Below are 130,322 nucleotides of genomic sequence, written 5' to 3'. Positions count from 1 at the left end.
AGTTTTCCTTCCAATCTCTTTTAGAGAATAGTTGATTTTGGCGAATGGTTTATATCGGTTTAGGGTTTAGCCCGATTTGGTTTGGACCATGTGCATTTTAAGTTTCCAAGATATATTTGGAAGGACCTTAAGTGCTCAATAAGGTATCAACATGTACAAATATCAAGGTCCGATGGAAGTTTAATATGATCCCTCCGATATTTAAATTAATAATAAAATAAAATAAATATTATGAATAAATAATAATTGATCTCGATTATTATAATCTAGTAGGTCTTTTATGATTGGTTTAATTGGAAAGAATACTCAATGGTATGACCGAAATATTCTAAAGATGTTTTATATTGGGTCAATGCTTATATGGCTTGGTTGTTGACTAGAGTCTTGATCTTCTCATATCGATTGGGTTGCCACATGTCAAGTCCCGATTAGAGTGAATATTTTTTCATCATTTGTCTCCTCCTTTCCTGAAGGTGTATTTCAAGAGTTCTTTTACAAAGTATAGTCATATATCGATTTGGTATGTTGGTCGTTAGCTTCTTTGCTTAGAAGTCTTGATCGGCCCATCAAGCAGGTCAACGTCTCACTAGGTAGCTCATTAGGCGACTTCCGATGATCAGCCCGATAGAGTGAATTGAACAACCTTTATACTTAACCCGAGGAGGATACATCAGGTAATATTAGATGCTTAACCCAAGAAGGGTTTATCAAACAACTTTCAATACTTAACCTAAAATGATGTATCAAGTAACTTTTAATGCTTAATTTGAAAAGGATAATAGTTTATGCTTAGCCTAAGGAGGGTGTATCTGGTAACCTATGTTTTTAGCTCAAGAAAAACATATTTGTTACATCGATCAAGCTTTGATATTTAGCACAAGAAGGACGCATCAGGCATATTTTGATACTCAACTTGAGGAGGGTGCATCGGGTACACTTTTGATGCTCAACTCAAGGATGCATCAGGTGACATTAAGTGCTTAGAAATTTTCAATCTCATGTCAAGAAGATATCTTCCTCATTCTCATGAGAGTCCCAATCTCTCATCCAATTAGTGGCTAGGGGAGTTAAAGTTTTGTCCGATTGGGAGGGGTCCTAACTTCCTCCTCCTCAAAAGGCCGATAATGATAGATCCGACGATACTAAGAGATATTCATTGCATACAAGGCTTCTATGATCATGATTCTGCCTTGACCCTAGAGTATTTGAAATGCCTATATGTCCGATACTCCAGGTTGATGTCTCCTTCTACAACTAAGTATCAAATTGTGCTCGATGTGTCCATCTCAGTATCAAAATATGCCCAATGTACCCTTCTTGAGCTAAACATCAAAGTGTACTCAATACGATTTTCTCGAACTAAGCATCAAAATGTGCTTGATGCACCTTTCTTGTACTAAATATAAAAAAATTGCTCGATATGCTTTCCTCGAGCTTACTCGATGCACCCTCTTTGGCCTAAGCATCAAATATGGTTTAATACATCCTTCTTGAGCTAAGTCTTGGAGGTTGTCTGATGCGTCCTTCTCGAGTTGAACATCAAAAGTTGTCCGATGCACTCTCTTGGGACAAACATTGGAAGCTATATGATGAGTTGCCTAGTAAGACTTGTTGATCTATCTAATAGGGCAAATGCGATTCCCAAGCAAAAGAGTTGACAACCAACATATCGTGTCGATATGTGATTACAGAGAACTTCCAAAATACACCTCAAGAGAGGAAGAGGGTAGACAAATGATTAAAAAAATATTTATCTTAATCAAGACTCTGACACATGAAAATGTAGGCCACATGAGGAGACCATAGCCCTAATTAACAATCAAACCACATGGATATCAACCCGATATAAAATATCATTAGAATATTCCGTCCACACCAAGAAATATTCCTTCCAACTTGTCTAATCATAAAAGGCTCACTAGACTACAACCATCGTGATCGATCACTATTTATCGATAATAACTTAGCAACTTAAGCATAAACCGAACCACGTTGAAAACTCATAACTCAATTTTTTTTACAAGTCAACACCTTTTTTAACCGTTTTTATTGGAAAAGAGGTCATATCGTATATATATATATATATATATATATATATATATATATATGGATTGGACATTATCTTTTCTATTACAGAAGGAATAGGTAATAAGTTTTGAAGTATTACAATTAAGATCATTATAAACCAAACATAAGATAAAGGGCTCATTCCGGTCAAATTAGTTGTACATAATCCACGAAAGGCATCAATCATTTACTCGAATCGTGGAGCCCCTTGAAAATCCATCTCCTGAACTATATCCAGACAAAAGATGACTTGTGCAACTTTGTTTTCTTCATGTCAACAACAAGCATGTTTGTTGGATGGCATAAGTTGCGCAGATGCTAATTCTCACTCTACAATTTTTCTGTTCTCAGGAGAAATTCCATACTTATTTTCCTCAAGTTTTCTGCTTGGATTCAGTCGCGTAGCATCACCCGAAGATGCAATTGCAAGGAAAAATGAGGATATTGACCAGCTCATTGAGGCATATCAATCCTCCACTCCCAAGTGTATATCTATGCAAGGTGGTCATTCAACAACAGTAGTACTCATCCAACTTGGAGAAAGATTCCCTATATAATGATTTTTAATTTGTTTACAGACATTGAATCAGAAATCCATACCAACATCAACTATATCCATCTTCACCTTGTGTAACCCATGACTACTGTTGACTTGATACCAAGTTGGTATTTGTTACGATCCAATTATTAATAACAAGCATGAAGCCCCTGCTTAGTAAAGTTACCTCGGCATAGCCAACAGATAAATGACAGTATAAGATGCATCAAGTAAATAATAATTGAAACAGAATCCAGTAGCATCAAGTTTCCCTAAACAACACAAATGTCAATATTGTATGGCAGTTCAGAATTAAACAACACAGATGACATCTTCAGACTGTCAATTGACACAAAATCTCCAAGCACCAAGAACCCAAGAAAAATGCAGTAATGACTGGAGATCCAGATGCACCATTCTCATTCCACTACAAAACAATCAATTAACTGACTTGTCTACCAAAACTGTCGACTTTTGAAGAATTCCAGAAACCAATGCCCTCATGATGACAACAAATAAGATGGCCCATAAGTTTGATGAATCTTTTGCTCCTAAGGCCATCGCCTGTATAAATTCAGTTTTCAGGAACTGTGTTCTCAGCCTTGTCTTCCCTGTAATGAATAATTCCAGAAACAGTAAGATATCAACAAAGTAAACAGCCACTTGGAAAAGGCTATTTCACAAAGGAAAAAGCCGCTATCCCAAAGTGGATGTATAGAGTTATCTGAGTATGTGGATAAGCACATGCAAGTCGTGTGTATTTGGGATACAAGTAAAAGCATTTCCATAAACTTACAAAAGTTTGCAATCTTTGCTCATTCACTCCCACCAATCTATACACACCATTAAAACCATAGAAAAGTAGAACCACAAGAATAAGCACATGATGATGCAGCTACAAAATAAAATCCTCAGGATGAGCTTCAATAAAAAAAACCAAGTTCTTTGAATTTCTTAGTCCATTAGTCCTTGTCAAAAAATCTCTCCAAGACTAGACAACATGCGTCTAAGTGAAAGGAAAAAAGTTCAGCTCATTAACATGTGACTAATAGTTCCTGCAGTTCTTCAGAGAGCCTCAAAACAGGAACCATTGAACATAAAAGGAAGATGACAGAACCATAACAAACGAGTAATTTTCAATCAACCAAAGCTATATTAAAGAGTCAAGCAAAGCTCGTGTGGACATCAAGTAAGATTATCAAATTCCATGCTTATTCATCGAGTGCATGAGATTAGAGATATATTGGAACAACCATGCATGGCTTAAGTTCAGAATTCTCAAATCATCCAGAACAAACAAAGCTCCTGACTTGAATCCAACAAAGTCAATCAATTTGACCCTAATCCAGCCATTTCTAGATTATGTGCATACTTAAAATAGAATTTTAAAAGCATACTTGCACCACTCTTTTGATGGTAAGTTCTAGATAATATGCAAGCTAATGTAAAAATGCTTTACTTTTACAATCGAATCATAGTACTAAAAGACTAGTATGTTAACTAAACAATGAACTCAAGTACTTAAGTACACCTTTCTTTCATTTGAAGCTTGAATTACAGGCATCTTTTCAATCAAATCATAGGAATTTGTAGGATGATGAAATTAGCAAATCTCCTACAACTGAAAAGCTTGCAAACACAAGAACCATTATTTTCTTTATGCATTAATAAAGTTAATGAGTTTAGTTTATTTTTTAGATTAGCTTTGGAGAAGCTTGTCTCCATCGAAGATGAAAATCACCCATTAGTGGAACCAAATGTATCACTAATGCAGATCCAATCACCGACATTGTCAAGGCTGAGAAGACCTAATGAAGATGAGAGAAAAAAACATGACTGACTATCAAGATGATGCCAACTCTCTTGAGCTCGTGAAAGATCCTAGCCAAGACAGATTTCAACACGTCGGGGATTGTGTTGATACCCACAAGATCAGTTGGATATAGGTTGACTTACAAGTTCAGTTTAGTTTAACTTCATGCAACAAAGAAGGAACCACAAATTCCCCTGAACTACTTACTACGTGAACAACATACCATATTGATAGGGAATATTCCAGCATCAACCTCGAGTTGCCAGCTGGCAATCGACGTGGGACATGACCCGACATCTGATCGACACGGAAGGAAGTGGAACTGGCAGGTGACGTCCCTCCGACCGGCTCCGTGCCGCACGGGACTGTACAAGTCGATACCGCACCACAGGACTCCGGACGGACCGACCCACGCCGCATGGGACGTACGGGTCGATTGCCCACATGACTGCGTCGCGTGAGGTACCAATGGCCATTATCAACCGTCGTACTCCCGAGCCATCCCCATAGGTATAAATATTGATCCCCTATCTCGGGATAGGGGGATCGACCATTCACACCTTTCCACTTACTAACTTTTTCATCGAAGGAGAGTCGGGAATCCCCACGACGCCGACCTGTCGTGCAGGATCTCGGCATAGATCGAGCGCAACTCGACCTCACCTCGGAGCCATCCTCCCGATCCGACGTCACTCTCCCGCTCATTCGAATGACCTTGTACTTTCAGGACAAGAACAAGCTGTACCGACCCCCAAGACACAGACATAAAGGTGCATAACACATACAAATCATAATCACCCATTCATGTGAAACTATATGCATGTAAGTGTCAATTTACAGTGAACAACAAGCCCACAAGCATTCTTAGCAAATTCTCCACATTGTTACTGCTTACAGAGAAAAAGATAAATGTGTTGAAATTAAATGAAGTACCAAATTAGGTTTTAGTTAGCATGGATAAATGAGCCATTATGGTAATGGCATGCAAGTGTTGATCCATTAGCTTCCTACAACCAAGACATGATACACAAAGCAAGTGTATGATATGTGACAGTAGTAGATCCGTATGATGCTCGCATCTATACTTGTTTCAAAGGTAAATCAGATAGTAAGTAAACTACAGCAAAATGAGCTGCATGCAAGATTCTAATGATCAGAAATTTATATATCACACAAACAAAACAGTTTTAACTTCAAACCGAAAGGAGAAGAATTAAGGACCAGACCTCTGAGGAGAAGCCTCAGCTGCCTCCGGCTTCCTCCAAGCCCTATCTGTGCGGCTCTCAGGGGACCTACGAGTCCCATTCGCCACCCCAATTCCGTTCTTGCCAAAAGAAGACCTTTCAGGAGGGATATCACGGATCTTCATGGCCTCCAGCTTCTCGTCAATCTTCTTCCAATCCTGCCCCTTCTCCGCCAATACCTCTTCTCGCGGACGAGCTGCTCCAAACGGATTCGAACCCTTGCTCTTCTTCTCGGTAGATTCTTTTTCCTGATCTTGGGCTTGCCCTCCATCGTTTCCATTCGACAACGGCAGCGAGCGGGCCTGCAACACAAGCCTACGCCTTCCGCCGCCGCTGCTTCTTTCCTCGTCCCTCTTCCATGTGTCGGAATCCGGGAGATCCTTCTTCTTTCCCCATTGTTCGGAGTCGGCTCCACCGCCGTTGGATCCCTCCTTGTTAAACATCTCGAAACCACCCATCCTCGCCCTGGGCACATCGAATCCGCCGCCACCCATTCTCCGCCCGATCGGGGGCGCTGCAGTGCTCTTGCTCGAGATCCAGCTGTCCGATTCGTCGGCCCGGGACTGCGAGTCAAAGAACCCCCCTCCTCCTCCCCTCTCCCTCCTCTCCGGCACCAAGGGCTTCTTGCCCGCCCCCCAGTCGTCGTTCTCGTCAGCGCGAGACGGCTCCAGATCCCGGCTAGATCCATCGCCAGATCCGCCAAACCCACCCCTCCTCGGCTCGTCCGAAACCCTAGACGAGCCCCAGCGTGCGGGGTTGGGGTCCTCCCCGGACGCCCGGCCGCGGGCGCCGTAGCCATAGCCGAAGCCGCGGGAGGAGGAGCGCTCGAGCTCCTCAGCGGATCGCTCGCGGGGACCGGTGGGGAGGTTGAGGAGCTCGTCGGAGGTGAGACCCTTGGAGGAGAAGGAGGAGGAAGAGGATAGGCGGCCAGCGGCGCCGTGGGATACGGGCTTGCCCGTGGTGAACTCGGCGAGGGAGAGAGTCTGCGCCTTCTTCTTCTTCTTGGGGATCTTGGAGGCGGCGGCGGCGGTGAGGGAGGGGAAGTCTTGCTCCTGCTCCGTCGGCGCCTCCGAGGAGGAGTCTTCGTTCTTGGCCATGACCGCCTCGTGCTCCTCGGCGTCCAACGCCCACGCGCCCGGTTTCGCCCACGCCGTCACGGAAGCCGCCATCGTTCTCGCTCTCGATCTTTTCTGCGAGCAATGGATCGGTGGTGGCAATGGCCAAGCGTTACTTGTTCCTATTTCTTTCCTTCTTTATTTTCTATTTATTTATTAATTTATTAAAAGGTGGCTAAGATAGGAAATCTGGAAAGGAGCGGTCCGGAAGAAACCGTGCGAGTCGGCGTTAGGGCCGTGATGCGTGGAGCCCACCCATGCTGTCGTCTGTGGGAGGTTCGCAGAGCCGTCCGGTGTGATGGAAGTCGATAATTCCGAGTGTCGGCGTTGACTAACAAACCATGAAAGACGGTCAACGGAATTCACATGAACCCATCATTATTCAAGTTTGTGGGCTAATGATGTCGTCCGGTCACGTTGGGTCGGGGTCTTCTCATTAGCGATTCCAAACGTAGATTATTTACGCCCTGATTCCTATATTTATTCTCAACCAAGAAGGAATGATCCAAGAATTAAGAACATGATGATAATAAGAGAATGAGCCAACAATCATAATGCTCATAGAATTGCATACTTTGGTATTATTATACATTGATGAGAGTAAGTTTTGAGTGGACCAATCCTACATACCATGTGGGCAGCTGAGAAGTCGCATCAGGCCCGTTAAGCCTGCTAACATGATTAAAAGTTTCTGGTGTTCTTCTTGTTAATTTGAAACAGTCATATCTTTGTGATAAGTGATAAGGTATATTTTGAACTCCAATCATGTCATCACTCGCGCCCCTACCATATTGGTACGAGGGGGGACCCTCGCATGCCAGGTCAGGAGGTACCACCTCGCCCCTTAGGGATCAGTCACCGCGCCAAACCAACGTACGATCGATCCTTGCATAGTAGTATAGAAGCTCCTGATCAGCATCTGGACAGGGGGAGAAAAAGAAAAAGAGGAATCAACCACTAACTTATTTAACGAGGGGCCACTGTCGGAAACCCCCTAACGAGGGCCTTCTGTGTAGGAGCTCAGCCACCCCGAGAAGCGCGATCGCCCTGATTGAGAGATGCTCTCTCGGAAGATAGAGCCAGCACTCCAATCGAGAGACACCTTCCCAGAAGACGGAGTCGGCGCCCCGACCGAGAGACACCATCCCTCAGACGACGCCACTGCATCCCGACTTCCTGACATAGTCGGCTTCGGCGCTTCTGCCAATCGATCGCGAACTCCCGACATCGACCAGTGGACTAAGCCGTGCAAACTCGTTAGCTACGGTGCATCAGTTCACCAACATTTTTGGTGCTAAAAGGAGTGCTGATGTCACAGGAGCACGCCACAGGAGCTCATCTCGAGGGAGAACTACATGATGATCACCCCCCTCTCAGACTCGGTGATTAGCCCCTCCCCGTCCTTAGGGATAGGGGCATCCCGGCCTCGATGTCGGATCGCTACTGGCATATGTTCAATGATCCAGGGCTCTCTCTCCCTAAATATATTGTAGGACACTCGGTGGTTTCACTCGAGGTGTTTCTCGGCCTGGCTAAGCAAGTATAAACCTTGGCGGGAATGATGCAGATGATTGTCCCACTCATTCCGCAGATCATGCAATTAGCAACACCCCTAACCAACCCGATACAGCAAATGCCAAGCAGGGAACAAGTCGGGATGGGAGAAGCCCAAGAGCAGATAGCAAACCTGAGAAGCCTCCCTGAGCATAGCGTGCCCGTACCCTGCCGAGTTGCTCTACCCCACCCCGAGCCCGATACCTTATCATCGGACTCGGCGAATGACTCATTCAGGGTCCAGCTGTCCATAGTCAACCGACGCCTAGATGAGTTCCAGCGCGAATTCCAGAAGTCGCGCGGCGAGACAGGCGAAGGTAGCTCGGGTGAATCCCCATTTGCTTAGGAAATACAGGACAAGCCTGTGCCGCTCAACTTCAGGCTACCGACATTGAAAATGTACGACGATGACTCCAACCCCGCGGAACATGTCATCATGTTTTGGGTGCATATGGCCTTTTATAGCACCTCCGAAGCCATGTTTGTCGGGCATTCCCGACTACCTTCATAGGACCGACACGAGCATGGTTCAACCGACTGCGCCCGTCCTCGGTCTTATCCTTTGCCCAGCTCGTGAGGGAGTTTGAGCAAAACTTTCTAGCCAGCGTGCGACCCAGGCCTTCCATGGCCACCCTTCTCGCATTATCCCAACGTGAAGATGAATCGCTCTCCTAATTTGTGGCGCACTTTGCCGCTGAAATCCGGGGATTCTCGGATGCTCATCCATCTTTGATCATGCAGGCATTTCTGATAGGCTTGAGACATTTGAGGTTCTTTTGGTCGTTGATTGAGAAGTCATCCGTGGCCATCCCCGAGATGCTCCAACGCGCCAACCAGTACATCACCACTGCAGCCCTAATGGCGGGGAGGCGCGAGGATTGCAAGAGGCGCCAACCAGTTTTTACAAAGGAAACAATGAACAATCTTCATCCTTCCCTCGGTATCCCATTCTTGGAGGTGGGATGATCCGCCGAGATGCGAAGAGCACCAAAGAGTACAGATATACTTCCTCATTCCTTCCCACTGTATGGTATATGCAGAGATAGTCTCATGTGAATGTTTGGAGAGTTAATACAGTGATTGATATATGCTGTGCATCAAACACCAAATCGTCCTAATACTTTCTATAAGGAAAGTCTTATATATTCATAATTAGGTGGACCTTTCCTGTTTCAGTCTCAAGCACTATTCACCAGTTTCTAGTAGCGGCCTTCTAAGACCTTATTTAACCACGGCAAACATGATTGATTACAATCATGTTATCAAATCAAGGTTAATGCCTTACTGAAGACAGTTCAGCAGAGCTGTTGTGGCCTGTTCTTTGATGAAATCTGCTGTGGATTATACATTGTAATCAACAGTGAACTTTTACTGCTTCCAGTTTGCAGCTGAGTCATGCTTCTCTTCCTTCTCTTTTGGTTCAAGCAAGACTTTACGTCATGTTAGAACACTCAACAGAACAACTATTCTCCGCCGCTAAGGAATGATTCATCCCTCTGGAAGGAGAATCTGCATTCCTGAAAGGTCCTCATCACCTCTTTAACTAAGCCATATTGCACAACAACCAACCTGTCTCGGAGGCAAATGGGATCCATGCCATGAAGCACAAAGCTCTTAATTGCTCATATCAGATTCAGGAAAAGTGCGTTCTTTATCTGCATTTTTCTTCTAGTTCGGTGGCATCAAAATTATTTGATGCCCAGAAATGACTGGCATTCGACATGGAGTTCACACATTCTCTTCTCATATTTTTAAGTCAACCAAGAACCCATTTGTGGAGTAATATCACAACAAGCAAACATACTAGGATTTAAGTGAATAGTCTATCTCTAAACGATCAATTGTGATGGGGAAATAATGGTGACATGACGTGTCACGACGTCGGCCTCACCTGGGCGCCACTCTGCCCAAGGAGGAGGGCAATAATGCCGACTCGACATGCGCTGACGTCATCCGCCCTCAGACAACGACTTTATCGTTGTCTGACCCCGCGCGCTTGACCGAGGCAGAGGAGGACGACGACCGATCCTCGCCCATACCCTGCGGCAGTTCGGTTCTCCACGCAACGTCAATAGCAATGTCAGATGTCATCTGAGGTACGATCCTGCCTCCCACAGGCAGGCACATCAGGTAATACCAAACTGCCATATAAATACCCCCGAGTTCTAAACGAGTGGGAGGACACTTCTTCACTAAGAAAAACTCCTTCCACGTCATCTAACTTGATCGTCGGAGGGGTCGGGCCGAGCTTTCGACCCGACCTGTGTGCAGGAACAAAGGCGAGGTTGCACCTTCCCAGCGCCGCGACGAGGCTTCACTCCCGACTACAACGTCCCGATCGGACCACCGTAACCGGCCACCCCAGCCGTCCCGAGGAACGTCGTGCAAGATCCTCGCGCATTCGGACCCGAACCAAGCCGCATCGGCCCCGAGGCCACGGCATAAAGTTGTTTCCCGTAACAAATTGTATCATGCTATTTAATTGATTCAATCTTCACCGGTCATTCTATATGCATTCACAAACGCATTCCAGCCAAATGCCACCCCAACCTGTCCACTGGAGCATCTCCCTCGTTGAAGAAGCATCCCCCCTTTTTACCATATCAAATGCAGATTCTGCGTGCATCTCCGACGCTCAAGCTCAAAACCATGGGCGCCAAATCAATGCATCTGCCTTCGTATATTGGAGTGCCCGCTCGTTCGGGGTAGAACAACGTCTCCACGGATGCTGTTGACCGTAAACACCGGTCTCTTTCTCTTCCTAGAAGCAAACAAAAGCTGAGAAGAAAATGTACAGTGTTGGCGTAAATAAACAACTTTATGCCGTGGCCTTGGGGCCGACGCGGCTTGGTTGGGGTCCGAATGACGAGGATCTGGTACGGCATCCCTCGAGATTGCCCCGGTGGCCGATTAAGATGGTCCGGTCAGGTCGTAGCGTCGAGAGGAAAGCTTTTCCGCAGCGCCGAGAAGAAGCGACCCCGTCCTTACACCTGCACACAGGTCGGGTCGGAAGCTCGGCCCGACCCCTCCAACGATAAAATTAGTGGAAGTGGAGAAGGTTTCAAGTGAAGAAGTGCTCTCTTTTCTCCCCCCTTTTCGTTTAGAACTCGGGAGTATTTATAGGTAAGTTTAGTGTTACCTGATGTGCCTGCCCGCAGGAGCAGGATCGTACCTCTGATGGTGTCTGACATTACCGTTGGCGCTGCGTGGAGAACCGAACTACCGCAGGGCATGTGCGAGCCTCGGTCATCATTCATCTCTGCCTTGGCCAATCATGTTGGGTCAGACAACGATGAAGTCGTTGTCTGGGAGCGGGTGACGTCAGCGCACATCGCATCGACATTATTACCCTCTTTGGAACAGAATGTCGTCCAAGCGTGACTGACGTCGTGGCACATCATGTCGCCATTATTACCCTCGACAGTGTTTCACATTAACAATGATTAATGAATAAACACCGTTAGTGATTTCCGTCAATCGATCAAAGAATGTCGGTAATACCAATGCAGATCAGTTGTTATGTTATGTAGAAAGCGCGTGTGCAGAACAAGGGAAGAACAGTAACAGAAAGCCCCACACCCTTTTTCCCCTACAGTTGGCATTGGTTGCCCCTTCACAACCACCGCCTTCACCGACCGTTCTCCAGTCGGCAGGAGTCCAATATGTGGAGTGTTCCCTTTTTCCGTTTGTATCCTCTCTCTCTCTCTCTCTCTCTCTCTCTCTCTCTTCATTCTTTACCGTCGTCCTTCTATGTACACAGCTACACACCATTTCACTACATGGGACCCTGATATCCTCTTGTATGAGGTATATATGCTTCCATTTTCTCACTTGCAACACCAACTCCTATCACTTATGTACAGACTCGAACCCGATTCAAACTCTGGACCCATGTAGCAGCATCAAAGTGAGTGCAATTACACAACCAACGCATGTGATGCCTTCCCGATTGCGCTCACCGTGTTTCTAAGAACAGGACCTGACGAGGCCCAGGTAGTAGAGATTCCTCATCACCAGGTTACCGAGGCCGAGCAGCCCAACCACCCCGCCGCCGCCGTGTTCCGCTGCCTCTTCCCGCGGAGCTGTTGCCTTCTGCCGCCGCTGCTTCTTTCCTCGTCCCTCTTCCATGTGTCGGAATCCGGGAGATCCTTCTTCTTTCCCCATTGTTAGGAGTCGGCTCCACCGCCGTTGGATCCCTCCTTGTTAAACATCTCGAAACCACCCATCCTCGCCCTGGGCACATCGAATCCGCCGCCACCCATTCTCCGCCCGATCGGGGGCGCTGCAGTGCTCTTGCTCGAGATCCAGCTGTCCGACTCGTCGGCCCGGGACTGCGAGTCAAAGAACCCCCCTCCTCCTCCCCTCTCCCTCCTCTCCGGCACCAAGGGCTTCTTGCCCGCCCCCCAGTCGTCGTTCTCGTCAGCGCGAGACGGCTCCAGATCCCGGCTAGATCCATCGCCAGATCCGCCAAACCCACCCCTCCTCGGCTCGTCCGAAACCCTAGACGAGCCCCAGCGTGCGGGGTTGGGGTCCTCCCCGGACGCCCGGCCGCGGGCGCCGTAGGCATAGCCGAAGCCGCGGGACGAGGAGCGCTCGAGCTCCTCAGCGGATCGCTCGCGGGGACCGGTGGGGAGGTTGAGGAGCTCGTCGGAGGTGAGACCCTTGGAGGAGAAGGAGGAGGAAGAGGATAGGCGGCCAGCGGCGCCGTGGGAGACGGGCTTGCCCGTGGTGAACTCGGCGAGGGAGAGAGTCTGCGCCTTCTTCTTCTTCTTGGGGATCCTGGAGGCGGCGGCGGCGGTGAGGGAGGGGAAGTCTTGCTCCTGCTCCGTCGGCGCCTCCGAGGAGGAGTCTTCGTTCATGGCCATGACCGCCTCGTGCTCCTCGGCGTCCAACGCCCACGCGCCCGGTTTCGCCCACGCCGTCACGGAAGCCGCCATCGTTCTCGCTCTCGATCTTTTCTGCGAGCAATGGATCGGTGGTGGCAATGGCCAAGCGTTACTTGTTCCTATTTCTTTCCTTCTTTATTTTCTATTTATTTATTAATTTATTAAAAGGTGGCTAAGATAGGAAATCTGGAAAGGAGCGGTCCGGAAGAAACCGTGCGCAGGGTTGGGAAGAGTCGGCGTTAGGGCCGTGATGCGTGGAGCCCACCCATGCTGTCGTCTGTGGGAGGTTCGCAGAGCCGTCCGGTGTGTTGGAAGTCGATAATTCCGAGTGTCGGCGTTGACGAACAAACCATGAAAGACGGTCAACCGAATTCACATGAACCCATCATTATTCAAGTTTGTGGGCTAATGATGTCGTCCGGTCACGTTGGGTCGGGGTCTTCTCATTAGCGATTCAAAACGTAGATTATTTACGCCCTGATTCCTATATTTATTCTCAACCAAGAAGGAATGATCCAAGAATTAAGAACATGATGATAATAAGAGAACGAGCCAACAGTCATAATGCTCATAGAATTGCATACTTTGGTATTATTATACATTGATGAGAGTAAGTTTTGAGTGGACCAATCCTACGTACCATGTGGGCAGCTGAGAAGTCGCATCAGGCCCGTTAAGCCTGCTAACATGATTAAAAGCTTCTGGTGTTCTTCTGATTAATTTGAAATCTGATAAGTGATAAGACATATTTTGGACTCCAGTCATGTCATCACTCGCACCCCTATCATATCGGTACGAGGGGGGACCCTCGCATGTCGGGTCAGGAGGTACCACCTCGCCCCTTAGCGATCAGTCATCGTGCCAAACCAGCGTACGATCGGTCCTTGCATAGTAGTATAAAAGCCCCTGAGCGACATCTCGCCAGGGGGGAGAAAAAGAAAAAGAGAAATCAACCACTAACTTATTTTACGAGGGGCCACTGTCAGAAACCCCCTAACGAGGGCCTTCTGTGCAGGAGCTCAACCACCCCAAGAAGCGCGGTCGCCCCGACCGAGAGACGCTCTCCCGGAAGATAGAGCCAGCACTCCAATCGAGAGACACCTTCCCAGAAGACGGAGTTGGCACCCCGACCGAGAGACACCATCCATCAGACGGCGCCATTGCATCCCGACTTCCTAATATAGTCGGCTTCGACGCTTCTGCCAATCGATCGCGAACTCTCGACATCGACCCGTATACCAAGCCGTGCAGAGTCGTTGGCCACGGCGCATTAGTTCACCAACATTTTTGATGCTAGAAGGAGTGCCGATGTCACAGGAGCATGCCACAGGAGCTCGTCCCGAGGGAGAACTACCTGAGGATCACCCCCCTCTCAGACTCGGTGATAAGCCCCTCCCCGTCGTTAGGGATGGGGGCATCTCGGCCCCGATGTCGGATCACTACTAGCATATGTTCAATGATCCAGGGCTCTCTCTCCCTGGATATATTATAGGACACTCGGTGGTTTCACTCGAGGCGTTCCTCGACCTGGCTAAGCAAGTACAAACCTTGGCGGGAATGATGTAGACGATCGTCCCACTCATTCCGCAGATCATGCAATTAGCAGCTCCCCTAACCAACTCGATACAGCAAAGGCCTAGCAGGGAACAAGTCGGGATGGGAGAAGCCCAAGAGCAGATAACAAACCTGTGAAGCCTCCCCGAGCATAGCGTGCCCGTACCCTGCCGAGTTGCTCTGCCCCACCCCGAGCCCGATACCTTATCATCGGACTCAACGAATGACTCATTCAGGGTCCAGCTGTCCATAGTCAACCGACGCCTAGATGAGTTCCAGCGCGAATTCCAGAATTCGCGCGGCGAGATGGGCGAAGGCAGCTCGGGTGAATCCCCATTTGCTTAGGAAATACAGGACAAGCTTGTGCCGCTCAACTTCAGGCTACCGACATTGAAAATGTACGACGGTGGCTCCGACCCCGCAAAACATGTCGCCATGTTTTGGGCGCATATGGCCTTTTACAGCACCTCCGACGCCTTGCTGTGTCGGGCATTCTCGACTACCTTCATAGGACCAACACGAGCATGGTTCAACCGACTGCGCCCGTCCTCGGTCTTATCCTTTGCCCAGCTCGTGAGAGAGTTTGAGCAAAACTTTCTAGCCAGGGTGCGACCCAGGCCTTCCATGGCCACCCTTCTCGCGTTATCCCAACGTGAAGATGAACCGCTCTCCTAATTTGTGGCGCACTTTGCCGCTGAAATCCGGGGATTCCCGGATGCTCATCCATCTTTGATCATGCAGACATTTCTGATAGGCTTAAGACCTTTGAGGTTCTTTTGGTCGTTGATTGAGAAGTCACCCGTGACCATCCCCGAGATGCTCCAACGCGCCAACCAGTACATCGCCGCTGCAGCCCTAATGGCGGGGAGGCCCGAGGATTGCAAGAGGCGCCAACCAGTTTTTACAAAGGAAACAATGAACAATCTTCATCCTTCCCTCGGTATCCCATTCTTGGAGGTGGGATGATCTGCCAAGATGCGAAGAGCACCAAAGAGTACAGATATACTTCCTCATTCCTTCCCACTGTATGGTATGTGCAGAGATAGTCTCATGTGAATGTTTGGAGAGTTAATACAGTGATTGATATATGCTGTGCATCAAACACCAAATCGTCCTAATACTTTCTATAAGGAAAGTCTTATATATTCATAATTAGGTGGACCTTTCCTTTTTCAGTCTCAAGCACTATTCACCAGTTTCTAGTAGCGGCCTTCTAAGACCTTATTTAACCACGGCAAACATGATTGATTACAATCATGTTATCAAATCAAGGTTAATGCCTTGCTGAAGACAGTTCAGCAGAGCTGTTGTGGCCTGTTCTTTGATGAAATCTGCTGTGGTGTAGATTATACATTGTAATCAACAGTGAACTTTTACTGCTTCCAGTTTGCAGCTGAGTCATGCTTCTCTTTCTTCTCTTTTGGTTCAAGTAAATCTGACTTTACGTCATGTTAGAACACTCAACAGAACAACAATTCTCCTCCACTAAGGAATGATTCATCCCTCTAGAAGGAGAATCTGCATTCCTGAAAGGTCCTCGTCACCTCTTCAACTAAGCCATATTGCACAACAACCAACCTGTCTCGGAGGCAAATGGGATCCATGCCATGAAGCACAAAGCTCTTATTGCTCATATCAGAATCAGGAAAAGTGCTTTCTTTATCTGCATTTTTCTTCTAGTTCGGTGGCATCAAAATTATTTGATGCCCAGAAATGACTGGCATTGGATATGGAGTTCACACATTCTCTTCTCAGAGTCTTTAAGTCAACCAAGAACCCATTTGTGGAGTAATATCACAACAAGCAAACATACTAGGATTTAAGTGAATAGTCTATCTCTAAACGATCAATTGTATCATGCTATTTAATTGATTCAATCTTCACCGGTCATTCTATATGCATTCACAAACGCATTCCAGCCGAATGCCACCCCAACCTGTCCACTGGAGCATCTCCCTCGTTGAAGAAGCATCCCCCCTTTTTACCATATCAAATGCAGATTCTGCGTGCATCTCCGACGCTCAAGCTCAAAACCATGGGCGCCAAATCAATGCATCTGCCTTCGTATATTGGAGTGCCCGCTCGTTCGGGGTAGAACAACGTCTCCACGGATGCTGTTGACCGTAACCACCGGTCTCTTTCTCTTCCTAGAAGCAAACAAAAGCTGAGAAGAAAATGTACAGTGTTTCACATTAACAATGATTAATGAATAAACACCGTTAGTGATTTCCGTCAGTCGATCAAGGAATGTCGGTAATACCAATGCAGATCAGTTGTTATGCTATGTAGAAAGCGCGTGTGCAGAACAAGGGAAGAACAGTAACAGAAAGCCCCACACCCTTTTTCCCCTACAGCTGGCATTGGTTGCCCCTTCACAACCACCGCCTTCACCGACCGTTCTCCAGTCGGCAGGAGTCCAATATGTGGAGTGTTCCCTTTTTCCGTTTGTAACCTCTCTCTCTCTCTCTCTCTCTTCATTCTTTACCGTCGTCCTTCTATGTACACAGCTACACACCATTTCCCTACATGGGACCCTGATATCCTCTTGTATGAGGTATATATGCTTCCATTTTCTCACTTGCACACCAACTCCTATCACTTATGTACAGACTCGAACCCGATTCAAACTCTGGACGCATGTAGCAGCAGCAAAGAGAGTGCAATTACACAACCAACGCATGTGATGCCTTCCCGATTGCGCTCACCATGTTTCTAAGAACAGGACCTGACGAGGCCCAGGTAGTAGAGATTCCTCATCACCAGGTTACCGAGGCCGAGCAGCCCCACCACCCCGCCGCCGCCGTGTTCCGCTGCCTCTTCCCGCGGAGCTGTTGCCTTCTGGTGAGATGGCGGCGCCCGCTCCTCTTTCAGTTTCAGGTGGTCTTTGCCGATCCTCTCGATGACGGCATTGATCACCCGGCGGTCGGGCAGCTGGCCGTCGGTGCCGGTGACGCGGAACTCGTTCCTGGCCTCCCCGGCCTCGGTCGTGATCTCCGCCCTCGTCACCGAGAGGCTGTTCTCGCGGAATGTACGCGTCACGTCCGCCAGCAGGCCCCTCCGGTCCGGCATGCTCAGCTCCAGCATCAGTCCCTGTTCGAAGAACGACATCAATCATAACAGAGTTCAGGCATCGGAACAGAGGTCACATTAGCGCTTGCTTTCTGAAAATTGAATCAGAGGAAGGTCACCTCAGATGCTCTGCGCTCGATACCCGCTTGCAAGCACTGAATCACTCGCTGCCGCTCGGCTTCGGAGCTGATCGGACTTCCATCCATATGCCTTATGTAGAACTCCTGCAATCAACGACAATATCGGCTCAAGGTGAAAGATGAAGAACCATGTTTGATAGGGGAACTTGTGACTGACGGAAGCTAAGTGTTTATTCTCCGTTAATCCTAACCTGATAGGCTCGATCGGCGTCGGTGCCTATGGTGCCATGGAAGACGACGTACTCCATGTCAGTGAGCGTGCACACGACGTCGAACAGAAGCTTCGGGCGGTCGCGGCAGTTCACGCTAACGACGGAGTAACCGCGCCCGGTCCAGTTCTGAACCGCGACCAATGCGTTTGATGACGACGATGCCCCGTTGGAGGAGACGCGCTCGTAGTCGCGGTCCGCGAACATGAGCTGGTGGAGGCGGCGGTCGGAATGGGTCATGCTGGGGGAGACCACGGTGGTCTTGGCACCGCGGACATCGTGGTCGCCGCGGAGGACGTTGCGGAGGCGGACCTCGATGCGGTGGACACGGTGGGCGTCGGCGATGGGGGAGCCCGAGTCGTGGTCCTTGACGAAGATGAGGGAAGCGATGCGGCCGTTGTGGGTCCATACCTTGGCCTCCACCACGTTGCACTCCAGGTCGCGGAGCACGGCGAAGACCTCGGAGAGGAGTCCAGGGCGGTCGGTGCCCGTGAGCTCCAGAGCCGTGAGGCCAGCCAAGCCACCAACATCACCATCGTAGCTATTGTCATCGGGTGATGAGGAGGCGGCTTCGCCGCCCAGGGAGCGCTCGATGCGGGAGAGGAGGGCGGGGTCGGCGAGCTTGTGGCCGCATCCATCGGCGACGTGGAACACGTCCATGAACCAGCGGCCGTCGGAGGAGATGTAGCCCTTCTTGATGGTGAGGTCGAGGTCAGTGAGCAACTGCACGGCCTCCAGCAGCATGCCGCGCTTGCGGGCGCTGTTTACCCGCACCACCGTCGCCGTCGCGCACACCACATTGTCGATCACCACCCTGCCAACAGAAACAACAGCAGCAAGCCGAGATCGAGGTGAAGGAGCGAAGACGGCCAAAAGCTAGAGCGATAGTGTGTTTCGAACCGAAGCAACCAAGAACAGATCTGAATCAGAGCCATCACAAAACAACCAAGGACAAAAAGTGGGTCACCTGGGATCGTTCATCATTGTGTTGACGAGCTTCTGGTACTCGTCAGGCCATTCCATCTCTGCTGAAACCAGCGCTTTCTTCTCCCGCTTCCTTCTTCTTCTTCTTCTTCTCCTCCTTCTTGTACTGACCTCTAATTCGGTCTTGCCCCTTCTCTCTCTCTCTCTCTCTCTCTCTCTCTACTATGTCTACAGAAACCTCGTAACGAGTCAAAAGAAATTGAGATCCCCTTCTCTCTCTACTGTTCTCTGTAGCAACTCCTACTTCTCCGTAGCTCCTTCGGCTGGGGGCAATAAAGAGTTGGAAGAGAACGTCCAAGCTGGAACCAAAGAAGGGAGCAGCAATAAACGTACCGTCAGGACATCGTTACGGACTCGCACATCGTGTTGCTAATTGCAAACCCAAAATCCTAACAAAATGGAGATCACAACCGCCGTCCCGACCCGAGTCAACCGCCACCTCCATTCCGTTGCTTCCTCTTTCAGCTTACCATTAATCACAATATTATATGTTATATCATTATTAATGGCCACTTGTCCATGGTAACTGCTAAAGGTCGGCCCTTTAATTACGGATGAAATGGCCCCACGGAATTCGCAGTCGTGGGTCGAGTCATGTCACTGTAGAATGGTGGGTAACGCCGTGTTAAGTAGCCTGATACCACTGACAAATCCACGATAGCGGTTCTCGTAACCAGGAGAAAACGTGGGACGGTCAGAGCCAACGGTCACCGTCGCTGGGTTGTGTGGGACACGGAAGGGGCGCGCCGACCCACGCGCGTGTCGCCTTCTCATTGGCTGATATACGGAAAGGCTCGGGACACGAGCTGGGTCATGTGGCGCAATTAATGCGCCAGGACACGTGTCGCACCGGGGATCCCTCACCTGACCCTTAGACAGTGGCCACGTGCGTACTGTTAGGGTCTTAAACGGCAAAACATGCGTGGCCTGGGAAACCGTGACCTCTCAGCTACTCTTCTCATCCCTTGAAGGTGGTTTTGCTGTCTTCCATTAGCACGAGTCGCAGACGAAACCATCCTCTCGTCCTATACCAGGGAAGGTACCCAATGGGTACGTGTTGAATCGGTGAGAAAAAGTATACGTTATGTTGCTGCTTGTTCGGCTTTGGCCCACCGGAAACTGCTAACGGCGGGCCGCACGAAATGAGGGCGAGCTGATACGGTCACGTGATGTCACATGAAGCGCCATAATCGCACCACGTGGTCGACAGACCGCTGTGATCGATCGTCCGACGCCGTGAGATTTGACGGCGGCAGAGTGATAAAAGTCCCGTGACCTTTTGATTAATCTTTATTGCTCGAATTTCCTTTCCTCTAATTTAATCTATATTTTATAATTAAGAAGGCGGGATGGTGGTTAGGTTTCCCGCCTATGTTTTCGCTACGTTTGGCGTGCGCGGTGACGGTGGCTACGGTGAGAGGAGGCGACGGCGCGGATGGAATCGGATGGAGCCGAAAGAACAAAAAAATAGAGAAAAAATAATTATTATAATTTATTTTTTTAAAATTATTTTTAATTAGTGCTTAAGGCTTTATCTTGAAACTTTATTTGCTTGACGTGGAAGAAATCTTAGATAGTGACTAAGGCCTAAAAAATTGATGTGCACAGTAAGGACATTTGCAAGTCAGAAGAGTTTTAGCTGGTTGGTGGGGTAGAGAACGCACTAAAATATACTTTCATTTGCCTTTATTTTAACAAAATCCTATCGTTAAAAGTCAACTTCCCGCTTTATTGTAAGAAGCACAATCCTTACGACTATACTAAATAATCATTTGACTATAGCACGAAAATGAACCTTCAACGTGGAATTAGAACATCGGTCCACCCGGTTGGCGGTTGGAAGATGGCACTTGTCCGATCATTCATTGACATTTCCCTCCGCTTGAAGCCATGTTTCACGCATGCGTTCAGGGAGAGGAGATTGCAGGAAGATGACCTCTCTCTGCGCATTCATCGACTTTTCCGTCCAAACGAAACCAGCGCTCGTGCGTGTGTTGAATGGAGAACGCTGCAGGATAGGTTTCAGGTCTCATCCACATCACCCAAGTTAGAAACGGAGACCGAAGCAACTTGATGCCGTCGTTCGAAACCACTCGAATCGGAAAGGTTTTGATGCTGCAAGAAAGGTGCTGATTTCTGATGCTGTTCTCTTGTAAATCTCGATTACCAACGCAGATGATGGTTGGACTCAAAAACCTAAACCGGATCATTAACCGATCTGATTTATGTTCAGAAACTGAAAATGAACCAATTAACCTAATTGATTTTTAGATAATCCGTATTAACGGACCAAGTTGAATAATATTAATCTGATCTTTTCACATATTCTTCTTTTGATATTCTTAAATTTAGTAAAATAATTTTTAGTAAATTTATATATTTAAAAATTAATTTGTATTAAACATGTAGTCTAATTAGTTGCCTGTTCATCGGGCTAGTAACAATACTTTCGAATTCGGATCAGATAACTATGATTAGAAGTAGTAGATTATGCAAGCTCGCTTAAGACCCATAAGATTATACGCAAAAAAATTTGATCTAAACCTCATTTGAATACTAAATTTATTTTATTTATCTGCATTCATGTCAAACCCCGACCCTCTTGTTGTCAGATATTAGATGTAGGAAAGAAGCATCAATCTACCCTCTTTATTGTTTAATAATAGTGATATGACAATGGGTATAAATTACAAAATTTTCATGAATTTCGATTAAAGAAAAAAAAAATACTTGTTAAGTCTGGTTTGGTGCCATTATCTTTAAAACCTAAGCGCACAATAATATTGCTTTCAGCTTCTGTACACTTAAAAAGACAGTGGCAATACTAAATAACGACTTCATCATTCTCGCCAAAAGCGCAATCATTCATACTACCTATAACCTTTTAACTTTTCATCCTTGTGACATATGGCTTCGAAAGTTTTTGTATACATCACATATTCGAATATCTAAGTATTGAAAAGGATACGTAGTTTTATATTATTTTAAAAAATAAAAAAAATTAGTGATTTATAAGTTCATCGGATCACCCTTACCCTTAGAATTATCTTTTGATATCTATAAGTTTTGAAAAGATAAAATTATATGGGTATACTCAAAGTGGAAACCTTACATTATAAGGTAAAACCACTTTTGGAACAAAGTATTGATGAAAGTAAAAAATATTTAAAAAAATTAAAAATCAATATAAGATTTAACGTGATTTCATAACTTTTATTATATCTATAAAATAAAATAAAATTTTTATTGAGATTAAATCGTTCATCTTTAAACATAATCTTTTTATATATCTTCTTGTCATTCTTTTTAGAAATTTCAGATATTCTAAAAAAATAAAGAAACATTCAAAGTATTTCTCAATTTTTATTTTTTTATTATCAAAACTCAAAGGTATATAAAATATTTGTAGAAGAATTAAATCTTAAATTTTAAAATTTTCTTCTTTCATGAAATCCTTTTAGTATTAAGATTTATTGTCCTAAGATATTTTTAAAAAATTCTAAAATACTTATCAGTCATTACATTACCTCTCTAGCCCTTTAATTTTATACCTGATAAATTAATATTTAATCAGTATATTCATACAAAAATTATTGGTTTTGAATGTGCCTGCATGATTTTTCACTCTCATCGACACTTTGTTCCACAGCTCTCCTTCCGTGAGGAAAAAGATTGGTTTTAGTCCCCTTCTCCTTGTCTCTGTTTGTTAGTTGTCATCAAAATTGCCCTGCTTCAATGGCGACATTACCCTAACTCAGAATCTATCGATTCTACAAGAAATCTGCAGCGGAAGTCACACGAAGTTGACTTCTCAGCTTTATCATGATCCCGATGCGTTGACGCCACCAATGGCCAAAGAGAACCATTCCCAAGACGACGCCACTTCAATAGAGAACCTCTCACTCTCTCTCAGGAACAGAGAGGTGAAGTTGAGCCGAGGAGAGAGAATTAACAACGAAAAGAAGAAACGGATGAGGGTTGACCGTGACACGCTTCGGAAAGGCAACGACGAAGAAAGCAGGTACTGATGCACTACTTCCCCGCATCACACGGCATCGCCAGGCCACGAACCGGACGGCGCGGCGTTGCGCCGCTCCCGACTGTAGCACTTGCTATTATTTTATGAGCTTTTGTACTGTTACGGTGAGGAAGTCGGAATCGGGGCAGCGAACCGAAACGGTACGAACCCGTTTCTCATCCTAATTTAATATTTCCGTCACTAGGAGAACGAACGCCGAAGATGGGGTCCAGCGGCACTTAATGTGACAGTCGGGGCCCACTTGACCAATACCTATCGGCGTATGACTCGGGGTTACGTATGTGGGAGTCGCTTGTTTTACTTCTCTTTATGAAATAAAATCACCCTCGTGACATATTGGAATCACGGTAATGCCCCTCTCTCCGATTCTGCGGAGTCTTTATGCTTGTGGAGATAAGATTACGTACATCGATCGATCATTCATGTCTGAATTGGTCACAGCCCGGTGCCTTCGTTGTCTTCTTTTAGGGTTCTCAGTTGATTAAGCAAAGCAAAGTGCGAAGCCAAGCCATGGAGAAGCATAACATAATATATGCGTTGAACACGAGTGTCATTTGGGTCAATGAAAACAAGTAGTGCAAGTTGAAGCTTGCGTCCTTTGCCCTCTACGCATCCGCCACATCCACCTGCACACATATAGAGATATGGACGCGGACACGTTTATTCCACTTTCCACACTTGTTGTAGAACATGATTTATATATAGCCACCCCCCACTTAAAGTTGATATGTATAGAGAAAGAGGAGAAACAAAAACATTAAGTGTAGCGCAAAGGAGGGAGAAGACGTAGAGAGAGTTGGGAGGAGAGGCTGCTGCGCTGCTCCACAGTGACAAGCAAGAGAAGAGATCGAGTAAGAAGAAGAGAAGATTTATAGTGTTGGGGTTTTTGTTGCGTTCTTGCTTCACGCAAGCTGCTTAACGTTGAGAGAGAGAGAGAGAGGTTTGGGATAGGTTTCGCTGCTTGGCGTGGCTTTAAAGATAATAACAATACAGGAGGAACCAAAAAGCAAACAAGCATCAAACAGTAACTCCAACAAGACCCTTTGCCAATAAGACAAACTCCTCGTTCTCCGTCACACCATTTTAACACCCTCTCTTCTCTCTCTATAAATCTTATTTCCTCGCTTTCTTTCCTTCTAGCCATTCTGGATCGTCTCTCTAAGAAAGCAATCGATCCTTCTCGTGTCAGGATCAACCTAAATATACAACAGGAAGCAGCGAAAAGGAGAAGGGGATCAGGTGATATGAGCGGCAGTATCGGTCCTAATGGGGGAGGAGGAGGAGGAGGTGGTGGCGGTAGTGGAGGTGGAGGAGGCGGGGGACCCTGCGGAGCGTGTAAATTTCTGAGGAGGAAGTGCGTGACAGGGTGCATATTTGCGCCCTACTTCAATTCCGAGCAAGGGGCAGCGCACTTCGCGGCGGTGCACAAGGTGTTCGGGGCTAGCAACGCGTCGAAGCTTCTCCTCCACATCCCCGCCCATAAGCGCCTCGACGCCGTCGTTACCATCTGCTACGAGGCTCAGGCACGCCTCCGCGACCCCGTCTACGGCTGCGTCGCTCACATCTTCGCCCTCCAGCAACAGGTGCATGTTGCGCGTTCTCCGTATCTGATTCCCTCAGCGACACTGTTGCATGTTCATGATCAATTACTACAAGTAGTTTGATTTGATCAAACGAACTGATGTGGAGTGATTGAATTGTGGTGCTCCGAATAGGTAGTCAACCTACATGCAGAGCTGTCCTGCTTACAAGCGCATCTGGCCACTTTGGAGCTGCCAACCCCTCCTCCGTCACTCGCTTCGCCGATCCCCTTCTCGATGTCAGACCTCTCGTCATCCTCCACCCTCCCTTCTACCGCCGATCTCTCCACGCTGTTCGACCCTCCGCTGCTGCCGTCATGGCCTCTTCAGCAGCAGCAGCGGCCGACGTTGTTCATGCAGCAGCGTAGCACCAGCACAAGAAGCCCGTCTGAGAGCTCTGGATGTGGCGGTGGCGATCTCCAGGAATTGGCGAGGGAGCTCCTCGGTCGGCACTGTTTAGGTGATGTGACTGCTGAACCCGGGGTTCAAGAATCCAAATCAATTTGATTATCTGAACCTTGTGAGAAGGTTGGTGTAGGCCTCCGCTTCTATTTCATTGTCGAACATCTTTCTTCCAATATCAATTACTCAACAAAGATCAAAGTCGCTGTCATTTTTGTCTCCAGAGCAGATTCATGGATGGGTCAATTGATGTAATGAATCAGTTCCAATTGGACTCATCCGTTTGGGAGAACATCGAAAGGTGATGATGCATGGTAGGAGAGAAACCATACACGATCGCTATTATTACTCATATTGCATTTCTGCTTAAGTTGTCCTCGTTGTGGTTGATGACTTCAAGCAGGCAACAAGTAAGCTACCTTATATATGCAGCAAACATGCTTAAGACGACTTGCTTCAAGAAAGGGTGTTGTCTTCATAGGAAATGGATTCCCCGAATGTGCCAAGAACATTACCGGCTAAACCTGCACTGTCGCGTTCCACTGTTCTCATGTGTAGCAACCTGTCTCAGGCATGGCTCGTTAAACATACCAATAGATTCTGGTTGATCATTGTTGACAATGATGAGCAGTGACTTCCTTAATTATGAATATGTATCTAAATAATGTTATTATTTCTACTGACTATTTTGTTTTTAATTTCTATTTTCCTTCCTACTATACTAAGTTTTTCTTTTCACTAGATATTATTTTATCACATGTTTTGATCTAACACGAGAAATAAATATTCCAAAATTATGCTCAATATTAAAAAAAATCAGAATTTCTGTTGACATGAAAGTTGGAGGCTGCAAGTTAACCATTTTATCCATAATAATAATAATAATAATAATAATAATAATATCGATTGGAGTTTCAACATCATTGTTCTACAAACTTACACGTATTAAGAACTATTGTTATTCTTTATATCATGGCTTGGGAAGGGGTATGGTTTGGTTTCGAGCCCGATTGTATAAGGTCGTCTACGTAGTTACTCAGAAGAAATGCTTTATGAAGAAGGGACGAAGAATCGTGATCGCCATCTCCTAGGGTGTTTTTCGACGAATCCGCGAGGAGCTTCTGGTCCCGAGTTCCTGCATGATAGGTCAACACCAAAGATGAGAGTTTCGACTTTATCTCTTTGATGCTTAAGTCAGTTTTTTGTGAATAGTGAATCCTATACCCCAGGCATCTCCTTGGGGTGGTTTTTATACCTTTCATAGGGAGTCGATTCCCCATGTTCTTATTGGCGTTCATCGATATTTTCGACAAGCGGTTTATTTATTCCAGGATCATTCTTTCGACCCCATGCTTTACAGGATTGCATCCTCGCTGGTAAGCATCGTTTGGTTCCAAATGACGTGGATTTGCAATGCATCGCTTTGGAGCCAGGCTATGTTGCATCATGATATAATTGTTTCTGGATCGATCTGTGTCGTTTTGTATTTCTTTGAGATGTTTACATTATTTTAACTAAAGTGACACCATATATAATATGAGGTAGTTACCAACTGGGTAGTACCAAAATATCTTTTATCGAAGTAAAATTTCATCATATCTTAGTGTTAATGGGCTTTCAAGTATATAAATATATAAAGTAAAAAATATATATTAACTTTGGAAGAATATATGTTTATATTATTTTTATTATTATATCAGAAAAAAAATCAAAAGATAAAACCATGGCCGGCCCCACTGTGCAGCCTTTAAATCTGAGAGCCCGCCGAAAGCAAAGGAAAAGACTCTCACGGCTAACGTAGATAAGTGGAGTTCCGTTATTGCATTTCTTTTATTCCTAACGACGCCAGCCGAGATTCAACGCGCGAGCAACGCACAAGATAACCGAGGTTTCGTCAACGTCGGACCCAAACTCACATTTCATTGTAGTTAATTTCCGGGCCAAAGAGATTCTTTTGGGCCATTAAAAGGGCGGGAGGGAAGGTAGACGGCGTCGACACCAAGAAGTCGGTAGGAGATGAAGAAGGCCGGGGCCTTGGCCGCCTCCGTCGCGGCAGCATCTTCCATCGCTCTCTCAGCCGCCAGCCTCCCCTCCCCCTCCTCGTCCTCCGAGGAGGTATTCCTGTTCTCGCCTCAGTCACATGATTCTTGGTAGGGAAACAAAACAAAAGAATTCCATGCGGGTCGACTGACTTGACAGGGATCGGGAAGGGGAGGGGAAGACAAATTCGCGCCGAGGTTCGACGGACTCAGATTCATCGAGACGCTGGTGACGGCGCATCGCTGACCAAATGAAAAGCTCGCCTTTGCCTTTGTGCTGCTTCCTTCCCTTCCAACGTTAACAAAGCATGGGCTTGGAATGACACGCACGCTGCGGTGGCAATCTGAAAGAGCGATCCATTCATCATTCTGTCAATTGATGGCCATGAACACCATTTTCTAGGCTTTCTTACGGGTGTGCCGAAAATATTATCCTCATTCGTTGGCATAAGGGGAATAAGCGTTGTGGGTGGGCATCTACAATAACTCGAGCTTGAAAAGTTTCCATTTAGATACACCTTTTTCCTTTCATGTGTCACGCCATACACAAACCATGCAAGATGTGTAACACAAGCCAAAGCTGAGGTGAGAAGGCTTGGAAAAAAACGTTTTTGTAAGAAAAGGCATGATTTAGGCACAGCAACTACTTGATGTGACACAAGAATTCTGCGTAAGAGAACCATAGCTGCGACCCAGGAAGATTAGAAGAACGCCAAGACAAGCGAGGACCTTTAGAGTCGGGACGAGATCCAACCGTTCCATTTCAAGACGACAACAACGGAGGGCAGCCGATGCAAAGCATGGGAAACTCATTCTTGGTGTTGACGCCGTCCAGCCCGCTAAGGGGCTAATTAGTTGGATCTATTAACATCACGATTTTATATTTAAAAAAAATTATATTAAGATTTTTATAATTTTATTTATCCTAATATTATCGATGAAAAATTCGACACGTAAAATCAGTCAATATAAAAATAATATGTAAAAGGATAATTTTAACACACATTTAGTTTTTTTTTTGTTTAAATTAAAATATCTTAATCAATTGTAAAATTGATCAAAAATTTATAATTATAAAAGCAGAATCGGAATACTAGTGGATTTGGCCTTCTCTCTATCTAACTCGATGACTTATAATGTACGTTATTAATCTATAGCATCACGTCTTTCCTCTCATAGGACATACTAATACGTGCAGTACTTAAGAGCATGGTGACAATCAAGATCAGAACAAGAAGCAACGACAACAACCTGATCCAGACGTTCCTACTCTCCCATCTCCCGTCACGCTTTAGTGCAATGATGTGTCTTGCAACCAGTGCGTGATCGTGGACGTCAGCATCCTCGTCGTTCATGATGACCCTCTTCGAATTAGTGAATTTTAATGGTTACCATCTCATTTGGTCGAAGGTGATGGGGCTATTGGTGTTTGTGCTCGAGGGAATAGCACCGACGACAATCATGACCATGGCCAGTTGCACCAAGAAGGGTGGATAGAAGAAGGGATTAGAGGTGACGAGCAAGGGGTGGAGAAAACTCTTACAAAACTCTTAGAAACTTCGTGATGATCATTGGTTTTTTAGAATCGTTACTTCTCTCTCTCTCTCCTCACTAGTTCTTGTTTTGCTGTGACAGTGAGAGGGGTGCTTCACAAATAGAGGTGAGTTGGGATGCGGAGAGGTCAAGTGAACGCTCACTTGAGCTCATTTTTAAACTCTAATTTTATGTTTTTGTTTAATTTTATAGTTGATTGACATAATTTTATGCGGAGAGGTAAAACAAAATGACATGAAAGGGACATTAAAATTATTATTTTTCCATCACTTTTATACTAATCCAGTATGTGGTGTCACGTGTGTGTTGTGTTTTTCATGTAACCGACAACGTTAAGTTAAATAAGATTATTTATTTCACTTTTATAGTTATAGGGATCATAATATAATTTTTTTAAATACAAAAATCATAATGCTAATAAGGTCCATAATCTATTACTATTAGCATTATAATTTAAGGGATTAACCTAATAAATTAAATGTATGACCTAGCTGACTAGTCATTGCAAGTATGACATTTTTTATCCTTGAAATTACATGTAGCATAATATCTAGTAAGAATAGTATTATATTTTGAGGGTGATCATAATATCAATTATTATAAATGAGAATGATTTTGATTTTTGGAACTATATGCTAAACTCGATCTAATATAATCTCATTGATATTGACATCATACCCATACATCTCCCTAGTGATCGGAGACGTCAATGGTTTATGACCTCTCAAATGCTATTGATGATGTTTGTACATGATGCTAATATGATTGGATGAGTATCATGATGTTATTTGGTATCATTCAGTGATATGCATTATCATTCTTTCCTACTCCTTTTTTTCTTTGACCCTCTATTCATGCAGAATAATACATGATTAACTTTTATAAATGATATTTATGTATACAGCATATTGTTAGTAGCTTACCATTGGCTTCTTCCCTTTTTCTACTGGGCATTTGAGCTCATTCTATTGTTGTTCAAATTGCAGAACAGATTGATAGAAGGATTCTTTTCGGCCATGGGCTACTAACATGGTGATTGAAGAGTTAACATGAATGAAAAGAGCCATATGAATGAAGGACTGGATGGCTTGGTGATCAGCTATATGTTTTTGTTAAGATATTCTTTTGAGCAGTATGCATTATAAATGATTTGTAACTCTGTAAGATGCATTAAATCGTAGCGGGGCGTCACAGCGCAAGACCAACTGCATTCGTTCTTTGTTATCTTTCCATCCGACGCAATACTAATTAAGCTCGTGAGCAGGACGCATGGAGAGTTATCTCGCCGGAAAAGACTGGCAGAGTTGGTGGAGATCAATTGGTGGCCGTGGAGAGAGGGTCAAACATCTCGTGAACTCTCAAGGTCCCCAGTGGAAAACAGGGGGCAAAGACCAAGCTTGAGAATCGAACTCACGGTAGAGAGATAAATTAAGGTCGAGAACGAAACGAGGAAGCATCTAAATGCTCCCAACCACTCACCGTCAGGAGCAGACGATGATGGCATGAGACTGAACGCGGCTTAAATGAGAGACCTTCTTCGTCTCTCTGTTTTCTTTGTGGTAGAACTTGCACCTGCACTCTACTCGCAGCCTTCTTCAAACACTCAGAAGAGAGCTGCTATTTTCTGCGTCATAGATAGCACTTATTTCCGAGTCTCTCACAGAAGGAGCAACGTCTGAACGGAACCCTTTTTAGGCTGCAGTAAATAGTGGATGGGGGCAGGTAGGAGGTGGATACGAACCCCATTTACTGCCTATTCCAACTTCTTATGGATCCCTTGCGACCCACAGCATTCCCACCTCCCACCCTCCTTTTCCTCTACTTCCAAACCAAAGCATCTCTTCCCCTTCTAATAGTTTGCACCTCCGCTCCTCAGTTCCAATTACTACACCCTCATGGGTCGCATGAAGGTCGTACTGTTGGTTTTGGGAACCATTCTTTCGATCTCTTGGGAAGAAGAAGAAGGATTCATGACGTTGGCGAGCGCAAACACGATGGTGACCGGGACCGTCTTCTGCGATCAATGCCAGGACGGGGAGCGCGGCTTCTTGGACTACGGTCTCTCAGGTTCCACCACCTTAGGAACCCATTCCTGGATCGTACTACCTTGCTTTCAGGTCTCGGTACAATGCCAGAGTTGTGTACATGATTTGAGCATGTCATGTTAGGAGCGAAGGTGGCGGTGGCCTGCAGAGGCACCGACGGGACGGAGGTGGCGTACGGGGAAGACGAGACGAATTGGTTCGGGAGCTACTCGGTATACTTCGACGGCAGCCCCGACCTGAGCGGCTGCTACGCGAGGGTGGTGGGCGGGCCGTCCGGGTGCGGTGCGGCGGCGGGACCGGCGCAGGGGCTGACGCTGCTGTTCCGGATGTTCGGGATGGCCATGTACGTCGTGGAGCCGCTGTTGTCGGAACCGCAGGTGCCCGCTGGGTTCTGCCCCAACGCGCCGTCGTTGCCGAGTCCCACGCCGACGCCGGCCCTGCCAGTGCCGCCTCCTACGCCGCCGCTGCCGTTGTTCGAGGTCTCTGCTTGCCCCTACGGGTACGCTCCGCAGCTTTCCCCGTCTTTCTTATGCCATTTGCGCTTCCACATTCCTTCTGACGTTATCTTTAACACTGCGATCGCGTAGTAAATGGCTGATGCCACAGTACCAGTGCTACTGGAGAGTAGTGAACCCCGACACCAGAGTGGCAATTGCTTTCGGGCCCGTGGCAGCAGGAAGATACGGGGTGGAGCTGACCATGTGGGAAGCACTCCACGGGCGGGGCGACCTCTACAGAACGCTCCTCCGTGAAGCGACCGCTTCCCTCCTCAACTCCTACAACACCCTCAACTTCCTTTACCCCACGCTCAGTGTCTTCGACCTCATGAACCGGGCGCTGGTCGGCTCTCCACAGGATGCTCTCACGGTGGCGCTGCGGTTTCGAATGGCCAACTCCGGGGCATTTGGTGTTGAAACAGTTGGCTGCAACTTCACCCCATGTAGATCTTGAAAGCGATGCCGCCGGCCGGTGCCGGTTGGCCTCGATTTAAAATGAATGTGCTAGCGCTATTGACATTGCGCACTTATGAACAGCCAAGCCAAAGACTGGTTTAATGTCATTGCCTTCTGTTTTGATTCCACTATAGTAATATAAGTTGCATTGGAATCGTTTTCTTGCACTTGGCTGAGACTTGGATGATGATGAATTAATTAATACTTTATCACTCTCGTTAGATATAAGCGTGCAACTTTGCCTAAATAAAATGAATTGTGGACATTCGGGCCGAGCCTTGACCAGGTGACAGAAGCCCACTTGGCCTGCGTCTTCGTCTTCGTCTTCGAGCTTGGAGATTATTCTGATCAGTCAACATTCATCATCGAGTTCTCACCTTCCCGTGTGTGACGCCAGGAAGACGGCCATCCACGAGTGATTCCACCGCTTGGCTTTACTAAAAGGCTTCGATTCGTTTGCGTTCGGTAGAGTCCAAGCAGCACCTGCCACGAAAACAGGGCATCCGAGATGAAGCCACTTGCTATTTCCATGGGGTATGCAAGCAGCCGGTGAACAACATCAAGCACGCCCGTACAAAACTTTTGGGTCAACGGATCATAGATTTCATCGCACGAGCGCCTATTTGTATCGGATTTCCAACCGCGATGCCCTCCGTTCACGCATAATCCATCGTGGGATATATGCAGATGGGAGTGATGCCCCCCCTCTCGTTCTCCATCTGCCGCTTCACGGCTCTGCTGCTGCTTCTCCTCTCGACCTTCCCCTGCCGTGGGTTCGAGTTCCAGGAGGCGACCATCGACGGCATCCAGCTGGCCTTCAGGGAGGGGAGCCTCACCTCCCGCCGGCTGGTGGAGTTCTACCTGACGCAGATCCGCGCCCTGAACCCGCTCCTCCACGCCGTCATCGAGGTGAACCCGGACGCGCTGCGGCAGGCCAATCTGGCCGACCGGGAGCGCCGGAGCGGGCGCCGTCCTTGCGGGGGCCTGCACGGCATCCCCGTCCTCCTCAAGGACAACATAGCCACGCGGGACCGGCTCAACACCACCGCCGGCTCGTTCGCGCTGCTGGGCTCGAAGGTGCCACGCGACGCGGGGGTGGTGCGGCGGCTGCGACGGGCGGGAGCGGTAATCCTGGGGAAGGCCAACATGGCGGAGTGGGCCAACTTCCGCTCTCTGGACGCGCCGAGCTCGTGGAGCGCGCGCGGCGGGCAGGGCCGGGTAAGTTGCTCGATTCGCTCACCTATCCCTCACGAGCTTCACTTGCTTGGTGCTCGTTCACGTATGCGCCGGTAGGAATGCAGAACCCGTACGTGCTGTCGGCGGATCCGTGCGGCTCAAGCACCGGATCGGCGATAGCGGCGGCGGCCAACATGGCAACGGTGACGCTAGGGACGGAGACGGATGGGTCCATCATTTGTCCCTCGGACTTCAACTCGGTGGCGGGGATCAAACCCACCGTCGGCCTCACCAGCCGGGCCGGCGTCGTTCCCATCTCCCCGAGACAGGACACGGTCGGGTAAGACAACAGAGCCCTTCTTACTTATCAGCAGGGGTTGCAATTCTCGTCTTCCCCGTCCCCATTAAGAATCCACTACAAGAAACCTCACTATTATGTCTTGTGGGCAGCCCCATTGGTCGAACGGTGTCAGATGCCGTGCAAGTGTTGGAGGCTATTGTGGGTTTCGATCAGCGAGATGCAGTGGCAACTAAAGCAGCATCGAAGTACATACCTCGAGGTGGATACAAGCAGTTCTTGCAGGTGGATGGACTGAGAGGCAAAAGGATAGGGATCCTGAGGGCATTCTTCACCTTCCCAAATGGATCTGTCCAACAAAAGGTCTTCGAAGAGCACTTCAACACCATGAGGTGAGGATGCCATTTATCCTTTCTTCCGTGTGTATGATCGAAGTTGGTTTGATTTAGCTTCTATCTAACAGTATCTTTCATTCATCACATCCAGGCAAAAAGGAGCCATCTTGATCGACAACCTTGAGATAGCAAACTTGAGCATCATTCTTGACGCCGGCCAGAGCGGTGAAGAGGTTGCATTGCTGGCCGAGTTTAAGATGGCACTGAATTCATACTTGTCAGAGTTGTCCTCTTCGCCTGTAAGATCTCTTGCAGATGTGATAGCTTTCAACGACAAACACAGGATTGAGGTTAGCATGACTCGCAAACCTATCTTCACCTATTTCCTGTTCAAACACATTTACAAGTGGATCATCTCTTTGATACAGGAAAGAGTAGAGGAATTTGGGCAGCTCGTGTTTCTAGCAGCTCAGAACACTACCGGAATAGGTCCTGCTGAAAAGAGTGCCATTGCCAGAATGACTCAGCTTTCCATCCAAGGATTGGAGAGGTTGATGATGGAGAACAGATTAGACGCAGTGGTCACAGGGAATATTGGTTTCACTTCTGTTCTGGCTATTGGGGGGTACCCAGGCATCAGTGTTCCTGCGGGGTATGGCACAGCTGGAGATCCCTTTGGGATATGCTTTGGAGGAGTGAAGGGCTCAGAACCCAAGTTGATCGAGATGGCGTATGCGTTTGAGCAAGCAACAATGGTTAGGAAACCTCCATCATTCAGGAAATGAAGCCAGTTGATGTAGGTCTCTTAGCTTCCAGGTAACCTTTTGTGACGTTGAAGAGAAGTGGCTGTGGAACATTCTCTGGAATAAAGTTGGTCTTCTAGATGAGGCACTTGAATGCACCGATGTTTGATCGATGTTAAGTATTATTATGCTTATAATATTCATAATTTCTCTTAAACATGAGATATCTTAATTGATGTCATTTTATCATCATATTTAAGTTAAATCAAAAACTGAGATTTATCGATAACTCGATGTTAAAGACTACTAACGATTCCGGTGATCCATTTATAAAAATCTTTTGGGTACTTGAGTTTTACCAGTTGACAATGAAACTAAACTTAGGATGATGATATTAACCTAACCCCGATGTTATGATTTCACAAATGATACGAGTTTAATTTTATAAATCTTATCGTGTCAATCTAATTGGACTAAAATTTTTATTATGTTCAACCGATTCATCAAATCAAATCGATTCATTTAAAATATAATATTTAAAATTATAAAGTAAATAAAATATTGAATTCGATTTAAACACCTTTAGCCTTTTAATCGAGGAAAACAATCTTATGCAAACTAATTAATGTATCCTAAGAACATAAATGAGCAAGATGATGACCTTCTCTGAATGAGGTTGTCATTGTTTGCTATTATTAATTTGGATTGAGATTCTACCTTTTTAAATCATGAAATTTATTGGTTGGTTTCTATTCTGATCATATGTGTCACCAATCCACTATTAAGGATAGAGCAAAAAGAAATAATAAAAAAATCAATATAAATATTTTTTATGAATATGATTGTCCACTGTATATTGTAAATTAAAGCATCATTTATAACATAAATCGCAACTTGACTTGTGTTATTCTCAATCCAAAAATAGATTTTTCTTATATAGTCTTTTACCTAAATCTTAAAAGAATATATCTAAATTTTCTTTCATCCTTTCTGTATGTAGAAACCAACAACATTTAAAGGACTTTCGGATATTGTTTCCTGTCAAAGAGAACAATTAAATCCCCATATTGATGATATCCCCATATTGATGATTCTTTTCTTCACCTATAACCTTTCTTTCATATTTAGATTTCTTGTTCTTCAAGTAGTCTTGTAGTTCAAGCAATTTGAATTATTATAAATACTTCGAAAACATCTTACGACACTTGACATATTTTACAACGCTAACACAAACGAGAGGTGCAAAGATGGAAGAAGGGAAGAGGTGGTGGGGAACGGTGACGTGGATTGAGGATGACGGCTCCGGCTTCATCACGCCGGTCGACCCCGGCAGCGGAAGGGGCTACCTCTTCGACCAGTCCTCCTTCGGGGGCGAGGACGTCCACGCGCTCCACATTGGCGAGTTCGTCGAGTTCTCCGTCGAGGAGGGCAACGATGGTAACCCCAAGGCCGTCAACATCACGTCGGTCGACCCCGGTAGCGGAGGGGACAACCTCTTCGACCAGTCCTCCTTCGGGGGCGAGGACGTCCCCGCGCTCCACATTGACGAGGTCATCGAGTTCTCCGTCGAGGAGGGCAGGGCAACGATGGCATCCCCAACGCCGTCAACGTCACCGGCCCCAGCGGCAACACTCTCTGGGGCCGCGGACGCCGGAGAGGCGGGGAAGTGTGTCGTTTCTGCGGTGAGGGGTGGCACATGATGATCGACTGTGAACGAATTCGGGTTCGAGATGCGTGCTCTTACTGTGGCCAGCCGGGGCACAAGGTGGAGGACTGCCCACGTAGCGGCCGCGGCCTATGAGGTGGAGGAACATTTTGTCAGGGTACGCCCCTCGACATATATACCCAGTGTGATGGGGATAAAAAGAGGAATAACCTTTGTATATGAACAAATACTAGAAGACCAAAATACGCAGCGGAACAAAACACCAAGATATACGTGGAAAACCCCTTCAATGTGAAGGGTAAAAACCACGGGGCAAACTAGAGATAATCCACTATGAGAATAATGAATATACAAATCACAATCTCTTGCCCAAAACCCTAGCAACAACCACAAGAGAATAACTGGGATACAAGGATCACGTCACTGCCCACAATATCTAAAACCTCCCCAAGTAATCACAGCAAGAGTCTACTGTAGATTTGATCTAACCTGAGATGAGAACACTGCTAGATGATTGTGAACAGTCTCTCTGCGTTGTCCTTGTCTTCTTCCCTTTCTTTCTCTTCCTTTTCTGCCTTGACCTCCTTCTTCTCTTTGGAATCCCGTGGCATCAAAGATCTGCCTCGTTGCTGCCTTTTTATAGCCTTGCCTCTAAAACGCAGCCACCACACCCCCCTAATCTTAATTAGGGTTAGGTTAAGAGAGGGTGTGGGCTGTGGGCTGATAAAGCCCACATGGGCTGAATATGGGCCATCAGCCCAACAACCTCCCCCTTCAGCCCATAAGGGAGGTTGTCCCATGACTCCTCAATGTGAAGCCATGTCGACCAACTGTCGGCATATCTCCTGTCTTTCTTTTGGTAAGGTCTTCGTCAACATGTCTGCTCCGTTGTCATCTGTATGAATTTTCTGAAGCTGCAACTGCTTCTCTTCAAATACATTTCGAATCCAGTGGTATCTGACATCTATATGCTTTGACTTGGAATGAAACATTGGGTTCTTACACAAATGGATGGCACTCTGGCTGTCACAATGCACCACATAATTTTCCTGTTTCAGCCCCAATTCTTGTAAGAATTCTTTCATCCATAACATTTCTTTGCATACCTCTGTAGCAGCAATATATTCTGCTTCTGTGGTGGAGAGAGCAATACACCTTTGTAACCTGGATTGCCATGACACAGCTCCCCCTGCAAAAGTAAGTACATAACCTGAAGTAGACTTCCTCGTATCTATATCTCTGGCCATATCTGCATCTGTGTAACCTGTCAACACAGGTGGTCTACCTCCAAAGCTTAAACAAACCTTAGAGCTCCCTCTGAGATATCTAAAAATCCACTTCACCGCTGCCCAGTGCTCTTTGCCTGGATTTGCAAGAAATCTGCTAGTAACACCCACTACATATGCGATGTCTGGCCTCGTACATACCATTGCATACATTAAACTTCCAACTGCTGAAGCATAAGGAACCTTTTGCATTTTCTCCTTCTCCTCATCACTTGACGGACTCTGTTCTGAGCACAACTTGAAGTGACCTGCAAGAGGAGAACCAACTGGCTTAGCATTGCTCATACTGAATCTTTCCAATACCTTCTCGATGTATTTCTCCTGTGACAACCAAATCTTCTTGTTTTTCCTGTCACGAGAAATCTGCATGCCTAGTATTTGCTTTGCTGGCCCCATGTCCTTCATTGCAAAAGACTCACTCATTTCCTTCTTCAACCTGTCAATTTTAGACATATCTTTCCCAAGAATAAGTATGTCATCAACATAAAGTAAGAGAATAATAAAATCCTCACCAAACCATTTGATGTACACACAATGATCTGAAGCCGTTCTTTTGTATCCATTTTCTGTCATAAATGAATCAAACTTTCTGTACCACTGTCTTGGAGCTTGCTTTAGCCCATACAAGCTCTTCTTCAACTTGCAGGCAAAATTATCTTTACCTTTGACTTTGAAGCCTTCTGGTTGCTCCATATAAATTTCCTCCTCCAAATCACCATGAAGGAAAGCTGTCTTCACATCTAACTGCTCAACCTCCAAGTCCTGGCTAGCAGCAATACCAAGAGCAACACGAATAGAAGACATTTTAACAACAGGAGAAAATATCTCTTCAAAGTCAATACCTTTCTTTTGACCAAAGCCTTTCACAACCAATCTAGCTTTGTACTTTGGTTGAGAACAATATTCTTGAGTCTTCAACCTAAAAACCCACTTGTTCTTCAAGGCCTTCATTCCATTTGGTAGCAGCACCAAATCATAAGTGTGGTTCTTCTGAAGAGCATCCATCTCTTCCTGCATAGCAGCTAACCACTTCTCTTTCTGCTCACTCTCAACTGCTTCCTGGTAACTCTCTGGTTCACCTGCATCAGTAAGCATCACATACTCATCTGTAGAGTATCTTCTGGAAGGTTGACGTTGTCTAGAAGATCTTCTCAACTGAGGTTCTGCGGGAACTTGCTCTCCTACTTCTTCTTGCTCAACATGTCCTACAGGTAGATCAATATCAGGTTCTACACCATCTTCCTGCATATCTCCCCCATCACCCTGATATACTGGAGGAGTAACTGGGTCACAATCTGCTAATCCTTCTACAAAAGTCTTGGCTGGTGCCTTCTTCTTCAAATCCTCAAAGGTTTGATCCTCAAAAAAGATCACATCTCTGCTCCTGAACACCTTCTGCTTTTCTGGATCCCAAAGCCTGTAACCAAACTGATCATGTGAGTAACCAAGAAAAATACATTCTTTAGACTTACCATCCAGCTTGGACCTCTCATTATCTGGAACATGTGCAAATGCACGACAACCAAACACTTTCAAATGCCTGTAGGAAACATCTTTCCCTGACCATACATGCTCTGCAACATCACCATCTAGGGCTGTACATGGTGATAAGTTGATCACATCAACTGCAGTCCTCAATGCCTCATCCCAAAACCTTTTGGGTAGCTTGGCCTGTGAAAGCATACATCTGATCTTTTCCATGATGGTGCGGTTCATCCTCTCTGCAATTGCATTATGCTGAGGTGTACCAGGAACTGTCATCTCATGTTGGATTCCATGTGACCTGCAATAGTCATTAAACAATCCTGTATACTCACCACCATTATCTGATCTTATGCATTTCAATTTCCTTTCTGTCTCCCTTTCAACCCTGGCATGAAACTCTTTAAAGACATTAATAACCTGATCTTTGGTCTTCAAAGCATAGGCCCAAACTTTCCTAGAAAAATCATCTATAAAAGTGACAAAATAAAGTGCACCACTTATACCAAGAACATCAACAGATCCACCAGGAGTTTTTGTCCTCAAAGGACCACATACATCTGTATAAACACGGTCTAAGGCATGCATTTTTCTAGACAAAGCAGCACTAGCAAATGAAACTCTATGTTGTTTACCAGCTAAACAATCAATACAAGGGTTCAGATGTATACCTCTGAGATCTGGTAATACCTCTCTCTTGGAAAGAGTTTGCAGCCCCTTCTCGCTCATGTGTCCCAATCGCCTATGCCACAACTCCATACTGAAGTCTTTCTCTGTAGCATTTAACTGCTCACCATAAGCTTTAGCCTGCAACCTGTACAAAGTATGACATTTCTTTCCATTAGCTATAACAAGAGAACCCTTACTGAGTTTCCATTGCCCTCTGTGAAATCTGCTTTCATAGTCTTCATCATCTAGTCTTCCAACTGAAATTAAATTCAGCCTCAAGTCAACCACATGTCTCACATCCTTAAGTACCAACTTGCAGCCAAGGTTGGTCTTTAAATGGATATCACCCATGCCAATGATGTCTGCTGTGCCATAGTTGCCCATCTTGACAACACCAAAGTTTTCAGACCTGTATGTAGCAAAAAACTCCCTCCGAGGTGTAGCATGATAAGAAGCACCTGTGTCAATCACCCACTCAAGATCCTGACACACACAAGAAAAAATATCATCAGAAGGAGACAAAATCAAATAATCACCACCCTTCACTGTAGCTGTAGTATTATCCTTTGATTCTGTAGACTCCACTTCTTTTCCCTTTTTCTTGTTCTTCTTAGGTTGCTTACATTGGTTCTTGTAATGTCTTTTCTCACCACAGTTATAGCAAACAATATCTTTTCTTGATCTTGACTTGCTCCTACCCATACGTGAACTACTTCTGAACTTTGACCTTCCTCTGTTCTTTGAGATAAGTGACTGTGAATCATTCTGAGATGTTGCTGAACTCTTTCTTCTCAACTCCTCATTCAACAAACTGCTTGTTACTTGACTCATAGTGACAATACCATCTGGCGCAGAATTACTGAGGGAAACCACTAGTGTCTCCCAACTTTCTGGTAATGAACTGAGAAGTAACAATGCCTTCAACTCATCATCAAGAGACATTTTCATAGAGGATAACTGATTAGTAATGCTCTGCATTTCATTCAAATGCTCAGCAATAGAAGCACCTTCTCTATATTTTAGGTTCACAAGTTTTCTGATCAAAAAAGCTTTGTTGCCAGCTGTTTTTCTCTCATAGAGACTTTCCAATTTTTTCCAAAGAGAATATGCAGAAATTTCAGTAGAAACATGGTGAAAGACACTATCATCAAGCCACTGTCTAATAAACCCAATTATTTTTCGATCTAACCTCTTCCACTCATCATCTGTCATAGTTGTAGGTTTTGCACTATCCCCCTGCAAAGGTCCATACAAATCTTTGCAATACAAGAGATCTTCCATTCTTGGTTTCCATATCATCCAATTATTTCCATTTAAACTAATCATGCGAGAAATATTACTGGCCTCAATGTTCAAATACAAAAATTAAATCACTAAAACCCCGCTCTGATACCAGTTGATGGGGATAAAAAGAGGAATAACCTTTGTATAGGAACAAATACTAGAAGACCAAAATACGCAGCGGAATAAAATGGAAACACAATCAAACAGAACACCAAGATATACGTGGAAAACCCCTTCAATGTGAAGGGTAAAAACCACGGGGCAAACTAGAGATAATCCACTATGAGAATAATGAATATACAAATCTCAATCTCTTGCCCAAAACCCTAGCAACAACCACAAGAGAATAACTGGGATACAAGGATCACGTCACTGCCCACAATATCTAAAACCTCCCCAAGTAATCACAGCAAGAGTCTACTGTAGATTTGATCTAACCTGAGATGAGAAAACTGCTAGATGATTGTGAACAGTCTCTCTACGTTGTCCTTGTCTTATTCCCTTTCTTTATCTTCCTTTTCTGCCTTGACCTCCTTCTTCTCTTTGGAATCCCATGGCATCAAAGATCTGCCTCGTTGCTGCCTTTTTATAGCCTTGCCTCTAAAACGCAGCCATCACACCCCCCTAATCTTAATTAGGGTTAGGTTAAGAGAGGGTGTGGGCTGTGGGCTGATAAAGCCCACATGGGCTGAATATGGGCTATCAGCCCAACACAGTGTTCACTGTTCTTGTGATAATAGCATGGTGTTTCAACTGTGTGTCGTCGATCGATACTCGTCTTTGTTACATACTCCAAGCTTTCTAGATCCAACCTTCTCACTAGACTCGGTGTCTTCCATATGTGATGTTGCTTTCTATTTTTACTGGATGAATTAAACCAGAAAACATCTTATCAGTCTCCAATTCGACGATCCATTGGATTGTAAACTGATAGTTACTGTACATATTCAATTGACAGACCGTAATGTCAATAGGCCATACAAGTGAACTGTGATATCATGTACTGCAGAAACATGTAAAGTTCGACATACTTCTGAACAAACAAAACATGTTGTAGAATTTGCGAAATAAGGGAATTTGTCTTTGTTCTTGTTCTGCATAAGCACAATTGCACAACCATCACTGTGGTAGAAGTGAGAAGTAGCAATCAAACTCTGCCAGGACAAAGCTGACAAGATAAGCTGATGCTGCATGAAAACGAGAGCAGTAGTGCGCTGGGATTGATCCAAATAAAGGCTACCAAATAACACTTTATGCTTGTTGGAGCCATTAACACTAGCTTTTTGTTAGTGGTCTTCCCTTTGCTTCCAACTAAAGGTGAGGAATATTATGTTATACCGAATGGCCAGTGGAGAACCACTTGGCGACCAACACACACAATCCGAATCGTCTCATATTTGCAATAATAGAGATCAGAAGTATTCGCCCCAAATGTAATAAAACAGAGTAAAAATTGCATATGCACTCCTCAAAGGCAGTGATTTTTGTATGTATTATTCTAAATTTAAATTAACTATATTTTCGAGAGAGAGAGAGAGAGAGAGAGAGAGAGAGAGAGAGAGAGATATATATATATATATATATATATATATATATATATATATATATATATATATATATATATATATATATATATATATATATATATATATATAATTCCGTATGTGTATAAAACACACGTGTCATCTGATGGTTTGAGATCTGGGCGACCTGTACGCCTGAGTCTTGGATTGAACCGGTCGACAAGAAACCCCAACGGTCCATAAAGCCACAGCATTATATAATTCTTGAGTGTCAGTCTTCCTTGGACCAGAGTCAACGGCTGTTCTTCTCACGCCTCATGGAAACAGAAACAAAAACAAGAAAATATCCTCGTATGTCTGTCTCATACCTCAGAAACAAAAAACAAAAACAAAAAAATATCCCCCTGATCTTAAGGCAGATTGGGAACCGACACCGATAAATAACCAAAGCATTAAAGAAAAGTACTTTCTTCGTAATCTTGGCAGATGCCAGTAGCTGTGTCCCTCTCCCTTCATTTCCACCGCCCCCCTTTCCCAACTTGTTATTGCAGTGTATACGTTACACTCACTCACTCACTCTTCAGTCCACACACACTTCCACTGATGGCGTTCCCCTGCCCTCATCGCCTCCTCATCCTAATCGTTACCCTGATAGCCGCGGCGGAGGCGGATTTATCCGCTACCGGCGGTGCGAAGAAGAAGACTTTTGTTTTCCGTGTCGACCACCGGGCAAAGCCGTCGGTGTTTCCCACTCATGCCCAGTGGTACGCCTCCGCCGCCTTCTCCGGCGGCGGCGGCGGCGCTACCCCCCTTCCCCTCCTCCACGTCTACGACACCGTCTTTCACGGCTTCTCTGCCTCCCTCGCCCCGGCCCACGCCGCCGTCCTCTCCGCCCACCCTAGTGTCCTAGCCGTCTTCGAGGACCGCCTCCGTCGCCTCGACACCACACGCTCCCCCCAGTTCCTCGGCCTACGCAATCAGGACGGCCTCTGGTCCGACTCCGACTACGGCTCCGACGTCGTCGTTGGCGTGCTGGATACCGGCGTCTGGCCCGAGCACCGCAGCTTCTCCGACCGCAACCTTGGCCCTGTCCCCTCCCGATGGCGTGGCGCCTGTGAGACCGGCCCCGGCTTTCCCGTGTCCCTCTGCAACCGTAAGCTTGTCGGAGCCCGGTTCTTCTCCAAGGGCCATGACGCCTCCTTTGTCGGCGGCGGTGGCGGCATCAACCAGACGGTGGAGTCGCGCTCCCCGCGCGACGCCGACGGTCACGGCACGCACACTGCCTCTACCGCCGCTGGCCGCCATGCGTTCCGGGCCAGCATGGCCGGCTATGCCGCGGGAATCGCCAAGGGCGTTGCCCCCAAGGCCAGGGTGGCCACATACAAAGTCTGCTGGAAGGGTTCTGGTTGCCTCGACTCCGACATCCTCGCCGGGTTCGACCGCGCCGTCGCAGATGGTGTGGACGTCATCTCGGTCTCCATTGGTGGTGGCGACGGCATTGCCTCGCCCTACTACCTCGATCCCATCGCCATCGGCTCATTCGGCGCCGTCTCCCGGGGCGTCTTCGTCGCGTCCTCTGCTGGCAACGACGGGCCCACCTCCATGTCTGTCACCAACGTCGCCCCCTGGCTCACCACCGTCGGCGCAGGCACCATCGACCGCACCTTCCCTGCCGACGTCATCCTTGGCGACGGGCGGCGCCTGTCCGGCGTCTCCCTCTACTCGGGGAAGCCTCTCACCGGCTCCAAGTACCCGCTGGTCTACCCGGGCAAGTCCGGCGGCCTCTCCGCCTCCCTCTGCATGGACAACTCCCTGGACCCCAAAATGGTCGGGGGCAAAATCGTGATCTGCGACCGCGGCAGCAGCCCTCGCGTGGCCAAGGGCCACGTCGTGAAGGACGCCGGCGGGGTTGGAATGATCCTGGCCAATGGCTTATCCAACGGGGAGGGCCTCGTTGGCGACGCCCACGTCCTCCCGGCATGTGCCGTTGGCTACTCCGAGGGCGACGTCATCAAGGCATATGTCGCTTCCGCCGCTGTCCCCACTGCCACCATCCAGTTCAGGGGCACCGTTCTTGGCGTCAAGCCGGCGCCGGTCGTGGCTTCCTTCTCCGGCCGTGGCCCCAACGGGCTCACTCCATCTATCCTCAAGCCGGACCTGATCGCGCCCGGGGTCAACATCCTCGCGGCCTGGACCGGCGCAGCGGGGCCGACCGGGCTCGACTCCGACAGCCGGAGGACGGAGTTCAACATCCTGTCTGGTACGTCGATGGCGTGCCCGCACGTGAGCGGCGCGGCGGCGCTGCTGAAGTCGGCTCACCCGGACTGGAGCCCGGCGGCGATCAGATCGGCTATGATGACCACGGGGCGCCTCGACGACAATCGCCGGAAGCCAATGACGGACGAGTCGACCGGGAAGCCAGCGACCCCGTTCGACATCGGAGCGGGGCACCTCAACCTGGACCGGGCGATGGACCCCGGCCTGGTGTACGACATAGCGACCCAGGACTACGTGGCCTTCCTCTGCGCCATCGGGTACGACCCCAGGACACTCCAGGTGATCACCAACGCGCCTACGGCATGCCCGGCGAAGAGGCCGGCGGCGGAGGACCTGAACTACCCGTCAATCTCAGTGACCTTCCCGGCAGCGGCGGGGGCGGCGGCGAATCAGAGCAGGACTGTGAGGAGGACGGCGACGAACGTGGGTTCGATGGCGGAGGCGGTGTACAAGGCGAGGGTGGAAATGGCGGAAGGACAAGGGCTGGCGGTCGCCGTGACGCCGAGAAAGCTGGCGTTCACGGCCGGGGCGAGGCGGCAGAGATTCAAGGTGTCGGTCACGGCGACGGCGGAGGGAGACGGCGGGCCGAGATTCGCGTACCTCGTCTGGTCGGACGGGTCTCACGAAGTGCGGAGCCCAATCGTGGTGTCGTGGATACAACCGCTGTAGCGGACGATAACGACGGCTAGAAGGACGACAAGTGCGGGTGGTCGATTCGAGCCGGCATTAACCGAGGGTAGCTCAGTATGGCGCTGTGTGAAAGCAAAGTGGATTGTTCTTGGATACGCTTTCGATGGGCCTTTCTCGTATGATGGTGGGGAAGAGGGCCGTTTGTGTATCATATCTAGCCAGCACAAGTTTGGATTCTGTGTTTTACTGGTACAAGGTGGTGTCGACGAGTTACGTCTTTTACCGACGGACGGTGGTTTGGATACGATGTCTCGTAAACTGCGTGTTGTCAAGGGCATGTTTGGATTATGACTCATGTTCGAGCTGTTTATATTCCAAGTAGGTCGAGATTGGGTGTTCAATTAATATTTGGTGTGTGGATATATATATCACCGATGGATGTCCGAGATGACAGGTTATATCAGCCGTTCATAGGTATCCAGTAATCCAAGAAAGACATGATGGAATGCCTACCATTAATGCAGCGGTAAGATGTGCGTGAGGAGGAGGGGAAGATAAAGTACAAGATCATAAGAGAATCCTAACCCGTTTTCATGTCCCCGAGTGTTCTATCACTTGTCTTTGTCACTTTCTCATGTCAACAACAAACGTGAGGAGGGAGAATATCTGGATCAGTTAAATTAGAACATGTGATTTTGTTCATTCCCTAAGGAAGATTTTTAGATTAACATAAAGGACATGGATGAACCCATGTCGTTGATATCAGAATCTCTATATTAGCTTTCATGTGCTATAGTGGTATAGTATCTCAATAAGATCAAACTCGTATCAATGCTATTATGATTTAATCTCTAGCAATATGATAATCGCCTCCAGCCGAGTAAGATGATAGTAAAAGAGATAAACTGTTTTCCTCAAACTCACTCTAAAATCAAGGATTTGTCAAATTAAGATAGCGAGATCTCTATCAGAGTAGAAGTAGAAAACATATTTGTCACCATACATAATACTCTGATCTTTTTTTATGACACTATCATTATCCTCTTAAAGCTACTAAAACTTGTCTTCAGGTACTAATAGGGTATATTTTGGCATGGTCCACGTGGACCCAAGCAAGCAGACACGACGATACAGACATGGAACCTCAAGTATAATGTGGTGCATAGCACACACGTGGTGAGCAGTCGCTCACAGCTCCCTTCGTACAAACGACATCATCACAATACAACCACCCAGGAAAGCTCGGGACGATGTCGCGCGACGTCGATCCCTACGGGTCGGTCGACGCTCGTCCAGGAGTTTAAGTCGGTCGCCTGAGGAACCGGTCGTAGTAAATTGACCCCGTATGCCCAACTCATCCTCGTAGGTATAAAAGCTAACCCTCCCTAATCAGGAAGGGGAGACACTTCGAACACTCAACTCTCTCTCATTCCACCAAAAGTTAACTTAAACTTTGGAGGGGTCGAGTTAGGAAATCCCCCTCCCGACCCCAACATGTGTGCAGGAGCTCAGTGATGGAGAAGCAGGCCACTCGTCAAGAGAGAAGACCACGCTTGGGGGATGAGGCTCGAACCCGACCCGACGCTCACCCTCACCACTCAAGCATCCACGTGGGTGACCTTGCGCATCTCGGACCGAACCGAGCCGTGCTGACACCAGTAGGTCACTCGTTAAGAGAGAAGATTGCGCTCGGGGGACGAGACTCAAACTCGACCCGACCTGATGCTCACCCTCATCACTCGAGCATCCACGTGGGTGACCTTACGAATCCGGGATCAGACTGAGCCGTGCTAACACATCGGACACGACGTAAAGGTTCACTAACACATGCTAAAATGACGAATGAGATAATTCCATGATAAAAAGGAGATAATTGAGTTTTTTCCTACATTTCTCTCCTTCACCCTTGAGGCGCTCACGAAGCTCTAAGTTCTAACTTTTTTGGATGGTTGGAAGAGCCTTTGACTCCCCCTTTTATTTTGCTGATTTGACTTGATGTCATTGGGTATCCACAATTGATCCTTAATCTTCGAGATCCTTAGGAGCATTGTTTATATTTTCAATAAATTTTATAATAAATAAATGATGATGATACGATATATATTGGATAAAATTTCGAACCTTTAACTTTTGGTAAGAATGTCTAGTATATCAATATCAGAGCAGCTCTTAATGCATAAAAACATATGGAACGATGTTTCAAATCTTAAACTTTTAATAAGAAATAATTATTTTGGAACATTTAATTTTTTTGTGAATATTTCTTCTCTTTTAATAATACAATCGAATATTTTAATCATCAGAGTTTTTCACTACAAAGAAATTATTTAAATTGGTCATAGTTGATGACAGTCCAATAAATTAATTATTTTCATTTGAATTACAAATCTCTTATATGATTTTTAAGGATATTTAGATACATGATTTTTAAATATTTGAAGAGTAGCGTCTCGTAAGATTTGAAACCCGGGACTTACTAATTTCAAACGTGTGATTTCTTACTTATTTTTTTCGAATATCTAACTCTTATATATATATATATATATATATATATATATATATATATATATATATATATATATATATATATATATATATATATATATATATATATAGAAAAAAATAATAACTTTAAAAAAAATTCATAGGGTGCATCTTCTTTCCTAAAAGATAATTTCATCTCTATTTCTGTCCCACCGATTTATCACAAACTTAGTTGGTTTTGCCTAAGTTGTGCGGCACCCTTACGTATCCGTCCACAAAGGTCAGTCTCTCCGAAACCTCTCATGATTCCTTAGGATCTACAAAAGAGAAAACACTTTATGGTCAATACAAATTACAAACAGACTTTACAAGCTTTGAACGACTACATAACAAAAGATCAAAATTATCCATTATAAATCAAATATGTCTCACAAGTGTCCATATGAGACAACCTTTATTTACAAACCTAAAATGATCATCAAATCCAACTAAAATGAAGCTGTTAAGTCTTCGACCGTCTCTCTATATACTATATAAAGTATGAACAAATCAAAAATACGAAAATATATAAGCATTACATTAATTTTGTCCGTGACAGATCTATCCTTAGTCACCTTTGTATGTGCCCCCCTCACCGGTTGGTTGTTGCCCTAGTTCACAATTTAATCGCTTTTGCCTCTACATCCACCCTTGGTCAGCAATAAGTGTGCCCTTGGCTATGTCCACCTCTATTCTATTGTCCCCACACTATGCTTGCATCATTAGAGGAGTTCAAATCAAATCATAAAACTGAATCAAACTTGAATCGAACCAGTTTCTACTAAACTGGTTCATCGATAATTCAACTTTGGAGACTATAAATAGTTCAAGTCTGGGAGGGTACTCTTCTTTAGTTGGGTTAACCACTTAAGACCGAACTGAATTGATTGTAATTTTAAAAAACACTAACTCAATTCAAAGACCCTCGAAAACTTTAAAATTCATTTTCAAACTCAACAAGTTCACCGCTCTTCTTTTGTCTTGGTTGTTCTTTCTCGTCATTCCTTTCTTGGTCTTGCTCTCTCGTCCCAAGTATGAATCATATATTTTATCATATTTTTAATAATAATTTATATATATATTAAAAAATCATTAAATCGATTAATCAAAATAGATTAATCGATTTTGAATTGGTACTGTTAGTTAGGTCTGAAATAATTCTGATTTGAAGCACCTTGATTTAATTGAGCCAAAATATTTTTTTAATTTGGTTCAATTCGAATCTCCTTGAACACCCATATGCATTATCGCCCTTGTCTCCCTTCCATATTCCTCTATTGTCATTGTCATTCTCATCAATGCATCTTGCTTGTAACCTCTGCCAAAATCAACGATGAGGGTAATAGAGACTACGAGCGAAGAGGTGGGTGTGCACCCTCGCTTGTACCACCCTTTGCTAAGGTGATGACGAGGATAATAGGATGGCAGAGCGACGTGGGTTGGATAGTGGGATAAAGACAACAACATATACCATAGAGCTAGGGGATAAAAATGTTAAATATTTTAAAATTATGAGTTTTTTTTGGCATTTTAACATGGAATCAAAACAAAATAGACTTGAGAAAATGGACACAAAACAAAATAGACTTGACAAAATGGGCATTGGTCGGTGGACGCACGTGGTCCAAACAACCAACATGTCTTCCTTCGGTCAACAAACCATCACCGTCGATCTATGAACGAACGGCAGATCTTGCTTTGCTCGTAAATATCAAGGCGTATCTAACAGTTAGAGCGCAAGAAAGATGTGAGGCGTCACCCACTTTCCGTGCCCCGGTTGGAGGAGCCCAAGCAAAATTAGAAAGAACGGTGAGGATGTAACGATGTCCTGATCCAACGACCCACATCAAAAGGTCGGTTGCCGCCCCATAGAAAGCTTGTGTCCGGGTCTCAGGTAGGACAGCCATGTCGGTCCTGCTGTCGGTAATTTTTGGCCACCAAAGCAAGCAAAGCTTTATTCATCCTTGATATTGTATAAAAACAGGAGCAGTGCCTCGAACGATATAGCCCAAGGGAGAGGACGAGAGGAGGAGAGAGGGGAGGGGGAGGGGCGGGGAAGAGGCTGTCCGCCTTGTATCATCTTGTAGTTGGGCGTTTGATGCATGATAGCTTTGTTTGCTTGAAGGTCATTGTTGCTGTTCCGTCTAACATCTGACCTTTGTCCTTGTTTGTAATCTATAGGAGTAGAAGAAGCAGCCGTTTCAGTCTGTGCTACTTTGGTATATATGTCTTCATATATTTTGGTGTGACAGATGTTTACGTTGCGCAAATATATAGACCTTGTGCAAAGAAGTTTCAGGGGTTATCGATCTTAGTTTTTGATGAGATCGTCGATGATTCCTCGCTGCTGATCAGAAATATATATAGTTTTCTTTCTTCCCATTAACAAGTTATTTCTTTTCCTCTATTTAGTGAGTCAATGGAGGGTATTCTGTTAGATAAATACTCATATGGTAACTCTTTTAATCCTTATTCTCCTATGTCTTCCTTGAATCACCCGATCACGGATGGTGAGACGAGTGCTTATGGATCATATGTATCCCATCCGCGGCCGCTGCAGCTTTATTCCTCCCTTCCTTCTTTCTCTTCTTCTCCTTTTCCACTGCTTAGACCGCCTCTCCTTCCTCTACCTCCTCCCTCTGTGTCTGCAACACTTCCATCACCCGGCAAGAAGATAAATGCTACGAACACAACACACAACATCAGCAGTGTTAGGTCAAGAGATCGAAGGAAGAAACAAAGGCCCGCGGCAAACTCGAAGAAGGAGCCACCGTTGTCGATGTCGATCGCAACTAAGCTGTGTCAGCCAAACAATAACGAAGCAAGGAGACAAATAACGAAGACAAGCGCTTCGCAGGTGGTGAAAGTGAAACCCGGGCGGCGCGCAGAAGAACAGGTCTACTCGCTCTCGCCACCTCCAAGTAGCCTACCACTACCAAGTTTTGCCCTCATGAGGCCGAGGACTGCAGCAAGTGGCGATGGTGGTCGTGGTGGTAAAGGTTCAATGCACGGCGGCGCCACCCATGGGCTCCGTCGCCTCCTCCGGCTTTAGAGACGTCAAGCCACGTCCTTCCTCTTCTCTTTCATGGTCGGTTTGGCGCTTTGTGAGGAGGACCATGCAGCCGATGGTTTTCGTTTCTTTTCTTTGGAGATAAAAGGTGGAAAGTAGAAGGGTGACGTAGAGAAAATTTAGCTTCAATTGTTATGTGCTCCTTTACTTACTTTTCCAATTCCTTTCTTTCCTACAATAAGTCTGAAATTATGTATACATATTTATCTTTGCATCTTTGTTTCTATTGGACTGCGAGTCTGTAGAAAAAAGTTTACTGTCTATAGAGTTCGTATCTTTGTTCCTATAGAAGTTTCGGCCGTCGTATACATATTCTTCTTCTCAAGCACGGAGGCACACATGATTGCCAATAGAGCACAGCCGCGGTCATGAACCGGTGGTGGCCGCCGCGCCGCTTCCGACCAAATGGACTGGCCGCCACGCAGCGTCCGTCCTCAAGGTGGGGAGGCTTTGTCCACAGTAGACACCCTCCACCACTAATACGGAAGGCAGCCCACTCCATCCCCACGCACAACCGAGCACCAGCTTGCTGCGCCTTTTGCCGTTTACCGTATCAATCACCGGCTAACCACAACATTTCATCCCATCTACGTAAAAATGTGACTCGAAATAATGCACACCACTGTGAACTATATAGTAAGACACTACTGCCACTTGTGTATACATTTAGATGGAGACTGCGTAACATGATAGCCGAAAAGAAGCTCATTTTTGGGATTCTCATCGGATGACGGAGATCGAGATGTCTAAAGGGGTCTATGCTATATCTGCACAGGCAATGGCATAACGCAACCCCTACTGCTCTGTTTCAGCAGAAAAGAAAGGGAAGAACATGGCATAGGGATTGTCTCTCAAAATGATGAAGTGCAGCTCCTTTTAAGTGTGTTTCTTTTGGGTAGATTCATTGCCAAACGAAGCTGCCCACAATAGAAGAATTAATCAAACAAAAATATAATTGAAAGGTAATTCCAGATCCCAAAAAATGGAAAAGCTTGGAACTTGTAGCAAGAGGCAGATGTTCTTGATCACGAAAGACATAAATGTTTCCTTGAACTAGCTAAGTTACCTCCTCATATTGCTTCTTCAGTTTGGCGTTCTCCTCCTTCAGATGTGAGACCTCCAACTCCAGCTCATTAGTATAGGCCTGCAGCCAGGTTGACAAAGTCTCATACAAAAAGATCAAACACTTCAGTTGAAATGGAGAGAAAGAAAGATGCCATGCCTGTTTCCTTGCGCGTGATCGGGCTGCAGACTCCCGGTTCTTGATCAATCTCTGAAAGCGACGGTTGACACCAACGGTGGGGTTTTCTCGTAACCGCTGCTTCTTGGAGCAGAATGAGAAAAGCCCAGTGGGCGACGGCGGACCTGCCATCACAGAGGAGAATGCAGAGGAGATAATGGAGACGTTGTGGCTGCTAGAGGTTGAATCGGAGTGGGTCTTGGGGTCAGGTCCCAGGTACTGTAACTCCATCCCGTAGTTCAAACTGAAGGCCGTCTGAGGGAGGGCAGGAGGGGTTGGAGGTAGCGGCAGCGGTAGCTCCTCGACTGCAGGCGGCGAGATGGTGAGGGGCCTGCTCGATGGTCCGGCAAGAAAGTCCTGCAACATCGTGTCCCTGAAGGAAGGTGAGGAGTTTGCGTGGTGGTGATGGCGACCGTAACCATGGTGTTCCAAGGGTGTGATGGCCCTCTCCCTGTTGAGGGCTGTGACAGTGATGTCTTTCCACACCTCCTCCATGGTCCTCCTTGGCGTTTCTGAGATGAGCAGATAAGAGTTGGAAGAAGACGACCTTGAGGAAGATGACACCATCCTGTGGTGGGTGCTGCTGTTGGTCTCGTGGATGTTGTCTTGCACCAAGGACGACCACATGCGTGACTGAATGAAGTCTGCGGAGGCCGTAAGCAGGGGAGAAGAGGCTCACTCAAACCTCTTCCTGTGATGTGAAGGATCGCCAGGCTTGACACGAGGAGCTCTAGGATCAATTAGGTAGTCGTCAATTCTTCTTCTCCTGCAAATTGCTGTCACTCGTTTCCTTGCAGAAAAATAAAGGTGATTCACCGTACAATTGTGCACATCGTCCCTTACGTATGATTCACAATATCCAAGACCACATGGAAGAGATCTCTTTGACCAATGTCTAAGGCACTGACACTGCTGCATTCGATTGCGATCCCCAATATAACTGATATTTTTGCTTTCGAAAGAGCAGCGTCTTTTGCATTGGTCTGATGTGTGATATGATATGTTATGTATGAATGACGGCGTTAGGTAGGCAAAGAATAACACAACCCTCTTCGGATGTGACTGGTCTCTGTGGTGATTATACCGTGCTAGATTCGAAGGGAATAACACAAGCAAACAAATAGGGCGCAAAGAGACTTCATGTACACTGTTTCCAGCTCGCGTGGGTGCATGCCAATGCCGTCACTGTAGGAAACAGCAGAGATCGCCCAAAGAATCCAAAGAATCTATCATCCCACGCAGCTCTCTCTCAAACCTGAGCAGTGGGCCTCAATGTCGTCCTTAAGGCCATTGGTAAGTGAAGGGAGACCTATGCCAGGACTAAGCACGGTGCGAGAAGAAACAATGGTGGGACATGATGGAGTTAAACACGAGCTCATTAATGGAGGTGCGGGCTGCACTGCTGCTGTGTTCTATACATGCTACACGGGACAGCGACTCTGTTATATGAGGTATAACATGAAGGGATGAGAGTCTGAGGAAACTTGAGCTAGTAAACCCAAGTGTTTCTGGTCCATTTCCTTTTCCAATTCTAGAAGAAGAACCTTCTCTCTCTCGTATTGCAATTGGCGAAAACAATATAGGGAAAAAACCTGATGCAGCTGCTTGAAAAGGAGGAGAGAGAGGTTGATGAAGGGCAGCTGCTTTATACACTGTCATGCCAAGTTTTCAAGACAAGAACTGTAATAGAAAAAGGAATTGCCGTCTAATCCGATCTTTAATGCAGATTGACAGATAAAAGAATTCAACACCATCACTCGTAGAAGAAATGGACAATAATAGGAGTCCTAGCCTCTCCCTATGACCTTTTTCACGTGGTATCTACAGAAAGAATTGGGCTGCCATGGCCTAGATGCTTTACCTCCTTCAACCTTTTGAGCGAGTCACAGTAAAAAGAAGAAAACCTATCAGCTATTTCCATCGTCTACCTAGAGGTCAACATGGACAACTTGTGCTACTGAGCACAGAGACAGATGCTTCGACAGCCTCTGCTCTGCCAATTGAAGGCCATTAAGCGGCTGATTGGCTGTTTGCAAGTAAAATAACTTCAATTACTGGTTACAGACAACGTCGCATGTGCCTTACTTACGTTGTGCTACAGACAAGGAGGTTAAGCAGATTGGAAGTCAACCAAGAACCAATCCAAGATATGGAACGATCAGGTCTTGCCCAAATGGTTGGTTGGTCGTCCGCATCAGGTTGCAGAGTTTTACGTCGAAACCTCCTCGAGGAATATGACACACAATTCTCTCAATGTAGGATCGCATATTCCGTTATATGAAACGAGAGATAGAATGCATGATTTCCTCCTACTGCTGAAAGGAAAAGCATGAGAGTACTGGCGCTGCCATGAAAGGTTGTCTTCTTTAGTTTCATTTATTCCCATCTAACAGTGTTCAGTCCAATGAGAAGATTTGGGTTTGGGAGGACTAATTTGAGAGTGGAAATCAAAGACAGACAGCCGACCACACCAGTGGCACCTTCTGGCTTCCAATGATTGACCACTAACCCATGCCTAGACTGAGCATATTCTCCACACATGCAGAGAAACAGCTGCCAGAGGAGGCACACTGTCATTGTCTCATATCGTTGATTTATCAATAGTTGATTTGGTACAGAATTTGGAAGATGTCTAAAGTAGTTGCTTGCATGATCATTCAAACTGCAGCAGAAAAAAAATATATGTTCATACTTCTCGGACCTCCCAACCCAAAAGTATGTGCTGCAGTTGATGTCAATCCTTAAGAATGATTCGAAAGTTTACTTTAGTCGATATACTTAAACCATCAAACCTCATCTCCATGTCTTCATTGTAGTCCAAGTGATGGGGCTGTGAAGAGTTGATGTGTCAAGACCTGATGGCAAACTTTTAATTGTTTGTCAACAGTAAGTGCAGTATTATGTGTTATGATGGCGATTGAAGTTGTATTATCGATGCCTATCGCCACCAAACAGTCATTTGGAGTACAAAACTAAACAAAACGATATCCCCGTGGATTCAAACGGTCGTGATGATTGATGCTGTGAGCTAATCATGATGGTTTTATTGTATGTCCGGCTATTTTGGTGGTGATCGATTGATCGAGCATACGTGGCATTCTGGCGTTGGCAATTAAAAGAGTTCCGTGATTGAGGGCAAACAGTCGGTGACGTTGGCAGAGGGCAACGGGCGGCGCGTAGTTCGATTCGTCGTCTGCTTGGGGAAATGGTGCGCGGCTTTGTGACTGGCCTCGCGTGTTAATCACCCAATGGACATGAGTCATAAAGTTTACGTTGGGCCCCACTTTACTGGCTCAGGTTTGTCTGGCCTTTAGAATGTTTGCTGTCCGGGGAGGCGCAGCTGACTCACAGACGACTGCCGTCCTTTTCTTCACGGTAAAAGAAGAAGCAGACGATCCGGAAACGACCGGACGCCTTCGGCGAACAGAAGCGCGACGCGCGTAGGACGTGGCGATGTCCCCATTGGACCAGTGTGGTGTTGGCTGTTCTCGGCAGGAATCGAGTTCACGTCAATCCCTAATCAAAGGGCCAATCCGGGCCCCACGCGCGCCTTACCACCAGGCACCATTTGCACCACACACTTACCGACTCCTGTCGGTGTTGAACCGAGCGGCCCTTTGTTTGGCGCAGTCCCGTTGAAGTCGATCCTTGCTTTATTTGGGATCGCTTCGACTCGGGGCTCGATGTGTCCGTTAATTAAAAAAAAGACTTCTTTTTCTTTTTTTTCTTCTGTCTGTTGACGATAATTAAATCCAAAAGCTGCACACTGTTGGGTTGTAAAGGTCGGAAGAGCCAATCGATGACAGGCTAACCCCTCTCTCTCTCTCTCTCTCTCTCTCTCAGCGAATCCAGTTTCATATACTGCTTCGCTCAGAAACGAGCTGAGACACGAGAGCTCACATGGTCTCTCTGTCACGGGGACCCACCCTCACCGCCAACCCCTTTAATGACGACAACCACCATGACACACAATCCAACAGCTATATCGGGTTGGAAACCGGAGCTAAAACTGCCGTTCACGTGAAGCTTCTCTTGCTACATACTCAATGCTGTGATACCTGCTTCCCTGAGTATTCGCGGGATTGCAATACATACGTCGCTTTCTTTTATTATTATTATTATTATTATTTAGGTGAGCCACAGGGTAGAGCCTGTTCTTTTCCTTTAAACCCCCCTCACCCTCGCCTTCCATCTGAGACCACGGAGCCAACTAGTAGCAGTGCTCCGAAGCAAAGAGCGAGAGTTGTGAGCAAGAGAAAGGCGGGTCGTCATGTCGAAGGAGGTCAGTGAGGCCGAGCAGGCGCCGGCAAAGGACTACAGGGACCCGCCGCCGGCGCCGCTTTTGGATTTCGGCGAGCTCCGTCTCTGGTCCTTTTACCGCGCCCTCATAGCTGAGTTCGTGGCCACGCTGCTCTTCCTCTACGTCACCATCGCCACCGTCATCGGCCACAAGGAGCAGAACGCCGCCGACCAGTGCAGCGGGGTTGGCATTCTTGGCATCGCGTGGGCCTTTGGTGGCATGATCTTCATCCTCGTCTACTGCACGGCCGGCATCTCTGGTTCCTCCTTCATCCACCTCTCCAGCTTTGACCTGAAAGCTCAACTTTTACAGTTCCGTCCTAATTCCTGCTTTTCCTGGTGTTTTTAGGGGGACACATCAACCCGGCGGTAACCTTCGGGCTGTTCCTGGCGAGGAAGGTGTCGCTGATACGGGCGCTGCTGTACATAGTGGCGCAGTGCTTGGGAGCCATCGTTGGTGTAGGGATCGTGAAGGGGATCATGAAGCACCAGTACAACTCCCTCGGTGGTGGAGCCAACGAGGTCGCATCCGGCTACTCCAAGGGCACCGCCCTTGGAGCCGAGATCATCGGCACCTTCGTCCTCGTCTACACCGTCTTTTCCGCCACCGACCCCAAGCGCAGCGCCCGCGACTCCCACGTTCCCGTACGTAATTGAAAGCTGCAGAGTCGTATCTCCACTTAGTTTCTAGTCTTCGTGCTGTTCTTGAAAGGAGTTTTCGACTTGTATTGCTTGCAGGTGTTGGCACCACTCCCCATCGGCTTTGCTGTGTTCATGGTGCACCTCGCCACCATCCCCATCACCGGTACCGGCATCAACCCCGCTCGGAGCTTAGGTGCTGCAGTGATCTACAACCAGGACAAGCCGTGGGATGATCATGTGAGCTTATTTACTACCCCTATCCTTCCATGGTTATGGTATATTTGGACGTGGAATGACTTTTATTGGGTGGTGCGTGCAGTGGATCTTCTGGGTGGGTCCGTTCGTAGGAGCGTTGGCCGCGGCGGCGTACCACCAGTACATCCTGAGGGCAGCGGCTATCAAGGCCCTGGGATCCTTCCGGAGCAACCCCACCAACTGAGGAGGGCAGGGAGGAGCAGCAGCAGCAGAGAAGGCTGGCTCTTTCTCCTCTGTTTCCATGCATCTGTGTGTATGATGATTTGTATGTGAGGTCTTGGAGAGAGTGAGGACTGGTTCTGATTTCTTTCTTCTATTTTGCGTTGTTTCTACTCACTTCTCTTCCTTCTCATGTGTTGTAATGTATGGAGGATGTGTGATTGTCTGATTGATTCTAGCCACTGTTGCTCCTTTACTCAGTGATCGTATACATCTTTAATTTGCCCTCGAGTGGTTTTATCATTCGAGTAATTAATCACCCTAACATTCTCCACCCAACCTAACATTCTCCTTTTCTTTTGAGTTGTCCTCCACTTAGCCTCCACCACACCTTTTCCTTTTTTTTTTTATCTCCCCTTCTAACTTTACCCATTGCTAGCTTTTTGTTCTAAAGAATCCCTCTTCACCTTCTTTGTGCGATGGAAGATAAAAATAAAGTAGTAGCAGAGGTCTTTTGCATTGAGAAAACCGAAAGGCTCATGCCCCCTCAGGCCCCCCCCCCCCCCCCCCCCCCACCCACACACAAAAACCATAAAGAACAACTGCGAAAGCTGTATGTTTGTGTGGAGGTTTTGTGTTGGCCCTGCAGCAGCAGCTCTGTGAAGCCCGAGGTAGCTGCACTTGGCCTGCAGCTTTGACGAAGAAAAAGGAACAGGTGGAAGAGAGGAGAAACATTGGGCACGGTGAATCGAATAAGGCCAGCTTATTGTCTTGCTCTGCCTTGCTGTAAAAGATGTCGAGATGTTACCATATGTTCCGATAACGTCAAGACTAGTGGAGCCTGTCCTTGCATGTTGGCTGTCATTGCGGTGCTTTGCCCAAGGTTCACATGGCCGTTTGTCAGCCTTTGCTACCTGCCCACACCAGTCCAGAGTCCTCTGATGTGCTCTTCTTTCTCACGATGACGACCATTATGCTCTTTTAGATCTTCCAAACTTAAAAAGTTGATCATCGAATATTATGCTGAGAGTGTTATAATCAGATCATGCAAACTTCTTCTAAGAAAACAAATCAAGTAGATAATGATGTGACAGCACTCGTCCTCGCGATTTCAAAGGAATAAAAAAGAAGACCCGGCCTCCGCTGGCTTCCAACATGCCCTCATTATGACTGATGGATCTTTCTCGAGCATGTGACGTGATGGGACACATCAATGCTTCCACGCGTTGCAGCTCTTTGCAATGGCGTGGTGTGACACATACCGATGCTCACAGCATCGCATGCTGTCTGCGAATGATGATGCCGCTCACCTTAAACGCGAGAAACAGGACCACAATTCCAGCCTTCTTTGCACCTCCCTCAGCTTTCTCGCTCTTTTAACGTTTCCCTGCTCTTCGAATACAGTTTTCCATCAAGAAAACCAATCATAAGGCTCAGTTGTAGCATCCTCTAAAGTTTCAACTGCAGATGATTACAGATGTTTGTTGATCAACTTAAAACAATTTAATAATGTGGGAAATATTGTCGGACTTGAGTTTAGACAAGGAGGAAGGTGGCGAACCACACATCACTGTCTTCCTCCTACCAAATCCTTCCTGCTCCTATGTCTCCAAGTCATCGAGGGGAGATTATGTTAGGGGATTCGAAATCAACTCGAGTCCAACGTTCTAGTTTGACAAAAGATTCCATACAAAATAATCAAACATATTTGATAAATATTCTTTTGATAGTATTATGTTTATCGCATGTAGGTTCATGTCCATGAGACGATGAGACATTGGTTGATATGTCTAGAACATCCCTCTCATATGTTACACCCATTTGTATTCATTTTTTCGTGATCGACTGCACAATAATCTGAAATTAAATCTTTATCGGGTTTTGTATGCTTTATAGATAATTATTTTCTATGCTTTGCTTTTCTCTAGAGTCATGTGTAGCCTAGTCTCATCATTTCTATGAACTCTTCATGATTGGTTCTATATCCTGTCCAAAGCAACAGATATTATACTTATTTAGTACACAAGAATACATGTACTACTAATGAGCAAGAAGGGAACTATACCTTATTGAAAAAGTGAATTTAGTACATCAATCCATATTTTAAATATAAATATATTAATAATTATAAAATATATTATTTTCTATATTACTCATACATTATTGTTTCAAAAGATGTTATATTTTTTTTAATAATCAAATAAAAATATTAAAATATTGGCACTTGCAATGACATCTTATTTGAAATATGAGAATTTCAAATCATCATGACATTTGGACAATTTTTTTCTAATTAATTTGGTAGATGGCATCAATATTTTATTTTAATATTTTTAGTACATTTTCAAGATTTTCATTACATATTTCACTTGAAAGTGAGCTAGAACTATTCTCAGAATACTAGAAACTTTGGATCTCATATCATAGTTACAATGATTTTGGATTAAGTTACCCTATTATAGGTAATGAAATCAAAATAATATAAGCTTCTTTTTTTTTCTCATGAACTTATCAGTCCCAAGACTATTTCGACCAGTCAGGTTTATCTTTTATCATTCATGATATTTAAGGTATCGAAAAACAAAATCAAAACATAATTTTTAGAGAGAAAATTCGTTTTTAATTTTAATTTTATATTTTTATTGTAATGATAAAATTATTCTTTTGAGATTTGAGAAATCATCGTTTGAATCATTAAAATAATCTCTTAAAGGAAGACTGTATTGATCATTCTCAAACTCCGCATAGACTTCGTATTGATTGTAATTTAGGAAGTACATTATTTTTTTACATATAAAACATTATTTATTTATTTATTGCAAAACTTCCTTTTTAGAATCCCCTAAATTAAGGTGTGTCAATTAGCCATTAATCCACGCACGCAACTGCAGAATCAAATGTTGGCGACGCTAAGCGGCTATCGAGCAGTCTCCCGACCACAACGAACCCTTCCTTTCCCTTCCCCGTCTCGCTCTCCGATCGCTTTGTCGACGGGAACACAAGAAATGGGAAGCGTGACGGTGTACGGCCCTCCCATCTCCCCCGCCGTCTCCAGAGTCCTAGCCTGCCTCCTCGAGAAGGACGTCGTCTTCAACCTCGTCAACATCGACATGTCCAAAGCCCAGCACAAGTCCCCCGACTTCCTCAAGATACAGGTCGCCTCGCCCCCATGCCCTTCTCCTCTTCTTCGCCACCGTCTCACTCCTCCTCTTAAATTTGGTGTATCTGATCCTTGGCAGCCGTTCGGCCAAGTCCCCGCCTTCCAGGATGAGCACACCACCCTGTTCGGTCAGTATCGATTTCTTCCTCTTTCGATTTCATTACCATATGCTCTGGTTTAGAACCTTTCCCAATGCATTTTGATGCGAGCGTGAAGAGTCGAGGGCGATCTGCCGCTACATCTGCGACAAGTACGCTGACCGGGGCAACCGGAGCCTCCTCGGGCGCAGAGGCGGCGGGCTGGTGGAGCGGGCGCACGTGGAGCAGTGGCTGGAGGCCGAGGGCCAGAGCTTCAACCCGCCCAGCTCCACGTTGGTGTTCCAGCTGGCCTTCGCCCCCCAGATGGGGCTGCCGCAGGACGCGGCCGCAATCCTGCTGAACGAGGGCAAGCTGGCCAAGGTGCTCGACGTCTACGATCGCCGGCTCGAGGAGAGCAGGTTCCTCGCCGGGGACGAATTGTCGCTTGCCGACCTCTCCCACCTTCCTAATGGCCATTACATTAGGGCCGGCGGGAAGGTTGAGCTCTTCACGTCGAGGAAGAATGTGGCCAGGTGGTGGGAGGAGATCTCCATGCGGCCGTCATGGCAGAAGGTCGTCGAAATGCAGCGCGCCCCACCTTCATTTTGATCACTGTTTTCAGATTTGAGCTCGATCACGTATGAAACTAATAAGAACTTCGATCATGGTTCAATATAACTTCGATCGAGGAAGGATACTCTTGTTCTTAGTGCTATGAGCATTGTTCTATTCTATACTACTACTCAGACTGGGATTTCCTTTAGAGTTCCTAATTGTGTTTGTTGCATTTCCTTCTTAATAAAGCATATGTTGGAAAATTTTGCATGAATTCTCTGCATCCTTCTTAACATTGAACGATAGCATGCAGCATTTCAGATAGAATATGACAACATTGAAGGTTTTGGAACACAGCCTCCACAGATATTGCCAGACTGCTAACTTGCATGCAAAACATGACACATAAACCACCTTTCATTTTACCCGGAGACGTCTCAAGAACATCTTCTGCGTCTATAATCCACATTGATAGTGAAGAAAGCCTCAGTTTTAGTTCCACGGTAAGAGTTGCATGGAAAGCGTTGTAACAGTGGAACGAAGGACAAGTCCAACGATTACGCTGTTCCTGTCTCTCCTTTTTCTTTAGCAGAAACCCCGTCAGTGTCAGGAGCAGAGTGATGAGAGACACGAACCTTCGACTGCTGCACACTCTGCATCTCTTCATGACGAAAGCTCAAACCAGAGCAAGAAAAGCATGCATCGGTTTGCCGTCTGATTCCTTCCCAATGGACCCGATGCTTCTTCGTGAATCGTTTCCTGTAGCCCAAGAATGCGTCCAACCTTTCTCCTTTTTCCTTTCTCTTTTTCTTTAAATCTTTTGCTTTTAATTTCCTTCTTGCGAAGCAAGGTTGCAATCTCTTCCCTGTCCTTCTTTTTTGTTTGTATCTCCTTCATGCGCTAAGAACCGACATCACCAGCGAGTGCAAGAGAATCCCAACCTGCTTAACATGGCCACTGTGAAGGTCTTTGGCTCTCCTACTACAGCAGAGCTGCAGAGGTGGCGGGAGCGTTGCTCTGCCTCTTCAAAGGAGATCGAGTTCCAGCACATTCGCGTCGACAACCGCAGGGGCCAGAGACGACTTCCCGAACGCCGCCCCCTCTTCACGTGGAAGCAGAAGCTGTAGAGGTTGTGGGAGGCGATCTCGAGCCGGCCGTCGTGGAAGAGGGTGGTGCAGATGCAGCAGGAGCCTCCCCAGATCATCTAAGCGCATGTGGTTTCTGCCTCTCCGTGATGAGTCTGCAGGCTTAAGAACCAATTGTGCGTCTACCATGTCACTCTGTCTGCATGTTGGCGTTTGCCTTGCTGCTTGGTTTAAGCGGAACAAGAACATGTTGCAGATGCACTCGTCTTGATTGGCTTGCGTTGTGCACACCTTAGAACAAGTTATAAGTTCAAAATCCACATCGGTTCTTCTTCATTGGTTCGGTAGGCGATATCCTTAATCTTAATCGATCTCACGAGCTCAGACGACATCCAAATTCCACCTGCATGCTGTACCAGTGATGGTGCGTAAAGGAATTTTGGGGGGTCTTTGCCCTGCTATGGAGTAGACAGCTATATATCCGTCAAATATATAGCATTTATGTTTGCTTCCATTTAAATCTGAAGGAACTTTATCGATTAATTCAGAGAGTTTTAGACTAGTATACCAAAAAAAATCATGACAATTGAAATCAATTTCATAAACCAATCTTTCTTCTTCTTAGATCAAATTCTCTTTCCCTGAATATGTTGGTCACTATTTTAGGTTTTTCTCATCTAACTTATATAAGATTAGGGTTAGAATTTTCTATTTAACCCTTATGGGTCCGACCACTTAAGTCATGGGTAGGATCACCCAATAGATTTTTCCATCACACCCATGTGGGGAGAGCTTCTATCCTTACTATCTTTCTAAAAGCAAAAAAAATTTAAAAAGACAATGATTTAGTCATCATATTTGATCTATTCTTATCGGTATTGATTTTCTCAATATGCAATAACTTCATCTCGATTATATCTTGAATTTAATGATCCCTGATATCAATATAATTGGATTTGGAATGAAAAATTAGAATTTATTGAAACGAAGAGTGTTTTGACTATCGTAATGTAAAATAAATTTTTCTGACTTAAGTCTCAACTCTTGTAAGTACTTCTTCGTTCACGAAAGTTCTTTATAAGCTTTTGTTGTAGCTATATATTTAACTTCAGTATAAGATAAAGCAATACATTTTTATAGTTTTCACTGTTATGATAATGTTTATCTTGAAAATTATATCAAGGAACTACATATATATTTTCTAAAATCAATATTGCCGACCATATTTGCATTTATGTAGCTAATCAACATGGGTTTTTGGATCCCAAAGCATAAACATAATATAGAAATTCCTCTAAGATACCTAAAAGTCTACTTAATTGTTTCTAGTTTTCATTTACAAGATTGGAAAGAAATTAACTAATCACATCAACTACGTAATCAATATCTTGTGCTACCATGACATGCTTTAAACCATCAATTATTGAGACATACATAAGGTACTCTGTTTATATATCCTTTTATCTTTCTCACTTCTAAGATATTATTTCAAACTCAACTTGAAATGTTTTGCTCATGCTAAATTTGTTAAGAATATTTTTGATTTATCTCTCTTGAGATAATCGAGGTTTACCATTCTTCTAATCCCTATACCAAGAATATGCTTAGTCGAACCTAAGTTTTTTATAGCAAAAGCTTTGCTTAACTATTATTTTTAGATTTATAAGTTTCTTAGTATTATGACTAATAATTAATATATCATCTACATACAGTAATAAAAATATCATTAGAAAATATCTCATATAGTTATAATAATCAAAAGTAGTCATATCATACTTATGATCTATCATAAAAGAATCAAACATTTTATATGGTTGTCTTGATGCAGATCATAAAACTATCTTCACCTTGTATTTCAGATTTGTCTTATCTTTAACTTTTAACCTTTCAAATTATTCTATATATATTTCTTCCTTGAGTCACCACAATGAAAAGTAGTTATGATATCAAGTTATTCGATCTATAAATTTGAACGTAGCAAAATAAAAAACAACTCAAGATATTTTGACCATGAGTGAGAATTTTTTTAAAAAATTAATATCTTTCTTTTGATCAAATCTTTTCATAACCCATCTTACTTTTTTATCTAGACTGTGAACTATTTTTTATTTTTTAATCTAAATATTTATTTATTTTTTTAAATATTTTTATTAGATAATTTTACTAAGTCAAATATATAATTCTTATGAAAGGATTTTATCTCTTCTTACATGATACTCAATTATATAATTTTTTAAATAATATAATATCTTTATAACTTTCTAGTTCTCTCTCCTTAATAAATAACATATGTTCATGAGAAGAATACATTTTAGAAGGTAGATGCTCTTTAATGGATCTTCTCAGTTTGTGGTTATGGAAAACTTTACTTAACATGTTCATCAATATTATTATTTGATGGTATATCATTATAATCTTCCTATTGCTTTTCATTATCATCACTAACTATTGTTGGAGCCATTAGACTCATATCTATAGGATGTTTATTAAATGTCTGTGACTTTTGAATTTTCTTAGGATCTTTAATAATATGATATTTGCTTCTGATGATTTTATTATTACTTTCATGATCCCATAACTTGTAAAAGAAAAATTTCATGTGAATAACTTAAGAAGACATATTGTTTAGATTTATCTCGTATATTTTGAAATATGAATACGTGTCTTACGGTCAAATACTCTTAAATGATTATAAGAAATATTAAACTTTGATCTCTTGACCATTTAACACCAGATAAATAAAATTTTATTTAACATCAAATAAATAACATTTTTAATTAACACCAAATGAATTTATTTTCCTTCACCCACAACCATTTAACACCAAATAAATAGTCTTTTTTTTTTCTTGGCCACCCTTTTAGATTTTTCTCATCTCACTCGTATAACATTAGGGTTAGAATTTTTTGATTAAATTTTTTTTTAATCTCACCACTTATATCATGAGCGAGACCACTCAATATTTGTTTCTTTCAAAGTATATGAAGGGTTATAAGGGAAACTGCATATTAAATTCTCTATGATACATGAGCCAAATTTGGATGGTTGGCTTAAAAGAAGTAGGTGAATTTATCCCCCCCTTACCCTACTTTTATGATTGATTGAGAAAGCTTGAAATGTTGTTACATCAGTAATTAAACCTGAACGGAGAACCAAAAAAAAAAAGTTATATTCTTTTGATAGAGAATATTTTAACACTAGTCACAATTTCTCAATTGACAGTCATCTAGAAGGTAGATCGACATCTATCTAAGTAAAAAAGGACTGAGATGACGGGTAATACTTTCTCGATCGTCCCTTGCTAGCTTCAAAACTATACGAATCGACGTCGTGCAATAGGAACCTTGACTCACATCGTAAAGAGTGTATAGGTCAATCACCCACACGATTGCGTCGCAAAAAGGTACGATCAGCCCACACCAGTTGTAACCCTCTCCTGTCGACTCCACAAGTATAAAGGTCAATCCTCAATCCTAAGAAAAGAGGATCCATCATTCATCTATTAACTTAAGCATCGAATGGGTCAAGTTGAGAATCCCCTCGACATCAACATATTGTGTAGGATTTTGATGAAGATCAAATCTACTTTGGCTCCACCTCGGGACAGAGGGTTTTACGATAATCTCAGAATCATCTTCTCCAACCTTTGTCTCGCTCTCACCATTCTATCTTACTCCTGAGATGTTACCTGGATGAACTTATACTTTCGAGACAGGATCAAATTGTACCGACTTCTAATCCACGATATCAACTTACAAACACCTTCTAAATAGTACAAGCCTAAAGAGGACCGGTTCAAACTTAATATTCTCACTTTCTTTGATTGACATGTTATACCCGACTCACTTGTACTCGGAAGACTCTGTAGTCGAACGAGTTACATAACTACTGTTGCTAGGAGCATGAACGAGGATTTTGTAATAATATATCATTTATTAATTGGAAAAAAATACAGAGGGGCAAAATCGTTATTTTAAAAACTTGCTTAGGATATATACGTAAGTACACCAAAATAACAAATCCGTAAACATACATCGTTATTCCAAGAACTCGTTCGCCACCACCGCCCTAATTCCTAAATCATCACTCTCACTCCCTTTCCCCCAATTTCGCCCCCCTGGATCGCCTCGTTCACCCGCCGGAAGGGGTGCGGGTGGCGGCATCTCGAAGGCCGGCGGGCGCTGGTCCGACGGTATTTATCTCTCGAAGGCCACCAGGCGACGGTCGGACGGTATTTATCTCTTTCTCCTTCTCCTCCTCTTTCACTCTCCGTCTCACTTCCCTTGTTCTGTGTCGGTGCTCGTAAATTGCGTGGAAACCCCGACTTTTGATTATCTGGCGGTGGTTTCGAGCTGGATTTTGTATTTCCGTTGTTTCTGTTCCTTGTGAGCGTTGTCATTTGCGGTAATTATTTTATTGTGGTGCAAGGCCTTGTTGCTGTTATTCCTGTGGTTTAGATGCTCTTAGTTGTTGACGGGGTTATGAGCGAGAATTTTTGCTCTTTGTTACGCCATCACATATCGTGCAGCTGGTCCTTAATATCTCATGAAATCTTTTTTTTCTGTTTCTTCACTTTTAATCTAGATAAAACTTTTGCTCCTCACTAGAAATATGTTCTAATAATTTTTAGTTAAATCATGTACAATATATGCACCTCAGTACGCCATGTGTCATCACGAATTGTCCTGACCGCGGTTATTCTTTTGCAAATAATGCCTACAAGTTTTTAAGTTCGGTGCGCCTATTGTTTGACCCATTTGAAGGGAATGAGAGTGAGATATTTCGTTAGAAATTGCTGGCTCTACATCTTCTTTTTGGCTTTCTTTCTTGAGTCTTTTCTTTTGTACCCACCATCTGTTAATACCACTCTTTAGTTTGGTGTTCTTTATTTCCAAAGCACATCAGCAAGTGTATATATGTATATGCTTGAATTTTATTGGCTCCTTTATGCAATAAGTTAGTTTAGTTTACCTAGCAATCTCTGTTTCTACTTCTGTTGGGATTCCTATTTTGTCTATTGGTTTGTATGGGACCCTGATAGGAGGGTCATATCATATCAGTAGTTGACTCAAAGGAATTATGTTGGTAGCTCCATTGTTGAGTGAGACCTTTCTATTAATTAATAAGCTATGGGTTGTGAGACGTGCAACTGCATAGCTTTTTGATGAGAATCAACTGAAACTTGGAACCTAACCTAGGTGTGCTAGATGTGAAGTTGGGTTTGTACAAATTTTGTAACATTTTCAACAGAGAGAGTGAAAGAGGAACTTGTAGGTTGAAAACATTAGATGGAAAAGAAATATGGTGACAAGAAGGTAGTGGCTCCTAAAATCAGAAGAAAATTTCTTATTTTGCACACCTAGTTCTGAAGTACAGTGAAAAAGGTAATTCACTCTGAAGTGAGACAATGCATACGGGGGAGAGTTGCTAAATGTAACTATAAGAAGTTAAAGCGGGAGTAGAGCTTATAATGTAATGTATAGGTAGAAGTAGTTGTCCATGAGTTTGAGGAAGGGAAGAGAGAGCTCGGATGCAATTCGAATGGAAGGATGAAATGCGATAGGGATCCGTCTACCTCTCAACCCTTTTTTCGTCATGTTATACCATGATTAAACGAGTTTCTTTGGTCTTAATTTATACCCTCTAACAGGATATGAAAATCTTCCCAAGCTTGGATGGTTTCACATGGACAAATTATGTGACAAGATATACACTATGCTGTGGTAAGATTAAAACTTTTTACCTATATATGGCATTGATGCATATATAAATCATGCTATTCAAAGCGGGTGTAAATGCAGCACCTTGAGCGCTTAATTCTCTTAAAGAAAGAAATGATGAGGAATTTGATTGGGAGATACTGAAGTGAGCTGAAGAAACTTTGACATGGGAAGGGAATAATGGAGGTTTAAGAAGTTGGTAAACACACATAAAAGGATGACTCAATGCATGAGGCTCCCTCCAATATGGAGATGGGGATGAGTAAACACTCATATACCTCTAAATGAATATTGACATACTGCTTTGAAGTATGGTGGAAAGTCCTTATGTATCAGATATGTGTTTTAATGAGTGAACACGGCTTTGATCATGGTGCACATCATGTATAGTGGCTGTAATGCTTGATACCACTATCAATCTTATTTACATCTGTTAGTCTGTCAGATGTATGAATAGTTTTTGATGCCCATAGTCACAGAGCAAGATACCTTATACTATCAATTTAGATGAAGTGAAATGTAACCTAAGGCAGAATAGTGTGTGATGGAGAGCCATGGCTTAGAATTATCTCGTGAAGAACTTCTGGATGTTCATTTTAACTGCAATAATTTAGATATTCTGAGAAGTGATAAGGGATATTTAATATCGTATGGGTGGGAGTAAAGAAGTTGGAAAAGGATATATATAAGACTACATATCAGGAAAAGAAGGAAGAAAGCAGACTCTTTTCTTATGAGACTAATAAGGAAAACAATTCTTCTGTTTTGGTATTCAAGATCAGCTGAAACCATTGCACCATAATATTTCTTTTTTGTAAATGGACAATTATTAATTTGGACAGGCATAGTAATTCTTTTTGGTAAATGGATAAGTACTAAGTCTGACTACCTTCCAGTTTGGTAGGCTTGGTCTAATTTTACATTTTTGCCTGGGGAATACTCTTTCTTATGTCTTTGTGGCAGTTTATAGATTCTATTGATTAGAGAAACTTGACTGAAGTTTGCTTGCAAGATGGTCTTATTTTATCTTTTTTCATTTTTTTCTTTGTTATCTTTCGTCTCTGTCTGGGCATCTTCTTGTGTTTACTTCTTTCAGGCACTTAATGAAACACAGATACTAAGCTTTGCTTATTACGTATAGAAGAGAGAGGGCAAATAATTGCCCAAATTATTAGGTTACATGATTCAGGCTAACCATATGTATATTTTCAGCCTCTACAGCTTCATAGCTTGATCATAAGATGATATAAAGCTGACCAAATCTTTTGTTGTTTTTGTGCTTGCCTTTCATGGTCATGTTCCAAAATTGTCATCATTGTCCTAGTTTACCTAAATTTCTATTGACATTGTTTCAAATGAATCTCAACATTTGTTTCCAAAACATATTAAGTTTGGCCAATCTCAAATTGCTTGATGCATTCTTGCCTCAATAGGTAACGGAGAGGTTGAAATTTTGGTCAGAATTGATAATTTAGTTAGGTCAACATCACTATGTGACAAATAACTCAAGTTGGATTTGACTAAAAGGTCAGAGATGTCAATTTGTATTTGGAGCTGCAGACATGGTGAGCACTCTTTGTGGATCTTATGTGCTGTACATGAGGAAATTTTTTTTTAATACTTTCTATTAATATATCTTTTCCTGTATTATTTATACTTTGTCTAAAATATGTAACATATTTTTTTCAAGTGAATTATAGTTATGTGATGCAAATAAAGAATTGTTATGTAATATCAGTGCTAATTGTTGAAATTACTTATTTCCTGATGGAAGATATGTTGGTATTGACAAAGTCAAAAAGCATGATTTTTTTTGTCATAAATAATGCTGTATAAATTTTGTTACAGCTACTAGATGTTTTTTTTTTCAGCTGTATCTATTCTTCTAATAAGTACTATTGATTGTTGTTCATTGTCACATAATCTGCTTCCATGGCTCTGGTTACAATTTCTTTCTTCCACTTGTCCATTTCAGAATGGAATTTATGCTTCAAAATTTCTCTAAGTTATTTTAAAAAATACAGTAAATTCCAGGATAGCCTGTATCTATAAAGAAGCAGGTGAATGTTGTCTGCTGTGTATCATCACTCTGCATATCCTGTGAGATTGTGGAAGTCTGTGAAAACCTACAGTTTTGTGCGCCTATTCTAGAATGCCAGGCTTACCTTTGGCAGTTCGTGAGACCATGTAAGTCTAACTTATATAGGGATTATCAGTTTTCAATTTGTCTTATTTTCTCTCCAAAGATGTTAACTGATCCAATCATGAATCATCTTGCCATGTTGATAACTTTTGCTATAGGAATCAAGGTTGCAGTTGCAGCCAATCACGGACTGATCAGATGTGCCGTCAGCAGTCTCGAGTTCGATTGACACCTGAGGAGCAACTTGCAGCTGAAGAAAGTCTTTCTGTATACTGTAAACCTGTTGAGCTTTATAATATACTTCAGCGTAGGGCAATACGAAATGTAAGTTCTCATGCTAGGATATTGGTCCCTTCTTATCAAAGTGTGATTTTTGGTTTGGCTCTTTATGTTGAGATGTGCAGTTCAAAGCATTATTTTGATCCTGCCCTTGGAAGAGTCGGATTCTAGGGTGCTAACAACTCATTTCATGATATTGCAGCCTTCATTTCTTCAGAGATGTTTGCAGTACAAGATACAGGCAAAGCGCAAAAGGAGGTCCTTATTCTGTGATATAGTAATTTCCCTTTTAGGTGTAAAAATATTTTTTCATAGTACTTGGTTTGATGTTAAATAGTTGTTATGTGTTCTGTACCTTCCACAAAGTAGTAGTATTATATAGGTTGCGTAAAACTTCTTCTTGCCCCTTTTTTTAGATTGTTTCCCTGAAAAAAAAAAGAAAACCCATTTACTCTTTAATCTTCATCAATTTCTTGATGATAACAGTTGAGAATTCCAACCTTGGTATGTAGCTTTGGCTGCATTTACAAACCCCACCATTGTAGATTATAGGTTGGGTAGAATGGACATGAAAGTTTCTGTTTCTTGTTTGCTTATTGCTGTCGTTTAAACCATGGGCTTTCCTAATTAATCACATTTTGAGCTTCTTTGGCTACTGATGTCCCATAAATTTCAGGATTTCGAAATATCACTTTTGAGTATCTAGGTTGTACTAGAATGTCAGTTACTGTAGGTTTATTTGAAGTATAATTCATTTTTATTTAACACCTACTACATCACAAATTTTCCTGCTTGTAGAATTCAAATAACCATTTCACTGGTTGGAAGTCTGAACACTGAAATAGAACATCATATGTTTCCTTTCTACGTGCTGTTAGCTATACCTGTTGCTGACACTGCAATTGCAGAGGTATAGTAATATCCTATTCTGCTGAAAGTCTATGTTTCTTTGTGTAAAATGCTGAAGTATTCCTGATGTTGTGATGAACAGCATTCTGCAGTGTACCGACTCAGTCGCCCTTGTGTCCTAGCTAATTTCATCGAGTTTGGAAAGAAGGATCAAACTGAAGCCTCTTTTGTTATTCCTGAGATTAAGAAATTGACAACTGATGCACGATTTAGAAATCTCAGCATTATCATTATCAGCAAAGGTGTGGTGTGTTTATTTTATGTATATAAATTTAACATTTTAGTTGGTGTGTTATCTGTTTCATGAACAAGTAACATGTAAATATTTGAACCGAATCTAGAAGTCTTATATGGTCCATTTTTTCTTCCAGGGAAATCAAAATGTGGTTCTGGTGATAATCATCTATTGAACGAATATGAACAATGGTCTTCTTTTCTTAGTAAGGAATAATTAGTTGCAGGATTGTAGCAGAAATATGCTTTGTCATAAATTATGTGTGTATGGGCATTGTTCTCATGTAGATGCAGTTTTACTCGTGAAATGAGTATAGCTTTTTGAGCTGCGCGAAAGAATGTTACATTTTTATCCAGGATCCATAATTTGAATGCCACCTAAAAATTTACTGGTATAACTGTTTTACTTTAGATGCTCGATGTTACTATGATGATATAATGGAAAATGGTAGAGATTTTTTAAGTTGATTCCTTATGTACTTGGCAATAAACAAGAATTTGCTGGAAAACCATTAGTTTAGAAATAGAGAAGATAGGAAAATTCAAGGTTGATTAGATACCAGTAAGAATGAAGAAAATGGGTAGTGACCAGATGTTACTTTAATTTATTATTTCATTTGAATTTTTTTTCTCTGAAAGTTCTGTATGCTGAATCTTGTTGGCCTCATTTGACATTTTCTTCCAAAATCCAAAATATACAAGGATTCGATGAGTTGAACTTTTCCATGTTCTCTTTCCTAATTGCTTTGTGAAACTTCAGGAAATTAATAATTCTATATTATGATTTGTCTTTTCAGCTTGCATCTTCATTTTCCATTTCTGTTCCTCTCCCTAACCCACTGAAATAAACAATTTTATGTGGAGTCATCATCTGATATATTAGGTTATTTTTCAGCTTATCAATTGATTTGGTTTCTGAGGTTCAACATGATTGATGAGAAGGATGATTTATGGAAAGAAAATAATACTATTCTAATAGAAAAACTGCATATTAGCTTGAAATCATACCATCTGAGCGACACTTAGGTTAAGCACATCTGATTGTTTTGGTACTACAGTGTAAATCTTGAATGATTTATTGAAGTATAACTTTGTCAAGTAATGGATTCATTCTCTCTAAGTAATATCTTTTGATTTCCTCAAATTGAGGAATAACATTACTTTAATTCTTCTGAGAACTTGTAGGTACCATTTTGTTCTTCAGAAATACATTCCAGGATCTGAAGAAATTTAGAAATGATGAAGCAAAATGACTTAGCACACTTGATAAATTTGGTCTTCTGGGTTATTTTTTGCTTACAAACACAAATTGGCTTTGACTGCTGGTTTGGTGAAACTGGAAGTTTTGGAATCAAATCCGATTACCATCAGGGTCACACTCATATTGAAACATTAGTTCCAATTGCTTGATGGCAATCTATAATATTATCTTATCTATCTAATAATGCTTCAATTAGAGATGCATAATAAATGATACAGGTTACTCTAAATTTAGTCCAATAAGCCTTTTCCTTGTGATGTAAAAGTAAAACTTGCAAACTTATGTTCCAATTTCAAGAACTTCTCTGTGTTAAGGCTTATCATGTATTAGTTTGACTTTACCTTGTCCTATTAATTCATGATAATAGCACAAAAACTTTGATAAGCACTTGTGTTTCATATGCTGCTGCTTTTATGTGATTGATCACCTAGGTCAAGATTCTCTATTTGTCTTTGGATTTTGAGTCTATCAAGGTTCAACTTTTTAAGACTTAACTTAAGAAAATCCATTTGAGCTCAATTTACTAGTTTTCACTGTTTGGTCTAGTGGTGGGCTGGTTATTGTTCATGCATATACAATGGTTAATACATGAGAAGTGTACTTGTTGTGAATAGGCATTAAATGCTAATTTGTGACCAATGAATTTTTGAGGTATCATATGCTACTCTGTGGTCACCATGCTGACCTAATCGTTGATATGGTCATACCTCGATCACTTGTATTTGGTGTTCAACATGTGTTTTATTTGCAGATAAATCATTTGGCTGTTCTTTTCTATAGTCTCCATTCTTAGAGAATCTACCCTAGAGGATGGAAAATGTGATGTTGTAATCAAAATATGTTCTTGCTTACAATAAAATGTATCCTTAAGAAATATTTTTGTAATACAAGATGACTATTAAGAAAGGAAAAGCATGGTTCATTTGGACTCTTCTTTTTCAAGATTGAAATTGGTTTGCCTAGTTTGTTCTATATATAATCTGTTAAAAAGTAAAGGGGAATGAACTAGGAACCATTTTGAACAGAAATAACACATTGTTCTATGGTCCTCAAGGCTAAGCAGATCAAGTTGTGAAGACAGATTTCTTCTATTAGTAAAGATTTTAATGTTCTTGGAACTGACATAAACAATATGAATATATTAATCAAGAGACACGGTGTAATAGTATGCACTTCTGTGCTATGCATATAACTTTCAAGCAAGTTAGGCTACGTTAGGAACACATTTGTATTTTTAATGTCCATTTGAAGAAGTGGGTTTCAGTGAATATGCAGTTGTGGAGTGATTTGAGTGTTTGATAAATAAAATATGAAATTATATTTTAAATGTATATTGACGTAAGTATTATTTAGTAAAATTGTATTTCAAAAGTCATTGAATATTTCATAATAAATTTACCATTTTAATGTTTTAATATTTATTCAGAAGTGAATATATGTTTTTTATTTAAATTAATAAGTAAAAATTAAATAAATAAATGAATGTATGCAATCTTATAAAAATTTCATATGGCCCAAATATATAATAAATAAAAATACAATCATATATATAAATATAAAATAATCTTTAAAAATAAATGAATAAAATTTGACCTTTATAAAAAAAATATAAATCGTATTTGTTTCTCACAAAATCATTTTGATAATCTTGTAATTTTAGATAAAATCATAGGGTATTTTTAAAATTTGAAAAAATATATTAGTATTGCTTTCTTGAGGTAGTATTAACATTTGAGCATTTCCAATGCAACATCTAGGGCAAATTTGATTTAAAAAAATTATCAAACATCAATTCACATTTGAAATGTGCATTGGGCTCACACTGCATGTGTTTCCCAAATGCACTCTTAATGACTTTAAGATGCATCATGGTTGATATTAATATGTTGAATCATGGTTTTAGTTTTCTTGGGCATGCCATTTCACTTAACATTTAATATTATGATTGTGGATCTTGTTGTAAGTATTCATTGTTTTGGATTGCAATAACCTTAGGCTGCAAGTGAATGCAATGTTGTTTTTGTGCTTGTATGCTCTTTCTTTGGTTATATCGCTTCTCAAAAAGATAATCTATTGGATGAGAATATAATATAAAATGCAAAGATACAAAATCACATTATTGTTTCTAATAATATAATTAGCATAGTTTTTTTATTTGTTACATAAAACAACAATATTGATTCCTTTCCTGCCCTACTTCCAGAACTTGAAGGAAATTGCCTTTGGGGAAAAATACCAGTTGATTCACTTTGTTTATCATTGGAGCAGTGTGTGACATTGAGCTTAGGCCATCGAACTGATATACGTTCAGCTGTTAATATGCAACCAAGCATTTTGGAGGTATCTGAAAAATTGCAGTATGAATATATTATTTTAAATCATCACATATTAGTATAACCTCAAGAATCCTATTTCTTGTTACTGTTGATTTTGGTCATGAACCTATTCTCTTAGCTTTGCTAGCCAACATGCCAGCAGGTTTACTTCTATGGGACTATCTCCATTGGACACATTTATATTGGAGCCGAAAACATATTTTGTACGACAACATGGTGTTTATCATGTTGTGTTCATTGACAAAGCTTAAATATGATCTTTGACAAGCTAATCTGCATGTATATTAAACCTTTTCAAACGACTTTGGCCTTACCAATCAATAAGTTAAGATTTATTGCCAGTTTGACAGAGTAGCTAATCTGCAATCAGGACCTCTGTTTGAATGTATTTATTTTTAATATCTCAGCACATAGGATGCTTTCTGTCAAAGCATGTTTGGTGTACATACTGACACTAATACACTTTTGCAGCCTAAATATTTGGGCAGGAATGACTGCATTTTTATTCAAACTCAAAGTATAGATTCGGCAGTAAGTTTATACTCTTATGTTTGTTGTTTAGTTTCAATGGTATAGGTTCTGTAATGATAGTTGATATTCTTCATTTTAGAGTACTTTCCAACTTCAAGTCAGCATATATGCTCAAGAGGTTGGAGCAAGTGAGACATCTCCCTATGACTTTTACTCATATGATGATATTCCAACATCATCTTTACCTCACATTATCAGGTAATTAAAAATTCATTTATTGTCCCATAATTTGTTTCTTTCTTTTGTTCTTATTTTAATTGGTTTCTAGTATCTCACATGCCAGAATGATTTACCATGCTTTATTCATTGTACTATTACATTGTTGTAGTTGTTTTTTGTCTGCTAATGACCAGCTGGCTTGCGCCTGTATTGAGTCCACGCATGAGTATGTGATCACAGCAGGTTCTTTATTGTGTCAATTTTTGGTATTTTATAGTTTGCTCATGTTACAAGCTTTCATATATTTTAGGTGTCTTTGAAGGAGACCTGTGTCATTATTATGTACGATGTATTTACTAAATGGCTTTGTCATGCATTATACTTTGTCGCAGAGTGTAGCTTGCATAATTTGAACAAACTTGCATTTGTAGGCTGGGTAACAGGTGTGGCTGGTTGCTGGGGTTGTTAATCATTGCAATTGCAGTATAAAAAAGAATAGAGTTCAGATTCTCAACAAAAAAAAGAAGGTTTAGTGCTTTAGTTGCCATCTAGACAAAGTACAGGGGCCAATTGTGTCATTACAATTTCTCCAGATTGATGGTCTTTCAGGCGATCACTGTTACTCTCTTTTTTGTTTTTTTCAGTGTCAAAGGGGTAGGTTACCAAAATGCAGGATTTGAATCAACTTATAGTTTTACAGAAATAAAGTGGTTCTCTGTGGCGTACATATTAATTCTCCAGAGGTATAGTTAATCATGCGAAGGATGAGAAGGGGATCAAGCTTTCTTAGCATAGACAATTGGAGTTTCCATTTATATTATTTTTAAGCATTTTAAAGTAGTAGTATGTTAATATGGGTTACCTACCTTTTTTTTTCTCTGTTAAATGTGTACTGTTTATGTGTCATATTAAAGGACACTAATGCAATTTTCAGTGAAGTTTCTGGTTAATCAGTGCTACTGAAGTTCAATTTTCTGCTTTATTTTTAATCCTAAGAGTTTAACTAGAAAGTCCTGACATTTGGTCTAAAAATGTGATCTTAAGAAATAGGCTTCAGGTGAGAGAATATTGATTTTGTTAAGTCAGTCATTATATGTTGTGTCTGTGATTTTCTTTTGCTGTTCTCTTTTTTTACTTGCCTTCTTTCCTAATTGATCTATTTTTACCATGTAGATTGAGAACGGGGAATGTACTGTTTAACTATAGATACTACAACAATATGCTGCAAAAGACTGAAGGTGATCTCTTTCTTTTTGTTCACTCTCTTGTGTTACTCAGCAAACCTGTGTATATAGTTGCTTTTTGGTTGCATTTTACTCTTAAGCATGAATTTATGGCCACTGTATTTATTTGTCTGTTGGCAAACTTTATCATCTTTTAGTAAAGTGTATGAACTAGTGTAGTCTTCAGATATACATTGTACTTTTGTGCAGTTTACTATTATTTACAAACATTAATATTAGAATATTATTTTGAGAGACCACATTAGTAGAAGACAAGCCTTGGTAGAAGGTTGCTCCTTTGAAAACCAGGTGACTCGGGTTTTGAGTAATGGGATCAACTTTCCTATAAGAGTAAGACTATGTAAATTGATCCTCCCCATATCCCACATTGCGAAGCGTATTTCTATTTTTGATTTATATGAATTTTCTCTTACTGACATTTGGTTATTTCAAATTAATTTTTCTTGTATATTGCATTCATTTTCAAATTTTGATTCATTTGTTTCCTTAAATAACAGTTACGGAGGACTTCTCTTGTCCTTTTTGTTTAGTGAAGTCTGCGAGCTTTAAGGTAAGATATATATATATATATATATATATATATATATATATATATATATATATATATATATATATATATATATATATATATATATATGTTGGTTGTAAATTCTGTATTGGATCTTTTCTAGGTTTAATTTCTAACATCTTGGTATTGTTTTTGTAGGGTCTTAGATGTCACTTGAATTCTTCCCATGACCTTTTCAATTTTGAGTTTTGGGTTGGTAAACTTCTGGAGTCTTTGTATTTTATTTTCTTGCAGGCATTCAATATATGTGTGGCTAACTTTTTCCCAGGTAACTGAAGAATATCAGGCTGTGAATGTTTCTGTGAGGACTGATATCTGGAGATCTGAGGTTATTTACAATCATCAATACCTTCTTTTGAAAAATTGTGGCTTTAGTTTTCTGTTTATTTAGCATAACCTATATTGATTAGTGTGCTGAGTGAGAGTGCTAAGAAACAAGCTTATGTGGTTTTAATATCTGAGAGAATTTTATTTGTCGTGACATCTTGAATACTTTCCTTTTCTTACATTTTTATATAATAATTTAAAATATGAAAAAAAAAAAATCAAAGCTGAAGAGCATTGTAAGATCAATAACACAGATATTCTTCCTCATCTTTTCCCCCTTCTTTTTCTTTGTTCTTTCCTTTTCATCTTCTTATTTTTATATATCATTAATCCGATGATTCATGTTGGAAACAGTTGACAATCATAATAGGTCAGTGAGGGTTGTCTGTTTTTGAGTACACATATTCACGCATTGGGGGTAGTTCTGTCTCATCTCAATCCAGATTTGCCATCATAGATCAGAATTCCCTGATTTTGAAATTGTGACTGTACATAGGTGGTCAGCTTATACTTCAAATTGGGAGACCACTATTCTAAGTCTTTGCCATTATGATTGGATTTGCTGCCAATACATGATCCCATTCAACGTAACCAAAATGGTGACTTATGTATTACTTCGATTTCTTGTGTGCGATGTAATATGAGAAACTAAAATTTGGATGAACAGAATCTAACAGAAAATTGTTGACATCAGAATGTGCAGAACACTTGCTTTATTGCACAAAAGATAATAGTCAAATAAAAATTTGGATTAAACAAATCAATTGATAAAAAAAAAATTGAGCATATCGTTTGGGCAATTTCATGGACAACTCTGACGGTCACTGTAAGGAATTGGATAAATTGTAAACATAAGAGGTGAAAGGCACATGATACGGTGTAAGATTGTGTAATACAAAGTACAGCTGGAACCAAAAGAATTCACAATTTTGCTATCTTTTGAAATCACCCTTTAGAAAAATAAGAAAGAAACAATCAAGCAGATGAGCAGGAAATGAAGATGTGATAATTAAGTACTTTGATATGACATGAAAGAACATACGTACACATGAGACAGACATTTGGCCTTCTGAACCAGAGAAGATGTGCGAAAGTCTGCAAGGTGAATCACCAGTTTGACTTTCTTCCCTTGTAGTCATCCAACTTGGTTTATGTCATGCATTGTAGTGACCCATCCTGGCTTTTGAGTTTCTGGTTTTTGTCCCAGCTTGAAAAACCATCTGTTGAAATTATTTCTTATTTCTTATGATATTTTCAGGTTGTATCTGATGGAGTTGATCCAAGGCTGCAAACATTTTCCTATTGGTAATCTTTTTTGTTATTTTTCTCCTTGCATGTATTTCCACAAGTTACTTTAAACTAATGAAGTCCTTTGAACTTGAAAATGAATCGTAGTAACAGCTCGAACATCAAGAGACGTAGAAGATCTAAAAATAGTGTCCAGACAGCAAATCATGTACATCCACATGTTGGCTCACCTGAAGCAGCCCAAGAAGGTTCTCATGGAGATTATGATAACAAAGATAATGGCACATGTTCCTCTCAAAGACCTCATGTGTATATAGCAGATGCTTCACTTACGAATGGATGTCATGGTACGTGCTGATTTTGGTATTGTGATCGCATGTTTGAGTGGCTAGTAAATAGAATTGAATAACAATTATGAAACAGATGGTGGTTCTTACAAAGATGAAGGAAAAAAACTTAAATCACTATTCCGTGAAACTCACTTGCTCCCAGTGAGACATAAATATGAAAGCTTTAGTTCACAGAATCATGCTCAAGAGTACACAAGACCTATGTTATCTGGCCCTGATACGACAGGTGTTTGTGGTGCTACAACTCAAGCTTCTACAAGCAATGATTTTGCTCAACAAGCATCTGCAACCAATCTAGTATCACAGAATATGCTGCAGTTTGCAAAGATGCGGAGGATATCTGATGAGCGGGCTGACCCCAGAAAGTTGGTCTCTATCTCCTCCTAATTATTTATAGACTACGAATAGTATATTTTTGTTTACAATATGCAACACTATGTGGTGTGCCCTGTTTATGTTAGTTGTTTCAATATGATTGAAATTTTCTTTACCAACCCTCTTCAATTTACAGTCGCGCACTGCTACAAAAACGTCAGTTCTTTCACTCTCATAGAGCTCAGGTGATACACAATCTTTACTTTGGCCTATCTTTATGAACTCCCTATTAGTAGCTTGCAATGTTGTGTGCTTATGAACTTTAAGCTGTACCTCTTTCCCTTTTTTTGGACGCTAGACTATTACGTGAAGTCTCTTTTTCTATGTTTATTTTGTTTAGATTATATTATAACATACAACTGGGAGGTTGTTTTTGCTAGCTGGAATAATTTCTTTAACAAGGCTAAGATTAAGCATATAGAAGGTTATTTATATGTTTTGTAGTTTGGTTGAACAAGAACAAAATGGTTCTTTGAATTTAATATTTGAGGTGTGTCATTTTGGGAGCTAGTTAGGTACATTAATCATACCCATGAATTTAGCCTGGTGAAGCTTCGCAAACTGTGTGCACTAAAGCGAGAAATTATGGCTCACATGTATATTGTACCATGGTTGTTTGCTACCATGGCACATAATATTTCCTCTTTTTGGTTGGCAGTGATATCTTCCTTTTTTCCATTTACAATTTGAAAGAACATGGTTTACTTATTGATTTTTGCCTGAACATGAATTGTACATACAGTGATCAGTTCTAATATTTCACATTTACGACTTAAGCATGGCTACTGCAACATGAATTGTAGCAACTAGCAAGATACAAACAATAAAGTTGAAAAGTCTCAATTATTTGAGGTCGGCTACATTGATCTCTTGTTGTCATTGTGCTCTATAAAAGGTCAAATCATTAGTTAAGTTCAAAGTACTTTTTTTTAAAATAGTTTTAATGGTATTTTAGGGCTTCCTCTTCTTGTATTGCCAACAGTAATTAGTAACAATAATTTAAATATGTTTCGTTAACATATACCTGTATCATCTTAAATGATTCTTCCTATCTTTAGGTCTCATGATGATATTTCTTTTTTATGTTTCCGTGGGAGGAGGAAGAGAGGAGGGATAGGGGTGAGAGGAAAGGTACGAGTAGGATAGGTAAGTTAGGTGGAAAAGGAGAATAAGGAACTCTCCTTTCAAGGTCAACTTCAATAAAGTCAGTTTATTACAGTAGAAAAGAAAAGGAATATTGCATATTGTTTCTACCCGGATGAAGAACAGTTTTAATCTTAATGATGATCATAATCCATGAGGCTTGTGGCATTTGGAGGCAAAGTATCTAGTGGTTTCCTGTATGCTACACTGGATATATTGTTAGACTTTAGAGCCAATTCTTAAATTTGACTTTCTTTCATGTCAAGAAATCTTGACAATAAAGAATCCAACATATTCGAGGAGCTAAAGTTCATATTTTATTAGGAGCATGGTTCTGTGTTTTGTTTGGACCGGTACATATCAAGCAATATGTACCAGTTCAATCATATCAGGTCTCTGCAGTATGGACGGGAACATGTGCCTCCTAACACCTTGTATACATGTTGGTGTACTGTGTATCAGCATACTGGGCCCATACTGGTCTGGTTGGGGACTGGCACTGGTGAAACATCAAACCATGGTTACGAGAATATTTGCAACAGTGTCCTGGTATTGTTTTTACCTAATAATAATAGTCTATGCTTGGACTTACTTTTGACCTTCACTGACTTTTATGTTGCATTTCTATGGGCTTTTTTGGTTTTTTCACCTCACTTGATGTTGCTTTTAATTAACTAGTCTACTTTGATTTCTGTAATAGTATATTTTTTGTTAATGCTATTTTGTGAAAGATGTACTCTATTACTATTTCTTGACATTCTCTTTTTTCTTGAAATTTTATTTTCTGCATATTTTTCATGGCCATACATTATTCAATTCATTCAAGTTTGATAAGTTGTGTTGTAACTTTTACATCGAAGCCAATGGCATTGGAGCAAGTATTTTCAGATCGAGACAGTGAAGATGAAGTTGACGATGACATTGCTGATTTTGAAGATAGGAGGGTAAGATATTGTCATAACTTGCCTATTGATCCTTTTTCTGTCAACAAAGGAAGAAAGAGAAGCAAAGTATTTGAGTGCCTTATTGTCTGAGTTGGTCTCCTTCAGGGCATTTGGTTGTTGTCTAATGATATATATTTTTTGATTTTACTCCTATTTATAAGTACCATCTTGATCTCTTAATTATGCATGATGCGCCTTATCGACTAGGATGTCGCCTTGGAGATGTGTAATTATGTTAAATAGAACGTTTAATGTTCATGGTATTGACAAAATTTTACTGTTTCCATAATGATATACAACATGATGCAGATGCTTGATGATTTTGTGGATGTGACAAAGGATGAGAAACAAATTATGCATCTGTGGAATTCTTTTGTCAGGAAACAAAGGTAATCTTTATATGCTTTGGCCAATTAATATCCCTTGCAATAGTGTCTCCCATAATTTCAACTTACTCATAGTTGAGATTTCTTTAACTAATCTTTGTAGTTTAATTAAACCAACATATACATGGAAATATTACTTTAAATCTATTAAACTGGATGTATATAATTGGAGTATTTGACTTGATGAATTTTGCAAATATCCTTGTCTTTTACAGGAATAAATACAAGTGTCTGGGATGTTAATACAATATAGACGCTAGAAATATTATGTGTGTAAAGAGCTCCCATTGTTTTTGCAGAGTTCACTTTTGTTCTGGCAAGCAACTTAGTTAACATGCATAGTCATAAAACTCAAGTTTGAAGTCTGAAATTTGTCTAACTTGAAAAAATAATAGTGATCAGCATGTCAAGTTGTAGTTTTCTCGTTTTACATTCCTTTAGTAACTAAGCTTAGAGCTTTCTTGGTTCCAAGTAAATGATGTTCACAAATAATCTTATCTAATTTTAAGAATGTTTCTTAAAATTAGATAAGATTGAAAAAGAAGAATTTTTTAGCTTAATAAAGGATTTATAGACTACTCAGTTAGGAATGCATTTTTTGAGCTTTTCTGATATGGTTCCACTCATTAATAGTTTAAGAGGGTAAGGTGTTGCAGAGTTTCCTTTGACTCACTCCTACATCGGTATTCATATTCTGTGTGACTTGATTAAGTCGCTGAAGCTAATACATCTTTTGGGTTTTTTTTAATATAATCATACCAGTAAAGACAGGCTGAAAGCAGCCTGTTCCCAAGGCAATTATGGAACACGAACCCTGAAGTTTTGTTGATTTATGGTTGATACTGTGCCATTGTGGTTAACCGCATGAAGCATGCATACAAACACATGACATAGACATGACATGATATGAATACTCCAATATGCCAAACCTCTCGAAAGGACTTGGGATGACATAGACACACAACTAGAACATGTATATTATCATATATGTTATTGAAATTATATACCTTGTAAAATATAGGGAATCTATAATCATCATAGATGAAACTTGCAAGGATGAAATTTTTTTATATAAGTAGCAAATGTTCACAAAATTACTTCAAACACATAGAGCACCGATAAGTCGAGTGGCCAATTATGTACATATTGCCAATATTTGACTCGTGTTGACCATATTTAGATAATACGAGTGTCTACATTATACATGTAGTGCATATAAAATATACTAATGGTACAAGTGTCATAATATGTTTTAACTACTTGACACATGACACATGTTGTTGGCAAGTGTCCCACAAGTCTCACAATATTTTGGAATACCTGATACGGGAAGGAGAAGCATTTGAAGTATCCTTGACACCTTAGTTCATGTCTGCCGAATAGTAAAGGCTGAGTGGCTATCTAAGAACCAACCAGACATGTAAGTCTCCTTTTTCTGTCACTAGAGTTGGAGATGGTCCTTGGTTTCCAGATTGCACAACATAGTTGGCAGTTGCAACAGTGGAGTTGCCCTGTTTCAGTGAGGCATAACTCAGCCTCTTCCATTTCTTGTTGAGGATGGGGAGTCAACTTGTATCCTGCTATGTGAATGTGATATGCAAGGGAGATATAGCAGACCGTGGTATCCCAAGATTGAATGGCAGCGCTGTGGAAGAGTTATGGCTGTCGGGAATGGGCGGAGGATGAAGTTCATCCACTATTGAAAGGTTGGACCATTTGGCTGTTGAATAGCCTCAATCAACCTGTTAGCATCCACCATACGTGTTGATGATTGGTGGTGGTGTTGAACTTGTTCTACAATTTCTTTTGTAGGATTGGACCTTTCTGCCAAACTTTTACAAATTCTGAGTGTGCCATTTTGTCACTGGTAGATGACATCTAAAATGAATAGAAAAATATTCAAATTTAGGTTTTAAGAACAGATATTTGATCTTTGAAACTGTGTAAACTTGTATGGTAACATACTTATTGGCTCTGGTGTTCTCGCAGGGTTCTAGCTGATGGTCATATTCCATGGGCGTGTGAGGCGTTTTCGCAGCTTCATGGGCAAGATCTTGCACGATCTCCGGCTTTAATGTGGTACAACATCCAATGCATATTTGTTATGCTAGCGAACCTTTTTGTCTGTTCCATTTCTTTCATTCCACAATTACATCTCACTTGATCGCAAATCCCTCTTCCATGCTACAAATCACTCGTTGTCTTGTACTTTAACCAGCTAATTTAGAAAAGTCCTCTATTTAAATGGCTTTGTATCCTGCTGGGTCTTGTTATTTGAGTGATGCATATTATGTTGCACGTGGATTTCAAATTTTTGGTGATTAAGAAATCTTAAATACTCGAATGACATTTGTTGCATGCAGGTGTTGGAGGCTACTTATGGTGAAACTTTGGAATCACAGTCTCTTGGATGCACGTACCATGAACATCTGTAGCTTAATACTTGAAAGATACCAAAATGAGAACTCGGGCCCAAAGCAAAGCTGATTATTAGGAAACCTTCATTTGTGTTAGGGTGGTCGGCAAGCAACCAACCAGAACTACTTGGTGCTAATTAACACCCCTACCATTTTTTTGGAACGTTTCCTATGCATTTTTTAAATATTTATGTAATTTCTTGGGGGTATTATTGTTTTCATTCATAGAGTGTTTGGGGGAGGAAAAATTGCCTTCACATGGCTGCAAGCGATTGTCACCTTACATGAATGTTCATATATTCTTTTTAACTCAGAAGGCAAAGTTCAGTTCTTAGTGCTTTTAAGATGTCCGACCTTCACATGTCTCGTCAGCTGTGCTGTTGTTTCAGCCATTGCTGCCAACTCTTTTTTCTTTTCAATTTGACCAGGAATGCAGGCTAGAATTGCATGAATCTGATGCCGAGACAAGTGGAAACAAGCAACGATCAAAGATCCGACAATCAAATGAACCTACAAAATTGACACAATTTTTGGAAGGAGAAATGCATGCAGAGAGATGAAAAGTTTCCCGACTCCCTATGTTGTGAAGTGCCCACCACGGCAAGAAGCGATGAACTGCAGACTTTTGAGCTCCGAGATGGACCTCAAACACACTATGGGAGAAGATTGAATCCAGTTATGTATGTTTTCCGTCATAAAGATCTTATTCATCCGACACTTCTCAGCCTCGAGTACAAGTGCGTTTCACAATAGAAGAAGAACCGCCATAAAGATCTTATTCATCAAACACCTTCCCTCCTCATTACAAGTGCGTCACACAAAAGAAGAAGGCGAGTTTATTCTCAGACCAAGTTGTTCAAAGATGCTGCAGAAAACACTCCACTCCAGTGGTTCTAACTCTTCACCAGGTGATGAATGTTGACGGGGTTGGCGAACAATGGCGGCCCGTAAAGTGACAGCTGGGCGATCGTTTTGGACAAAGCCTGGGAAGGATGACTCAAGTCCCAGAAGGCGTATTGGTCACGGTTGCTGCAGTATGTGGAGTTCCGCAGGCAATCAGACTCCGCGTTCAATCTCCCACCTCCACAGCACGCAGCTTTGAGCTCCGTAAACCCTGCAGATGGCAGCAGCATCACCAGGTCAATTGCTTGCAGAGAAAGATGACTGGTTTAAGTGTCGATTTTGTCTATCGTGCTCACCAAATTCTTGGGGATGATAGAAGATTTTAGTGACCATTTCATATGAATCTGCAAACGAGTGCTCGAATCCCTTCAATGACATGCTGATCTCCTCCAGGATGGCCTTTGTGGCAGTCTTGCAGTGTAGAGAAAAATCATTTAGATCGTCATAGCACCCATATGAAGGAACCGCTACTCTGAAGATTGGAACACACCCAAACAATCCAGTTCCCAGGACTGCAAACTTTCGTGCTCCAAGATCATATAGCCTCTACCATAATTTTAACTTCAGTCAGCCTTTTATTATCTTAATGTTGCAAAAGGAAGGTGATGACTTGCAATTTAGTGTTTTCCTCAGAAAAAAATTAGTCGTCTTGAGACCTCTTTACTTTCTTGTAACATATAGGATAAATAACAGAGAGAGAGAGAGAGAGAGAGAGGATACCTCTAATTGATGCTTGAACTTGCTGATTACAGGAACGACGGCTTCATCCTTCTGAGTGCTGTTCCCAGGATTGAGAAGAGAATACAGCGTGAAGACGTCATTGCTCCCAACGCTCAAGTAAAAGAGAGACTTATCGAGGAAGACAGCAGCAGACTTCTTCCCTAATCTTTCCGTTAGGTTCGCCGCAACCTGCTCGAAGTCTTCAATCTGTGTCGCCATGGCGATCACATCTGCGTCCTTCCACCATCAGGTCATCAAATATAGTCACTGACTGTAGTCCACGACACCGTATCAATCTCATCACCGAAGACTTAACTGAGGAATAGAGAATCCCTGCCCCGCCAGATGCGAAGTTTACTCCTCTAAGCCTACTGCTTTGGCTTTAAGCAGCGCGAAGCAAACAAGTTAGAATAAGAGGAGTAAAACACTGCAGCGTCGACATTAGAACTGAATGCATACCGATATAATCGGAGTAAATGAAGCCATTGCTGAACCTCCCGGTGGGAGTTCTTCCAGGGAAATCGATTCCCCAGGGAGGGAAGTTGACCTTCGGTGCATCGCTGGGCAAGAAGTTGTTGTTCCCGACGTCGACGGTGGAGTCTCCGAACACAAAGACCGCAGGTGAAACTGCCGCTGTCGTTAGCGTGGAGAGAGCAGCCATGAACAAGTTGAGGAGGAGGAAGGTGGTCGTCTTCTTCGCCATCGGCAACGAGCTTAAGGTTGTGATTCCCCACATGGCTCGTACTTGCTATATACACATATACACACAATTTGGACAAGAAATTGCTTCTTGTCCAGATGACATGTTGGTCAAAATTGATACGTGCTTTGACTGTGACGTTGAATTAATTGTAGTGCAGGAATTGTCGTGGTTGTTGTTTCTTCCTGTTCCACATAATAATGTGTGTGGAATTGGCCGAATTGCTTCTGAGACCAAAATGATCTTATTATGATGGTATATGTAGCTTCTTAAATTGACCATTAAATAAGTGATATTCGATGAGCTAAATGTAGCATGTATAATTTGATGATTTTATGTAAAATCTTCATCTTTCGTTATCTCACTCATACCAATATTTCCAAAACTAATATGAAATTAAGATCGTAAGATTTTACCTGCATAATCCCTCTTTTTAAATCATATTTATCTCATTAGAAAGCATCTAATTTTGGATGTGAATACACATTAGCACAAGAGACACCGACAAAGTGTCGGAGCCATCCAACTTTATCAAATCAATGATTGTGGCAACTAATTATATCTTGTGGAAGAATCAAAAGAATTATCCTGTGAGCAGATCAAGACAGACGACATGCAATGTTTAGGTAGATAGATAACACGTCAAAAATCACAAACTTGGTCAAAAGATCGTAATGTTGATTGTTTGATTGAGACATTGCCCAAAAAATATATAAAAACTGAAGACTAACATTACCTGTCAAGAAAAAAAAAGACTCACATGTTAAGTAAAACTTATCATAGATGATTACTTTCTTTAAAAATATGTAATTTTTTTATGCATTCAAAACATGTTTTTAAAATATATATAAATTTCAAATACTTTCCTTATGCTTACACAAAAACTTCAACGTTACATACACTTCAAAATCATGAGTTATTAATATAAAATACTCACATCATGCTTATACAGCTTACAGAAATATTTGTTTCATATACATTTCAAATCATGTCACCCTAATAATACTTTTTAAAATTAAATATATATTTATATTATAAATATAAATATAAATAATGTCACATAAAGCATAAATCATTGTAGTGCAAAGATAACCATTTTCTTTCCATAGATCATAGTACTTAATTGATACACAAAATACTTTTACATGTTATGTACGCAACTCACATTAATGGGGACCTTAATTTTGTCTTTCATATCATAGACTACCTTTTAGAACATCTTCCATATCATACTCAAAACCACTTAAAATTATTCACATTGATGTTGAGGTACTATCCTAACAACTTCCTTTGATAATTTTAGATTTTATATCATTTTAATATATTACTAAATATATATGATTATATTCTCTTAAAAATAAATTTAAAGTCATCACACTCTTTACTCATTTTAGAAAGGTAGTTGAAACCGATCTCACCCTCTTACACTAAGTCTCTATGTTACTAACCCTTTGGTTAGTAATATTTTAAACCACAGTCTACCTCATTAATCGTAAGCTCACCCCAATTCTATAATTTCAATTATCATTTAAAAAACTATTTCATAAAACTTCAAACCTTTAAAAACTTAAAAGTATTTAGTTATTTATGTTATCTGTGGCTATACCCCCAATATTTCAATAAGTTAAAATTAAGATCCAAAGCTTTGTATTTTCATTATGTATCCCCTTAAACATAATGTTTTTTTGTATTATGATCCCGAAATTTGAAGGGTCTTTGTATCATATCATATTATTTTTACGAATATATTTTCCTTCCGAAATCTTACTCCTTTAACATTTGAACAATTACAACAATCATCCGGGTTTATATAAGTACACCTCTCACCACATCAATTAGTAGTTTTTTTCATGACATATACTCTCTTATTACTCTAGTTTCACAACTCCTTACCTCCTCTACAACTTCTTTTATCTATCTTTCCACTAATTGACTTTGTAATACATAATAAAACAATGCTCACAGCACCATAAATGTTGTTTTTGTCTTCTCATCAGTCACGTAATATCGAAGTGCATCAACCTGATCTAGTACGTGTTACTAACTCTTCACCGATTCTTGTACTTTCAACACAACCAATAATAGCACTCAACCTAGACATCACATGATAATACACTTCAAAAATGATATCTTCAAATTACATCAAATTTTTAAAACTTCATGCGACCACAACTCTTCACCTAAGCCTACTGAACCCATAATTATCACCCAAGTCCAAATATCTCTACACTAGCGTAAAGTTATAAATGAGGAATATGATGTCCTTTTCCTAATACCACATAAACCTTTGTACCATCAGGTATAAGTGAATCTTATGAATTAAGTAAAATCCAAATAGATCTATTGTTAGATACAAAGTATATCTAATGGTCAAAGGGTTTCATAATAACCAAGTATTGATTCATAAAGGCTTTTAGTCCAGTTATTCAATTGATGATAATTTGACTTATCCTAAGTTTGATTTTTATTTAAGACTAGCATGTATACCAACTAGATGTTAAAGATGCTTATATAAGGGACCTTAATTGAAAATATTTTTATATGATAACCCTTTTTCTTCATCCATCCTCAATATCCAATTCATGTTTATAAACTATAAAAAGTTATTTATTGACTTTGCCAAGCTCCAAAAGCTTGATATATCGAACTTGACTTATTTTTTTTTTATTAGTATACTTCATCAACTCTAAGTCTGACATCTCTTTATTTCTATGATAATAAAAAAAATATACTATATATCTACTGGTTTATGTAGATGATATTATTATCATATGTAGAGATTAAGTAATTTGACACCATTTTTGGAAGTAGAAATGCATGCAGATAGATGTAAAATCCATATGTTTGTTAAGTGCGCACCACGGCAAGAAGTGATGAACTGCAGACTTTTTGAGCTCCAAGATGGACCTCAAACAGACTATGGTAGAGGAATGAATCCAGTGATGTATGTTTTCCGCCATAACGATCTTATTCATCGAACACCTTCCAACCAAGGACGAAGAACCGCCATAAAGATATTATTCATCAAACACCTTCCAGCATCAAGTACAAGTGCGCATCACAAAAGAAGAAGAAGGCGAGTTTATTCTCAGACCGAGTTGTGCAATGATGATGCAGAAAACACTCCACTCCAGTGGTTCTAACTCTTCACCAACTGATGAATGTTGACGGGGTTGGCGAACAATGGCGGTCCATAGAGTGCCAGCTGAGCCATCGTTTTGTGCAAAGCTTGGGTGGGGTGACTCCGGTCCCAGAAGGCGTATTGGCTACGGTTGCTGCAGTATGTGGAGTTCGGCAGGCAGGCAGACTCGGCGTTCAACCTCCCACCTCCACAGCACGCAGCTTTGATCTCTGTAAACCCTGGAGATAGCAGCATCATCAGGTTAACTGCTCGCAGGAAAAGATAAATGGTGAAAGTGACAATTTTCTGCGAGATGCATACTCACCATATTTTTGGGGATCAGAGAAGATTTGGGTGAACATTTCATATAAGTCTCCGAACGAGTACTGGAATCCCTTCAATGACATGCTGAGGTCCTTCAGGAGAGCCTTTGTGGCAGTCTTGAAGCGTAGACAAAGATCATTTAAATCTTCGTTGCAGCCATACGAAGAAATTGCGACTCTGACCATCGGAACACACCCAATCGGTGGAACACCCAGGACTGCAAATTTTCGTGCTCCGAGATCATATAGCCTCTGCCATAATTATAACTTCAGTCAGCGTTTATGATAATTATGACTTGCGATTTAGTGTTCTCACGTGAGCTCTTTACTTGCTTGTAACATATAGGATATATAATAGAGAGAGCGAGAGGGTGAGAGGAGACCTCTATTTGATGCTTGAACTTGTCGAGTAGAAGAACGACGACTTCATCCTTCTGAGTGCTGTTTCCTGGACTGAGAAGAGAATACAGCGGGTAGATGTCATTGCTCCCAACGATCAAGTGAACGAGAGACTTCTCCAGGAAGACAGCAGCAGACTTCTCCCCTAGTCTTTCCGTGAGGTTCGCCGCAACCTGCTCGAAGTCTTCAATCTGTGTCGCCATGGGGATCACATCTCCGCCCTGCCACCATCAGGTCATCAAAGACAGTCACTGACAGTAGTCCACAACACCGTATCAATCTCATCACCGAAGACTTAACTGTGGTATCGAGAATCCCTGCCCCACCAGATGCGAAGTTTACTCCTCTCAGCATCTGATTCCCATTGGAAAGAGAAAGGAAAGGTGGCGGGCTCATCGCTAAGCCTACTGCTTTGGCTTTAAGCAGCGCGAAGCAAACAAGTTAGAATAAGAGGAGGAAAACACTGCAGCGTCGACATTAGAACTGAAGTAATGCATACCGACGTAATCGGCGTAGTTGAAGCCATTGGTGAACCTCCCGGTGGGAGTTCGTCCAGGGTAATCGATTCCCCAGGGAGGGAAGTTGACCTTCGGTGCATCGCTGGGCAAGAAGTTGTTGTTCCCGACGTCGACGGTGGAGTCTCCGAACACAAAGACCGCAGGTGAAACTGCCGCTGTCGTTAGCGTGGAGAGAGCAGCCATGAACAAGTTGAGGAGGAGGAAGGTGGTCGTCTTCTTCGCCATCGGCAACGAGCTTAAGGTTGTGATTGCCACATGGTTGGTACCTGCTATATACAAAATTTGGAGAAGAAATTGCTTCTATTCCAAGTTACATGTTGGTCAAAATTGTGATACGTGCTTTGACTGTGACGTTGATTTAATTGTAGTGCAGGAATAGTCGTGGTTGTTGATTCTTCCTGTTCCACATAATAATGCATGTGCAATTGACCGACTTGGTTTTAGGCCAAAATGATCTTATTATGATGGTATTTCTAGTTTCGTACATGACCATTAAATGAGTGATATATGAAGTACTTTCCTCTCTTCGAATAATTATGTTGTTGTTATAATGGTCTTTCTAGTTTCATCTTATTATTTTGATGATATTTCTTATTTCGTAAATGATTATTTTTAATTTATGTAATTTAGTGTTTCCCATTTGAGGTCTATTGGGTACCTCTTTAGTTGTGATAAGTACACATTGCTTCATCAAATATGTATACGATCTTCTAGAAGTATCTGACTATTAGAAATCGAATATTGATTTGCCAGATACAAATTAAGCTCAAAAAGCTTAGACTCATATCTTCTGAGTTAAATATAATCTATGTAATTCAATTCTTTTAATCACTAATTATGTAAATTATTCATCTTTTATTATCTCATTCATACGAATATTTTCAAAAATAATATGATATTAAGATCATAAGATTTTACATGCAGAAGCCCTCTCTTTTATCATATTGAGCTCATTACAATGCATCAAATTTTTGGATGAATTCAACTAAGAGTTGGTGTCATCCAACTTTATCAAATCAATGACTCTGGCAACCAGATACATCTTGTGGAAAAAGCTAAAGAAGAACGATGTGAGCTGATCAAGACAGACTACATGCAATATTTAGGTAAATGGGTAACACGTCAAAAATCACAAACTTGGTCAAAAGTCCGTAATGTCGATTGTTTGATCAAGACAATGCAAAACATAATGAAGAGTAACATTATTTGTCAAGAAAGAAATGCCTATGAAGTTAGTAGACACGCAGTAAATTAGTGGGGGCTGAGGTTTCGATCGTTGAATTTTAAAGTAATTTTGACGCATTCAGCATGGTGATAAGTTCGAGTTGATTATATGAACTACTACTAATGAAAGGGTCCGGAATTCTTCCCAGTCATAGCTCGGCATATGGTGAGACTCGAATGATCTGATAGCTATCAAAATCCAACCGTAACTGTTCATCAAGAAGTTTACTGCTCATGCTGTGGAATTTTTTTTCATTTATCTGAGATTTTATTTTTCATTTGAATCATTAACAAGTTTGCTGAAATACCCTAGTGGCATATAAGTTATTATTTTATAAAAAATATCAAATCTCATATTTATAAAAAAATAATTTATTCATTTTAATATTTTATAATTTATAATAATAAATATTTTTAACTAAAATAATCATATCATTTTGGTAGAGCCATAAACAAAAAAAATCTCTACTATAAATTAGAATATTATTTTAAAAATAAATATAAGATAAAAATATATCAATAATTAGGTAGGAACCTTTAAAAAAAAAAGAAAAATAATTTTAATATTTATCAAACATATACAAATGTCAATAATTTAATATGAAATAATAACATATTAATTTATTATAAAACTCATATATAAAATAATAATTCTTATATAGTAAATAAAATCATGCAGCAATCATATGCCACACATCTCGATGACATATATGAGAGTTAAATAACAAATGCATATATTACACTCGATGGAGAGAACCCATATTATACTCGCAATATCGGATGAAGTGATATCCTTCATTTGCTTAGGTGGAGACATGTTCCTCCCAATAACAAATAGATTAATTATCTAATTATCATGTCTAACGATCTACTAATTTTCGAAGGGAATTACTCTATCTATCGTATAAGGGACTATTTTTGATGTATGATTTGCTAAAATATGTTATAAGGGCTTATAGTTTCTTTCACAAGTTATACTTTTGATGTGAACCACTAGTATAGTCACATATACTACATGGTAACAATCACATTAATATCATAAAATTAATCTAAAAGAAATAATAGAAAATCAATAATCATTTTCAAATGACACATTCATATAAAATTTTTGAAGTCTATGAAATCATAAAACCATGAGACATTAATCTCTCAATACTCCTGAATCAATTAAAATCCTAATTGGAATAGTCTAATTAACTTAAATAAAATTTAATTCAATTAGAACTTAATAAAACTAACCTCAAATTCTTATAGAATCTAGAATTATTCTAGACTAGTTTAATTTAAATTTGATTGATTTTAATTAGGTCAAGTAGGTTTAAACTAGTCAAGTTAGTATGAAATCACTCTAAACCACTTTGAATCGATTAAACATGTCTGATTGAGTCAATTAACAAGCTCAAACCAATAACGGGAGAAGAAATTTGACTATATCACATGGTGCTAGTCCAGACCAAATTGACTTACTTAAGTCTTAGATGAATCATGTGCGCCACACATGTTTGCCTTGGGTAATAAGTTAGGTTGAGATATAATAGATTAGATAGAGGGGTGAAAATATGTCTAACGGAAGTCGCATAGATGAGTGGCATAACTTTGCTAGTTAAGCCAAGTTTTATTATTGAATTGGGCCACGCTTAGCTCGTGGGTTGGGTTGTGCCTAGCCACATGAGTTGGACTATGCTTGACCATATAACTTGGGTCATGCTTGGTCACATGAGCTGGATCGTACTTGGTTACATGAATTGAGTCATGCTTAGCCACATGTGTTATATCATATATGGGTTGGGTCGTACTTACCCACATGGGTTGAGTCATTTCTAATCACGTATGTCAAATCATATGGTTTGGGTTATGCTTAGTCATATGAGCTGAGTTGTACCTAGCCACATGAGTTGGATCATACTTGAACACATATGTTAGGTCATGTCTAATCATATGTGTTGGACCTAGCCACATGGACTAGTTAATCAATCAACTTAACTCAGATCTCCTAATTTGACCCCTCTTATTAAATTAAATTTTTAATAATTTTAATTATTAAATAGTAATTCAAATCTATGAATTAAATAATTTAGATTCATGGTCTTAAATTTAAAACTAATTAAATCATAAAAACGCTCACATAATTTTTAAAACATAGATATATCTAATTAAATAAATTAGAATTATTAGATTAATCCAAAAATAAGAATTTTAATAAGTAAATCAATCTTAAAATTTATTTAAGCTTATTGACTATTATAAATCAAATAATCATTATAACTTCATAAATCAATTATCATTATTTATTAATTTTAAAATTTTAAAATTAAAATATTATTAAGCATCATAAAATTATAATAATCCTAACATTAAGAATTTCAAAACATGAATCAAAGTTAATTGGAAAAGAATAAAAGATATTACCTCTTCTCGGTTATCTTTCCTCAATCCTTACACTAAGGAATGAAGGATGAGGTTTTCCGAAAGATAAATAATAATTTAATTTTTATTTTTAATTTATTTTTATTTTACTTTCACACGAAGATATAATTATAATATTTATTTTTATTATTCACACATAAAAATAAAATTTGAACTATTTACTTTTTAAAATTCACATCACTCATTAGAAAATAAATCGATTAATAATTTAATTAATTAATAAAATTCTTAATATATCCCCATAATTAAGAAAATTAATTTTAATTATTTTCTTAATCATACTACACAAACAAGAAAAGTTAATAATTTAAATAAAAATATTATATTATTTATAATAATTAATTTGTATTAAGGGAGAACAATTATCAGTGATTGACATAAACTTTCAAATAATGTAGAAAATGCACTTTAAATCTATTGTTCTACGAGGAGGAAGTCGTAGAAGAGGGGTCTAAATCAGAGGTACATGATGAAGAAGAGGGAAATGTATAGGTTTTGTTCTTTTCCTGTAGTGTTTGGTTTAATTTCTGCGTAAGAAAGAAACCGGTGAAACTTAAATTGTTGCATCATTATTTTTCGTTTCTAAAACGTGTTGCAGGAAGAAGAGGATGAAGAGTAGCTCGGAGGAAGTGATCCATCGAGGAAGCAATGGTGGGAAGGGCTCTTTTTCTCCCTTTTTTTAAAATTATTTTCTTAATGTTCTAGGAATTAGATGTAGTATAGCTTTTCCATTGTAAGGAAGAAAAGAAATGGCTCATGTTCCTTTGGACGCTTCCATTTTGCTCATCCTTTTTGTTAAATTACTATCGACAAAGTATGCAGGGGTTTAACTCATCTTATTTGGCTTTTCTGACCCAATGATTGTGTAGCATGCAAATGCTACAACGATTAAGTTGTTGATTAGTTGTGTCGACTAAAACTATGTTTTCTTTGAAATTAGAGATAATTACATATTATCTTCTATAGTTATTTAGGATTAATATTTAGTCTTCGATTCTTATATTATGAAAGTGAAATATTTAATTTTAATTATTCTTATATTATTAATTTTGTTGAGAATGAAAAACATAAAAAAATAATTTCATAGTAGGTCATCGATTTGATGGTTGGATCTTTTTTGAAACACCACTATTGCAATAAGCAAAGCCCTAACTTAGTGTCTCTTGTTGATTCTGCCGCTAGTTCTATTAGTAAAATTCATATTGCAAGACGGAGCATTGCCACCTTCTTTACCTCCACCTCCTCCGCCCCTCCACCTCTTCTGCTCGTAACGTTGGGGTCTAGGTTGGTAGTAAGTAGTAAGCATCAAGTGGGTGTCAAAGGTGATAGAATTTTACCATTCCCTTATACGATGGGACTCCAAGAGGGAGTCCGGTGGTGGAGTGCAGGAGTCACTTTTTGATCGTTGCAGCCATCTCCAATGCGCATGACATGATCAACGAGATTGAGAATCACTTCGTGCATCTTGTCATCATAAGTTTCGTTCTCCTTTCCCCTCGCATGGTCGGCATCAACGAGATTGAGAATCGCTTTGTGCACCTTCTCGCTGTAAGTCCTATTCTCCTTTTCCCTTGCATGTCGTCAGCCTTGCATGTCACTAACGTTATTAGTGATCTATCATCCATAGAGGAGAAAAGTAGAAGTTTCTATAAAACTATTTTTTTACTCTTTTCATTTATGACAAAATTGATAATGTGAGGAGAATTGAAGTTAAATGTTTCTTAGGGATTCTAATGCTACTCTTTAAAATATGAGGATTAAGATACTAATCCTAAGTAACTATATGGGTAATTATAAATTATCCTATGAAATTAAAATCAATACTTTTACTGTACAAAATTTGATTTATTATATTAATTCATTCCTTTTTTTTATAGTTTTAATGGTATTTAAGGGCTTCCTCTTCTGGTATTGCCAACAGTAATTAGTAAAAATAATTTAAATATGTCTCGTTAACATATATCTGTATCACTTCCTATCTTTAGGTCTCATGATGATATTTCCTTTTATGTTTTCGTGAGAGAAGGGATAGGGGTGAGAGGAAAGGTCCAAGTAGGATAGGTAAGTTAGGTGGAAAAGGAGATTAAAGGAACTCTACTTTCAAAGTCAACATCAATAAAGTCAGTTTATTACAGTAGAAAAAAAAAGAAGGAATATTGCATATTGTTTCTACCCGGATGAAGAACAGTTTCAATCTTAATGATGATCATAATCCATGAGGCTTGTCGCATTTCGAGGCAAAGTATCTAGCGGTTTCCTGTATGCTACACTGGATATATTGCCTTTAGAGCCAATTCTTAAATTGGACTTTCTTTCATGTCAAGAAATCTTGACAATAAAGAATCCAACATATTTGAGGAGCTAAAGTTCATATTTTATTAGGAGCATGGTTCTGTGTTTTGTTTCCGGTACATATCAAGCAATATGTACCGGTTCGATCATATCAGGTCTGCGGTATGGACGGCAATATGTGCCTCCTAACATCTTGTATACATGTTGGTGTACTGTGTATCAGCATACTGGGCCCATACTGGTCCAGTTGGGGATTGGCACGGCTGAAACATCAAACCTGGTTACGAGAATATTTGCAACAGTGTCCTGGTGTTGTTTTTACCTAATAATAACAGTCTATGCTTGGACTTACTTTTGACCTTCACTGACTTTTATGTTGCTTTTCTATGGGCTATTTTGGTTTTTTCACCTCACTTGATGTTGCTTTTAATTAACTAGTCTACTTTGATTTCTGTAATAGTCTATTTTTTGTTAATTCTATTTTGTGAAAGATGTACTCTATTACTGTTTCTTGGCATTCACTTTTTTCTTGAAATTTTATTTTCTCATATTTTTCATGGCCATACATTATTCAATTCATTCAAGTTTGATAAGTTGAGTTATAACTTTTACATCGAAGCCAATGGCATTGGAGCAAGTATTTTTAGATCGGGACAGTGAAGATGAAGTTGACGATGACATTGCTGATTTTAAAGATAGGAGGGTAAGATATTGTCATAACTTGCCTATTGATCCTTTTTGTGTCAACAAAGGAATAAAGAGAAGCAAAGTATTTGAGTGCCTTATTGTCTGAGTTGGTCTCCTTCAGGGCATTTGGTTGTTGTCTAATGATATATATTTTTTGATTTTACTCCTATTTATAAGTACCATCTTGATCTCTTAATTATGCATGATGCGCCTTATCGGCTAGGATGTCGTCATGGAGATGTGTAATGATGTTAAATAGAACGTTTAATGTTCATTGTACTTACAAAATTTTACTGTTTCCTTAATGACATACAACGTGATGCAGATGCATGATGATTTTGTGGATGTGACAAAGGATGAGAAACAAATTATGCATCTGTGGAATTCTTTTGTCAGGAAACAAAGGTAATCTTTATATGCTTTGGCCAATTAATATCCCTTGCAATAGTGTCTCCCATAATTTCAACTTATTCATAGTTGAGATTTCTTTAACCAATCTTTGTAGTTTAATTAAACCAACATATACATGGAAATATTACTTTAAATCTATTAAACTGGATGTATATAATTGGAGTATTTGACTTGATGGATTTTGCAAATATCCTTGTCTTTTACAGGAATAAATACAAGTGTCTGGGATGTTAATACAATATAGATGCTAGAAATATTATGTGTGTAAAGAGCTCCCATTGTTTTTGCAGAGTTCGCTTTTGTTCTGGCAAGCAACTTAGTTAACATGCATAGTCATAAAACTCAAGTTTGAAGTCTGAAATTTGTCTAACTTGGAAAAATTATAGTGATCAGCATGTCAAGTTGTAGTTTTCTCGTTTTACATTCCTTTAGTAACTAAGCTTAGAGCTTTCTTGGTTCCAAGTAAATGGTGTTCACAAATAATCTTATCTAAATTTAAGAATGTTTCTTAAAATTAGATAAGATTGAAAAAGAAGAATTTTTTAGCTTAATAAAGGATTTATAGACTACTTAGTTAGGAATACGTTTTTTGAGCTTTTCTGATATGGTTCCACTCATTAATAGTTTTAAGAGGGTAAGGTGTTGCAGAGTTTCCTTTGACTTACTCCTACATCGGTATTCATATTCTGTGTGACTTGATTAAGTCGTTGAAGCTAATACATCTTTTGGGTTTTTTTTAATATAATCATACCAGTAAAGACAGGTTGAAAGTAACCTGTTCCCAAGGCAATTATGGAACACGCACCCTGAAGTTGTGTTGATTTATGGTTGATACTGTGTCATAGTTGTTAACCGCATGAAGCATGCATACAAACACATGACATAGACATGACATGATATGAATACACCAATATGTCAAACCTCTTGAAAGGACTTGGGATGACATAGACACACAACTAGAACATGTATATTATCATATATGTTATTGAAATTATATACCTTGTAAAATATAGGGAATCTATAATCATCATAGATGAAACTTGCAAGGATGAAAATCTTTTATATAAGTAGCAAATGTTCACAAAATTACTTCAAACACATAGAGCACCGATAAGTCGAGTGGCCAATTATGTACATATTGCCAATATTTGACTCGTGTTGACCATATTTAGATAATACGAGTGTCTACGTTATACATGTAGTGCATATAAAATATACTAATGGTACAAGAGTCATAATATGTTTTAACTACTTGACACATGACACATGTTGTTGGCAAGTGTCCCACAAGTCTCACAATATTTTGGAATACCTGATACGGGAAGGAGAAGCATTTGAAGTATCCTTGACACCTTAGTTCATGTCTGCCGAATAGTAAAGGCTGAGTGGCTATCTAATAACCAACCAGACATGTAAGTCTCCTTTTTCTGTCACTAGAGTTGGAGATGGTCCTTGGTTTCCAGATTGCACAACATAGTTGGCAGTTGCAACAGTGGAGTTGCCCTGTTTCAGTGAGGCATAACTCAGCCTCTTCCATTTCTTGTTGAGGATGGGGAGTCAACTTGTATCCTGCTATGTGAATGTGATATGCAAGGGAGATATAGCAGACCGTGGTATCCCAAGATTGAATGGCAGCACTGTGGAAGAGTTATGGCTGTCGGGAATGGGCGGTGGATGAAGTTCATCCACTATTGAAAGGTTGGACCATTTGGCTGTTGAATAGCCCCAATCAACCTGTTAGCATCCACCATACGTGTTGATGATTGGTGGTGGTGTTGAACTTGTTCTACAATTTCTTTTGTAGGATTGGACCTTTCTGCCCAACTTGTACAAATTCTGAGTGTGCCATTTTGTCACTGGTAGATGACATCTAAAATGAATAGAAAAATATTCAAATTTAGGTTTTAAGAACAGATATTTGATCTTTAAAACTGTGTAAACTTGTATGGTAACATACTTATTGGCTCTGGTGTTCTCTCAGGGTTCTAGCTGATGGTCATATTCCATGGGCGTGTGAGGCGTTTTCGCAGCTTCATGGGCAAGATCTTGCACGATCTCCGGCTTTAATGTGGTACAATATCCAATGCATATTTGTTATGCTAGCGAACCTTTTTGTCTGTTCCATTTCTTTCATTCCACAATTACATCTCACTTGATCGCAAATCCCTCTTCCATGCTACAAATCACTCATTGTCTAGTACTTTAACCAGCTAATTTAGAAAAGTCCTCTATTTAAATGGCTTTGTATCCTGCTGGGTCTTGTTATTTGAGTGACGCATATTATGTTGCACGTGGATTTCAAATTTTTGGTGATTAAGAAATCTTAAATACTCGAATGACATTTGTTGCATGCAGGTGTTGGAGGCTACTTATGGTGAAACTTTGGAATCACAGTCTCTTGGATGCACGTACCATGAACATCTGTAGCTTAATACTTGAAAGATACCAAAATGAGAACTCGGGCCCAAAGCAAAGCTGATTATTAGGAAACCTTCATTTGTGTTAGGGTGGTCGGCAAGCAACCAACCAGAACTACTTGGTGCTAATTAACACCCCTACCATTTTTTTGGAACGTTTCCTATGCATTTTTTAAATATTTATGTAATTTCTTGGGGGTATTATTGTTTTCATTCATAGAGTGTTTGGGGGAGGAAAAATTGCCTTCACATGGCTGCAAGCGATTGTCACCTTACATGAATGTTCATATATTCTTTTTAACTCAGAAGGCAAAGTTCAGTTAGTGCTTTTAAGATGTCCGACCTTTACAGGTCTCGTCAGCTGTGCTGTTGTTTCAGCCATTGCTGCCAACTCTTCTTTCTTTTCAATTTGACCAGGAATGCAGGCTAGAATTGCATGAATCTGATGCCGAGACAAGTGGAAACAAGCAAAGATCAAAGATCCGACAATCAAATGAACCTACAAAATTGACACAGTTTTTGGAAGGAGAAATGCATGCAGAGAGATGAAAAGTTTCCCGACTCCCTATGTTGTGAAGTGCCCACCACGGCAAGAAGCGATGAACTGCAGACTTTTGAGCTCCGAGATGGACCTCAAACACACTATGGGAGAAGAATGAATCCAGTGATGTATGTTTTCCGTCATAAAGATCTTATTCATCAGACACCTCTCAGCCTCGAGTTCAAGTGCGTTTCACAAGAGAAGAAGAACCGCCATAAAGATCTTATTCATCAAACACCTTCCCTCCTCATTACAAGTGCGTCACACAAAAGAAGAAGAAGGCGAGTTTATTTTCAGACCAAGTTGTTCAAAGATGCTGCAGAAAACACTCCACTCCAGTGAGTGGTTCTAACTCTTCACCAGGTGATGAATGTTGACGGGGTTGGCGAACAATGGCGGCCCGTAAAGTGACAGCTGAGCGATCGTTTTGGACAAAGCCTGGGAAGGATGACTCAAGTCCCAGAAGGCGTATTGGTCACGGTTGCTGCAGTATGTGGAGTTCCGCAGGCAATCAGACTCCGCGTTCAATCTCCCACCTCCACAGCACGCAGCTTTGAGCTCCGTAAACCCTGCAGATGGCAGCAGCATCACCAGGTCAATTGCTTGCAGAGAAAGATAACTGGTTCAAGTGTCGATTTTGTCCAATGTGCTCACCAAATTCTTGGGGATGAGAGAAGATTTTAGTGACCATTTCATATGAATCTCCAAACGAGTACTGGAATCCCTTCAATGACATGCTGAGCTCCTCCAGGATGGCCTTTGTGGCAGTCTTGAAGCGTAGAGAAAAATCATTTAGATCCTCATAGCACCCATATGAAGGAACCGCTACTCTGAAGATTGGAATACACCCAAGCAATCCAGTTCCCAGGACTGCAAACTTTCGTGCTCCAAGATCATATAGCCTCTACCATAATTTTAACTTCAGTCAGCCTTTTATGATCTTAATGTTGCAAAAGGAAGTTGATGACTTGCAATTTAGTGTTTTCCTCAGAAAAAAACTAGTCGTCTTGAGACCTCTCTACTTTCTTATAACATATAGGATAAATAACAGAGAGAGACAGAGAGAGAGATGATACCTCTAATTGATGCTTGAACTTGCTGATTACAGGAACGACGGCTTCATCCTTCTGAGTGCTGTTCCCAGGATTGAGAAGAGAATACAGCGTGAAGACGTCATTGCTCCCGACGCTCAAGTAAAAGAGAGACTTCTCCAGGAAGACAGCAGCAGACTTCTTCCCTAATATTTCCGTGAGGTTCGCCGCAACTTGCTCGAAGTCTTCAATCTGGGTCGCCATGCCGATCACATCTGCGTCCTGCCACCATCAGGTCATCAAAATTAGTCACTGACAGTAGTCCACGACACCGTATCAATCTCATCACTGAAGACTTAACTGAGGAATAGAGAATCCCTGCCCCGCCAGATGCGAAGTTTACTCCTCTCAGCATCTGATTGCTATTGGAAAGAGAAAGGAAAGGCGGCGGGCTCATCGCTAAGCCTATTGCTTTGGCTTTAAGCAGCGCGAAGCAAACAAGTTAGAATAAGAGGAGGAAAACACTGCAGCGTCGACAGTAGAACTGAAGTAATGCATACCGATATAATCGGAGTAAATGAAGCCATTGCTGAACCTCCCGGTGGGAGTTCTTCCAGGGAAATCGATTCCCCAGGGAGGGAAGTTGACCTTCGGTGCATCGCTGGGCAAGAAGTTGTTGTTCCCGACGTCCACGGTGGAGTCTCCGAACACAAAGACCGCAGGTGAAACTGCAGCTGTCGTTAGCGTGGAGAGAGCAGCCAAGAACAAGTTGAGGAGGAGGAAGGTGGTCGTCTTCTTCGCCATCGGCAACGAGCTTAAGGTTGTGATTCCCCACATGGCTCGTACCAGCTATATACACATATACACACAATTTGGAGAAGAAATTGCTTCTATTCCAAGTTACATGTTGGTCAAAATTGTGATACTTGCTTTGACTGTGACGTTGATTTAATTGTAGTGCAGGAATAGTCGTGGTTGTTGATTCTTCCTGTTCCACATAATACTGAGTGTGGAATTGGCCGAGTTGCTTCTGAGACCAAAATGATCTTATTATGATGGTATATGTAGCTTCTTAAATGACCATTAAATAAGTGATATTCGATGAGCTAAATGTAGCATGTATAATTTGATTCTTTTAATCCTTGATTATGTAAACTCTTCATCTTTCGTTATCTCACTCATACCAATATTTCCAAAACTAATATGAAATTAAGATCGTAAGATTTTACCTGCATAATCCCTCTTTTTAAATCATATTTAGCTCATTAGAAAGCATCGAATTTTGGATGTGAATACACATATTAGCACAAGAGACAGACTAAGAGTCGGAGTCATCCAACCATATCAAATCAATGATTGTGGCAACCAGATCTATCTTGTGGAAGAATCCTGTGAGCAGATCAAGACAGACGACATGCACTGTTTAGGTAGATAGATAACACGTCAAAAATCACAAACTTGGTCAAAAGTCCGTAATGTTGATTGTTTGATTGAGACATTGTCCAAAAAATATAAAAAAACTGAAGACTAACATTACTTGTCAAGAAAAAAAAAAGACTCACATGTTAAGTAAAACTTATCATTGATGATTACTTTCTTTAAAAATATGTAAATTTTTTATGCATTCAAAATATATTTTTTAAAAAATATATAAATTTCAAATACTTTCCTTATGCTTACACAAAAACTTAAACGTTTCATACACTTCAAAATCATGAGTTATTAATATAAAATACTCACATCATGCTTATACAGTTTACAGAAATGTTTGTTTCATATATATTTCAAATCATGTCATCCTAATAATACTTTTTAAAATTAAATGTATATTTATAATAAAGTATAAATATAACTAATGTCACATAAAGCATAAATCATTGTAGTGCAAAGTTAACCATTTACTTTTCATAGATCATAGATGAGCATAAATATAACTAAGGATTATAAGTATAAGTCTAGCTAAAATATTATAATAAAAATCATAGTAATATTGATGGCTACAATCATGTATATCATTGTACTAAGAACTAGTTTTTAATTTTATCCATATTTCATTGTAATTTTTTTAAAATTAAACTAAGTACTGGCGTGGGCCTATTGCTCTTTAGTACAAGTTTGATCGTTCTAAGGAGGAAACGGAAGAAAATAAAACAAAAGAGAATAATAGAAAAACACTTTCGCTAGAATCATGGTTTACTGCTGCAACAACTCATCTCTTGATGAGAGAACAAAGATATTTCCTCCGGATGAGATAGAAAAGGCGATCAATAATTTTGACGAAACTTGAGTGCTCGGTCATGGAGGACATGATACAGTTTACAAAGGGATTCTGTCGGATCAACGTGTAGTCATCATAAAAAAGTCCAAAATTGTGAAGTAGAGCGAGATAGATTAATTCTTTCTCAAATTAATCGTACAGATTTTTAGATGCTGCTTGGAGACCGAAGTGCCCTTATTGATATATGAATTTATCTCAAATGGAGCTCTTTCGGACCATCTCCATACTTCAAATCGTAGTTCTGCGTTGTCATGGGAAGCTCGTCTGAGGATCGCTGTAGAAACTACAGGAGCACTTGCTTATTTGCACTCGGCTGCTTCAATATCTATTTTACACAGAGATGTTAAGTCATCGAATATTCTCTTGGATGATCATTTCACAGCAAAATTATCAGATTTTGGAGCTTCAAAATTTATTCCACTTGATCAAACTCATATAGTCACCGGTATTCAAGGGACCTTTGGATACTTGGGATCTAGAGTATTATCAAACAAGTCAATTGACAGAGAAGTACGATGTTTTATAGCTTTGGGGTCATTCTTCTGGAGCTTTTAACAGGAAAGAAACCTATTTTCTCCATTGAACATGAGAATAAACAGAACCGGTATTGCTTGAAATACGTATTGTGTCTTTACTCTGTTTTATTCGACTCTTAACGATACACGAGGATTTTATATCATTGACATATGAGACAAAAACGGATATACACAGTGGCATTGATTAGACTCGAAAAAAGCAAAGAAATAGGACCGTTGCTTTTATTAGTTCGATATCCTATTCTTTTCTTCACTGAGTTAAATATTAGTCATGCTAAAATTAGTTAAAATTGTCAATTAGTTAATTAGTTAAAATTGTCATGTTATTGTTAACTGTAATGGCACCAATTTCCCATATCGAGGTCAAAAATCACGAAGGAGACTCTGTTCCACGAAAAATTGCAACGGACCAACTTCTATAATAGAAAGTTTTAATAGTGGATGCCAACTTTGCCAATATAAGGAATCCAAGCATCAATATATATTCACACACAATGGGACAGATCTGACCAGATCGATTCGTGATTCCGGAATCATCGGTTTTGATTTCTCGAAATTAGAAATCAGAACCATCGATTTTGGTTCTGATTCGGACTATTTTGGTTCCGATTCTAACCTTAAATTTTTTAATTAAAAATAATTTAAAATATAAAAATAATAATTTTCTTTCTAAAATTTTAAACAAATATATATATGAATAACTATAATAGGCAAGGCTGTTATAAAAAAATAAAATTATAAAATTTTTAATCCAACTAAATAGCTCTTTTCAAAGAAAATCTTTAATCAAACATAAAGTCGTTCTGAAACTCATATATTAAATATTTTAGCCACTATACTATATATAATATATAATTATTTTTAAAAATATTTAAACGGTTTGAAATCGAAATAGTTGATTTGGAACCCAAATCATCGATCTTAATTTTCCAAAATCAGAAATCAAAATCGAACCACCTAAATTCGATTTCGATTCAATAATAATTCTAATATTTCGATTCGAATAGAACCCAGACAAGCTCCGACCAACATGAAGTTCATGTTACGAATGTACATAGGACAAGTCAAATCAACTTTGTTGACCGCTGTACCATCTGAGTTCATATTACAAGTCTCTCGCTCCTCCATCACAGCTGCTGCAGGTCCCATACATCAACTATATCAACAATCTCTCTCTCTCTCTCTCTCTGTACACCTCTGCAGGCGTTCTTCAAGCCAGAGCAACAGCCAGAGACGCGAAGGTGAGTGGAATTGCTCTCCCATTACTCCTGTCTTCTTCACAAGTTTGACATTTAATTTCTTTGCTGCGCTTCTTTCTTTTACTTGACAACATCCCTTATACAGCACTTGCCTATTTGCACCTTAGCTATTTCCATATCTATTTTACACGTTAAGTCGTCGAGCATGCTTTTGGGTGATCATCTCATGACAGAAGTATCATATTTTGGAGTCTCGAGAATAAATAGAACCTATCTTTCCAAAGAATAAACAGAATCTATTTTCTTCAGGCAATGAGAGAGACACTTGTACAAACTGATAGAAGATCTTATAATAAAAGAAGAGATTAAACAAAGTAATCTTCTTTTTAAAAGAGGATATTACTATTTGTAACTCATTTTTTATTATTTATAATTTTATTTTAAATTTTTTAATATTTTAAAATTATCTCACAAATAGATATAAATATCATCTTCTTTCTTCTCCTTAAAAAAATGATATTGAGATCGAGTAGAGTCGTCGGCAAGTGGTAGCAATAAGTAATGTTGATTGCGATGATGAAATAAGTGATTGTGAGAAGAAAAAAATAAAAATAAAATAAAATGATAATACAAGGATGGTTAATAATAAAATAATATTTTATTATTTTTTAAATGATTGCCCATAGTAAGGAGATTGTCAATTCAAAGAGGAGGTTATGAATAGTAGCTTCCCTAAAAATTGGATTCAAAAGTTAAATCCCGATGTTAGACATAACTTTTAATCTTTTGATGGTCTGTTAGACATCAATGAATGCAGCTTTCTTGAGAAATATGTTTGGCATAGGATTTGTGCTAATACGAACGGCAGCTACAATTGCGTGCGCATGTAAACTCTTTTGTTAGGCACGTGAAACTGCATGATTGAGCAATTGAAATGGAAAAAAAGCAAAAGAAATAGAAAAGAAACTAAACGTCATTGACAAAGCTATGAAACACAAACGGGAAGTTATATGAAGCTAAAACTTGATTGGTACTGCGCAGGTGTTATCATCGGTGCAAGGAATGGCACGGGGCTGCTACTGTTATGTATAGGTTTTTGTGGTTCTAAGAAAGAAATGGAAGAAAAGAAATCAAAAGAAAATAAGGGTAAAGTACGTCCGTCAAAATTATGGATTACCACTACAATAGTTAATCTAATCCATTGAAAATATTGCATGCAGAACAACAAAAATATTTTCTTTAGAAGATAGAAATCAATTAACAATTTTTTATGAGAATCGAATACTCGATGGTGGAGGACATGGAGCAGTTCAAAAGGAATTATACCGGATCAAGGTGTAGTTGCCATAAAAAATCAAAAATTAAGAAGAAGAGTGAGATAAATCAATTCTAAATAAGGTTGTAATTCTTTCTCAAATTATAGCTTGGAGATGGAACTCTTGTGGTCACACAATTATCCAAGGTGAGTCTGTATTCGATGAATATTGATGTTTTGTGGACCATTTGATCTCCACGTATGCCTATATAATGTTGCAGTGTATCATCTTTGGGTTTAATGATATAATGTAATGCTATTTTGGGTAATGTTGTGTTTGAAATTTTCATCCCAAATACATTTCAAAGATCATGTGAGAGCCACATAGAATGAGAACATTTTTGGGACAGAAATTTGGTAGGTTAATCTGTATTCTATTGAAATCGGCCACACCTTCTGCAAAGGGGTGGATTCACTAGGGCCACACCTTCTGTTGCGTGAACATGTTGTTCACGTTAGATAGACTCGCGCTGCTGCATTGACCACTAATTATCTAATGAGGCGGCTTAAACTGATTGCCTTGTTGACTTTCTAAGAGACGAGTTGTTGAAATATCAATTTAAAATCATTTGCTTTCCTTTTCTTTGAGGTTGTCAATAAAAGGTGAAGTGTACAGAGTCATTATCCTCATTGTGGAAAATGATGGTAAGTTAAGAGGAGCCAACCATAATTTCTTTTCTCTCTAACCTTTGTAGTTATTGTTTTAAACATTTGACACTAGTATTAAGTACTTCAGCACTCCGTTAGTTTCTAATTTTAATGATCTTCAACATATGATTTGGACGTTTCATTTTTATATATCATGCGTAAAATATGTGACACGATTTAGCCGTTCAACACCCATACATATAACTATAACCGGATCCATTTGCAATAATCATGGGTCTTTCATTTATTATTATTTTTCACTGTAGCATTAAGATTAACTCATATATATAATTATTCGTATGAAGGTAAGTACAGTTAGATTTCTAAACCTTTGAATCTGAATTAATATAAACTTGAATACAAAGATAGTATTACCTAACAAAAAGGTGTAAAAAATTATGTTATATATATATATATATATATATATATATATATATATATATTACTGCTAAATTATGCTTAAGTACCTTGAGTTAATAGGCCAAATATAATATCTCACTTGAATATTGATGCTTTAGATGACTACAAGCGTAGACTATTAAGATATATGGTCTGTGCATGATCATATTTGTAATTATATATACGGTTCTTCATTGATTTCAGTTTCTCAAAACCAAGAACTGGAATCGTCGGTTTCGGTTCTTCATTGATTTCAGTTTCTCATATTTTTAATTAATTTTTAACTATTTTCGTTCGGTATAGCCTTTGTACGTACTACATCATATGCACATTATACGTCTGTTTTATCAATGCGTGCCACATCAGGGAGCGATGCGAGGACTTGGTGGAAGTCAGTCCATTGGTCTTTTTATTCTCATTTCGCATAAGGTGACCCACGGTGATTGATTTGCCAACATGATGATGTAAGGCAAGCAGCAGGACAAGGCCACTTGTGGAACAAATGCAAAGGGGTTGACTCACAAGGAGCACACCTTCTGCAGCGTGAACGTGATGTTCACGCTAGATAGCCTCGTAGTGCTGCATTGACGACTTAAACTGACTGCTTTGTTGACTTTCTATGATACGTGTTGTTGAATATTACGTTAATATCAATTGGAATCGTGCTCTTTCCTTTTATTTTAAGTTCACGAGGATGCCAAGAAAAGGCGAAGTGGATCCATTTTAATATATCATTTTCTATGTCAAACGAATTATTTCAAAAGTCTGTGATTATCCTCATCGTGTAAAATAATGGTCAGTTAAGAGGAGCCAACCATAATTTTCTTTCTGTCGGTCTGTAGTTATTGTTGTAAATATTTGACACTATTATTCTCAATTGAGTACGTCAGCACTCCCTTAGTTTCTAACTTGATGATTTTCATCATGCGCGTTTTTCACGGTTTAACTGTTTAGCACCCGTATATATAACTATAACTAGCAATCCATTTATAGTAATAATGGGTTGTTCATTCATTATTTTATTTTTCACCGTAGTATTGAGATTAACTCATATATAGTGTTTGCACGAAGATAAGTGAAGTTAGATTTCTCAAACCTTTGAATCTAAATTAATATAAACTTAAATACAAAGATAGTATCAGCTAACAAGAAGGTGTAAAAAATTATGTGTGCTAGATATATTACTGCTAAATATGCTTAAGATATAAAGAAGTTAATAGGTTAGTTATCTTGGATTCGTGACAAACGGACATGATGAAAGATCGAGGATTAATTTATAAGAGGCAGATATTAGCTTAGGTAGATTAAAAAAATTTAAACAAATGCTGCACTCTAGTGCTATAAAATGGCTCGTCTTCGTATCGAGTCACTTCTTTTAGTGATAGATAGGTGTGAGAGAGTTATTTGGAAGTTAATAATTCTACTTTGAACCAGAAGGAGAGAATAATAATCTAATGAAAAATCCAAACATTATGTCTCACTCATATATGGACTACAAGCGTAGACTAATAAAAGAGAATATGAAAAGTATAGAATATATAAAAATCCACATTTATCATTGAATATATATATATATATATATATATACACTTTAAAAGAAAAAAATATTACTTGCCAATCCAACAATAACTTCAAATATACGTAATTGCACCATTAGATTTGTATGTTGAAATGATCATTGGCTATAAGTATACGAGTTAAATCCTAATTTTTATTACTCGTGGGATTTTTTGGAAAGTAATTTTATATCTAAAATAAATTAAGAAATGAGTAGTTTAGGATTAGTCCTGCTATCAATATTGGTCCATCAAATAAATAACATAAGTTTTTATATTACAATCATTATATATTACTCCACTGATGGCTTGACTGATTTAAAGTTTTTTCCTAAATTATCCAAGGCGTTGTGCTTGCAAATTACTAATAAATATTGGTAAGTTCTATCTATCTTAGGGCTCAAGTCAAGTTTTTAAGTCAAAATGCATGTTTTGCGTCCTACTTGAAATTTCCACAAGCACAAGAAATTGTTTCCAAGGGAGGACAGATAACAGATAATGCAAGTTAACATCACAAAATATTCTACCGTAGGATTTAGTGCAAAGACTTGGAAGTCAAAGTCCATTGATGTTTTGGAGATGTGATAGTCATGGCATTAATCTTTCTCCTGTTTGAACTGGCATGTCAGATAAAATTAAGAAATCAATTATAATATTTGCAAGAATGGAGACTTTTCTCCTTTTTTTTATCCTTATATATATTACCACCATATACAAACTCTAAAGAGGGAATGGTTGTGAAGCAGGTGTCATGATAACTTGAATTGATTCTCACCCTGTAATCATGAAATCATGCTCCATTCTCGTTCCACCTATTAATGTTATTAGATAAAAATTCTGTTCTCTTTTCCTGGAATTCACAAATGCCTGTTGGATGTGAATCCGAAGGCAAACTTGAAACCGAATAAAGAACCGATTGTTCTTTTGAAAGATCATAGGAGGCAGAAATTGGATGTCATCAGCCATCTTATCAGGTGAGAAACGCACTGTGAATGGTTTAATTTCCAGGTGGGTTATACTCGATCTATCCCAATCAAGCTATTGGCGTCGATGATGGGTTGTATTCACTTTATCCTTGAAAGATATGCAAGCGATGCATCAAACTTCATTTGTCTCAATCACGTAACGTAAAAGGTGAGGCCAAATGACCACGACAAGGCCGGTTTTACACCAATACTTCGTCCGTGCCACCAACGAAGGAAGACCGGCTTCTCATTGAACCAAATTTATGGCTTATAAGGGTGTTGTTGACTTTGAGTCAAGCACAAGCTCAGGTCGATACCCAGAAGTCTTCCAAAGTCAGTTGTTTATGCGTGATTAACAATTCGATAATGGTCATAATATACACGAGTAGATTACGCTACACTTAGTCAGTATAGCTGTTCAGCAACCATACATATAATTCGAAGTAGACATATTTGCATGCAGTAGCGGGTTGTTCATTTTATTTTCTTTTTCACCGTAGCATCGAGATCGACCCGGATATTGTTTTTGTACGATGGACAATGGAATTAGATTTCCCGAGCCTTTGGAAGTGGGAATGATTACTCCCAACTTTGTCGTTTGGAGAAAAAAAGATGTATTGCATCATAATTGGTGGCCGATGGAACAGTTCTGACGAGTTCAAAGAGGTAGTAAGCAGTACACACTACAAGTCTAGTCAACTTTGTTGATTGACTTGCCATCTCCATCTGCAAGCGTGGTTAATTATAACTCCAGCAATTGTTTCGAGCACATCATCTATATCAACGACCTAACTCCCTATTGCAGGTGTCCTTCAAGATAGAGCAACAACCAGAGACGCGAAGGTGAGTGGAATTTGCTCTCCCATTACTCCGGTCTTCTTCACAAGCTTTACATTTAATTTCTTTGTTGCGCTTCTTGGTTTTGCTTAGTAACATCGATGCAAAACGGATGCATATGATCAAACGAATTTTCTTCTTATTCTAGAGATCCTCCATATCTTGGGCTGTATCTAGAAATATGCAGACAACCTCGGTCGTATCATGATTGGGAATTTTGCTACTGTTAATTATCATATATAGCTTCTCCTGTAGCTGCGTTTTTGGTGTTACCGTAGAGTGTTTTATATATTGTCCATGTCGCCGATTCAAGTTACTCTCTGACCTGCAGGAATCCCGCTTTATCGAACAGGACGGAGGCAGCTGGAAGAGGGAAAGGTTAGTCTGAGAGAGAGAGAGAGAGAGAGAGAGAAAGGATGTGGTGGGTGGAGCTGTTGTTGCTGCTGCTGACATTGAGTTCAATGGGTTTAACAATTGTAGAAAGCGCATCGACAAAGGAACCTTTCACTGTACCTTCCAATTGCACAAAAAGATGCGGTAATGTCAGCATCGAGTACCCTTTCGGGATAGGCAATGGTTGTTATCGTCCGGGCCTTAATCTTACTTGCACGAACAATACCAACCAACCTCCAAGGCTCTTCTTGGGTGATGGAAAACTCGAAATCACTAGAATCGTTTTGGATAATGGGACTGTGAGCGTCATGACACCCATTATCACCATGGATGTGGATGAGGAGTTCATTAATGTTACTTTAATTGATCTTCAGAATTGGCCTTACTCTTTAAAATCATTGGATATGCAGAATTCTTACGCAAGATATACATATAATCTTTTGTATGTGTCGGGTTGCAGCGTCATTGCCGACCTAGTGGATCCCACTACTAATAGGACTATCGATACTTGCACAACTAGATGCACTTCCAATGACAACAGTCAGTGCACACTTGATTTATATGATTGGAATAGTACTTCATTGGAGGTTCGATTAACGCGACTCAATCAGAGTGACCTTCATTTTCTTAATGCTTCCAGTATCAAAGTTTTCGTGTACAATGATTACAATGCTACCACAGATGATCTCCAAGGAATAATGAAAGGCAGCAGCTCGGAAGTGGAGACTGTCCTATCATGGTACATCAAAGACTATCCTACCTGTGAAGAGGCCAAGAAGAATATGAAAACTTATGCCTGCATCAGTCCCAATAGCGACTGTTATGATGTCATTAATTATTATAACGACACTGATTATAATTTTGGGTACTTCTGTCGATGCTCTTTTAATCATGAAGGCAATCCATACCTATCAAATGGCTGTCAAGGTAATATTCCTTCTTATCTCTCTTTGTGTGAGCTCGATTAGATAAGCATGATCTGCAGTAGAAGTGATTAAATATGGTACACGCATGATAAGTTTAAATATTCTTCGTGGTTCTCTGTTATGCTTGATAATAGTTTCTTTTTTTTTACAATCAAACTGGTAAAAGGGATGTTTACTTGTGCAGACATCCATCTCACTATTAGATAAGATTGTTACATAGTAGAAGAGTCATAAGTCATGTAATGGCTTGAATCCCATGTTCATTAGATAATTAAATGGTACAACATACATTAGATCCCAAGTCCATTTGTCTTATCCATCTCCACAATAACACAGGAGAAAGTTTGGTCGCCGTATCTACAATCCTACGCCTTCGGGATTTTATGATCGCTACTCACTTATTCTCAATGCTTGGCTTACAATTCTGATTTTTTAGATATAAGTCAATCTTACAGCTCCTTTTGTCCATCCGATAACCAAAAACACGGTAAGCTTACGACAACTTCTGCTGCTGACCTGCTTCATCATATCAACAGAAACAAATTTTACTCTACATCCGGTGAAGGGCTGTCCAACAAAATGTGGGAGTGTTGACATCCCTTTTCCATTCGGGCTAAAAGAAAGGTGTTACAGAGACCAGTTATTTGCTCTAACGTGCAACCACACGTCAATTCCTTCCACTCTTCTCTTCCGGAAGTATTTCATAGTGCACGATATATCGTTGGAGAAAGGGCAATTAGAAGTTGAGTATAAATACAATGAGGCCGACAGCTATACCTATGCAACTACACCTTTCACTTTCGTTGACGAGCAGCCCATTGTTAGTTGGGTCATTGAGAATCAGCTTTGCAAGGATGTTCAAAGCAATAGAACGATGTTTGCATGTGTCGATGAACACAGCTCATGTGTGGACATTAACACCACAACAAGAGATGGTCAAAATATCTTGGGGTACCGTTGCAATTGCTCCAAAGGTTACGAAGGAAATCCATACCTTCCTAATGGATGCACAGGTACTTGATTCATTTACCTCTCTCTTAAATGTTAATTGACGTCAAAAACTAATAACTAATATTTAATCGTCAGTGTGCACCTCAGAAAAAATAAACTATGTAAACGTGAGATATAGCTACCAATTTTCTTTTTGATGATTTGTCAGATATCGATGAGTGTAAATTCCCCGACAAATACGCCTGCAATGGGGTTTGTAAGAACACGATCGGCAGTTACAACTGCACATGTCCACGAGGGACAACTGGTGATCCTAAACGAGCATGCATCCCCGACAAAAAACAGACTGTTCTATTAGGTAAGTCCTCCAAACTTATTGGTTTATAAAGATGCAATAGGAATATTAGTACGTCTGATATAAATCAAAGTATATATACATATGATTGAGCAAATAGAAATCAAGAACCAAAACATGCACAAAAAATAATGTACACAGGCTGCAATGTGAGAATAGAAAACTCGGTATTTACAGGTGTCATTATCGGCGTGAGTAATGGCGTGGGCCTATTGCTGTTGAGTACGAGTTTGATCATCCTACGGAGGAAATGGAAGAAAAGAAAACAAAAGAGAATTAGAGAAAAATACTTTCGTCAGAATCATGGTTTACTGCTACAACAACTTATCTCTTCGCGTGAAGATGTTGCTGAGAGAACAAAGATATTTCCTCTGGAAGAGATAGAAAAGGCAACTAATAATTTTGATGAAACTCGAGTGCTCGGTCGTGGAGGTCATGGAACAGTTTACAAAGGGATTTTGTCGGATCAACGCGTAGTCGCTATAAAAAAGTCAAAGATTGTGAAGAAGAGCGAGATAGATCAATTCGTCAATGAGGTTGCAATTCTTTCTCAAATTAATCATAGAAACGTGGTAAAGCTTTTTGGATGCTGCTTGGAGACCGAAGTGCCCTTATTGATCTATGAATTTATCTCAAACGGAGCTCTTTCGGACCATCTCCATACTTCAGAGGGTAGTTCTGCATTGTCATGGGAAGCTCGTCTGAGGATCGCTGCAGAAACCGCAGGAGCACTTGCTTATTTGCACTCGGCTGCTTCAATATCTATTTTACACAGAGATGTTAAGTCATCGAATATTCTCTTGGATGATCACTTCATAGCAAAAGTATCAGATTTTGGGGCTTCAAGATTTATTCCACTTGATCAAACTCATATAGTCACCGGTATTCAAGGGACCTTTGGATACTTGGATCCAGAGTATTATCAAACAAGTCAATTGACAGAAAAGAGCGATGTTTATAGCTTTGGGGTTATTCTTCTGGAGCTTTTAACAGGAAAGAAACCTATTTTCTCAATTGAACATGAGAATAAACAGAACCTGTCAATGTATTTTCTCCAAACACTAAAAGATAAGCGCTATTTTGATCTCGTGGAAGATCGTGTTATGAAAGAAGGGACTAAACAAGAGCTTGTGGAAGTTATTCAACTGGTAGCAATGTGCTTGAAGTTTAAAGGAAGCGAAAGGCCTACAATGAAAGAAATAGAGTATAAACTACAAAGTCTAAGAAGGATTAGAAAGAATGGAGGATGTTATATTACAAAAGGTAATGAAGAAACTGAGTACATGTTGAGCGATTCATCTTATACTTTTTCTGATTCAGTTGACCAAGCAATCGAAGGGACATCCAGGAATTACAGTTTAGAAAAAGAATTCATGTGGTCATATTATAACCCACGGTGAGTGTGTACTATACTAATATTTATATTTGTGTGTATTGACAATATAAACCTAACGCATCTAATGTATGGGTCATTATGTCATGTGGTAATCATGTGAGAACATTATGTAGCCAAATAACAAGTAGGATTGTTAAGGACTTGTATTGGCACTAACATGCTTGTATCTTATAAACGCTCGTATATGTTATCAAGTATATGTATCTGATCATATTATGTATACATCTTATTTGCTTAATGGCCTAAGTTAATTTTTTTTGTTTGAATTTGTAGTGTTAACGACGGTTATGATGATGCTTCTTATGAAATACTTATTAGTTGAATACTAGTTTTATAGATATAAGAATGACAATAACTGATTATCTGTCACTTATCGATATTGGTTGCTCTTTTCTGATCCACACCAAAGGAGTAGCATCTTTATGATGATCACTATACTTCCACATCAAAATATGGAGAATCAATGAAAAACATATTCTTTCTTAGATAACCTTCACGTACACCCATAAGAAATCTCATTGGTAGGATATAAATGGATTCAATCGTATATTGCTATCTGGATATACTTTTGTTGCTGTAGATACGTATTGTGTATTTGCTCTGTTTTGTTCGACTCTCAACGACGCATGAGGATTTTACATCATCGACATATGAGACAAAAACGAATACACATTAGTTAAAAATGATTAGACTAGAGAAAAGCAAAGAAATATGACCCGTTATTTTTATTAGTTCGATATCCTATTCTTTTCTTCAGCAGAAACGAATTAGATATTAGTCGTGTTAAAATTAGTTAAAATTGTCATGTTATTGTTAACTGTAATGGCACCAATTTCCCATATTGAGGTCAAAATCACGAAGGAGACTCTGTTCCAAGAAAAATGTAACGGACCAACTTCTACAATAGAAAGTTTTAATAGTGGATGCCAACTTTGTCAATTTATTAAGGAAGCCAAGCATCAATATATATTCACACACAATGGGACAGCTCTGACCAGATCGATTCGTGATTCCGGAATCATCGGTTTTGATTTCTCGAAATTAGAAATCAGAACCATCAGTTTTGGTTCTGATTCGGACTATTTTGGTTCCGATTCTAACCTCAAAATTTTTAATTAAAAATAATTTAAAATATAAAAGTAATAATTTTATTTCTAAAATTTTAAAAATAGATGTATAATTATAATAGGCAAGATTGTTATAAAAAAAATAAAATTATAATATTTTTAATCCAACTAAATTGCTCTTTTCAAAGAAATTCTTTAATCAAACATAAAGTCATTCTGAAACTCATATACATTGATTTAAATTTAATATTTTAGCCACTATACTATATATAATATATAATTATTTTTAAAAATATTTAAACGGTTTGAAATCGAAATAGTTGATTTGGAACCCAAATCATCGATCTTAATTTTCCAAAATCAGATATCAAAATCGAACCACCTAAATTCGATTTCGATTCAATTATAATTCTAATATTTCGATTAGAATAGAACCCAGACAAGCTCCGACCAACATGAAGTTCATGTTACGAATGTACATAGGACAAGTCAAATCAACTTTGTTGACCGCTGTACCATCCGAGTTGTGCGTTCTTCAAGCCAGAGCAACAACCAGAGACGCGAAGGTGAGTGGAATTTGCTCTCCCATTACTCCTGTCTTCTTCACAAGTTTGACATTCAATTTCTTTGATGCGCTTCTTACTTTTACTTCACAACATCACTTCTACAGCCCTTGCCTATTTGCACCTTAGTTATTTTTATATCTATTTTACACAGAGATATTAAGTGGTGGAGCATGCTTTTGGGTGATCATTTCATCACAGAAGTATCAGATTTTGGAGCCTAAAAAATAAATAGAACCTATCTTTCCACAAAATAAACAGAATCTATTTATGTATTTTCTTCGGGCAACGAGCGAGACACTTCCGTGGGCCTATTGCTCTTGAGTACAAGTTTTATCGTTCTAGGGAGGAAATGAAAGAAAAGAAAACAAAAAAGAATAAGAGAAAAATACTTTCGTCAAAATTATGATTTACTACTACAACAACTAATCTCTTCCCGGTGTTGCCGAGAGAATAAAGATATTTCCTTTGAAAGAGATAGAAGAGGCAATCAATAATTTTGATGAAACTCGAGTGCTCGGTCTCGGTCGTAGAGGATACAGAACAGCTTACATAGGGATTCTGTCGGAGTCACCATAAAAAAAGTCAAAAATTATGAAAAAGAGCGAGATAGATCAATTTGTCAATGAGGTTGTAATTCTTTCTCAAATTAATCATAGAAACATGGCAAAGCTTTTTGGATGCTGTTTGGAGATCGAAATGCCCTTATTGATCTATGAATTTATCTAAAATGGAGCTTTTTTTGGACAATCTCCATACTTTAGATGATAGTTCTGCATTGTCATGGGAAGCTCGTTTGAGGATCGCTGCAGAAACCATAGGAGTACTTGCTTATTTGCATTCAGTTGCTTCGATATCTATTTTACACAGAGATATTAAGCTATCGAATATTCTTTTGGATGATCACTTCGTAGCAAAAGTATTAGATTTTGAGGTTTCAAGATTTATTCTACCTGATCAAACTCATATAGTTATCGGTGTTCAAGGTACCTTTGGATACTTAAATCCAGGGCATTATTGAACAAGTCAATTGATAGAGAAGTGCAATGTTTATAGCTTTAGGGTCATTCTTCTATAGCTTTTAATAGGAAAGAAACATATTTTCTATATTGAACATAAGAATAAATGAAACCTATCGATTTATTTTCTCAAAACACGAAGCATTATTTTGATATCACGGAAGATCGTGTTATGAAAGAAGGGACTAAACAAAAGCTTCTGGAAGTTATTCAACTGTTAAGCGATTCATCTTATACTTTCTCTGATTCGATTGATCAAGCAATCGAAGGGACATCCAAGAATTATAGCTTAAAAAAAAAGTTCATGTAGTCATATTATAACTCACGTTAAGTGTGTATTGTAGTAGTATTTATATTTGTGTGCATTGGCAACCTAACCTAATGCATCTTATGCGTCCATCATGTAGTCATGACGTAAGAATGTGACGTTACAAATTTTCATTCTAAAGAATCCCAAATAAGATTGATATGGCACTAGTATGCTTGTATCTTATAAACGCTCGTATGTGTATTAATCTTATCTTATTTTTATTTGTTGTGTTAATAACAGTTATGATAATGATACTTATGTAAAAGCTTATTCTAGTAGTTAAATACTAGTTTCATATATATAAGAATGACAATAACCAATGATACTACACTCATTGGCTGGTTGCTCTTTTCTGGTCCACGTCAAAGGAGTAGCATTTTTATGATGATCAATATACTTTAACATCAAAATAGGAAGAACCATGGAAAACATGTGCTCTCTGAGATAAATTTTGTACACACCCATCAATAAGTCTCATTGGATGTACTTTTGTAGTTGTATATGCACGTTGTGTCTTTACTCTATTTTATTCGCTCTCAACGAAACACGAGGATTTCGCATCATCGACATATGATCATTGATTAGACTCGAGGAAAAGAAGAAAATAAGATAATTTGCTTTTATCAATTCGATTTACTGTTCTTTTCTTTATGAGGAAACGAGTTAAATATTTATCGCACATTATTAATTAGTTAGAATTCTCATGTTATTGTTGACTGTAATGTCATCAATTTACCATATTGATTTCAAAATCATGAAGAAAAAAAAGGAGATTCTATTCCAAGAAAACTATATTGGACCAACTTCTATAATAGAAAGTTTTAATATGGATTCCAACTTTGTCAATTTAAAAAAGCTTAGCTTCAATATATATTCACACACAATAATCAGATCACGGTTTTAGAATTATTGGCTTCAGTTTCTCAAAACCAAGAAAGGGAATGTTCGAACCATTACTTTTTAATTAAAAATAATTTAAAATATGAAGAAAAAAAATCATAATTTTATTTCTAGAATTTAAAAAATAGATGTATAACTATAATAAGTAAGGCTGATATAAAGAAATAAAATTTTAAAATTTTAAATCTAACAAAACACCTCTTTAAAAATTCCTTAATCAAACATAAAGCATCTCTCAAGACTCAACCCCACCTTCTTTGATTTAAATTTAATATTTTAGTCGCTGTACTATATACAATATATAGTTATTTATAAAAGTATTTAAACGACTTATACTTAGAACTGTCGGTTTAGAATCCAAGCCGCCAGTTTTGATCTTATAAAATCAGGAATCAAAATCAAATCATGAATCGATTCAATTCTAATTTTAATCTAATTTGATTTCGAATTGAACCAGAACAAGCTCCAACCAACGTTACGAGTGTACATAAGTCAATTTTCGTTCAGTATAGCCTTTGTATGTACTACATCTCATGCACATTATACATTTGTTTTATCAATACGTACCACATCGAGGAGCGATGCAAAGACTTGGTGGAAGTCAGTCCATTGATCTTTTTATTCTCATTTCACATAAGGTGACCCATGGTGATCGATTTGTCTACATGATGCAACGCAAGTAGCAGGACAAGGTCACTTGTAGAACGAAAGGTGAGTCTCTATCTCTTCTATCCAAAGCTGAAGCTTAGTGTTGGACTACATGATTCAAGCACGAGCTCCTGTGGGACGAATGCAAACAGGTGGATTCGCAAGGGCCACACCTTCGGTTGCGTGAACGAGATGTTCACGCTAGATAGACTCGTGCTGCTGCATTGACGACAAATGATCTAATGAGGCATGCTTAAACTGACTGCCTTGTTGACTTTCTAAGATACGAGTTGTTGAAATACTACGTCAACATCAATTGGAATTTCTAAGCCATACATATCAATTTAAAATCGTGCTCTTTCCTTTTCTTTCAAGTTCAAGAGGTTGTCAAGAAAAAGCCAAGTCTTCAGGATCTATTTTAATATATTATTTTCTATGTCAAACGAATTATTTCAAAACTCTGTGATTATCCTCATCGTGGAAAATGATGTTTAGAGGAGCCAACCATAATTTCTATTATCTAGCCTTGTTTTAAATACTCGACACTATTATTTTTAATTGAGTACTTTAGCACTACTTTAGTTTCTAATTTGATGATTTTCATCTTCATATATCATGCGTTGACACAGTTTAATCGTTACACTCATACATATAACTATAACTAGCAATCCATTCATAACAATAATGAGTTATTCATTCATTATTTTCTTTTTAACCATAGCATTGAGATTAACTCATACATAGTTTTTTGTATGAAAGTAAGCGAAGTTAGATTTCTTAAGCCTATGAATCTAAATGAATGTAAACTTTAATACAAAGACAGTATCAGTTAATAGGAAGGTGTAAAAAATTATGTGATAGATATATTACTGTTAAATTATGCTTAAGTACCTTGAGTTAATAGTTCAAATATAAATAAGTTAATAAATTAGTTATTTATTAGGTCAATTCATGACAATCGCACATGATAAAAGATTAAGGGATAAAAAAACAAAAAAATTAAAGGATTAAATTATAAGAGGCATATATTAGCTTGGATAGATTAAAAATAAATAAAATATATATATACTGAACTCTTGTGCCACAAAATGCCTAGTCTTCGTATCAACCTTGTCAGATTCCTCAAGCAACCCAATGTAAAATTCAAACATAATATCTCTAAGGATAGTTTCTCTTCGAATGAAGAGATAATAATACTCCGATAGAAAATCCTACATTTAACTTCAAAGATAAAGATATTTCTTGGCAAGCCATAATAACTTCAATGATACGAAACAGCACTACTGAAATGATCATTGTTGGCTATTAGTGGATGAGTTAAATCCCAATTTTTTTTACTAATTATGGGCTTTTATTAGAAAGTAATTTCATATCTAAAATAAATTAAGAAATGACTAGTTCAGGATTAATCCTGCTATCAATATTGGCCCATAAACTAAATAATATAAGTTTTTAGATTATAGTCATGCTATATTGTCCTACTGATGGCTTGACTAGTTGTCCTCTATTCAAATCCGAAGAATAAATCTCACTGAAACAGGAAAATAGAAGAAAGAACGAGTTAACATGAAAGCCTTTAAGAAAGAACGAGAAGATAATAGCAACCCGATGAAAGGATCCAAATATGATATCTCACTTTTATATGGATGCTTTAGACGACTATAAGCATAGGGCTAATGCTAGAAAAATGTGAAAGCATGACTATAATCTACAATTAACTAACTTCAATGTCAAGGACATTACTTAACAAGCCAATAATAACTTTTACCATACCATACTGCACTATCCGATTAGTACTTTGAAATGATACTTGTTTGACTACTAGTATATGAGTCAAATACCAATTTTGTTACTAGTTGTGAAGGATATACCACATTTATGGAATCCAAAAGCCACGTATATGTCCTAAAAGAAGTTATATTTCGCAAACTAGCTAAATCTAAGACAACAAATGATGTGGGAGTAATCAGAATGACATGATACACAAATATTATAAACTGATTACGTGAATTTGTACAGGTGTCAACTCCATTATTTCTATTATATACTTTTATCGAAACGTTAAACCGTGATATGTTGTTAGGGACTCAATTTTTCAGCATGGAGAAACGTATCATAACGATGGAACAGCTTCTACAAGTCCAAATAGATTGCAATACACTCTACAATTCTAGTCATATCTGTTCAGTAATGTAGTTCTAATTATTGCTCTGAATCAAATACTCGGAAGACAACATTTATATTTTTATTCCCCTTCATTCCCATTTTAACCTTTGAAGTGTTGGTTATATATTACTCAAACAAGAAGGGTTTGGTCTTCAGAAAAAAAAATATATTTTAAAATTCTAATTTTATTTATGTGGTTTTATTATTTTACTCTAATATTGATTTAAATTGTTTTCCTAAATTATCTGAGGCGTTGTGCTTGCAAATTATTAATCTAAATATTGGTTAGTTCTATTTATTTTAGGGCTCAAGTCAAGTTTTTAAGTCAAAATGCATGTTTTGCCTCCTATTTGAAATTTCCACGAACACAAGGATTTTTTTTTCAAGGGAGGACAGATAACACAAGTTAGCATCACAATATATTCTACCATAGGACTTAGTGTAAAGACTTGGAAGTCAAGGTCCATTGTCGTTTTGGAGATGTGATACTCATGGCATTAATCTTTCTCCTGTTTGAACTGGCATGTCAGATAAAATTAAGAAATCAATTATAATATTTCCAAGAATGGAGACTTTTCTCCTTTTTTTTATCCTTATATATATTACCACCATATACAAACTCTAAAGAGGGAATGGTTGTGAAGCAGGTGTCATGATAACTTGAATTGATTCTCACCCTGTCATCATGAAATCATGCTCCATTCTCGTTCCACCAATTTATTCGCATTCCATTGTAGGTGCTGTTGCACGTTGTACCTAATTCTGTTCTCTTTTCCTGGAATTCACAAATGCCTGTTGGATGTGAATCCGAAGGCAAACTTGAAACCGAGTAAAGAACCGATTGTTCTTTTGCAAGATCATACGAGGCAGCAATTGGATGTCATCAGACATCTTATCAGGTGAGCAACACAGTGTGAATGGTTTAATTTCCAGGTGGGTTTTTCTCAATCTATCCCAATCAAGCTATCGGACTCGATGATGGCTTGTATTGACTTTATCGTTGAAAGATATGCAAGCGCGATTCATCAAACTTCATTTGTCTCAGTCACGTAATGTAAAAGGTGAGGCCATATGACCACGACAATGCCGGTTTTACAACGATACTTCTGCCGAGCCACCAACGAAGGAAGACTGGCTTCACATTGAACCAAATTTATGGCTTATAAAGGTGTTGTTGACTTTATGAGTCAAGCACAAGCTCAGGTCGATACCCAGAAGCCTTCTAAAGTCAGTTGTTTATGCGTGATTAACAATTCCATAATGGTCATAATATACACGAGTAAATTACGCAACACTTAGTCAGTATAGCTATTCAGCAATCACACATATAATTCGTAGACATATTTGCATGCAGTATTGGGTTGTTCATTTTATTTTCTTTTTCACCGTAGCATCGAGATCTAGTCGGATATTGTTTTTGTACGATGGACAATGGAATTAGATTTCCCGAGCCTTTGGAAGTGGCAATGATTCCAATACTTAGTCGTTTGGAGAAAAAAAGATGTATTGCATGATAATTGGTGGCCGATGGAACAGCTCTGACGAGTTCAAAGAGGTAAGCAGTACACACTACAAGTCTAGTCAACTTTGTTGATTGGCTTGCCATCTCCATCTGCAAGTGTGGTTAATTATAACTCCAGCAATTGTTTCGAGCACATCATCTATATCAACGACCTAACTCCCTATTGCAGGTGTCCTTCAAGATAGAGCAACAACCAGAGACGCGAAGGTGAGTGGAATTTTCTCTCCCAACTCCGGTCTTCTTCGCAAGCTTGACATTTAATTTCTTTGCTGCGCTTCTTGGTTTTCCTTAATTACATCGATGCAAAACGGATGCATATGATCAAACGAATTCTCTTCTTATGCTGGAGATCCTCCATATCTTGGGCTATATCTAGAAATATGCAGACAACCTCAGTAGTATCATGCTTGGGAATTTTGCTACTGTTAATTATCATACATAGCTTCTCCTGTGGCTGTGTTTATGGTATTACCGTAGAGTGTTTTATGTATTGCCCATGTCGCCGATTCAAGTTACTCTCTGACCTGCAGGAATCCCGCTTTATCGAACAGGACTGAGGCAGCTGGAAGAGGGAAAGTTTAGTCTCAGAGAGAGAGAGAGAGAGAGAGAGAGAGAGGATGGGGTGGGTGGAGCTGTTGCTGCTGCTTCTGACATTGAGTTCAATGGGTTCAACAAATGTAGAAAGCGCATCGACAAAGGAAAATTTCACTTTACCTTCCAATTGCACAAAAAGATGTGGCAATATCAATTTTGAGTACCCTTTCGGGATAGACAAAGGTTGTTATCGTCGGGGCTTTAATCTTACTTGCAAGAAAAATACCGACCAACCTCCAAGGCTCTTCTTGGGTGATGGAAAACTCGAGGTCACTAGAATCGATTTGGATATTGGGACTGTGCGCGTCAAGACACCCATTGTCACCATGGATTTGGATGAGAAGTTCATTAATGTTCCGTTAATTGACCTTCAGGGTTGGCCTTACTCTTTCACATCATCAGAACAGAAAATACGTAACACCTATTTTGATTTTACAGATAATACATTGCTAGTGTCTGGTTGCAACGCCGTAGCCTCTCTACTGGATCCCGTTACTAATGATACTTTTGATACTTGCGCAACTATATGCACTCCCAATGGCAACAGGTATTGCACAATTGATCTCTATAATTGGAACAGGACTTCTTTGGGGATTCAATTAACTCGACTCAACCAGACTGAGTTTCATCTTGTCAATAGCTCCAGCATCAAAATCTTTCTTTATGATACAAGAAATATTACTGATGATGATCTCACAGAAATAAGGAAGGGAAAAAGCACAAAAGCGGAGGTCGCCCTATCTTGGTACATCAAAGACCATCCTACCTGTGAAGAGGCTAAGAATATGACAAACTACGCTTGCATCAATCCCAATAGTGACTGCTACGACGTCCTTAATAATGCCTACACGAATTATAATTTTGGGTACTTTTGTCGATGTTCTCTTAATTATCAAGGCAATCCATACCTACCCGATGGCTGTCAAGGTAATATTCCTCCTAATCTCTCCTTGTGTGAGTTCGTTTAGATAAGCATGACCTGCAGCAAGCTATGGATATTATTACAGACATGCTAATTTTCTCCGTTATGGTTTATTATCAGTCAAACAATAGAGTCTACTTGATATAATTGCTTGAACCCCATGCTCATTAGATATTTAAATGGTACAACATATATTGGATCTGGTTTTGTTGGCAGTGTAGCTGTTATAACCTTCACACCCTGGCCATTTGCCTTTGCCATCTCCACCTCCTGAGCCACAGGAACACAAGAAAATGGCATGGTTGTCATGGATACAATCCTGCAGCTTCTAGCTCTCATGATCGCTACTCACTCGTTTTCAATACTTGGCTTACAATTCTGCATCTTTAAACATATGGTTCACTTCGTATCGGTAGATGCTGACTTGTAAGATATAAATCAAATTATAGAGTCCGTTTTGACCAATCAGAAAAAGAAAAACATGGTAACCTTGTGGCAATTTTCTGCTGCTGACCTGTTTGTTCATATCAACAGAAATATCTCCTACTTTTGCTCCGGACAAAGGCTGTCAAACAAAATGTGGGGGTATTAGCGTCTCTTTTCCATTCGGGCTAAAAGAGCGTTGTTACAGAAGCCAGGCATTTGCTCTTACATGCAACGAGACATCCAAACCTCCCACTCTCTTCTTCCACCGCTATTACATAGTGCACAATATCTCGTTGGAGGAAGGACAACTGGTAGCCAGCGCACTGAACACAACACCAACCATTAGTTATTTCGGTTCTTACATTTATTACTACAGCTACTTTTTTTCATATGAAACTGGACCTTTCGCTCGACTTGAACAGCAGTCCATCTTTAGTTGGGTAATTGAGATTCAGCATTGCGAGGAGGCCAGACAGAACAAGGACACATTCGCATGTGTCGACAAAAACAGTGTATGTGAGGACATTACCAAAACTTCTAACGAAGATAGTTGGGGATATCGTTGCAATTGCGCTAAAGGTTATCAAGGAAATCCATACATTGCCGATGGATGTAAAGGTACTCAAAAGCCAAAATTCTCTCTCTCTCTCTCTTGTGCATGCACTATGACATACAACAGAACCACTTCTCAGAATGTTGAAAAGCAAAACACACGTGAAACATTAGCCTTCCGAAGTTTTCTTTCTTTCTCATAAGTACAATGATAGATGTTATTTGCATAATTCCCTAAATATCCTTATCGAACATCACCTAATACCGGTGCCTTAAAGCTATATTTTAACTGCATGTCTCTATAACATACTAGAATCAATACATGTAAGATGGTGTCAACTAAGTTTACACACAAGAATTAACACCACTACGCGAGATTTTAAGGACGATCGCACCCTTGTCAAGTTGACACTCTTAGTTCTTCTATTTTAAAAAAGGACTCTTGAAATGCTCAGAATCTTTTTCCTCCGGTAGAAAGTAATATTAATTAGGAATGAATACCGTGCATCACAAAACTAATTTGATCAATGTTGATGCTAGAAATGGAAACTAAATTGTCAATGTGCATGTCTTTTGTGCTTGAACCTACTGAGTTATTTTTGTACCTCACATATTTAGTTAATATATTATACTTTTAAACAAAATAAATTGTCAATGTGCACCTCATAAAATTTTATTATGTAATAAACTATGTGACTAAACCTTTGCTGATAATCATTTTTAAATTTCTGACACTATATATATATATATATATATATATATATATATATATATATATATATATTGCAATTTGGGTTCTGAAGTTAATGTGATATAATACTACTAATTTTTTTTTATGGTTTCTTAGATATTGACGAGTGCAGCGGTCCCAACAATTACGATTGCAATGGGACATGCATAAATACGATAGGTGGTTATGAATGCCTTCCTCCTGACAAAAAACAGACAGTTTTGTTAGGTAAGTTCTCCAAACTTATTTGCTTACAAAAATGCAAAATAAATATTACCATGTTTGACATAAATCAAAAGGTGATTAAATATTAAAGTACATAATCTGCAGCGTGAGAACAAAAAGGAAAGACTAGTGAAGCTAAAATTTGAGTGGTATTGTGCAGGTGTCATAATCGGTGTAAGTCTTGGCAGTGGCTTATTGCTCTTAAGCATAAGTTTTATCATCCTAAGAAGGAAATGGAAGATAAGAAAGCAAAAGAAAATAAGAGAGAGACACTTCCAGCAAAATCATGGACTACTATTACAACAGCTAATCTCTTCTAATGAAGACGTTGCTGAGAGGACAAAGATATTTTCTCTAGAAGAGATAGAAAAGGCAACTAATAATTTTGATGAAACTCGAATACTCGGCCACGGAGGACATGGTACAGTTTATAAAGGAATTTTGTCGGATCAACGTGTAGTCGCCGTAAAGAAGTCCAAAATAGTAAAGAAGAGTGAGATAGATCAATTCATCAATGAGGTTGTAATTCTTTCTCAAATTAATCATAGAAACATCGTAAGACTTTTTGGATGCTGTTTAGAAACAGAAGTTCCCTTATTAGTCTATGAATTCATCTCCAACGGAACCCTTGCAGACCATCTCCATGTTTCATATGGTAATTCTGCATTATCATGGGAAGATCGTCTGAGGATCGCTATAGAAATTGCCGGAGCACTTGCCTATCTACACTCAGCTGCTTCAATATCAATTTTACATAGAGATGTTAAGTCATCAAATATTCTTTTGGATGATCATTTCATGGCAAAAGTATCGGATTTTGGAACCTCAAGATTTATTCCGCTTGATGAAACTCATATAATTACTGCTATCCAAGGCACCTTTGGATACTTAGATCCAGAATATTACCAGACTAGTCAATTGACGGAGAAAAGTGATGTTTATAGCTTTGGGGTCATTCTTCTGGAGCTTTTGACCGGAAAGAAACCTGTTTTCTCCATTGAACATGAGAACACGCAAAACCTATCGATGTATTTTCTTCAAGCAATGAGAGAGAAGCATTCTTTTGATCTCGTAGAAGATCGTGTCATGAAAGAAGGAACTCAACGAGAGCTTTTGGAAATTATTCAATTGATAGAAACTTGTTTGAAGTTGAAGGGGATTGAAAGACCTACTATGAAAGAAGTGGAACATAAATTACAAAGCTTAAAAAGGATTAAAAAGAAGGAAGGATATCCCATTCGAGAAGGTATGGAAGAAACCGAGTATCTGTTAAGTGATTCATCTTATACTTTTTCTGATTCAGTTGACCAAACAACTGAGGGGATGTCTAGGAATTATAGCTTAGAAAAAGAATTCTTGTGGTCATTATATAATCTACGGTGAGCTCGTATTCTACTTAACTATTCATATTTGTATTTCTATTTCGTATGATATTACATGTTATGTGTATAATATTGAGCATTAAGTATTTCATGTAGTGCTCGTGTGAGTATTGCTATGTCTTATATTGTGACTGAAAAATTTATATCCTATAAACACTTATATAATGTTATCTGTTGTATGCATAAGTATTTTATGTAGTCCTCGTGAGTATCGTTGTGTCTTGTATTATTATTAAAAAGTTTGTATCCCATAAACACTAATACAGCGTTATCCTTTGTATGGATCAGATCATATATAAACAGCTATTTCACTTAATGTCCTAGGTTAGTCTATTGTTTGAATTTCTATCTACTTAATTATCAAGGCAATCCATACCTACCAAATGACTGTCTAGGTAAATACTCCTCCTTTTATCTCTCGTTGTGTGAGTTCGATTAGATAAACATTATCTGAAATAGAAATGATTAAATATAGTACACGCATGATAAGTTTAAATATTCTTCGTTCTCCTCTGTTATGCTTGATAATGATTTCTTTCTTTGACAATTAAACTGGTAAAAGGGATGTTTACTTGTGTAGACATCCATCTCACTATTAGATAAGACTGTTACGATTTGGACGATTTTGATTTCGATTCTAAGCTCAAATTTTTTAACTAAAAAATAATTTTAAATATAAAAAATCATAATTAGATGTGTAACTATAATCGACAATAAAATTATAAAATTATAAAATTTTTAATCCATTTAAATACATCTTTTGAAGAAAAAAAATCTTTAATCAAACATAAAACATCTCTCAAGACTCAAACCACATTCATTGATTTAAATTTAACATTTTAGTCACTGTACTATACATAATTTTAAAAAATATTTCAATGGTTTAAAATCGAAATCGTCAATTTAGAACTAAAAATCATCGATTTTAGTTTTTCAAAATAAAAAAATAAAAATCGAATCAACTAAAATCTATTCCAATTCATTTATAATTCCAACGAGCTCCGACCAACAAGAAGTTCATGTTACGAGTGTACA

The 130,322-nt window shown here is 40.1% G+C and overlaps 18 protein-coding genes across 30 annotated transcripts; 11 read left to right on the top strand and 7 right to left on the bottom strand.

Annotated features, from left to right (window-relative positions):
* Positions 1-2,827: 2,827 nt before the first annotated feature.
* On the bottom strand, positions 2,828-6,895 carry LOC135631838 (eukaryotic translation initiation factor 4B3-like). The gene is made up of 2 exons (XM_065139813.1): positions 5,645-6,895; positions 2,828-3,216 (listed from the first exon to the last, which is right to left on the bottom strand). Exons 1-2 carry the CDS (start codon positions 6,829-6,831, stop codon positions 3,180-3,182), a joined length of 1,224 nt encoding a protein of 407 aa, XP_064995885.1. The 5' UTR covers positions 6,832-6,895; the 3' UTR covers positions 2,828-3,179.
* A 4,931-nt stretch (positions 6,896-11,826) lies between these two features.
* Positions 11,827-13,340, bottom strand: LOC135631086 (eukaryotic translation initiation factor 4B3-like). Its single transcript, XM_065138486.1, has one exon. The coding sequence runs from the start codon at positions 13,266-13,268 to the stop codon at positions 12,498-12,500; it is 771 nt and encodes a 256-aa protein (XP_064994558.1). The 5' UTR covers positions 13,269-13,340; the 3' UTR covers positions 11,827-12,497.
* Positions 13,341-16,435: 3,095 nt separating this feature from the next.
* On the bottom strand, positions 16,436-19,516 carry LOC103975814 (ACT domain-containing protein ACR8). Its single transcript, XM_009390905.3, has 4 exons — positions 19,157-19,516; positions 18,172-19,003; positions 17,960-18,064; positions 16,436-17,861 (listed from the first exon to the last, which is right to left on the bottom strand). The coding sequence occupies exons 1-4, from the start codon at positions 19,210-19,212 to the stop codon at positions 17,484-17,486; spliced, it is 1,371 nt and encodes a 456-aa protein (XP_009389180.1). The 5' UTR covers positions 19,213-19,516; the 3' UTR covers positions 16,436-17,483.
* A 4,464-nt stretch (positions 19,517-23,980) lies between these two features.
* LOC103975815 (LOB domain-containing protein 18) lies at positions 23,981-25,867 on the top strand. 4 transcript variants are annotated; one of them, XR_010494153.1, is made up of 4 exons: positions 23,981-24,795; positions 24,928-25,320; positions 25,424-25,508; positions 25,598-25,867. XR_010494153.1 is itself a non-coding variant. In XM_018822157.2 (3 exons), exons 1-2 carry the CDS (start codon positions 24,457-24,459, stop codon positions 25,297-25,299), a joined length of 711 nt encoding a protein of 236 aa, XP_018677702.1. In that variant the 5' UTR covers positions 23,981-24,456; the 3' UTR covers positions 25,300-25,320; positions 25,424-25,867. The 4 variants fall into 4 exon arrangements, 2 of the variants coding, with proteins under 2 accessions (XP_018677702.1, XP_018677700.1); XR_010494152.1 differs by having other exon boundaries at positions 23,982-24,795; positions 25,419-25,508; XM_018822157.2 differs by having other exon boundaries at positions 25,424-25,867.
* A 4,617-nt stretch (positions 25,868-30,484) lies between these two features.
* Positions 30,485-31,902, top strand: LOC103976309 (uncharacterized). The gene is made up of 3 exons (XM_009391509.3): positions 30,485-30,854; positions 30,956-31,331; positions 31,420-31,902. Exons 1-3 carry the CDS (start codon positions 30,683-30,685, stop codon positions 31,781-31,783), a joined length of 912 nt encoding a protein of 303 aa, XP_009389784.2. The 5' UTR covers positions 30,485-30,682; the 3' UTR covers positions 31,784-31,902.
* A 231-nt stretch (positions 31,903-32,133) lies between these two features.
* Positions 32,134-34,554, top strand: LOC135630670 (probable amidase At4g34880). The gene is made up of 5 exons (XM_065137782.1): positions 32,134-33,003; positions 33,087-33,301; positions 33,412-33,651; positions 33,746-33,944; positions 34,023-34,554. The coding sequence occupies exons 1-5, from the start codon at positions 32,467-32,469 to the stop codon at positions 34,377-34,379; spliced, it is 1,548 nt and encodes a 515-aa protein (XP_064993854.1). The 5' UTR covers positions 32,134-32,466; the 3' UTR covers positions 34,380-34,554.
* Positions 34,555-35,584: 1,030 nt separating this feature from the next.
* LOC135631584 (glycine-rich protein 2-like) lies at positions 35,585-36,037 on the top strand. The gene has a single exon (XM_065139318.1). The coding sequence runs from the start codon at positions 35,585-35,587 to the stop codon at positions 36,035-36,037; it is 453 nt and encodes a 150-aa protein (XP_064995390.1).
* A 6,663-nt stretch (positions 36,038-42,700) lies between these two features.
* Positions 42,701-45,559, top strand: LOC135631849 (subtilisin-like protease SBT1.6). The gene has a single exon (XM_065139846.1). The coding sequence runs from the start codon at positions 42,734-42,736 to the stop codon at positions 45,191-45,193; it is 2,460 nt and encodes an 819-aa protein (XP_064995918.1). The 5' UTR covers positions 42,701-42,733; the 3' UTR covers positions 45,194-45,559.
* A 5,788-nt stretch (positions 45,560-51,347) lies between these two features.
* Positions 51,348-52,758, bottom strand: LOC135631184 (protein FD-like). The gene is made up of 3 exons (XM_065138647.1): positions 51,970-52,758; positions 51,814-51,891; positions 51,348-51,664 (listed from the first exon to the last, which is right to left on the bottom strand). Exons 1-3 carry the CDS (start codon positions 52,612-52,614, stop codon positions 51,599-51,601), a joined length of 789 nt encoding a protein of 262 aa, XP_064994719.1. The 5' UTR covers positions 52,615-52,758; the 3' UTR covers positions 51,348-51,598.
* A 3,398-nt stretch (positions 52,759-56,156) lies between these two features.
* Positions 56,157-57,580, top strand: LOC135632068 (aquaporin PIP2-7-like). Its single transcript, XM_065140416.1, has 4 exons — positions 56,157-56,546; positions 56,636-56,931; positions 57,025-57,165; positions 57,248-57,580. Exons 1-4 carry the CDS (start codon positions 56,258-56,260, stop codon positions 57,365-57,367), a joined length of 846 nt encoding a protein of 281 aa, XP_064996488.1. The 5' UTR covers positions 56,157-56,257; the 3' UTR covers positions 57,368-57,580.
* Positions 57,581-60,227: 2,647 nt separating this feature from the next.
* LOC103975822 (glutathione S-transferase) lies at positions 60,228-61,318 on the top strand. Its single transcript, XM_009390913.3, has 3 exons — positions 60,228-60,497; positions 60,582-60,630; positions 60,719-61,318. Exons 1-3 carry the CDS (start codon positions 60,240-60,242, stop codon positions 61,186-61,188), a joined length of 777 nt encoding a protein of 258 aa, XP_009389188.2. The 5' UTR covers positions 60,228-60,239; the 3' UTR covers positions 61,189-61,318.
* Positions 61,319-66,260: 4,942 nt separating this feature from the next.
* Positions 66,261-85,130, top strand: LOC135585663 (polycomb group protein EMF2B-like). 8 transcript variants are annotated; one of them, XM_065138917.1, is made up of 23 exons: positions 66,261-66,450; positions 69,373-69,504; positions 69,964-70,126; positions 70,241-70,406; positions 70,564-70,619; positions 71,160-71,271; positions 71,353-71,512; positions 71,642-71,710; positions 74,969-75,105; positions 75,573-75,632; positions 75,712-75,830; positions 76,965-77,029; positions 77,533-77,585; positions 77,742-77,795; positions 77,872-77,931; positions 79,189-79,235; positions 79,326-79,525; positions 79,602-79,893; positions 80,040-80,088; positions 81,907-81,990; positions 82,300-82,379; positions 84,366-84,455; positions 84,740-85,130. In XM_065138917.1, the coding sequence occupies exons 3-23, from the start codon at positions 70,092-70,094 to the stop codon at positions 84,861-84,863; spliced, it is 2,112 nt and encodes a 703-aa protein (XP_064994989.1). In that variant the 5' UTR covers positions 66,261-66,450; positions 69,373-69,504; positions 69,964-70,091; the 3' UTR covers positions 84,864-85,130. The 8 variants fall into 8 exon arrangements, 7 of the variants coding, with proteins under 7 accessions (XP_064994989.1, XP_064994988.1, XP_064994990.1 ...); XM_065138916.1 differs by lacking the exon at positions 69,373-69,504 and having other exon boundaries at positions 69,974-70,126; XM_065138918.1 differs by lacking the exon at positions 69,373-69,504 and having other exon boundaries at positions 79,332-79,525.
* Positions 85,131-85,535: 405 nt separating this feature from the next.
* Positions 85,536-87,304, bottom strand: LOC135631335 (GDSL esterase/lipase At1g71250-like). Of its 2 annotated transcripts, XM_065138923.1 has the most exons (4): positions 86,876-87,270; positions 86,417-86,796; positions 85,993-86,107; positions 85,536-85,907 (listed from the first exon to the last, which is right to left on the bottom strand). In XM_065138923.1, the coding sequence occupies exons 2-4, from the start codon at positions 86,633-86,635 to the stop codon at positions 85,687-85,689; spliced, it is 555 nt and encodes a 184-aa protein (XP_064994995.1). In that variant the 5' UTR covers positions 86,636-86,796; positions 86,876-87,270; the 3' UTR covers positions 85,536-85,686. The 2 variants fall into 2 exon arrangements, 1 of the variants encoding a protein (XP_064994995.1); XR_010494353.1 differs by lacking the exon at positions 85,536-85,907 and having other exon boundaries at positions 86,106-86,242; positions 86,876-87,304.
* A 2,795-nt stretch (positions 87,305-90,099) lies between these two features.
* LOC135631272 (GDSL esterase/lipase At5g55050-like) lies at positions 90,100-91,733 on the bottom strand. Its single transcript, XM_065138803.1, has 5 exons — positions 91,459-91,733; positions 91,260-91,375; positions 90,944-91,180; positions 90,563-90,812; positions 90,100-90,476 (listed from the first exon to the last, which is right to left on the bottom strand). The coding sequence occupies exons 1-5, from the start codon at positions 91,700-91,702 to the stop codon at positions 90,256-90,258; spliced, it is 1,068 nt and encodes a 355-aa protein (XP_064994875.1). The 5' UTR covers positions 91,703-91,733; the 3' UTR covers positions 90,100-90,255.
* A 6,273-nt stretch (positions 91,734-98,006) lies between these two features.
* On the top strand, positions 98,007-101,270 carry LOC135632125 (polycomb group protein EMF2B-like). The gene is made up of 4 exons (XM_065140554.1): positions 98,007-98,123; positions 98,433-98,512; positions 100,500-100,589; positions 100,874-101,270. Exons 1-4 carry the CDS (start codon positions 98,043-98,045, stop codon positions 100,995-100,997), a joined length of 375 nt encoding a protein of 124 aa, XP_064996626.1. The 5' UTR covers positions 98,007-98,042; the 3' UTR covers positions 100,998-101,270.
* A 403-nt stretch (positions 101,271-101,673) lies between these two features.
* Positions 101,674-103,359, bottom strand: LOC135632124 (GDSL esterase/lipase At5g55050-like). Its single transcript, XM_065140553.1, has 5 exons — positions 103,068-103,359; positions 102,869-102,984; positions 102,553-102,789; positions 102,131-102,380; positions 101,674-102,045 (listed from the first exon to the last, which is right to left on the bottom strand). The coding sequence occupies exons 1-5, from the start codon at positions 103,342-103,344 to the stop codon at positions 101,825-101,827; spliced, it is 1,101 nt and encodes a 366-aa protein (XP_064996625.1). The 5' UTR covers positions 103,345-103,359; the 3' UTR covers positions 101,674-101,824.
* An 8,816-nt stretch (positions 103,360-112,175) lies between these two features.
* On the top strand, positions 112,176-116,337 carry LOC135631444 (wall-associated receptor kinase 1-like). Of its 2 annotated transcripts, XM_065139128.1 has the most exons (5): positions 112,176-112,246; positions 112,572-113,560; positions 114,096-114,572; positions 114,719-114,868; positions 115,043-116,337. In XM_065139128.1, the coding sequence occupies exons 2-5, from the start codon at positions 112,657-112,659 to the stop codon at positions 116,263-116,265; spliced, it is 2,754 nt and encodes a 917-aa protein (XP_064995200.1). In that variant the 5' UTR covers positions 112,176-112,246; positions 112,572-112,656; the 3' UTR covers positions 116,266-116,337. The 2 variants fall into 2 exon arrangements, with proteins under 2 accessions (XP_064995200.1, XP_064995201.1); XM_065139129.1 differs by lacking the exon at positions 112,176-112,246 and having other exon boundaries at positions 112,257-113,560.
* Positions 116,338-124,668: 8,331 nt separating this feature from the next.
* On the top strand, positions 124,669-129,373 carry LOC103975056 (wall-associated receptor kinase 1-like). Its single transcript, XM_065139399.1, has 4 exons — positions 124,669-125,977; positions 126,507-127,016; positions 127,798-127,908; positions 128,066-129,373. Exons 1-4 carry the CDS (start codon positions 125,074-125,076, stop codon positions 129,286-129,288), a joined length of 2,748 nt encoding a protein of 915 aa, XP_064995471.1. The 5' UTR covers positions 124,669-125,073; the 3' UTR covers positions 129,289-129,373.
* Positions 129,374-130,322: the final 949 nt, after the last annotated feature.

Source organism: Musa acuminata, chromosome BXJ3-2 (assembly GCF_036884655.1).
Source record: "Musa acuminata AAA Group cultivar baxijiao chromosome BXJ3-2, Cavendish_Baxijiao_AAA, whole genome shotgun sequence".
In the NCBI taxonomy this organism is placed as follows: domain Eukaryota; kingdom Viridiplantae; phylum Streptophyta; class Magnoliopsida; order Zingiberales; family Musaceae; genus Musa; species Musa acuminata.
The sequence above is the reverse complement of the archived record's forward strand: the minus strand, read 5'-3'. Positions and strand labels throughout refer to the sequence as shown.

Coding starts and splice junctions, on each gene's coding strand:
- LOC135631838 (XM_065139813.1), bottom strand. CDS start 6,831: ATGGCGGCTTCCGTGACGGCGTGGGCGAAACCGGGCGCGTGGGCGTTG. Junction 3,217..5,644: donor GCTGAGGCTTCTCCTCAGAG/GTCTGGTCCTTA, acceptor TATTCATTACAG/GGAAGACAAGGCTGAGAACA.
- LOC135631086 (XM_065138486.1), bottom strand. CDS start 13,268: ATGGCGGCTTCCGTGACGGCGTGGGCGAAACCGGGCGCGTGGGCGTTG.
- LOC103975814 (XM_009390905.3), bottom strand. CDS start 19,212: ATGGAATGGCCTGACGAGTACCAGAAGCTCGTCAACACAATGATGAAC. Junction 19,004..19,156: donor ACAATGATGAACGATCCCAG/GTGACCCACTTT, acceptor TTCTGTTGGCAG/GGTGGTGATCGACAATGTGG. Junction 18,065..18,171: donor ACGCCGATCGAGCCTATCAG/GTTAGGATTAAC, acceptor CGTTGATTGCAG/GAGTTCTACATAAGGCATAT.
- LOC103975815 (XM_018822157.2), top strand. CDS start 24,457: ATGAGCGGCAGTATCGGTCCTAATGGGGGAGGAGGAGGAGGAGGTGGT. Junction 24,796..24,927: donor TCTTCGCCCTCCAGCAACAG/GTGCATGTTGCG, acceptor TGCTCCGAATAG/GTAGTCAACCTACATGCAGA.
- LOC103976309 (XM_009391509.3), top strand. CDS start 30,683: ATGGGTCGCATGAAGGTCGTACTGTTGGTTTTGGGAACCATTCTTTCG. Junction 30,855..30,955: donor CTTGGACTACGGTCTCTCAG/GTTCCACCACCT, acceptor ATGTCATGTTAG/GAGCGAAGGTGGCGGTGGCC. Junction 31,332..31,419: donor GTCTCTGCTTGCCCCTACGG/GTACGCTCCGCA, acceptor GCGATCGCGTAG/TAAATGGCTGATGCCACAGT.
- LOC135630670 (XM_065137782.1), top strand. CDS start 32,467: ATGCAGATGGGAGTGATGCCCCCCCTCTCGTTCTCCATCTGCCGCTTC. Junction 33,004..33,086: donor CGCGCGGCGGGCAGGGCCGG/GTAAGTTGCTCG, acceptor GTAGGAATGCAG/AACCCGTACGTGCTGTCGGC. Junction 33,302..33,411: donor CCGAGACAGGACACGGTCGG/GTAAGACAACAG, acceptor TCTTGTGGGCAG/CCCCATTGGTCGAACGGTGT.
- LOC135631584 (XM_065139318.1), top strand. CDS start 35,585: ATGGAAGAAGGGAAGAGGTGGTGGGGAACGGTGACGTGGATTGAGGAT.
- LOC135631849 (XM_065139846.1), top strand. CDS start 42,734: ATGCCAGTAGCTGTGTCCCTCTCCCTTCATTTCCACCGCCCCCCTTTC.
- LOC135631184 (XM_065138647.1), bottom strand. CDS start 52,614: ATGTGGTCGTCCTTGGTGCAAGACAACATCCACGAGACCAACAGCAGC. Junction 51,892..51,969: donor GATCACGCGCAAGGAAACAG/GCATGGCATCTT, acceptor ACCTGGCTGCAG/GCCTATACTAATGAGCTGGA. Junction 51,665..51,813: donor TGAAGAAGCAATATGAGGAG/GTAACTTAGCTA, acceptor TATTGTGGGCAG/CTTCGTTTGGCAATGAATCT.
- LOC135632068 (XM_065140416.1), top strand. CDS start 56,258: ATGTCGAAGGAGGTCAGTGAGGCCGAGCAGGCGCCGGCAAAGGACTAC. Junction 56,547..56,635: donor CTGCACGGCCGGCATCTCTG/GTTCCTCCTTCA, acceptor TGGTGTTTTTAG/GGGGACACATCAACCCGGCG. Junction 57,166..57,247: donor ACAAGCCGTGGGATGATCAT/GTGAGCTTATTT, acceptor TGGTGCGTGCAG/TGGATCTTCTGGGTGGGTCC.
- LOC103975822 (XM_009390913.3), top strand. CDS start 60,240: ATGTTGGCGACGCTAAGCGGCTATCGAGCAGTCTCCCGACCACAACGA. Junction 60,498..60,581: donor CCGACTTCCTCAAGATACAG/GTCGCCTCGCCC, acceptor GATCCTTGGCAG/CCGTTCGGCCAAGTCCCCGC. Junction 60,631..60,718: donor TGAGCACACCACCCTGTTCG/GTCAGTATCGAT, acceptor GCGAGCGTGAAG/AGTCGAGGGCGATCTGCCGC.
- LOC135585663 (XM_065138916.1), top strand. CDS start 70,092: ATGCCAGGCTTACCTTTGGCAGTTCGTGAGACCAT. Junction 70,127..70,240: donor TTGGCAGTTCGTGAGACCAT/GTAAGTCTAACT, acceptor CTTTTGCTATAG/GAATCAAGGTTGCAGTTGCA. Junction 84,456..84,739: donor CGATCTCCGGCTTTAATGTG/GTACAACATCCA, acceptor TGTTGCATGCAG/GTGTTGGAGGCTACTTATGG.
- LOC135631335 (XM_065138923.1), bottom strand. CDS start 86,635: ATGGCGACACAGATTGAAGACTTCGAGCAGGTTGCGGCGAACCTAACG. Junction 86,108..86,416: donor AGTTCAAGCATCAATTAGAG/GTATCCTCTCTC, acceptor CTACACTGCAAG/ACTGCCACAAAGGCCATCCT. Junction 85,908..85,992: donor CTATCATCCCCAAGAATTTG/GTGAGCACGATA, acceptor TGCCATCTGCAG/GGTTTACGGAGCTCAAAGCT.
- LOC135631272 (XM_065138803.1), bottom strand. CDS start 91,702: ATGGCGAAGAAGACGACCACCTTCCTCCTCCTCAACTTGTTCATGGCT. Junction 90,813..90,943: donor AGTTCAAGCATCAAATAGAG/GTCTCCTCTCAC, acceptor TAATTATGGCAG/AGGCTATATGATCTCGGAGC. Junction 90,477..90,562: donor CTCTGATCCCCAAAAATATG/GTGAGTATGCAT, acceptor TGCTATCTCCAG/GGTTTACAGAGATCAAAGCT.
- LOC135632125 (XM_065140554.1), top strand. CDS start 98,043: ATGGCATTGGAGCAAGTATTTTTAGATCGGGACAGTGAAGATGAAGTT. Junction 98,513..100,499: donor TCTTTTGTCAGGAAACAAAG/GTAATCTTTATA, acceptor GTGTTCTCTCAG/GGTTCTAGCTGATGGTCATA. Junction 100,590..100,873: donor CGATCTCCGGCTTTAATGTG/GTACAATATCCA, acceptor TGTTGCATGCAG/GTGTTGGAGGCTACTTATGG.
- LOC135632124 (XM_065140553.1), bottom strand. CDS start 103,344: ATGTGGGGAATCACAACCTTAAGCTCGTTGCCGATGGCGAAGAAGACG. Junction 102,985..103,067: donor CATTTACTCCGATTATATCG/GTATGCATTACT, acceptor CGCTGCTTAAAG/CCAAAGCAATAGGCTTAGCG. Junction 102,381..102,552: donor AGTTCAAGCATCAATTAGAG/GTATCATCTCTC, acceptor AAATTATGGTAG/AGGCTATATGATCTTGGAGC.
- LOC135631444 (XM_065139128.1), top strand. CDS start 112,657: ATGTGGTGGGTGGAGCTGTTGTTGCTGCTGCTGACATTGAGTTCAATG. Junction 114,573..114,718: donor CCTTCCTAATGGATGCACAG/GTACTTGATTCA, acceptor ATGATTTGTCAG/ATATCGATGAGTGTAAATTC. Junction 114,869..115,042: donor AAAACAGACTGTTCTATTAG/GTAAGTCCTCCA, acceptor CGGTATTTACAG/GTGTCATTATCGGCGTGAGT.
- LOC103975056 (XM_065139399.1), top strand. CDS start 125,074: ATGGGGTGGGTGGAGCTGTTGCTGCTGCTTCTGACATTGAGTTCAATG. Junction 125,978..126,506: donor CCTACCCGATGGCTGTCAAG/GTAATATTCCTC, acceptor TCATATCAACAG/AAATATCTCCTACTTTTGCT. Junction 127,909..128,065: donor AAAACAGACAGTTTTGTTAG/GTAAGTTCTCCA, acceptor GGTATTGTGCAG/GTGTCATAATCGGTGTAAGT.